Source organism: Rhinolophus sinicus, linkage group LG09, assembly GCF_036562045.2.
Source record: "Rhinolophus sinicus isolate RSC01 linkage group LG09, ASM3656204v1, whole genome shotgun sequence".
Taxonomy (NCBI): Eukaryota; Metazoa; Chordata; class Mammalia; order Chiroptera; family Rhinolophidae; genus Rhinolophus; species Rhinolophus sinicus.
In genome coordinates, this window is record NC_133758.1 from 86926329 (window position 1) to 87070507 (window position 144179).

Consider the following 144179-nt stretch of genomic DNA (forward strand, 5'->3'; position numbering starts at 1 on the left):
GAACCAAGTTGGAGGTGGGGTTGGAGACACATATAGAAAGGAATTAATAGATTTTTTTAATAGTATGGGAGCTATGCCAAGACTTGCAGCTTTGGTCAGGAGGCTGCAATTAGGGGTGAATTTAGAAGGAAAAAATGAAATGGAGGAAAGAACCTGAAACTTTTTTGAAGCTGTAAGGACATAATTTGTATGTTCAACCCCAGAGGTTCCACCGTGCCACAGCAACATTGTTTATCTACTTTCCTATGTTTATGAAGCTTGGCAAAAGCGGATGGAGTTCTGAATAGAAAGGAAAAGGATAAGATCTCAGGCCCATGGCATGGGCAAGGACATGAGAAAATCACTCAAAAAACTGCAACCATGGAAGGATCCTCCCTGCCTGATTTGTCCCTGGAGCCATTCTCTCTCCAGATCCCATTCTGGAAATGGGGCATATAAACGCACTTGGGAATTCTTAGAGGCACTTAGTATTATCTGCTGGCTTCCCATCTCCGAAAACACTAGACCAGTTATACCTCTCCCTCTGGGTTATTTAAAAACAATGTGAGTATTTTTAAAATTTATTTTCAATTACAGTTGACATACAATATTATGTTAGTTTCAGGTGTACAAAATACTGATTAGACATTTAATACTATATGAAGTGATCACCCTGATAAGTTTAGACCCATCTGACATCATACATATTTATTACAACATTATTGACTATATTACCTATGCTGTACTTTACATCTCTGTGACTATTTATATAACTGTCAATTTGTACTTCTTAATCCCTTTCACCTTTTCACCCATCCCCCCCAACCCCACTCCCATCTGACAACCATCAATTTGTTCTCTATATCTATGAGTTTGTCTTTGTTTTGTTTCTTCGTTCGTTTTGTTTTTTAGATTCTACAGATAAGTGAAATCATATGGTATTTGTTTACTCTGTCTGACTTACTTCACATAGATTAATACCCTCTAGGTCCATCCATGTTGTTGCAAATGGTAATATTTCATTCTTTTTATGGTTGAGTAATATTCCATTGTAAATATATGCCACCTCTTTTTTATCCCTTCGTCTATTGATAGACACTTAGGTTGCCTCCATATCCTGGCTATTGTAAATAATGCTTCAATGAACATAGGGGTGAATATATCTTTTCAAATTATTGTTTTGGATTTCTTCAGATAAATATCCATAAGCGGAATTGCTGAGTCTTAAGGCAGTTCTATTTTTAGTTTTGTGAGGAATCTTCAAATTGTTTTCCATGGTGGCTACACCAATTTACAATCCTACCAACAATGCATGAGGGTTCCCTTTTCTCTACAACCTCATCAACACTTGTTTGTTAATTTATTGATGATATCCATTGTGACATGTGTGACGTGATATCTCATCATGGTTTTGATTTTCATTTCCCTGATGATTAGTGATGTTGAGCATCTTTTCATATATCTATTAGCCATCTGTATGTCCTCTTTGGAGAAATGTCTGTTCAGGTCCTCTGCCCATTTTTTAATCAAATTGTTTGTTTTTGTGGTGCTAAGTTGTATGAATTCCTCATATACTCATAGTTTGGGTATTAACCCCTTCCTAGCCACAACAGTCAGACAAGAAAAAGAAATAAAAGGCATACAAATTGGAAAGGAAGAAGTAAAACTTATTTGCAGATACCATGATTCTATATACAGAGAACCCTAAAGATTCCACTAAAAAACTATGAGAACTAATAAATAAATTCTGTGAAGTTTTAGGATACCAAATTAATATTCAGAAATCAGTTTCATTTTTATTCACCAATATCAAACAATTATAATGAGAAATTAAGAAAACAATCCCATTTATAACTGCATCAAGAAGAATAAAAGGCCTAGGAATAAATTGAACCAAGGAGGTAAAAACCTATACTTGGAAAATGATAAGATACTGAGGAAAGAAATTGAAGAACATACAAATAAATGGAAGCATATATCGTGCGCAAGAATAGGAAGAATTAACATTGTTAAAATATTCATACTACCCAAAGCAATCTATAGATTCAATGCAATCCTTATTAAAATACCAATGGAATTTTTCACAGAACTAGAACAAATAATCCTAAAATTCACAGGGAACCACAAAAGATGCTTAAATAGCCAATGCGACCATGAGAAAGAGCAACCTGATATTTACAAGGCTATCATAGTCAAACAGCATGGTACTGGCATAAAAACAGACCTAAGGGTTCCTGGAACAGAATAGAGAGCCTAGGAATAAACCCATGCCTATATGGTCAATTAATCTACATGATGAAGGAGGCAAAAATATACAATGAGGTAAAAAAAGTATCTTCAATAGATGGCGTTGGGAAAACTGGACAGATACATGCAAAAACATGAAACTAAACCATTTATATTATATACAAAAATAAACTCAAAATGGATAAAAGACTTAAATGTAAGACCTTGAAACCATAAAAGTCCTAGAAGAAAACAGGTAATAAACCCTTTGACATTGCCCGTAGCAACATTTTTTTTGGATATACCTCCTCAGGCAAAGGAAACAAAATAAAAAATAAACAAATGGGACAACATCAAACTAAATAGTTTTTGCACAGGGAAGGAAACTATCAACAAAACAAAAAAGACAACCTACTGAAAGGGAGAAGATATTCGCCAATGTGAGTTTGTTTTTTGATTGTTACACTGATTGGGGGGCCATTAAAAACATTTACTGGGCAAATGTTAGGGATGCTAATATCATTCAAGTTTGGGATATTCCTGTACAATGAAGAATTGTTCTGTACCCCATATGACTTTCAAACATCCAACTAGACAGTAACGAATTTAGACAAACATATGTATTATTTGAACTGAAAATCTAACTCCAATACACATACAAGCACAATGTATTTATTATAATTTTAATGCACCCTAAATTTTGTAGGAATAAAATTTTATACTTTGTTCAGAATTTTTTTTTTGAGTTGTTCATTGTTTTGGAAATTTGCATAATTGTTGGAAAATTGCAACACTGCTCAAGGGATTTAGTTGTCTGTATAACACATTTATCTTGGTTTATATTTGTAGTAATTGAATTCAGAGTGATTCTCCATCTAACTGCCAGCTTCTGACTACTTCATTATGTCTTTCAATGCAGTTATTCTTAAGCAAATTGGGATATGTATTACTGTAATACATACTATTTTATTAAAAATAATTTTATTTTTATTTTTAATTTGTGTCATGCTTAAGGCATTATCTTGTCTTCAAAAAAGTAATGCATGTATATAGGTTGCATTGCCTATGAATTTCATTTTAAGATTTTAAAGGGGTCTTAACAAAATATTTGTGAAGAGGTGGCATTAAGCCCATTAGGGTTGAGAAATATTAGACCAAAAATGATTAAAAAGGGAGAAGTTGTAAATATGGGTTGTGTGAAATGCCCATTGCCTACACATTGCACCCCTTTGCAATTTAACTGAAGGAAAGTTACAAAATATCTTCAGGTCAAGAAGCACCCCCATCCCCCCCAAAAAAGCTTTGGAGGCTAACCATAAGTGGCTCAATGTGACATTTCCTCCATTTCATTTTTCCTCAATGTGACAATGTTAAGATTTCCAGTCCTTTGATTTTAAGACAGGATTTTGTTAGCTGACAATATCAGAAGATCTGAAAGAAAGACAAAAACAATACCCAGAACCTCTTTGGCGTTCTCAGGTAACAGGGAAAGACTTTCAAGTGTTTGGAAGCGAACCCAGGTAAGAATAAAGACCTCTGCTTTCCTCTATGAAGAGTTGACAAGCTCCTGAGAGTGAGGGCTGCATATAAGGAGAAAATAGATCAAAATTCTGATTCTTTCCAGGTGAAAGCTTACCTTTTTTCAGAAATGAAATTTTGATACATGCTACAACATAGGTGGACCTTGAAACACATTATGCTTGGTGAAATAAATTAGACATGGAAGAACAAATATTGTATGATTCCAACTTATATGAAATAATGAGATTAGTCAAATTCATAGAGAAAGCAAGTAGAATAGTGGTTACCAGGGGCTGAAGGGAAGGGGAAATAGGGAGTTATTATATAATGGGTACAGATATTTAATTGGAGGTAATTTAAAAGACGTTTTGGGTATGGACAGTGGTGCTGGTTACACAACATTGTGAATGTATTTAATGCCGCTAAATTGTACACCTACAAATGGTTAAAATGATGAATACTATGTTGTGTATATATTTTTACCACAATAAGTAAATTAAATTTTAAAAAGTCTGCCTTTTAAAAAAAAAAGTTCAACCTCTAAACACAGTATAATTCCTAGAGTGTGTAGATTTTTAAGTCTTTATGCCTTCCTAGTCACATCATTTTTTTCTAACTCTGTATATTAAGCCATAAACACCATTTTGTAGGTGGGGTGGGGTGGGGGCTGGAGAACAAGAAAGTCCTGTGAAGGAAACTTTCACATCGTTGTTTACTCCCAGATCTTCAAATGCCGCTTTTAAAATAAAGCAGAAAAGATGACTGTTTGACATACATTGAAGATTTATCATGGCTCCAAATACATTGTAATGAATGCAAAAGGCCTTAAACGCCTTTTCTGGAGCTGTCGTGCCTGCTACTCCCTTTGAAAGCAGTTTCATTTCTGTGAGAAGTAAGAGGCTGAGTCTTGGGCTTGCTGACACAATCATGCACATAACCATTTCCTTTCAGCAGAAATAAAAAAGGTCATAAAAAAATAAGATAATCTGCTCCAATATCTAATTTGGGGGTTTGGTTTGGTTTCTCATTTTTTTTAAACAGAATAGTTTTCTAAAAATTATTTTTCCAGAAACTTTTTCATATGCTCTTTCATCCCAAGAGCAGATTTCCACCCTACAGACAGAGAATCAAGAAGACATAAGCTAAACAGGGCCCATAAGCTCTGCTACTAGATTTATAAGGTGGCGGGCCAGGCTGATTTGTCCTCCCAACTTTCGCTTTGTAGGGCATCAGTCTCTTGATGCCCATCTGTGACTTCAGTCAGGCTTCCATGGGTCACTTTATATTTTTAATTCTCTTATTTTCTGCTTTGAGTGAGATAGATTTGTTACACTGTGAATGAAAAATGTATGTCTATATACATACCTATACGTAAATGTATATACAGACAACTATGTATAAATGTATATCTATATGTACCTATGCATAAATGTATATATTCATATACCCACCTATGAATTTCTATATATACTTATACATAAATGCATATCTGTATGTGTATATATGTATACACAAATATCTATCTATCTATCTATCTATCTATCTATCTATCTACAAAACATTAGCCAGAGATGTAATAGCTCTTTGTTCTGTTAATCGAGCTGCCAGGTGGAACCATTAATATGTGTGGAGGGACAGACTGGCTTGTGCTGAGTACTACACAGAACTGCCGACCTGGGCGTTTCCATCACAGGTCAGAGGCCAACCAAAGCAGTATCAGCCCTCCAGATCACCTGGGTAGAGCAATAGAAACTTCAAAAAAAAAACCAAAAAGAAAAAACACAAACAAAAAAAAACAAAGAAAAAACCCCATGCCTTCTTGAGGACATCAAAGTTATTTTTTTCTTCTTTTAATTTTATGGGTAAGGCAAATAATAGAGTCTTTGTGTTTTATCAGAAAAGTTAATGAAGTTTACTTCTTTAGAACTTGGAGTGAATAGTAAACAAAAATTATGTTGTCACTCTCCCTGGAGTACATCCAGCGCTGTCACATTAAGCAAACTTATTTCTTCTCATGGGAACACAGCGCTTGATGGCTTGTACAGAAAGAGTTGAAGAATAGAATAATATGATGCGTTTGGAGCCGTGTGTGATGGGAAAGACAAGCAGAATCAGTTATTCTAAGTGTTTGCAATTTTAAGATGCTTTGGAGAAACTGACTTGGGGCCACTCTGTCTGTCAGTAGGACTTTGTTCTGAAATGTATTGGAATAGCCTTAGCCGTCAAGTCTCTCGCAGGCAGAGGACAAGCGACTGGTCACTCAGGCACGTGTGGCACATCCCCGGGGGCCAGTACTAAATTTTGAGGAGACTTGGGAGAATCTCACCTGACCACATGGTAGCCCTGGACTGAGCAGGTTTAACAGATGCACAGGGAGGAGAGGAGAGCACCCTAACGACTCACCCCTCTCCTCCGATTGCATTATCTCTGCTGTGGAGTGTTTCTGCTGAAAACTTTTGGGAGCGAAGTCGCCCGGAGCACAATGTCTAACTGCCAACAGAAGGAGAGGGCATGGAGCCGGCTGGTGGAAAACCCCAACCCAAGTGTGGAAAGTTGTCCCCAATGTGGCAACAGGTCTGTGGGAGTAAACAATTTAGTTCATTTTGAGGAAGAAATATTTATGATCAAACATGACAGGTATAAAATGCTGGGAGAAAAACTTTATGGGCTGTGAGAAAAAGAGGGAGAGTTTATCCATGGGCCGGTCCCACTGCTCAGGGTGTTAAAAGCCTTTCTCCCGTCTGTGGTCTTTGGCAGGAGACAGTCACTGGCAGGAGACCTGCTGGTTGTATTGCTCTCTCCTGGTCCCCAGTAAAGTTGCTCTGGACTCTGGCTGGCGCCCTGTTGGAATCGTCACCTCTGACTTCATTTCAAGTGGCATGTGGGGTGTAGATGGCGGGAGCGCTGGGTTCTCTTGTGGTCAAGGAGCATTTAAAAGAGCAGTAGAAGGAACAGCCACGTCAAGGCCTGGCTTGTCCTTGACACATGTCTTTGCCAGGAACCACGGGACGCCGACCCTAGTACAAGGAAGGCCACATGGAGAAGCTGGCAAAGGAACCGGCCATCGGCGGGGCAAGGGAAGCATCTTCTGTGGGTTTTGAAGCCGCCACATACCAGTGTTACACAATGTGATACGATGTGGGTGGGGGGTGGGGAGGGAGTAGCCTTTCTTGCTCTTCCAAATGAAGGTAGTATTTCTTTGAAAAATTAATAAAAAATAAGTTTTTCAGTGTGAAAAATGATCTGGAGAGCTTTGCCCATCATCTGATGAAATAAATGGCATATGAATGTTTGAAAGGGAAATGGATAAATGGCAGTTTCACTCAGCTCCTTCCGAACACTGAGACAGACAAGCTTGTTTCATCCTGGTCAGGAGTGTGTGGTTTGATGGTCAGAGGACAGGCGAGGGAGTCAGAAAGTCTGGGTTGCATTCCCAGCCTTGCCGCTGACTCACTGGGTGAACTTGACCAATGGTTGCACCCTCTGCGTCCCCATCCAGAAAACGGGGATTTAATGACAGTCCCCAGAAAGGAATGTTTGAGCAGTTCCTAGCTACGTGGGGTTAGATATGTTGAGGTCCTAAGCAGATGAAGAAGGCAAGAATTCCAAATTTAATTTTCTTGCACCGGGAAGCATGGTTGAGAGCTTTTAGAAACAATTGGGGTTGAGAACCCGATAAATCCCCATAACTGTCAGAGGTAACTTTTGATAAATGGTTTTCAAAACTCTCAAATCTCCAAAGCCACCCGTCACCTTCCAAAGTTTCATGCTATTGGACCCTGGGAATTTATTTGAAAACAACTTAAAATTAAATTCCATGGCACTGAGTCATTGCCTGCCAGCCACTAAATACTAAGATGAAAATGTCTTGTGACATTTAACACAATGGCTGTTCAAAGGTCTTACATTAGATATTTTAAAGCCCTTAATATTTTGGTTTGCTGCTTCTGTAAGAATCTTAATAATTTGAAACACTGTTAATTATTTTTCAGCCAGAAAACTAACCACCTCATATTTGGGACAAAGACACTCCTCCTTCACAGGGTCTGATTTTTTGCTTGTCCCTTAGAGATTCTTTCACGTGAGGAGCTGTGGAAACAGTAACCAGCAGAACAAATGTCAGGAAACCCGTATTTTGGTCGTGGCATTTCCTTTCTGGCGAATAAGTAATTTAGTTCCTGTAGACGTCAGTTTCCCTGTTTGTAAAATGAGGGTGTGTCTCACAGCTTGTTGCTATTGTTAATTGTTGCCACAGAACCCTTCTTTCAAAAGAAACACTACGCATCATTCCAGGATGAAAAAGATGGAGAAGGGACACCGCCCCAATGTCCTCCGCTGACAAGCCAGGTCAGCAACTTTGTGAAACCCAGCATGAATGCCACTGGCTAGAGTCCTTCAAGTTCAGTCTGTGAAAGCATGTGGGTGAGAAGAGGGAAGAGGAATTGGGTGTGTTTACAACCAAGCAATGTGGGTTAGTGATGACTGCTGAATTCAGAGATGCCTATTTTTGGTTTTGGTCCAGTCATTAAAAATAGAAGGTCTTAAAAGTTTGGATGAAAGCCACTTGGTAGTGCTCCTTTTGATGTGCCCCTGGCCTGTACCCATGTCGAGCCATGTAGTTAACAGTTACTCTTAGTTAACTATAACACCCCAGTCCTTAATCACTCTTGATACATAGAATTTACTGTATTTTGTGCATAGAATTTTTTTCCCCACATGAAGGGTTTCCTTTGAGGAAAACAAACCTTAGTAAAATATTTTCTGTTATTAAAGAGCTACTTCCCCCCCCAAGTGAAATTAGCTTTTAAAACTATGAAAGATATTCATACTGGAGTGTGTGTGTGTGTGTGTGTGTGTGTGTGTGTGTGTGTATCATATAAAGTAGAAGAGTGAATACCTGTGATCCCAGGTACAGCTGCTGGTTACCTAGGTACAATGGCTGTTAACATTTTGACATATTTCTTTGAAGGCTTTTTTCATGCACACACTCTCTTATATATATCATGTAAAACACTTTTTGAAATAAAAATGGCCTCATACATTTCTTTATGCAACTATAGACATCCTGAATATGTATGTACCCTGATATATATATATACACACACATACACACATATTTCACTGTCTATAGAGATAGATAGATTTCACCATTTTCAGTGCTTATATAGTGTTATAATTTGTGAATGTATCATCAGTTGAGGAACATTTAATTTTCACTTTCATAAACAACAGTGTCATGAACAGCTTTGTACGTGTATTTTAGTGTATGTGTCCACTTGTTTCTATTGAATATATTTCTTAAAGTAGAACTGAAATTGTGGTTCAAAACACACTTGTGGTTTTAATTTTGGCCATCAGAAAGGTTGGTACAACCTATATTAGTAAAATGCACTATCTGGTATGGAAATATTGAAAGGTGCTTGTATATTAATAGAAAACAGAATGGCACTGTTTCTTGGAAATGCTTTTTTTATTGACGTTAAAATACATGGTCTTTGTTGGTAAAGGACCAAAATGAATGTTCCAAAGGAGTAATAATTGGCTAGAAGGGTTCATTAGAAAAAAATATATTGTTAGATAACAATATGATTGGATTTTCATCTGGAATAGTGGGGTTCTAAAGCTAATGACTATTTCGAAACTCAAGGATATAGATCTTTAATCCTTGCTCATCAGTAATAATTCCCTCCCTCCCTCCTTTTATTTTTAAAAATTTTTACATGACCCATTTTTTTAAAATGATGATTAGATACAGACAGAAGTAGGGTAAAATTGATGGAGAGCAGCAAAACTTTTAACTGGGAAGCAATTACACCACAACCTATCCCTCTCGTAAGTAACAATAGGCTCAAGAATGGCTTGCCCCTGAGGAAGAAATTAGATCGTTTCAGACCATTGTTTTGATTTTACTGAACCACTTAAGGAAGAAGTACTATTAGTTTATTATTATTATTATTTTTTGCTATGAATTGACCTACTGCACTGCCCAATGCTGGCCTGTCACTCATGGTGACAATATAAACAAAAGATCCATTATAATCTCTAGAAAGTTAAAGTTGTGGGCAGGAATCAGTATAGATGATAAAATTCCTTTCTATTCCAGTCTCTATAACTCCAGTTCAGGAGAAAAACCTATTCAATGACAAATGCGAGAGTTACCTTCAGCAAAACTGCTCTCCTATGTAATAAACACTGTTCAAGATATGTAGGTGACTGGAGAATTTTATTTCTATTATAGAAACGCTATTGTCATTATTTTAAAATTTCACATCATTTTTTCAGAAATTAGAAATATAAACCGAGCGCTTCTGGTTAAATTTGAAACTTGTGACTCTCAATGAGAGAAGTTAATGAAAGAATTAGTTAACAGCTATCCACAAATATTCAAATCACCCATCAATCTTTCCTGAATAAACAGAAAGGACAAAAGATAAAGGCTAAAAAGGCACGCTGTGATTGTAATTTACTATATCACTATGAGTTATCATTAAGAAATTTAATGAAAAGTTGAAGAGACTCTGGCTCATTTGAACTAACCCATCAATCTGGAATTGCTTATAATGGAAAAGAAATGTTTATAAATGGAGTTAGATGCAGTCTTCAAGAATACAGGTGCTATTACAAAGAGGAGGCTGATTAATTGATGCTCTCATCCCTATTCCACCTCCTCCCACGGCCCTTTGCCCCCAGAATACAGGTTTAAATTTAATCTGGAGCTTTAAGTTAGAAGTTAGAAATTTTTTTGATGATGCATATATTTTAACTACTGCAATGGGACAATAAAACAAGACATAAAATTAATTTGCCTGGACAAATTTCAATAATAAGGTTGATATAATGGGTCTGGATTGGTATGGCTTTTAAAAGAAAGGAATGAATGAGGGGATTCCCCAAAACATTTTCAGTCCCTTGAGTCTGTATCATACTTTGGGCTTTGCCTCATCTGAGTGTTAGGAAACCCTGGACTAATAATCCCTACAGAGGAGAAAGTTTGTTCTAATAAAGAATAGATGGTTCAGATATTTATTTTCCTAACATCTACAGAGAGGTATTCTGCCTTAGTATTAACATCACTTACTTTCTCTTCCTGATGATATTATTGTGGCCTACTTGATTTTAAAGACTTGGTTATATATTTTTATGCACATATTCATTAATACTAGAAAACAAAAAAGGTATATTCATACCAAGTAGTTCTACTTAAGGAAATCTGAGCTTTCTTTGTTTTCTAACCTGTTGGCCAGACGGCCATTTGCATGAATTAAAAAGGCAGCCACTGACGATAATAATTGGTGGAGGGACATAAATCCAACACCCCAGACCCTTTATCCTCTGTGTATATGTCAAATTTTGTGACGATCTTAACTTTAGGGTCATTCTTGAATAGCCTTTTTCAGGACCCAAGAGTTTGTATTTATGTGGGAGAAGAAACAGATTACTTGGTTAATGTAGCAACCTGGTTAATTTATATGGCTGTCCCAATATTCCACTTAGCAGAGGACAGGGCTCAGAGGGGAACTGAAGGAAAGGACAAGAAACGAAAGAAAGTTGATAGAGAAAATGTGGGAACCCAGATTCCTGCCCAGGCCCAGTCCTGGATGCCCACAGAATGGCTTGAGGACATGGGTCTTACTTATCCCTCCTGCCGAGTAAAAGATCTGGTGCTGAATGAATGAATAAAAGAATGAATATGTGGATGTCAAGGTGAGAGAGTGTTTAATAAGTGTTGATGGTAGAGGCAGCCTTATAAAACTGACCGTAGATGTATGGGGATGGTGTGGATGCATAGGGTACAACATTTAATTATTTAAGGGCAACTCTCAAGACCTGGCATTTGTTTTGGGAATAGTCGCCCTTAACAGTGGCCTCTCCCAGGACCTGCTGAGTAAAAATGGCTAGATTCTCTTTCATGGCTTTTCATTCTGTACACTAGCCCACAGCATCAGCCAAGTTTTCCTCAGGGCCATTGCACAGGACACCAAAGAATTCAGTCCTCTGTCCAGCAGACGGTGCTATTGTTCTCTGACCTTGCTGAGAGGGCATCAGTGTTTGTCACAGTGGTTCATCCCAGGTTTTCATAATAAAAATGTTCTCAGATATTTGGACAAGGACTTTTTTTTTTCCCAAACGATGCAAAAATATCTCCTCATTGGGCCCATCCCTCAGGTCTTTTCAAAGCAGCAGTGGGGGGAAAAAAGAAGACTTAGAAAATATTCACAATATTCAAAATATTTTTCACAACAATCCCCAAACTTTCTGGGGTGGTGTCCTGACACCTTTGGCTGAATTAAGCAGCTGGGGACGAGGGAGGAGGTAATGGTGGTCAAGTAACCTCCAACACTCAACCACCATCCTGTTTCGGTTGAAGGCCCCAAGTAACACACTTGGTGGGAGGCCTGGGCTGAGCAGGATGGGTCTTCCTCCCAGGGAGCCGCAGAGAACACAAGGCCATTGTCAGGTAAAGTTCAAGGGCTGCTGCAGCAGGCTTGGTCAGCAGCTGTCCCCAAATGCCCACTGCCAGGGAGTCCACAGAGCAGCACTGGCTGTGACCTCAAAAGGAAGCTGCCACCCTGGCCTGGGGTCAAATTGTGTGTGGTGACAGGGAAAGGAATGTGGACTTTGGCTGCGTGAGGAGAGGAAATATGGGAACCCAGGAGAAAAGCCACCTGGGTTTGTTGAAGATTGACCACCAGCTAGGGAGGGCAACGTTTCTTGTCCCTGCAATATGTGGTTTAGGAAGCCCCAATCTTAGCTGCTTTGAGAAGTCTCACTCAGCTAATAAAATGAGCTCGTTAGTGGAGGATAGACTTAACTATTGGATCAATTCCATGGAGAGTACAGGCATAGCAAAGGAAGAAGTCATTTCACAAGAGGTTTCCCCTTGACTTGGCTTGTTGTAAAACTAATTTGCAACTAGGAATTACAGAAAACCCTCAAATGGGAGAATTACTTAGCAAATGTCTTAATTACAGCTGTGAATGGTGGAAAGCAGTTGGATTAGGGACAGGAATATCTGTGTTTGAACCAAGTGTTTTCCATTTTTTAGTTCTGATGGATTGGAGTAAATCACAAAATCTGAGTTTCAGATTCATTCTTATAAAATGAGGATAATCATTCCTGTCCTATCTGTCTCATACCTTCCATACGGTGAGGGGTGCATACGGAAAAACTTTCAATTCTAAAATTCCATACAACTGCAAAGATTTATATTTACTGGAGATCAGATCCTTTTCTCACTTCCAAAATACAGAAGTTTGACACATAGTAAGTACTAAAACAAACAGACCAAACAAACAAAAAACCATGCACTTTTTTAGCGAACGTGGTGACGGAATGATTTCACATTGCAATAAACAAGGGGACATTCCCAGTCCTGTACAGTTGGGGTTCCAAAGACCAGCTAGGTTCATGTTATTGTGAAGCTCTGCATTCAGAACTCTTCAACACTGAGCTTTTTCATAACTTAACCCATTGCTTCTTAGCTGATTAACACAGACATAAACCAGAAAAGACTGCTCTGTGACCTTAAAAGGTTGAACAAATAATACTCCATCCAGGTTCTAATTACCCAAGAGATATAACAAAGACAAATGTAAGACCTTTGTAATAACCCCTGAATGCTTATATGAAACTGTTCACGTCAAACTGATTTCTATAGAGTAAAAATAAAAAGGAATTAAAATATTACATAGTATTTGTAGTATGAGGTAGAATCTAAAAAACATAATTCAACTTCTATAACTGATGGAAATGCTCTAGGAATAGAGAAAAAAAGAAAAAAAAAAACAGGAAAAATTGCATTGTTAAAGACTTTAAACCCTGCAGAAAATCCCCCAAAGTGAGCTGCCTTAAATCCTTTTTATAACAAGACAGGATGTAAATCAATGCAGATATACACACATTAAAATCTATCCAGAATTCTTTCCTGCACCTATTTTTAGACTATTTCAACCTGGCCAATGGGAATACAGAATTAGAAAAACTGGCTGGTGAAATAAATTCGTATAAGGGAACCAAATAATTACTCAGGCCAACAACTGAAGACAAACATTAAAACAAGTTTTTTGTTTGTTTGTTTTTGTGCGTCTCCTGTTCCTTGCAATCCTCTCTCTCCCATAATAGTTGTGTTAAGGGCTTATCTTTCACACCTCTTTGTTTGACATGTCCTTAGCATACTCGGCATAACTGAAATGGCCACTGGGATCAGGATTAGGAACGCAAGGGAAGTCTGACTTGAAAACTATAGGAACTATTTAAAAACCTGTTAAATCACTGAATTTAATTGAACTTCCAAATAAATATCTAGGATTAGAAAAAGATTTAATTAAATTTAGATTCAGCAGCATGATGAACTGTATTAATGCAGACATTTAAATGAATGGAAAATGTGTAGAATATAAGGGAGAATTAGTAGAATTCAAAATATGATGGCACATTACCTAAAATATCTATCTATATATATCTATATATATCTATATATATCTATATATATCTATATATATATATATATATATATATATATATATGGAAGGTAAAATGTAATAAGAAAAATATGTGGATTGTGGTCATGCATTTGCTGATAACTTATTAATTTTAATACTATTTAGGAATTGCTTTTAAAAACATTGCTTTTTTCATTTAAAAAAATGGTTGTTAAGACTACCATTTTGATCTCCATAAAACAGAAAAATCGAGGACTTCTTTTATGTTCAATTTAGTGCAGATTTTTTATTTTCCAGTACACTCTGAAAGATTTTGTATTCATGCTGTTTAATGTTTTTCTCTGGATGACGTCCAAAGTTCTGGTGCTGCCCTCCTAAGAGCAATGTTGCCTGAATTTAACAACTATTTAATCTACTCTTGAGTAAATACTTTTCTTTACTAAGCTCTTAAGAGGTACATATGCAATAACTAGTTTAGTAATAAGCATCATGATATCTTTCCATTTCATGTTTAAAAATTAGTTTGGCATTTCCAAAACACACGGTGGAAAGTGCTGATGGTATAAGAAAAGAGAAACCAGAGCACTGGTGAAAGGAACTCTGATCGACCAAGTTGCTCCTATGTTCCTGAAAATCCTTCAGTTTCAGATTCAGTCAACATGTGGTGAGAGCCTCTGAACCACAACAGGCACTGAATCAGACCCACTTACGGACGTCTCACTCAGCTTCCCTCAGACTCTATGTCACAGAATTACTACCTCTATTCTACACATGGACATTGAGGCTCAGAGTTCAGTGATTGGCAAAAGTCACAAAGCTGGTGAGAGGCTGGATTTGAACTCTAATAGTCTCATATCAGAGTTAGGGCTCTATTACAGCTTGCTGTAATATATTGAATTTGACAAGTTCTGCTTTTTTATATAATTTCTTTTGTTGTTTTTCTTTTAAATTTAACTAATATCCCATCACATTATCGCATCTTTTAAAAAAAACAAATATGAGAGTAAATATGAGAAAGGCAAAATATTAAAAAATAGAAGGTAGGACTAGAAAAGGAGGTAACTAAGGGAATCACAGAGGACTCTAACAAAGTGATTCGATTCTTAAATCAAGGTATGCTGGGGTAAATGTAGTATCACCTGACCCACAGGTTGTAGATGAGTTTCTAGTTGATCAACAGAAGCCTGAACATGATCTCGTGTCTCTGCCAGTTATTGAAGGACTCTAGGCTGACCGATGTAAAATGAGGATATCCTGTCTAAAGCAGGGAAAGTGGTACTGCCCGAGTGCCTTTTCATCTGATGGTGCTTCTTTGAGCCATGAGGACTGAGGCTCTTCTTGGTACAGTGGCTTAGCGCTTTGTACAGGCATCAGAATAGGAAGAGGATTCAAGGAAGCAAGCCAAATCAATAAAAACAGGAACTAATATATCAGTAGGACTTATTTTCTTTAGAAGAGACGGTTTGGAATGGTGGAATAAGAAATCACCCCAGAGGACAGAGGACCGGTAAGTAGGATACGTGGCTTTTAGTCCTGGGTCTTTCACTAAAGAGCGGGATGAGTTTGGGCAAATAACATCACCATTTGGGGCTTCCGTTTTTCATATGTAAAATGAGGAAATTGAGTTACATGGTCTAATCTCTCTCCCAACTCTCATCTCTCTCTTTAAAGTGTGTTCTGCCAGGAGTTTCTAGTGTGCCAGTAGATCCAAAGATTCAGAACTGAGGTAAAACTAAAACCTTTACTCACTGGGCATTTCAAAGCTCTGGGGAAAAGAAAATACCTCTCCTTCAAACACTGATGGGCATTTTTTTCTCCATCCATGATGATCCCAGTTTAACTAGATCTTAAGTGACATTTTTGAGACAATTGAAAATTTTATGAACTTTCCCTCAATATGGTAAAGACATGCTTAAAATAAATACATATTACAGAGCTGGAGAAATAAAAGACAACTAGTAAAATGGGACCTGCTATAGATACTGGACTGAAGTCAAGCAGAAATCCTTGGAAGAAGATATAGGGGTGAGTGGAAACCAGAGAAAGAGTCATTGATGTACTAAGCAAACCGGATGCTAATGAAATTCAAGACTTTGTGCCGGTTAGTTAAGGCATAATATTTGACTACAGATACTGTCTTCGAGGGCTTTTAAGTTCAGAAGTGGCAGTAAAATATATATAAATAACAATAATACAAGGTAGGAAACATTGTTGGATCAGAAACAGAGGTAGAGACGAGAGTGCTACGGTGATTGCAATGATGAAGGCACAATACTTGGTGATCAAAAATGTCAGGAAATGAAATGTAAACCAAAAGTGCAATAAAAGCTGAAAGGAAGCCAGGTGAAGGAGCTGAAGGACAGACCCAACTGTAAACCAGAGAGTAAATGTACTAAGTCTGGGCCACTCACAACTATTTAGGATCCAACCCGGAGCAAAGTCAGAATTTCAGGCCCCTCTGATCTTCCTGGGCACCGCGGATCCAGACTGCCATCCGTGAATCCCGAATCGTACCGTGAGTGGATGCAGAGCTTCTGTTTTGGGGTCATCTGGCTATTGTGGTCATGTGAGCATATTGTGGTTTTATGAATGAAAGTTCAGTAATGTTTGCAGTGATCTATGGAAGTGATTAAAAGTTTAGAGTTGTCAGTCAGATTCTAATATACCTAAGGATTAGGTTTAAAGGAAGACTTCCTTTTCCATGGTTGTCTAAAGATGGAGCCAGCTGCAGGGTTATACCGTAGTAAGCACCCAGGACTCACAGTCAAGTCCCAGCTGCAGACCTCAATCAATGTTAAGACTTGGGCACATCGCTTATCACTTTGAGCCTTAGTTTCCTTACCTGTAAAATGGGGTTTACAGAACCTGCTCTGTCTACCCTACTAGATTTTTATGAGAACAAAATTAAATGAGGTCACATTTAAGTTAACAATTTCCTCTTTCTTGGCAGGAGGTATGTGTCTTGGGCATCTTTATCTCTTTAACTCTTATCCCATAATGTAGCATATATCAGGCACTTGATAAATTGTGTCCCATTGTGTTGCCCTTTAAATAAGTCACACTGGGCACTTGCCATTCCTTTGTTTTTATGGATTTGACTGCCCCAGTGACCATTTATCCCTTCGGTCTATCACACCTGATCAAGGTGAGTCTCTTTGATGAAGTACAGTACAGCCTTCCTCAGCTGTAACCATTGATGGTTGCATTATATCATGCCATTTTCCTGTGCTCTCCATTCATCAACACACACACACACACACACACACACACAGTGTCATTTGTCATAAAAGGATTTGCTATTCAGAAGCCTAGGGTCTGTTCTGTGTTAGCTAACAACTATCCACCATGGGACAGCTTAGAACACAGCTCAGAGGAAAATCATGTTGTACATGATTTGTTTTATTTTCGTCATGCCATCCTGTGTGGCTCTGCATTGCTTTATCTGGGCTATGGAAATCATTTTGAGTGTGAGTGGTCAGAATCAAGCAGTGTTCTTTCACTTCATCAAATCTGGCACATTTTCTCTCTGGGCAAATCCAATGGACATTTTGCAGACCTGCTAATCTCTGGAAGACTGAAGTTTTTAGAAGGCTGCTCTTCATACTTAGGGGTAAATGGCAAGGGAAGGAAATGTTTGCTACTGTTTGGGTTGTGTTTTCTTAGCTTGGCAAAGAATAATAACTTAATGGGATTGATTAATGACTCACTCACAGGAGACACAGTTCAGTAGTTTGGGCTGAATGAGGCTGAGTGCCTATTTTGCTTTTTACTCTCCCAAGATTTTTAGCAATTGTAAAGTATCTACTTCCCCACTTTACTCTTGGGAGTAGATTATACTGAGAAGAAACGTGCTTTGAGTAGAACTCAATATACTTTCTCTGCGATTCTCTGGGGAATCTCACCTTCAAGAAAATGGTATGTCTGATTTCATAGAGATAGTGGGGTTGAGCATTTAAACTCTCTTGAAATAGCTTTCTGAAAGTCTATCATGTAGTTTTATGAGATTTGTGTCTAGAACATTTCATTAGGGAAGTTTAGACTGTCAGACTGACTTGGTGGAAAAGTCAGCACCTTAGCAAGAAGATAAAAATCAGGGTGTGAGTGCCCAGAAGTTTGGTACCACTCATTCAATCTTGGGACGCTCTCATGGTGGTTAGGTGTGTTTCTATCAACCTTCCCAGAGCCCCTTTCTAGCTAAGGTGCCAGCCCCTTAAGGGTAGGAACCAGATCTTATCCATGTTCTGGCTCCTCTGTTGATAGTGGTTCAATACGTCAGCTGCTGCAAGTGTTTTCCTTATTAATTTAGACATTTACGTGGCAACCAATTGAACGTGTTCTAGGTAATAAGGCTATGAACGTGAGCCCACTCAAGCTCCTACCTTCATGGAGCTTGTTTTCTAATGATGGAGAAAGCAACCCATGAATAATCAAATAAATATTCAATATTGTATGAAGTTGCTGTGAATGCTATGAGAAAAAAATGAAGCAGATTAAAGACATAGAGAGTCACAGGAGTACTGTTTTAGATCAGACAGCCAGGAAAGGTCATTCAGAGGTAGTGACGTTTGAGCAGGGTCCTGAATGGAGAAAGGAAGGGAGCCATGGCGATGAGTATCTAGAAAAAGTGCTTTCCAGATGGACAGATAGAGCCAGTACAAAGGCAGTTGGGATTGTAGTTAAGAAATTGGTCTCTAGAGTTTGGTGGCTAGGTTCAAATCCTGGCTCTGCCACTTATATCTCCACATGAAATAATCATGATGATAATAGTTGATGTTTATTAAGTACTTACCACGAGTCAGTTAAAATGCTAAATCTTTTACATGGGATCTTGTTGAATTCTCACACCAACCCTACAAAATCAGTACTATTATGAATTTCACTCTACCAACAAGGAAATGAAGCAAAAAGAGGTTAGTGAATGTTGGAGCCAGGATTCAATCTGTGGAGTTTGACTAAAGAGCCAGTAGTTTTAACACAAAGTAAAATGTGGGATGAGCATAGCCAGATGTGGGAAAATTGGGAAATTTGCTCTTTGAAACTTCTCCCTCTTCTGCCAATGAACTATTTTCTTCCAACACTGCCTAGGGCCTTCTGAGGTGGTTTGGGAGGGTGTACCCATATGCATTACTACCTGTTTTTCTGGACTTTCCCCCACAGAAATCATTCCTGATTCCCAACCCTTGGGGAACAGCCATTTTGGTCTAAGTAAACTGTCAAACTAAGCTTAGCAAAAGTGCCATTGGGAATTGTAATTTAGTAGAAATAGTAGGAAATGATAAGTCCTGGCTCTGCGACTAACCAGCTGTATGACTTAGGTCAAGCCACTGGCTCTCTGAGCCTCAGTTTCTTCCTACACAAAATGAATTGATACTATTTCTACTGTCTACCTCATCTAATATTAAATATATTTTTCCTATGCAAATCAAATGAAGTCATACATGGTGAAGTAAAATATAAAATAAATGTAAGCTCTATTTGAGGACAGCGTATGTTATAAATAGGCAAAGATATCCTATGATATTTATTTTCTTGATTATTAGATTTTTTCACTGTGACAAACTTTTGGCCCTGTTTTCTATTTCTGTTTCTGATGTCATACCCTCCTACTACCTCCAGTTCTTCAAATTTCATTTCTCAGAATAATGAAAATATTACCTGGACTTTCACCAAAAATGTGCTTTAAAACATTTGCTTCTTTAGAAACTAGATAAATCAAAGCATTTGTACCTTTTGGAATTAAAGCTATTAGACTAAAATTTCAAATTTTTGGATTTGAAAATTCAAATTCATTTTATTATACAGAAAAATCTCAGTTAACCAGAATGCTATGAAGAACAAGAGGTGTTAAGTAATTAATTATTGGTTACTTAAAAGCAAAAATACATTAGAATCCCCTTTCTCTTTTTATATTATAGAAAATATATTTTAAAAATACATGTTACCCTTCTGACCTAGTGATGGTAATCAAATCTGCCTGTGTGTGTGTGTGTGTGTGTGTGTGTGTGAGAGAGAGAGAGAGAGAGAGAGAGAGAGAGAGAGAGAGAGAGTTATTTTATGGAGAACAGAACTGCTATTTTGAGTGGACACCATCTGGAATAATGAAGACTCTTTGCACATTAAAAAGATGTTAATAATAAAAGCCACGTAGTGGTTAAGGGCTCAGGCTCAATGCCGGTTCACTTGGGTTGGAACCCTGGCTTGGTTACTTAGCAGTTCTATGGCCCTGGATAAGTTAGTTAACTTCTCTGAATCCCTAATTTCCTCATCTGTAAAATGAGGATAATACTAATAATACCTGCTTCATCAAATTATTCAAGTAAAAGCAGTGACTAATGCAGAGTAAGTGCCCTATAAAGGTTAGAATTATTGCTGGGCTGGTAGTGATGAGCACTTACTGTGTCTTTAATTTTTTAAATCCACAACAACTCTATACGAAGCAGGTACTATTATTATCCTTATTTTACAGATGAGAAAACTGAAGAATAGACATAGAGAGTAACTTGCCTGGGGCCAGTCAGCTAGTACCAATGTGGCTGAAAACCCATCCCACATCTGCCTGACTCCAACTCCATGGTCCTAACCTCCATCTTAACATGCTTGGGTTACATATTTCCTGCCTTACTTTTCATTATTTACCTTTGTTCTCAGTGTTAGAATAAACAATAAGCATTTATGGAATGGAATGGAATGGAATGGAACTGCACAATCAAAATTGAGATCTGATCAATTGAATCCATTTAATTGAGGTTTTGGGGTATTATTTTTAGTGAATGTGGTCCTTTAAGTAAATCACATATTGCAAGTGGCCATGAATAAATTATTTTAAAATTAATATTTCTTTTGCATCACATCTACCAAAGTCATCACCAGGTTTACCTAGAAAAATTTAATTCTGTTTGGCTTTGGAAGAACTGGAAACTTTTTTTTCAGTGAATGTTTTATCATAGAATCTATTCTTCCAGAGACCAGGGTAAACTTCCGATGGTGCCTAGAACAGTTCACACCTGTCTGGGTGCATATTGACATTATTTGATGTGGGTGATGGATGGCTTGACAGACATAGCCTGTGAAGATGGGAGGATGGGCTGCAGAAAGGCATGCATGATCGAGTCTGTCTTTTCCAGTAACAGTAATGGGTCATGGCTGCATTTTAAAGGGTAGGGGAAAATTACTTTTCCAACCCAAAGTATAAAAACTATGACTCATGCTGGAATTGGTCCAGGATGTTGGTTGAATTATCCAGATTGACAATGAAAGCTGAAAGATCTTGGGAAGACAATGTGGAGAGCTGAAATGCAGGGACAGACATATGGGAAGCTAAGATTCACTGGAAAAACGCGAACTGGTTAAAGAAAAAGAAGAAGAAAAACAGAGTGTAAAACATTTTTAAAAAAAAAAAATCAAAGAAATGCCTTTAAAATGACTTTCTTGATCTCCTTAGATAATCCTAGGAACTCCAAACTCTCTACCCAGCAAATTAATGGGACATCCAAAGAAAACCAATCCCTCCTTGTAAACAAAGTGGAAATTTCCTTCTTTCCAAAAGGGCCCCAGTCCCAGCCATAGAGGAAGCAAGGAGACGAAAACACATTTCTGCCTGAAATGACCTCCTATTTTAAGAAAAAACAACAGCCTCAAAAGAAGGAAAGGAAAAACAAAGTTCCACCCAGAAGGAAATTGTATGTAAACAGCCCAAAGGGAGACCAAGACCGGGAAGGTTGGAACACTGAAATAAGCCACAAGCAAAGGGCTTTTGACAATGTCATTAGCCTCTGACAGTCAGAATCTGAGCTTGAGACAACTGCTTTGTGATTGACAAAAAGGGGCTGGGGTAGGGGAGGATCTGGACAAAAGCAAGCTGGTTGAATGGTCCCCTCTGCAGCTGTGGAAACTTTGATCTTTGAAGTTTGCCCTTTTTTTCAGGACTCTGCTAGTGTGTAACTCAGTGGAGATCAGCAACCACAAAACGCTGGCTATAATTTTCTGCAATTTGTCACATGCCCTCTTCAAGCCCTAGTGAGATGGTTTACTTTGGTTTTTAAGCTGTGGATGGTAGCAAGGTAGTTCAGGCAAGATAAGAGCAAACTGGAATCTTTGTCTTCAATTCTTCTAAGCCTGGAGGCTACATTAGCCTGCAGGTGTATTTTTATTTATTTTTTTCTACTTAAGTATTTGGTTTGGCCCACACAACTTTAATTTCCCCCCTCTTTTTGGATCCAACATTTAAAAAATCAAGAGATTCCAAGTCATAATTGGATTTCTATTTACTTTTGAAAAATCTGGTGACTATGTTCCCAGATTCCTGTGGGGTAACATCTGAAGCTGAGTACCTGCTGCCCTGTTCCAATGGGGCATGCACTTGACGTTCTGCTACTCCCCACCCTGCCAGCTCCCCTCAATTCTGTCACCTCTCGCCCCACCCATGGGAATTTGTGTTGGGTTCTCCACTGATCCATGTACATCTTTAGGAATGCCCCCTATCTAATCCATGATTGCAGCCGCCTGCTGAGAAGGATGCTAAGGCCGTGGCTAGGCTTGGCACAAAAGCTGTGATTAGTTACTAATGTTCACTTTGAGCACAGAGGGAGTGGATGGCAGCACAGATGCCATATGTTTGCCTTTTCGGATTAATTAGATCTCGAGTTTAAGCCTGTATCTTGCCTTTACATAGGATCCAGCCTGCTTCTTAGTGCACTTTCTCTATAAACATTCTCGAAACCCAGTAGTGTTCATTTCATCTCAAAACCTCTAAACAAAACCTTCCATATGGTATCTCACTGATTTTCTAGAATCCTCATTATGCCCACCTTCATTTCATTGACCTTCAACCAGTTTACAACCAATTCCTGGTTTAGTTCAAACAGAGCCCCAAATAAGTGAAAGGAAAAGCATTGATGGCCTGTGACACATGTTTTAAGATGACATTTGAAGTAGGAGCCACTGCTGTGGCATCGATCTATCTATCTGTCTGTCTGTCTGTCTGTCTGTCTATCATCTATCTATCTATCTATCATCTATCATCTCTACTTACCTACCCATTTAGACTCCTAGCTGCCTGCCATAAGAAACAGGGCTGCAGGTATTTTCTTCTCTAAGTGGCTTTTCACACCCTCACCGTGGTACTCTACCTACTGTCCCTTGGCCAACCCCTACAATTAATGGAGGCCAGTATGTAACCAACCCTTTCACACGAAATGGACTGCCAGAAGTCCAGGGGTGGGAACCTTGGTGAGCTACTTTTCAAAGGTCTCCGACTCTTAAATGAAATCTCTTTGGTGCTTTTATGGATTCTGTTGTTGGAGCCCCAAGGGCCCTTAAGAAAAATGCCTGGAGCCAGCTGGTCCCTGCCATCGTTGAAACCTAAAGGGAGGAGCCCCATAGGCGAGGAACTGCTCCCTAGATGTCTTAAAGTTGCTTGTATTTCAAAAGAATTCAGCTTACCACCACTGTGGCTTTTAGCCTCTCTAATAAAGCAGTTTTTTAAAAGCTAAAAACATAATCTGCCTTTTAAATCTGCTCTTCCTGCTGAGTCTAAATGGGGCTGCAGCAAAATGCCTAGCCGGCATTAGAGTTCTCCAAAGTCAATCAGCTGAAATGGGGTTGCTTGGGGGTTTGAAATATATTTGAAAACACTCCAGGGGTGGTGCAAAATAACTGAACAAAGGCAAATTACATGAAAAGAAGAAGCAGGTGGGGGTTTATGAAGCTAAAGAATCCCTTGTATAGTTGATTTTTTTGGTAAAACAGACTCTAGTTTGCTGTTGTAGCTCATGGAAAAAAGAAAATCAAGATAAAAATTATTGTGACAAAAATCTACTATGGATAAACTGATGTGTTTTTTTTAGGAAGACAAAATTAAGATTGTGGCACATAACATATTATACTCTTCATAATTTCCTGAAAGGTAATATATCTATGGATCAAAGTAATTTTGAATAAGGGTCACCTATAGGGTGATAAATGTAGATTGTGGGTTACCCAATAAAAATGCAAATTTTCTGATAGGACAAATTTGGTGACACCCCTCCCCCCGAAGAAAAAAGGGACATCTATCTCTCTAAGGCCTTAAGAAAAGAACAAGACTAGTTTTCCAGTAAATTTGCTGGTTGGATGACATGAGCTGCCTTAAAATTTTACTTGGCCAAAGCGATTTCTATACTTAAGAGGGAGGATAATTGAGCAGTGTAAAATTGCAAAATTCATTGCAAATAATAAATCTCTATGCAAGAAGGTTTTTGACATTGCCTTTCCTATATTTTCCCTCTGTATGGAATATATGGCGTGGACAAAGTTGCCAGAAGTTCTTGTGCTCTTTGTTGGATGATGGTTGGGAGGTATAAACTTGAAAACACAGCTTTTGCCAGCACACATTGCTTGTTAGCCTTTGAAGGCCAACGTGTGTGCTGGAAGAAATGCCTCAGAACACTTGAGAAGGTGGATGCATATGAGTAAATTGCAAGGGATTGAAGCATTGGTTTGGATAAGAATGGAAAAATTCAGTTGCTTAGCCAAGGCAATTCCAAAGGACTTTGATCTGGCTATCTCAGGAGAATGAATTTATGCCATTCCAGCATTTTCTGGTTTTGGCTAAGCAAAGCATATAGTAAAGAAATAAATATAAAATAAAACCCAGCTTTTAATGGGTTTTTAGAACTTTCACTTCTGGCTACAAACAAGAGACAAAAGGCAAATAGATATTGTTTTAAAAATGCTAAGCCAGGCCTTTTCTAACCTCAAAAAAACATTGGGGTTTGATTAGGTTCAGATTTGGGGCAAGTTTCAGGATAGTGTTTGTTCTAGCAACTTCCTCCCCATCTCTGTGGAAAGTGTTGGTTGTTGTGGTTCTGGAAGCCACGCTCTGAAGGCTCTAAGCTGGGGCATCATGAGACAGGCTCCAATCTGTCATTTGTGCCTCTGCCCACACTTCCTTCAGTGTGTTCCTTGGACCTGGGCCTCCCCCAATTGCATGAGCCGTTACATGACTAAGCAGAGCCCAGACCTCTTGTCTCAACCCTTTATGGTAGAACCTTTGTGTTTACCTCCCATCTCCAAGCATCTCTCGTGTGCACCAATCCCTGGCTCCTTCAGATGAGCATTTGTTTCATTTCTGTCTTCAGCTGAGCTTCATTCCACTCCTCTAAACTGCACCTTGGATCTGGGGATATTTCTTATATTCAATCAGCAGGGGTTTTTTTTCTGTTTTGTTTTTTTATTGCATTATTCAGTCAGCTATGGAAATCCACTACTATCTGGGATATATTTCTAGAAAGAAAGATGGTGATATCTTCTGTGAAATAAGAGGAGGACAGGGAGGAAATTAATCTTTTGTGAAAATCTAATATGCGCTAGGCATTGTCCTAGAAGCTTTTTGAGGATCTCATTTAAACTTGACATCAATATAATAGGATATAACATATTGTCGTAAAGATCATAGAAGATAATTCATGTAAGATACTTAGCATGAGGCATGGCACATAGTAAGGACTCAGTAAATGTGAGTTATTATTATTAGTTCTTAAATTCCTTCCTAGGAAGGAAGGGACTCAATCTTTTCCTTTTAGTCAGGGTCTCCTGCGATGCCCTGCTATTTATAGGGTTCCATAGATGTTTATTGAATGATTGAGTGAATGGACTCTTGCCAGAAGTATCTTACTATTATTGCTGATTTTTTTGGTTAACAAGATATAATTTGACAGATTAATTTATGTCCTTTTATAAAATCATGGGTTTGAAGAAGAATCTGACATAAAAATAGTCCAGATAAGGCAAAAATTTCCCCGTTTCATCTTTGTTTCTTTTTCTTCATTTTATACTATTAGCCCTGAATTCTAATGAGCTATACTTCTTATGCTTGGATGAAATATAAACACACTACTTAGATATCAATGTTTGATAAACCTAACCATAGAATGCAATGTTTTGCAGACACAGAGACTAGGTTGAAATCAAGCCATGGGAATAAAAAAGTAAGAGTGTGAGAAAATAGAATGTTACTTGAAAAAAATGATAATTGAGGAAACTAATATAGGCAAATATTTCAGGAACAGCAAGGATTTGGAATATAATTATTAGCAATAATTGGAGCAGCATGACGTCATGGAAAAGCTTGAATCTCCAGCACTTTACCTCATTGGAGCTCATCCAATTTTCTCATCTGTGAAATGAAAATGTTTTGTAGGTGAACTCTAGAACCTTCTAGCTCTAACATTGCCTGATTTTATTTAATAATAACAATAGTAAATTGCATTTATACATCTTTTTCACCCTTTGAAAACTCTTTCATACTGTCTCATTAAACATAGGTCTACTACACTAGTAGATGCACATAGAGTATTTGAGAAAGAAGAAAGACAAAGGCCTCAATCTCTATGTTATTATAAAACATGTGATTCATCTAAATCTGTTCAATAACATGTCAATCACGAAGGTGAGAAATAAATCTAGCTTAGTTTTTAGCCTCTCAGAATGTGAGAATGGAAGACCCTCAGGAAGCATGGGGTCCCCTTCTTCATCATGGATGATGAAAGGTGAAAAGACAGGCCCAAGCACTCTTGACTTCATGTTACGATCTCTGTACTCCCAATAAGCTACTCTTCACATGTCATCAATGCCACTGAATTGATTTCTTGCTTGATTTTACTGACAGCCCCACTCAATCTAGACAATCTGAGCAAAACAGATGTAAGAAATGAAATATATTAAAAGTCAGAGAAAGAAGAAATTTTGCTGGAAAAATGTCTGAGAAACTTAAGTGATTTCTGCTTAGTACCATTTTATCTCACGAAGAGTCTGGTTCATTTGTTATCTAATGATCAAGGAAAAAAAGTCTAGTTTCTGCCCCCACCCCACACCCAAATCTACTCTGGGAATGTTTAGTGTTTACATTTTTACCTATATTTTTGTGACTACAGGTGGTATCTGACTTTGTAAAACTAAATATAGAATTCTATTTGTTTCAATAAATTAAATATTAAATATAAACGTTTTTAAAGTGGAATCTTTTACTAGTTGTGAATTTATCCTCAAGAGAGGCAATGCCAGGGATTAGAACTTTTTCATCCTTAATTTATTTCTATGCTAGAAAACTAACATAGTTCTATGTACTGACATTTAAAGTTTGAATGGTACATTAATGTAATTTTTAAGATTTCAACATGAACATCTATTTTATATGTTTTTAAAAGACTACAGAATTACTTCTTTTTTTGATATGATAAATTCTTATGCTAAAAAAGTTCTTTTATAGAATTCATACGTTAAATATCAAACAAGGCGAGTGTCAAACTGTAGAAATATAAAGAAAGCAGTGCTTTCAATTTTATTAGCAGATAGAAGCAGAATCCTGTGAAACACATTTGAATACTAAAAAATTTACAGTGGTGTTAAAGCAAGAGACACGTGTCAAAACTCTAGAATACTAGTATACAAATTATCACGCTGGGTGCTTGAGAGATTAATTTCCCCTTAGAAACTCGTAATCTAGTAGACTGGGGACCAACAACATCTTTTTGTTAAAGGGCAGATGACAAATATTTTTAGCTTTGCAGGCCATAATCTCTGTTGCAGTTACTCAACTCTGCTATCGTAGAATGAAAGCAGTCATACATAAACAATACATAAAAGTATGAGAGTGACCATGTTCTAATAAAACTTTATGGACATTGATGTTTAAATTTCATATTATTTCCATGTGTTACGCAATATTATTCTTGCTTTTATCAACCATTTAAAGATATAAAAACCAGTCTTAGCTGTGGGCCACATAAAAAGAAGCAATGAGTCAAATTTGGCCTGTAGGCTATAGTTTACTGACCTCTGTAGTAGATGTGTTTATAAAACAAAATAGAACGCATGGAATAGCATGTTATGATAGAGGAAACATATGCTATGGGAGTACAAAATAGGAGCGATTACTTAGGAAAGGCTGTAATGATAATACCTTTATGGAAACAGTCATTTTGTTTTCATATTTTTTGAAATGAGATTTACATAGCATAAAATTAATTACTTTAAAATTAACAACTGAATGGCACTTAGAACATTCACAGTGTTGTGCACTTTATCTAGTTTGTGAAACTTTATCTAGTTCCAAAACATTTTCATCAACTCCAAAGGAAAACCCATACCCATTGAATAGCTGCTCCCATTCCCCTCTCCTGCCAGCCCCTGGCAACCATCAATCTCCTTTCTGTCTCTATGGATTTACCTCTTCTGGGTATTTCATATACGTGGAATCACACAGTATGTGATCTTTTGTGTTTGGCTTCTTTTACTTAGTATGTTTTCTGATTCATTCAAGTTGCAGAATGTATCAGTACTTCATTTTTAGGGCCGAATAATATTCCATTGCCTGTATATAGCACATTTTGTTTATCAGTTCATCAGCTGATGGGTATTTGGGCCGTTTCCACCTTTTGGTTTTGTGACTAGTGTGCTATGAACATGTATTTGCTTGAGTACAAGATTTCAATTATTTTGTGTATAAACCTAGGAGTGGAATTGATGGATCATGTGGTAATTCTATGTTTAACTTTAAGAGGAATCACCAAATTGTTTTCCACAACAGCTGAACCATTTTACATTCCCATCAGCAAGGTACAAGGGTTCAATCGCTCCACATCCTCACCAACACTTATTTGCTGTTTGCTGTTTTTGTTTTGGTTTTTTTCATAGCCATCCTAGTGGGTATGAAGTGGTATCTCATTGCAAAGTGTTGGCAGGAGAACATTCTAAGTAGAAAGACTAGCAAGTGCAAAGGCCCTGAGGTAGAGAGAGTTTGATGGACTCCAGGTACTAACAGAAGGCCAGTGTGGCTGAAGGGATTGGTATGAGTCAGGTTGGAGGGGGATGACAATTCCAGATCACGCAGAGCCTTGGAAATCAGGGCAATGAGGTCTTGAACTATGAAGAAACTTTAAAAATTTTTAAATATAAAATGACATGGTTTGATTTACATTTTATAAAGCTCACAATGGCTATTGGGTAGAAAATGGATTATAATCCACCAAGAATGGAAGCAGGAAGACCAGTTTTGAGGCTCTTGCAAAATTAGACAAAAAAGGATTTTAGCCTGGACCAGAGAGTGGGCCCTAGCAGATAGACCGAAGCTATTAATAGAACCGTCAGGACTTGCTGAGAGATTAGAGGGAGGGAAAAGGAGGACTCAAGGCTGACTCCTCGGGTTTTGGCTGAGCAACTAAGTGGATGGAAGTGCCTTTTACTAAGATGGAGAAGACCTAGAAAGGGACAATTGGAGAAAATGTCTCAATAGATCTATTTTAGAAATGTGGAGACTCAGTATGAGCTGTATGAAGAGGTCTTTATTGGACAGATTACCTTATCTCTGCTGAGAGATACATCCAATTGGCCCAGTTCATCTTTTAGTGTCCGGTCACACTAGGCCATTTATTGTCTAGCTTATGGTGTGATTTCCCTTTCACCAAGTGCTTCCACTTTACACATCACCTGAGGCCCACAAACGGATAAAGGTTCAGGCAATCCAATTCAGAGGCCTGGTAAACATGGCTGTACAGAGGGATAATAATATCTGCCTATTCTACCTCACAGGGTTATTATGGGGATTCCATAGGTAAAAGCCCTTCGTAAACTCTAAAGTGGTCACACATGTAATGGGTTTAAAGGACTCTCAAAGTAGTTTAATTTACCAAACCTACGTATTTATACCAATTTTACTAAATCAGTTGAAAAATTATAATAAACTTTTATTTAACCAGACTGGTTGTTGCCAGATGCCCACAGAAATGCAGCAAAAACTCACATACTTTCGTGCTTATTGGAGCATAATTTAGCACAAAGAATAAATTGGGTCCATAAAACTCTGAAAAACAACTTAAGAAGAATTACTTTCTATTATTAATTGAGGGCAAGCCGCCCCTAACTCTTGCCAGCAACAGCTTGCAGCCTGGTGTTCTATCGGTACAAGACCCATTGTAGTTGGTACTCTCATCTTCTGGCAAAAACGAAAGCAATTGCCTGGAAAAAGATAAAGGGGTTGTTCCACTCCCTGTCTCTCCCTTTCAGTCCACTATCCTGGATTCATCCTTTCCTGCTGTTAAACTCTGGCCTGAGTTCCCTTAGGTCCAACCCTCTACCCAGGGCTGGTTTCCTGGGCACGTGACCTGTGCTATTGCACAGGGCCTTGTGCCCGCTACTTGGTCTATTTCTCTGCTGTCTCTATTTTTGAAATTCTTAGTAATGTTATCTTTGAACTTGTATTTCATACATGAAGTCTGACAGGCCAAAAAAGCATGCATTTGAGCAGAGGAGGTATGTATAACTCCCACTGTTCTTAGCTGCCTGTTTTCAGATAGTATTCGAAATGCCCCATGGGTACAAAATTTTGGTGAACCCATGATACATGGGAGTTCAGCAAAATCCAAAGCAAGTACACAGCAAGCATGTTACATCTAGGACTGAGTAGCCAAGATAGAAGACGGGGTACTCTAACAGCCCCAAAAGACCACACTTTCTATTCAAACCAGAATTTGTTTCAAACGTAGGAGGAAAGCCGTAGTGTCCTACGAAATACAAAAAACCAGGGAACCCTATCGTATCTTCTCTTGTATTACTCCCCTGTTTAGTCACTCACATACTGAAAGTGATGGCATAGAAGGATAGGGCAACCCATAGTTCCTTTTCTTTCAGTTTTTCTTTACTCATCATAAAGCTGAAGGGAGAGCATGTTGGTACAATACACACATATCAAGAAGTAAAATAAAAATAATTGGGTTCGTTTTGTTCAGTGTTTCCACTGTTCTGGTGAAAACAAAGTACGTATTCTTAGGTGAGCTATTTCAACACATAATATTTTATAATTAGCAGGGTCCTTTTTTTTTATTTGAGTGATTACTTTGAAATATCATAAAATTACTACATTTTCTTAAAGAATCAAAACAGTCCCTCAAAAATTTTATAGACATTCTTAATGTGTTTTATAGATTCTTTGTTTATTGACAATGCAAAAGTTGTCAATCACCTTTTTATTTTTTGTTAGTTTCAAGTGTACAAAACAACATAATGATTAGAATTTATATACCTCACAAAGTGATAACCCCAATACGTCTATTAGCCATCTGACACTGTACATAGTTACTGCAATGTTATTGATTGTATTCCATATGCTGTACTTTATATCCCTGTGACTATATTTTAAAACTATAGTTGATGTTCAGTATTATTTTGTATTAGTTTCAGGTGTACATTGTAGTGGTTAGACATTTATATAATTTATGAAGTGATCCCCTGATAAGTCTAGTACCCATCTGACACTATATATAGTTTTTACAATACTATTGACTATATTCCCCATATGGTACTTTACATCTTCATGACTATTTTTTAACTACCAATCTGTACTTCTTAATTCCTTCACCTTTTTCACCCAGCCCCCCAATCCCTTCTCCCATCTAGTAACCATCAGTTTGTTCTTTGTATCTATGGGTCTGTTTCTATTTTGTTTGTTCATTTATTTTGTTCTTTAGATTCCACATACAAGTGAGATCACATGGTATTTGCCTTTCTCAACCTGACTTATTTCACTTAGCATAATACCCTTTAGGTCCATCCATATTGTCACAAATGGTAAGATTTGATTCTTTTTTATGGAAGAGTAATATTTAATTGTATAAATGTACCACAATTTCTTTATCCAATCGTCTATTGATGGGCATTGTGGTTGTTTCCATATTTTGGCTATTGTAAACAGTGCTGTAGTAAACATAGGGGTGCATGTATCTTTTCAAATTAATGTTTTGGATTTCTTTGGATAAATACCCAGAAGTGGAATTGCTGTATCATAAGGTAGTTCTATTTTTAATTTCTTGAGGGACCTCCATACTGTTTTCGGTAATGGCTGCACCAATTTGCAATGCTGCCCACCATACACAAGAGTTCCCTTTTCTCCACATCCTCGTCAACAGTTGTTTGTTGATTTATTGATGATGGCCAACCTGATAGATGTGAGGTGATACCTCATTGCAGTATTGATTTACATTTCTCTGATGATTAGTGATGTTGAGCATCTTTTCATATGTCTATCCACCATCTGAATGTCCTCTTTGGAGAAATGTCTATTTGGGTCCTCTGCCCATTTTTCAATTGGATTATTTGTTTTTTATGTGTTGAGTTGTATGAGTTTTTTATAAATTTTGGATATTAACCTCTCATCAGATGTATCACTGGTGAATATCTTCTCCCATTTAATAGGATGGTTTTTTTGTTCTGTTGATGGTTTCCTTTGCTGTGAAAAAACTTTCTAGTTTGATGGGGTTCCATGCATTTATTTTAAATTTTGCTTCCCAATCACCATAATTTTTAAATTAATGAGGTTCAATTCAATTTTTACTGTACTCTTAATTTCTTAATGAATCAGCAAAATGTAATCATATGAAAACCTATGTCTGTAACATCTGATAGAAGGAGTAGACCTTCCCTTCTCCAATGGAGGGACTTCTACTTGGGAAACACATTTGCATTCTTGTCCCGTCTTTACTGCTCTCTTGGAGGAGTAGTGACTTCATCTGATTACTGAGTTTGGAAAGAGAAGCTGGACATGTAAAGCCAACTCTTTCCCCTCCAGCACGCAGCCACCAACAAGAGCACATCTGCTCCGCTCCTTGGTGCACAGCGGCAGTTTTCCCACATGATGTGGTTCTGGTGGTCCAGACACTGGGGGATAAGTCTTTTTAATTCTTGGGTCTATTCCTATTAGGAAGCCACTTATCTGTGATGGAAGCCATATTTCAATAACAACCATGTTCTCTAATATGAAGTTTGAAACAGCTACATTTTGTTCATTTCTTTCAAATATTGATGTAATTTCCCTTGAGAATATAGTAAAATCTGAATTGAACTCTATCAACTTAAAATAAAGGTGATATGGACTCTTATCCACCTTATTCTGTTGTCTTATTCCATATTAGGTTCAGAACTCAGGAGGGGAAAGGGGAATGTTATATACTGGACTCCTTGAATTCCAACAAGGTCAACACCTACCTCTAATATTGGTAAAAACTTCAGTAAAACTACATGATGAGATGGGACTACTTGCCTCCATTTTCATGTCCATTTTTATGTTCATTTTATAGCCTTATAGTTGTTATAAAGGCTTAAGCTTAGAAGAGTTTAGAAGCTTAGAAGAGTTTAGAAGCTTAGAAGTGCTCCCAAGGAGAAAAGTAAAGGTGAGGTAAGTGAAACTCTGAAACATGCCCTGGGGAAGACAGACCATGGCTTGCAACTGGTCTTCCAAGAGGCAGATTGCACTGTCCTGCCCCAGTCTTTGCAGGAATGGGGAGACAGGAAACAGCAAATTGGCTCAGTGAAATATATCAGTCTCAGTCAGATTCAGCCACAGTCTAAATGTGGAGGGAACGTTCTACACAGAATTTACACTGAAAATGGAAGGTCCAATATTAGAACAATCACATTATTCTGGCTTCAATTTTTACTCTGTGGTAAAGTCAAGCTTGTCAAGTTGTCCTAAAATATTTTCTAAGATCTATTATAAGTAACCCCCATCTCAGCCTCACTCACCCACCCCACCCCCACAGAAAAGGCTACAAATGAATTACCTAATTCCATTGCTTTTTAAAGGCAATTTCTGTCACTAAACATGGAAATAAGACAGTATCTTTCAGAATCATCCTCCCTTATCCCATTAAACCAAATCCTCAAACAAAACTGGTTTGGTTCATAAAAGTGTTTTAACTTAAAATTTTCGCAACCAACTTTTCTTTGGCAGTGAAAGCTCTGTGGAGACTAATGAGCTCCAGATACCTTTGGGGGTGGTCAGCAGGCGCTCAATGGATTCTGTAAAGTCCCACCTTCGGTTTCCTCTTTTAATGATGTCCAAAATAGACCCATTCATCTATTTTTAAACTTTCTAAAATTAGCAAGAGAAAAACAGAGTAGCAAGCTGGAGCCATAGGCTACTTCATTACCTCAGTTATTAGCCTGACAAAATAAGTGACTTTCCATTAAACAGCAGTGACAGAAAAGGAGGAAGGTTTAGAGGTCAATAGCTCCTGTGATACGTATCCCTAAATGCAGTATTTCTCTAGGGACTGTTGGAATTAACTGCTGACAAGCTAATTGCCCTTATTCCCTAATTAACCAAGTCTTGCTTCATTAGTAGTTTGTTGCAATTGGACAACATTTTCAAGGATCTAAAGATCTACCCAATGTAATTAGTAAATAACTGAAATGAAAACAGCCTCCACTTGTTGACAAGATTAATTGAATAATTGTTGTTTCATTGACAATAAAAAGAACAAGGAAATGTAGCAAGGGAATCTGTGCCAGTCTTTCCTTGGGTGATATTTCCTCAGAAACACAAAAGCTTTCTATTAATAAGAGCTGCTGAGTCTCATCTGTTGGAAGAATCCCAACTTGGAAGGTAATATTGAATTGCTATGATTTATTGGGTCTTAACGATTTTTTTATAAAGTGTACTTTTTCATATATATATATATATATATATATATATATTTAGCATCTGTATATTTCATTTAAAACACTAACCAGATGGGTAGATTTTAAACAGGCATCTAACAAAATGCTCTACACAGATATAACTTTGCAAAAACGAATTGATCCAGCAAAGCAAATTGTATGCTGGAAGTTTTGGCAAATATCTCAGAACAATGTGTTTGGTTTAGTTTGACTTAATAGCTGTGATTTTTGAAATTGTTAGACTATTTTTGAGTACTGAGTGCAAAAGACAAAAATTTACATCAAACTTCCATGGAAATTTTGTGTGTGTGTGTGGCATAATTAAGCACTAGTGCAGATTTTGAAGTTTGAAAATTGGTCACTGTGGACGGTCTGTGATTTTGTTGTATTTGAGCCTGTTTTTTTCTTGTCAAAAATGATTTCAACCACACAGCTCAAACTGTCAGTAAAAAAGGGATCCTGGCTGTCTCAGAAATGATATTTCCCTCTGGAGACTTGATAGACTGTTAGTAAAAACCCATTTTACAAGGTCTGGAAATTTGCCAACCCCTCTATCAGTGGGAAATAAGATCTCTCAGATGACTGTGGGGATATCTACAGGAGAAGAGGGGAGTCTATCCCTCCCTTCCAAAATGGGCTGACCACCCTGGGCAAGCTTGAAAGCTGAGGGGAAACTCTGAGCAAGGAATCTAGAATAAGGGTGCTCAGCTACTTCCAAGTGACAATTTTATGAAACTTAACTTAGGGGAATTTACTTCATTCCAACAAATTGTACCAAGGTGAGGAAATGGTGCTGGTAACAATCTTAAAAGTGGCAGCAACCATTTAATAAGCAACTGGTAGCACTAAGTGTATGTGCATTTGTTTGCATTGAATCCATCCAAGAAATCTGCAAGTGAAGTTTTCTTTCTTCCTAGTTTATAAATGAGGAAACTGAGGCTCAAAATAGCCAGGTCTCCTTTTGATAGTCACACAGCTGATGAACGGAGGAGGCAGGAATCAAACCCAGGTCCCTCTGGCTCTAAAGCCCTTGGTGTTTGCTGAGGACAGCAAACAAGAAATGATCTACTAGAATCATGGTTATATAGACTATAGATGATCCAGAATCAAACAGTACACAGTCAAGCCTGCCTCTGGGCCCAAATGCCAACAACACCTTCACTAAGAAACACAGAGTCCAACCTCCAGCTTCTTCATTTGTACATAGAAAGGGAGTGGCATTTCTATCTTGAAGTCCTTACTCAGGGGCAATTTAGTGCAGCAGGTGGGCGGCTGGTCCTGCAACATGACCAGGGCACATACAGGTGGCTCTGTTTTACATCTTGGGTTTCTAGGTGAGCCTTTATTTGAGGAAATGATTTCTTGATTTAAAAATAAGTTTGAAAATAAGTGGGTTAGAGGACATATTAAGCTCCTTCCTATTCTGGGTATTTGTGAGGAGAGGAAAATTATGGCTAAAAGTGAGAAAGGGGAGTTCTAATGGGAAAAGGAGACAAGCCTGATAAGATCTAGGAGAGAGAACAAATGACCAGGCCCAGCTGCACATCGAGACTTTGTTTGGTGGACAACCTGATGGGTCACAGTCGTAGACCGGTCAGACATCACTCTTTGAAATGCAGATGTCATCTCACTGGATTAGTGGCCAGGGCTGGAAGATTCTCTCTCAGGCTCCTCCCCCTCCTTATCATGTTCATCTATAGGTTTGGTTTTTCTAATTGCTGTTCACGTAGGGTTTTCAGTATAGAGCTGGCATTTCCAAACAACCTTGAAATGCATATCTGCTGCCAGTAAAGGAGACTGTGTAGCCCACCTCCAAATCCTGGTGTAGAAAAAATTCTTGTTATAGGTGTACCTCTGTTACAAAATGTTTTATGCAAATAAAATTTAAAAGCTGAAATCCATGTTCAGTGCAACGTGGGAGCTTGCAATAATTCTCCCTTGGAAAGTGGAAAATCTTTCTTTAATGCATGTAATTACCTGCTAACTGCTTTATCTATTTATACTGTGTTTCCTTAAAGTGGTGGATGGCCATGTCACCTACGGAAGCCCACACATTGCCGGGTTGCCCTCTGAATAATTCATTCCTAACAGACTAACTACCTCAAGGGAAATATGTCTTCCACGTTTCCTCAGAAATGAGAACTAAATAAATGGAAAGTGGTCTTGAAAATGGATAAACATAAGGAAGGAGAGAAAATTTATATCATTGACTGGACAATGTTTCTGGTTTTTTTGGTTGTAATTCTCAGTAACAGGATAAGAATGATCAAAATATCATATAAAATTGATTATATATTGTCTTTTGCAGCTCTCCAACAGGACTAAGGAAGACTAATTTCACCTAGGGGCTGGCGTGTGACACTAGCAGTCATTGTTTGCAGGTGAAAGTTGAAAAGGCCACACTTTATTGAAGAATATAAATGAAGAAATAAACATAAATAGAAAAATGCCCATCTGTTTGTGCACACAGGCCAGTATTAAGGACTCACTGTTTCCACAGCTCACTCTGTGTACGGTGCTCTGTAAGAAACTATAAGGCAAGTGACATATAATATGTTGTCCCTGTTTAGGATCTTACTGGGGAAACAAACCATAGCCACATAAAAGAGGTAAGAAACAGCATAAGATAGAATCTCATCATCCCGTACATTTATGGAATTACCATGGGCAGCATGATATGCTCAGAAGTAGTCCTCAGAAGCAGCATTCCGATGTGACCGCGAGGCACCCATGGCAGAATGTGGGTTTGGTCACGCTGCATTAGTGAGGGTATAGATACAACCCAGAGAGCAAGCCGAACGTGGCGGATACAGTCCCATGGATGTGGGGCTCTGCTCCCATGCTTCTATCTGGAAGGCACCCTCTAACATTCAGGTCCTTCTTCAACCCTACATTGTTTTGTTTGTTTTTTTAATGCAACCGGACAAGAAATACACATGGGAGAGGGACAAGTTCCAAGTGTCTAGCATGAATGCTAACATTCTTCATGTCCCCCAGTCTGCAAGCCGTTCAGAGGAAGGACATGTGGAGCGCGCACAAGTTTCTTTGCGTGGGCAAGCCGGCCCGGTCTTCCCTATTGTCCCCAGCTCTGTGCAAACTCAAACTATTTTGGCTTGTGAGCTGATTGTGACGTGCCCACCCCAGGAACATGTGTTAGGGCCTGGGGATTGTCCCTGGTTGCATCCTCAACTACCCCAATGTTTGATATTTTCGGCATCTAACATGGGTGCTTTGAAGAGTTGGATTGTGTATTAACCGACATTCTAATTCTTTGTACAGGGACCAGAGGGGCACACATAGCTCTCTATCCTGCAAAGACCTTGAAACAAAGTGGAGTCAGTAGTTGCATGTTCAGGGGTGTAGGGAAAGCCACACCATGTAACTTCCCTAGGCTCCCAGGAGGGCAGTCTTCTTTACCAGCTCAGTAAGCCCAAGATTCCATATTCCAGCATTATAGCCTTTTCCATTTAACTTAAGACCCTATTCTTGGTAAAAATAAAGAAGCTTTAGGAAGTAGTTACAAATCCTACGAAAGAAATAACATATGCAGACTTGGCATTACAGTGAGACCATATTTATCAGTTGTTTATACTTTAGCTAGAACTATTTACTCTTTCCTCTTAGAGTAGGTTTTTCTCTCCCTGTCTCTCTCTCTCTCTCTCTCTCTCTCTCTCTCTCTCTCTCTCTCTCTCTCTCTCTCTCGTTTACACACACACACACACACACACACACACACACACACACACACACTTAATTTGGCTGATGGGTTACTCATTGTATGGTTATCAACTCTTTTCACCACCACTTTTCCCTCCTGAGTCCAAATGAAACATTCTCCGTGCATTCCCTTTGTCTGTCAGGATAGTGGGGACAGAGCCAAAAAACATAGGGTGGCCTTGGCCAGAGGAAACAACCTGAAGTTACCGTGGTACTTTCCAGCTGCAAAATATGTCTGTTTGGCTCCTCATATGTTCAATGAGTTAGAAATCACAAAGACAAGTCTAAGGACTAAGGACTCCAAGGGAACATTTTGACATTTGCAGTGTGTTTCAAAGGTATGTTTTATTTGTGTAATATTGTACAGAAAATTATCTTTCTGTTGGTAACTGCATGGAAACATTTATACCATTTAACAATGGCATTGATTGGCTTTAATAGCACACACACCCCCATGTCCCTGGGGTCATTTTCTCTCAGCAGGAGTATGGTGGAAACATGGGGCATGTTTCCAAAAGGACTGCAAGACAGTGCTAGAACTTGCAAGAGAAGCTGGACTTATTGAGCCAGTGTATGTGTTAATGGTTAATTTGCCTCCCTTGCACGCACACACACACACACACACACACACACTCCCATACACACACACCCATATACATACACATTTACCTATTGTGTTATCTTACCTATAGCACCCTAGATCACGCTTTTTCATCAGATTCTTGCTGCAAATGCTAGATGGGTCCCTGGGACCTTTGTGAGTCCTATTAGCTGCATTCCCGTAGCTTCCACACAGCAGGACAATCTAGTATTGTATCAGCCCCATTCAACCTTACAAAAAAATCTGTTTCTGTGTGGGTTGATACTGTAAGTGCTGATTTCAGACCAAGGCCTGCTGCTCTATTAGCTTTTTCTCTCCATATGCCTGAATAGAGAACCCCAGAAATGAGGCAATAAGTGAAAATGCAAACAGACCTTCAGCTCCAGCAAATGCAATGATTGCTTCACAAATTTCATTTACACAGAGATCAAAGAGAAAGAGTGAAAGTGGACCCTTAGTGAAGAAATGTTAAGTGTATTACAGAAAATGCTTTTTCTGTAATAGGAGGAACTTGCATTGACATCAACGGATTTTACCTCACTGATCTTTTCCTTAAAATTCATGTGTATCATCTGTAAGAGAGTAACATGCATTTGGTTATGTTATGCTTTCCAATGAATTTCTAGCTTTTAAATATATTTTAGTAAAAGATATTTTCATGGATTTTGACTTATTTGCATGGTGACCACTCTTTGATAGAAATTATAATTGGGTATTATGAATCCTAATAACTTAAGCTCACAGGGTACATTGTTAATTGTTTGAATCTATTTCCCTCTGTCCAGATCAAGCTTAACCTGTAGCTAAAGGGCCCTGGGGCTGGGGTCAGGGAGTAGGGAGATGGGGGTTAGAGCGTGGGAGTAAGGAGGCTTAGTTGGCTTTTCAGCTTTTCCCTGGTTCTAACACCCCAAAGTGGAAAGAGACGGGATTGATTTAGCAAAGGTAGGTCAGTCTCTCTGAGCCCAGATGTCTCCAACTGTTTGCAGCTTTCTTTAGAATGTGGGTACTTAATGCTTCTTTATTTTGGCCAATATAAGAGCAAAAATATGAGGTCATTTTTTCATGTTGCAGAATGATTGGGGAACTTTTCTCCATTTTAAGAAATCATTACATTTTAAATAGCATTAAATATAATTGTTCCTGAAAGTTTTGCTAGAAATTGCCTTTAACAGTTTTTGGTCTGGTGATTTTTAATGGGTGGGGTGGGGGGAAGCTTATTCTTGGTCCTCTTTTATAATTTTCTTCCACAGTTATTAATTTATTAATATTTTTCATCCCCTTTAAACTTTTTCTTTTTATTGAGGTATATGTCACATATAGTAAAGTGCAAAAATCTTAAGCATACAGCTTAATGACTTTCACATATGTATAAACAGTATAACCACAATATAGAAACAGACTTTTCCAGCACCCCAGTAGGCGTCCTCATTCCTCTCCCCAAAGTAACCATTATTCTAATAGCTATCACATATATCAGCTTTGTTTGTTCTTGAATTTCTATACATGAAATCATCCAGCATGTACTATTTGTGTCTGGCTTCTTTTGCTTATTAGTTTCTGAGATTCATCTATTCATCAAATCTGCAGAAAGTACTTCGGAAGAGACTATAACCAAAATGAAATTTATCAGAACAGAAAATGCAAGATAAGGGAAGATAAAGAAACAGGACATAGAGAGGAACAAAGGAGTATGATGTGTCTTCCCATCTATCTAAATGCATAATCATCCCACAGAATGGAAGGGCTAAGACAATGGTCCTGGAATAGAGGGCATGTACTGTAAACAAATAATGCTAGTCTGGCACTAAACAAAGTACTAAATCTCTGTACAACCTAAGCATATAACACGAGGAAAGAAGGAGAGATAACATGGGTAAAGACTCATTTGGGGTGGGGAAAAGAGTGTTGGAAGAAAATGTGTTCTAAAGAACTCTTCTCATTGAAGGAGTAAAGAAATGAAAGACCAATGCCTTGTTGGAAAGAAAATAGTTGGTACCTACTTTTCGTGTAATAGTGGAGTAAAAGATGCTTGATGTGACCCTGGGAAAGAAAAAGTGACTATTTATGAATTGGAAAATTACAGTAACATTAATAAAGATTAGGAGATGGGGGAGGGGACTAATAAACAATAGAAATAAAACAAAGACAAAAACTACAATAAAAATAGACATAAAGTAAGATGTAATAAATAATATCAAGAATATGAGCTTTATGTAAATAGACCGAATTCTTCATGTACAAGCAGACTAATAGATTAGATGTGTCGTTTACAATCTTTTTTTAAAAAAAATCTTTGTTCAGGATTGCCATTGGAGTACTTTCTATTTTTCACTTAAATTCTGTTGATTTGCCTAGATCCATATGTATCTGATTAGTGGCACGTATATGTGTCGAGATGACCCAACATTTAGTGACGTTATCTTACAGTTCCAGTTGAAAGTTTTTCAATGTTTTGCAAGAGGAAGTCAGCCAACCATTTTTATTCACTACCGAGTATAAGCAGAGAACACCAAAGCAATAGAAAACAAAGTTATTCCCTTTAGTAATTCACAATCTTAAACCTTATGTTAAACAAAAATCCAATTTAAATAGTGGATCAACTTCTCTTTCTTAGGTACAAAAGTAGTATTAGTAGTTCCCTTTAAAATAGCAGATAGAAATAAACTTGGGAACAAATAGGAGAATTCCTTATTCAGAAACACTATAAAGGAATAGAACAAAGTCTCTAATAACTCTCCAGCCTGTTTTTATGTTTTCTAAGATCTTGTGGGGAGGGCACGTGTAAATTGGTCCTTCACAGTTTACTTATACAAAATTGCAGCTGTAGGCAAAGCCTCGGTATTCTCTATCCAACATCTATCTCCTATCCTTCCTGAATAGAACCAGATTTTGACACTTTATCCCTTGACCCTCAGCTCCAGAGAAAGGTTCTGGTTCATCTAAGCCAATCAATGTTGGGCAATTCTCTGATGACTGGTGAAGGGGTGGACATGGCCTCAGCTGGCTCAAGCAGACTGTGGCTATATTCCATGCTTGAGAGAGAGGTTTTCTATCTATTCTGCATTTAAACAATGGAGCATTTGGCATTTTTACACCAGAAAGTATCCAGTGTGCCTGAGGGAAACCAACCTAACGATGAAGCAAGTGCTAAGGATTGCAGAGCATAGAGAAGGAAGGAAGGTGTGTCCTTGGTGAGCCACCATTCATACTGATTTGTATGAAGTGACCCTTATATGCGATCATTAGCCAGGGTGAGTGGGGATCAGATATGTTTCATACAGATAAAGAATTTATTAACTAATAGCTGGAGCTTTACACACATTCAGATGGAGAATACGGTTGAGAGTGTAGGCGTGTAGCCATTACAGTTTCATGGAAACTAGGGGCCCTGAAATGAGAGAGATCTGACTTCCAGTGTAGGCTCCTCAATTTACTAGCTGCAAGGTTTTGGGCCAGTTATCTTTTTGCCTCAGTTGACTCCTATGTAAACAGTAAATTATAATACCTATCTGATAAGATTTTAAGGATTAAAATGTCAATGAGATAAAGCACAGAGTGCCTGGCACATTGTGAGTAGGCAAAAAAATGGTAGCTAGTAGCTAGATTTGTTACTAAAAGAAACATTTTTGACCCAAATCTCATTTCTTTGATCTTTCCTGTAAAACTGCAGAAGGGTTGCCTAAAATTGTTCTCTACATTCCTTAGGCTGAACTCTGTTTGCAGCCCACTGTCATCATGTTTTAGTCTCTTATCAAGATCATCAAATCCATTGAGCTCTCCTAGCACTCAGAGAATCATCTCCCTCTTCATTTCAGCTACATTTGACTTACTGACCACTCCTTCCTTCTCATACGTTATTCTCTCAGATACCAGGACACCACACTTTTCTGCCTTATTCGCTGGTTGCTCCTTTGCTGGCTTTTCCTTCACTGTTTTTCCTCTAAATTTTGGAATATTCCAAAGCTCAGTCCTGGCCACTTTTTCTTCCCCCTATAATCTCCCTGTGTGACAACCCAGCCCCCAAGGCTTTATCTACCATTGGTTTGCTGAAGACCTTCACATTCACGACACTAACCCAAAGCTCTCCCCTGAACTCCAGGTCATATATGTAGTTTCTTGCTTGACATGTCCATTGGGATGCCTGTTTTTCTCTGTCACCATGTAACCACCCTACTGCAGCCACCATTCTTCTCATCTCAGGTACTGTAATATCCTCTTAACTGGTGTCTCCCTTACAACTCTGGCCACTCCCACCCCACCTCTTATCAATTTTCCACACAACAGCCAAAATGATTTTCTTTTTAAAATGGAATTCAGGAGCACATCTCTTATCTGCTTAAAAATCCTCCAATGCCTTCACCTAGCTCTTGTGATCAAATTCTAGCAAGGCCTACGAGGCTGGTCCTACTTGCTGGGCTATCACCTTTCCGTCAAGACTCACCTTGTACCACTGTCTTTCCTCACTACCCTCCTGCCACTGTGGTTTTTCTCTTTCCTCAAACAGTCCCAGCTTAGGGCCACTGCATTTGCTTTTCTCTCTGTCTGGAATGTTCTTCTACTGTCTGGCTTCTTGTCATTTAATTCATTTAGCCTCCAGAGCAAATGTTACTTTTTCAATGGGACTTTGCCAAAGGAACCCCACAGACACTGTCTGTCACTTTATCCTGCTTCATATTTTTCACAGCACTTATTACTCTCTAGAATCATGTTATCACCTGTCTCCTCATTAGAATGTAAACTGCCTTAAAGCTGAAATCATGTCTTTCTTATTCACCACTCCATTTCCCTCCTCTAGAATAGCGCTTGGTAGTAGGTGCTCAAAAGATTTTATTGAATGAATACAGAACGAATGTGTAATAATAGTGTTTAACCAACATTGAAGAGCATTTGATATTTTGTGGTGTCATTTCACTTTTATTACCTGGTGTCATCCCTATAAATAGAAATAACCTGTGAGGTAGGTATTATTGTTACGTTTCATGTACAGATGAACTGAGTAATTTTGTGCTCTTTTACCTCCACATCTAAGAGAGAATAGAACTGCATTTTTTTTTAAGCCCCTAAAGGAGAAGAGAGTCCAGGAAGTTTAGTAAAATTATTTAATAGGCTGAGCTAACCATCTGTGAACTTTTGCTTTTTTGTTCTTAACCAAATGTTAGAAACTGAACTACATGTGTTTCTATACTGAACACTACAGACCATTCAAAGAAAATGCTCTCTATTATTCCTGGGTCCAGATGCAAGAGGTCCATGGTAGTCAATGCTCTGTAATTAAATGAGATTTCAGGCTGAGCTTCTAATCCCCCGAGACACAAAATGTGCAGCTGTACTAATAACGCAGCCTATTATATGGAAAGCCAGCCCGGCCCTTATTTCTTTATGTACGCACACACATACACACACACATACACATTCACATTTATATTTTTAAAGCCAACAACAATCTAAACACAAGGTTCTCATTCTGTCTTTAAATATGGGAAATAATATTAGATTAAGTTAATGTAATCACTAACATCATGTTCTGTAAATTGAAAACTAATGCAGCTTTGTTCCCCAACCCCCAGACTGCCCAAGAAATCAGAATTTCCAGAATACCCAGACCCACACTTTTCGATGATAAAATATATGTACCCCACTTGGAGTAAGGTGCATAATTTAATATTTTATTGTGCTTGATTTATAGGCTTCCTCAGTCCTTATTAAATTTAACTTTTCACAATTGAGGGAAAGCCTTAAAGAAAACATGTTTTGTGGTTAAAGATGTATCCCACATGTGCTGGGCTGGCAATTTAAAAGGCCGGATAACTCCTCTCTGAGCCCTCACAGCGCTGCTGCAAGTTCTGACTGCAGAGCTCAGATTAGCGGGGCTGAGGCAGAAAGGGTCAGTGTTCAGGTTCCAAGCTGAGAGCAATGCTGATTTCTCTGTGGCCTGCAGTTCCATCAAAATCCATCCCAGGACAAAAGCGAGTACAGGAAGCCTTGAAAAACTATATCAAAAGTTGGCTTTTGTTGTATTTATTTATTTATTTAAGAGAAATTTTAAGGGGTAGAGAGAGAGAGATTTGTTTCTGACAACTTCAGCAAGGCTCTCGCTAAGTACACTTTCAGAGCAGCAATTCCCTCATTGACAAAGACCTGGACATGACCTCGAATATCTACAGCTTGAGAAATGTTACATGGAACCACAGATGTTTTCAGGCAGGCATTCCAGGCCCTGACGAACAGATCGAGGTGCCTCAGTGCTTTTTCCTAAAAGCCTGGTCTGCCCCAAGCTCTCTGGCTGCTGAAATGGATCCAAGCTACAGGATTGACATCACTGGAGAATGGAAATAGCCTTTCAGCTTTTCCAAACTCACAGTCCCTGCTTATCTGAATCCAACTCCCATGCCTCCTGACCTTGAAGATGTTTCCAAGCCCCTTGTCCCTAAGGAATTATTCGCTCGTGCTTCTCTTGCATCTTTGCGTTTCTATTATGTCAGTGATCACATTCTGTCCTACCTCCTAACCCACACAACAGAGACCAGGAGGCTTTGCTCTCTACTGTGTGTCCTCTCGTTTTTCTCAAAGTCATCTGCGATTCTTTCTTCTCTCACACTCACTACTATATCTCATCAATCATGAACTCTTACTGATTCTCTCTTCTCAGAATCTCCTGAAACCATTTACTTCTCTGTATTTCCTCTGCCTTACCTGAGTCCCGGCCAAGATCTTGCTTTTATCATCACTACAATCTAATCAGTTTTCCAGACTCAAGTCTTAGCCTTTGTCTGCCTCCCCTTATCCATTCATTCCTTACTCTGCAGCCAGACTAATTTTTTTTTAAATGCCTATTTATCTGATCATGTCATCCCCCTGCTTAAAACACTTAGTATGTTCCCATTTCCCTTGAAATAGAATCTAAACTCTGCCATGGCTACAAGGTTCTGTGAGCATCTCTCCCATTTAACTCTTGTACTATACACTCCAGAGATACTTAACTCCTGTAAGTTTCTCCAGTGAAGGCTGTTGGGCCCTTCCTTGCCTCTGAGCATTTGCTTATGCTGTTCCTTAGGACTCTCCCTATCTCTTCACATGGCTAATTCCTACTCATGCTTTTGTTCTCAACTTATATGCCACGGCCATGTGACACCATCCTTCACCTCCTCCTCATCTTGTTCTTCTCTCATATTGCATTTTGTCCTCCTCTAGTACAGCACATAGACTTTATTATAACTGTAGTTTATTTTCTTTTTTCCCATCTAAACTAGAAGCTCCCTAAGGACAGAAACTGTAAATACCTTACTCTCTTTTATATCTTCATCATCTAGCTCAGTGAGTAAGTAGCCCATAGAGAGGCATTTAATAGCCATTAAATATTCATCTTCGTATCCTTCCACACATCTTACTCAGTGACTGCACAAAGTGGATGTTCAATACCACTTTGATGAACCCAATCAAATTGACACATTGATCAAACTGTCTGATAGAAAATGCAGGTCTGATGGAAACAATCCAAGTGTGCTTGGATGGGTGATTGGATAAAGAAGATGTGGTATATATATACAGTGGAATATTACTCAGCCATAATAAAAGATGAAATACAGCCATTTGTGACAATACGGATGGATCTTGAGAGTATCACGCTAAGTGAAATAAGTCAAATGGACAAGGACAGTAATCATATGATTTTATACATACGTGGGCTATAAAACAGAAAGCAACAAATGAACAAATAAACAAACAAAAAACTCATTGACACAGACAACAGCAGTATGGTGGTTACCAGAGGGGAAAGAGGGTGTGGAGAGGTTGAAGAAGGTAAAGGGAGTCAAATATATGGTGACAGAAGGAGACTAAACTTTGGGTAATGAGCACACAATGCAACATACAGATGATGTATTATAGAATTGTACACTTGAAACTTGTATAATCTTATTAACCAAAGTCACCCCAGTACGTTTACTAATAAAAATGAGGGGGGAAAAAAGAAAATGCAGGTCTGTTGAGACACAGCGTCACACAATTAGCTGGTTTAGGAACGATTAATAGGTTATCTGCTGAAAAATGTATTTGATTCTGCTGATCAATGACATTTGACCATTAGGATGACCAGAATAACCAGACCATGATATGGCAGCTTGTGGTCATCTGGCAGATGTTGGTGTTTCATTTTCACTGTCATGTGGCAACTCCATCTATTGCTTGGAAATTGGCTGCTATAGAGGTTGGTAGGAATTAAAAATGACCATAATACTGATTATAATAATAATAACAAGTAATGGGCATTTCTCATGTTCTTTACATATATCGACTCATTTAATCCTCACCATAATCCTGTGAAGTAGACACTGTTATTATTCTACTTTACAGATAACTGAGACTGAGAAAGTTTCAATAATTGGCTTAAAGTCACACCCCTGGATAGTGGTAGAGATGGAATGTAAACCCCAGAAGTCTTACTTTGGATTCCATGCTTTTAAATATTATGCTGCATTGCCACTACTCTTTGCTTCAATAACTAACTGGGGACATAGATTTGGGGATGTATGAATTTATGGGCTATGTAAAAGCCTTAGGAGTCTTTTGTGTGGGCAGCATGCATAATGCTTAGAAAACGAGGTCAGCCTCTTGTCATACCTGCTGGACTTGATTTTAATAAAGCTTTGCAAGCAAGTCATAAGAGAAATGGGAGCAATTTGGAAATAAATTACTTCCATTATGCTGCAAGATCTCCTATATACTGTGGCATTTAGGAATTATTCACAGATGTATGTTTACAGTTAAAAAATCAACTATACTGTGCTCAATTATATAGGGGGGAAACTCTAGTAAACAGTTTTTAATTGGATTGAAATTAAGATAAATTTAGGATAATGAAGGAAAATGTCTTAACAGCAAGATTTATAGACTGTGTGCTAAACTCCCATTGGAAGTGAAGGAAGCCCAGTATTTTGAAATGCAAAATTTACATGCACATGAGGAAAAAAGATTATGTGTATAATTTATTTCCATGTAGTCATGAAATTCTTTTGAAATAACTTAGGGTATATGTGGGTTACTCAACAGGCAGATATGAGCATATACTGTGTATAAAGTTCTACGCTAGGTACTGTGAGAGACACAAAATTCTCTGAAATCTAGTAACAGATTTGAAGTAATTTATAGTCTAGTTAGTTTTCAGACTTCTCTGTTAAAGGGACTATATGGTGTCGGCATAAAATGTCTATAAAATGAGAGAACTGAGTTATTAAATGTTCTTTTGGAAGAGATACTGCATTTGACAAAAGAGGAAATGAGGTCCCAGAAGCATATGCATCCCATAAGAAGAGAAAGACATAGGATTTATTTTTCTCCTCCTGTAATTCTAGGGTTTAAACGCAATAAAACATATAGGGAACATTCTATATAAAGATTTTAAAATAGGTATTTTTGAAAATATTATGAATATGGGGTGAGTTTTAAAGGACAGCACTAGAGCCTACCTTTAAAAATCATATAAATGACTCAGGACAAACCATGGTAAATTCTACACACTTGCTGTTCAAAATGTGTCCTGTGGCCTAGCACCACCAGATGACTTGAGAGCTTGTTAGAAATGCAGCATCTCGGGCTCACTGAAACAGAATCTGCACTTTAACGAGACCCAAGGTGAATTTGTCTGCACACTAACATCTGGAATCATTGGTCTAAATGATAAATCTGTGACACAGCAACTTTTCGTCTTTGCTCTTTTTGCAATAATCATGTGCTACCATATCATCTATCTTTCTAAATTCTTTTATCTCTACTTCCCTCCCCAAGCCATTTTCTCCAGGTAAACTGATTTCTCTCACCATCTCCTAACCAGAACTTAATCTTTTCTGTCTCTACTGCTTTCCATAAGGGCTGCTTTTTACTTGAATGCCTTTCATTTTCCTTTTTGCCTAAATCATATAGAAGTAGTCACATTTCCAGAACATGCTGTGTTCTTTCTCTCATGCCTTCTGCCCACATTTCCCTCCCTATCCCCATGTTGACCCACATGGCCTTCAGAACTCTGTGAAGACTTCCATGTCTCCTCCTCACTCCACTCTAATTCTTTGTTCACTTAACTCTATTCTCATAGTACTAGATATATTTCTATGTTGTAGTTCTGATCACACTGCAATGTAATGGCTAACATGTTCTCTTACAGTACTCTGTGAGCATCTCAAGGAAAAAAATGTTTTAGCTGCTTTTGTAACCTGAGTGCTTACAAACTGTTTGCATGAAACATTTATATGCAAATTAAAAATTATGCATGCTTGTTCAGTCAAACACTGGTCAGTCAACTGAGTGCTGAAAAGAAAGGGATCTCTAGAATGTTGCCAACAATGTTCTCACACACACACACACACACACACACACACACACACACACCATTTGACCCTAATTTATCGATTTGTAATAAGTGATACAACTTCTGCAGGAAAAAGTACCTGACTAATGCCAGATGGTCTCACATTTTACAGGTACTGTTTAGATGACCCTGCAATGCATCAGGAGTGGTGTACTAGGGGTAAATTGGGTAAGATTCATGACACTGGTATGCTGCATGATCTTAAATCAAGTTGGATCTCTTTATATTATTATTTATCCGTCTCTAACCTATTTCTTACCTATTTATGGGAAAAAGAATAGTATGGATAACAACCTCTGATGACATCTTAGAAAGATATTTAAGTGGCTATTGCAGATTTTTCTGGAAGATTTTTCAACTTTGGGACACCTGGACTAAAGGGCAAGATCATTTCTGCCAAGTCTTAGTATGAACTTCTGGTTAGATTTTTTTTTTTCTCAAGTGATGCAAGCATTTGTTGATTTTTATATGATATTCTTGCTTTAGGAAAATATGGGAGATTTAAAAATAGACTTAGCTTGAGGGGAATGGAGTTACATGAGGTAGAAATTGAACTCAACATTTTGTATAAGATTGTTTGGAATGATCTATGAAGATTAGATTACCATTCAGGTGCTGAATCAGTTAGAATTTTAAAATGTCTAAGTATTTTTTGAGCAACCAAAATTAAGGGGAAAACAGATTATTTAAAAATGTCTATATGAGCAGAAGTTTAATATTTTTATTTGCATGTACCCCGTGAAGTGCTTATTCAAAAGACATGGAAATATGAAACATCTAGATTATTTAGGATGAGATAGCAAATGTCTTAGTCCACTCAGGCTGCTATAACAAAATGACGTAGACTGGGTGGCCTAGAAATAACAGAAATTTATTTCTTGCAGTTCTGGAGGCTGGACATCCAAGATCAGAGTGACAGCATGGTTGCATTCTAGAGAATGCCCTCTTCCAGGGTGCAGACCACTAACTTCTTGCTGTGTCCTCAGATGGGTCTAGAAGCTCTGTGGGGTCTCTTCTGTAAGAGCACTAATCCCATTCATAAGGGCTTCACCCTCAATCTAAGCAACTTTCAAAGGCCCTATCTCCTAATTCCAACACTTTGGGCATTAAGATTTCAACCTGTGAATTTGGGGGGATACAAACTTCAGACCATAGCAGCAAACAAACAGCAGAGGAACAGTAAAGACAATACTTTTAGTTTCTGTTTCTGATAAAATGACAGATATAGATATGTTAAACAGTTATAATAGGAATACCTAAAAATGCTACTTCCAATATTAAAAAGAAAATAATTTTAAATGCATAGTCAAGATGGCAAAACCATTAAGGAAATCCTTAAAGGAAAACAGAAGTTCAGAGAGATGAGAAAGTGTTGGTGTAGGTACTTGCCTGGGGGGTTAGAGCTTCGGTTTCGAAAGGCTCCAATGAGGGGCATGTGACAAAGTCAAGGGCACACTGTATAAAGCCTGGATCATATAAAATTGAGTAAAGGGGTGGGGGACCTACCTCATAGTATAGACTTAAGGATTAAATAAGTCTTGGCATATTGTATCACTATCAGCTTTAGCTATTATTTTTTTAATATTATTTTTTTATCCACATTATTAGTATTACTTACACAGAAGGAACTTCCCAAGAACAACAATAGCGTCAGAGGAGAATGAAATATTATCTACAAATTTTTGATAGGAAATAATTGTATACCCAATAAAATGAACTTTCAAGAAGAAACTAAAATTACTTTTCAAGAAGAAAGTCAAAATTATCTTTGAAGAAGAAAATGACTAAAACCGTAAAATTATTTTTCATGAACAAGGTTGAAGTAAAGTCTTTCTAAGACAAAAAAAAAAAAAAAAAAAAAATTATCACCAACATCTTACCAAAGAAACTTCTAGAAAAGACAAATCAAGAAAGACTTTGATGCCATAAAGAAAGCCTGAATGTAAGAAGAAATGGAAAGCAAAGAAAATTCAGACATGTCAATAAATCTAAATGAATATCAACTATATAAAATAAAAATAAATGTTTAACATGTTGAACTAAAGAAATAAAGTAATAAACAGCAATTACATATCATTTGTCTGCGGAGTGGTAATAATCAGGAATGGAAACATAATTATCTTATATTCTGAAAGAACATAAAGATATTAGTTAACTTTAACTTAACTTAAATATTCATGTAATATTTGAGGAAAAACATGAAAAAAGAATTGGAATAGAATGTATAATCATAATACTAATAGAAAAAATAAAATGGAAAACAAATTTAATTCAGGCAGACAAGGAGAAAACAGCATCATAAAAGGGACAAATAAACTCAATGGTAAGGTGGAACAAATGAGATGTTCTAACTATTTCACAAAAATCGTAAATAGATTAGATTCTCCAGTTAAAAGATGATGATCATAATGAACTTAAAAGTAAAATCCAGTTCAGTGATGCTTTCTCAATAGGCACACTTAAAACATAGAGACATTTCAACAGAAATATTGGAAGTTAAAAAAATAGAAAAAGACAATACCAGGCAAATACTACTTATGAGAAAGCTGGTGTAATTGTACTAATATCAGACACAATAGACTTTGAGGTAAAAAAATATTACTAGAGGTAGTTGTTACATACCAATTAGTGATGTAATTCACTAAGAAGTTCTACCCATTATATACATACCTCATAAGCCCTGCTTCCCCCTTCAAACTGAATTGTACCCTAACTAGTCCATTTAGATGAGAATCACACTTTTAAAGAAATCTAAGGGCTTAACAATATTATGATTATTCACATTCCTGTGTCTTGATCCTCTGGCGTACAGATGGGTGTCAATAAGTATTTATTAAATAAGAGCGGGAATGAATAATTTTAACAATTATGCTACAAGACCCAGATATTTTATGAGTATTGTATATAGTGCCTCAGGAGAATATGACAGGCTTCCTCAAGTGTGTGATTCCTCATGAGGTATGAGCAGTGCCCAGTCCTTAGTCCAGTCCTCCTGTCCTCTCCCGTAATTAATGCCAGCCTCCCAGAGCAAATTCTGTCTGGGCATGTGAGAATCCCCTCAGGTTGCACTGCTACCTAAGATACAATTTAGAATCCTGGAGCATCCAGAAAAATCCATCATCTCTTTCAAGGGAGGTATTTCCCAGCAGCTTGGGCCCAGAAGAAGATACAAACCCATGGGCCCACCCGAGCCTCAGCGATGAGCCAGCTGCCCTGCAAGCTGGAAGAAAGAACGAGTGAAAAGCCAAGAAAGCCCAGCTGCCACAGCTTCCCCACCAGGACAACACAGCATCCTCCACGGGCAGCTTCTCCCTCTCAGAACCAGAACCAGAGATTGCCCTGAACAAACACATCCTAAGCCCGGGCTGCTCAGGCCTCGGTCATCATGTCGCCCAGAGAGCACTCAGACAGCTGGAGCCTGGTGTTTTCAGGGACAGCTGGGAGCTTTGCCCTCACTGCTGCTGGCAGCCTTTATGGCTGGAGACTGCAGTGCAATGCAAGGGGAGCCATTTGACCCTGTGTGCACCTTATCATTTCCAAAGAATCTCTGCTCCGGAGAGATCGTGCTCTTACCTGTCTGTCAAGTTCAAGCACTTTTTATCTTAAACATATCTGAGTGTTGGGACTCAGGAAACAAAGGAAGCTCACCACAAGAGACATTGTTGGTGGGGCTCAATTTCCCCCAGGCCCTTATGTTTCTGCTACTCTTTCTTACCTGGCGCATAGCTGGCTCTCAATAAGTACTTATTAAATAAGTGCGGGGATGAATAATAAAAATATAATAAAACATAATAATAAACATATAATAAAAATGATAAATGTCAGTCCGGGGACATGACTGGCCCTGTCCCTGTGGATCTGGCTCCAAACACACTTTATAATTCTGGTCTGGCGCTTCTGGGCAGTGTCTGTTTTGGTGAAACCACTGTTTCAGGGTGAATCAATAACTTCCTCCAGGCTGCCTTCTTCCTGTTCTGCCAGGAGGTCAGGGATACTCCCATTTGGGGACAACCCACCATGGCTTTAACCTATGTTATATCTGGTATGGGAGTGTGGATGGACACTCATGAACAGAGCCAAAGGCATGGTTGCAGCTGGCACTTCAGATAGGATTTTAGTTCTTTATTACAAACTGGTAATTGCAATATATTTCATCTTCCTTTCTTTACAAATATACCCTCATAATGACAGCAGCCAAAGGATATGTGTAAAGCTATAGTTTCTATGTGTCTGAGACCTGGCAAAAATATCAGTCTACTAAATTTAATGATTATTGCACACATCTAGCTCATCTGTCAATGGACTGGTGATAGCTGAATGAGTGATAAAGGTTTACATAAGTTATGGGTTGTCTTTGTTCCATAAAATTATTTTTTTCACCTTTATTTCTGCAATATCACTGATCTTGTTATAGTCAAGATGTTTATGTAATTTGTTTTCAACTCTTAGTAATGATTTGAAGGGTTTCAAAGATTGTAATTATATTCAAAATACACAAAAATTAAACATATTTTTATGAGAACATATAAATTAGACAAAAAAATGTTTAAAAGTTATGTTTCCAAAGTTTTCTTTTAAAATATTCAAAAATTTAAGAAGTAAATTACAAATTATAATTGATAGATACCAACACTTTATTTAGTATGTTAACATTTTAATTAAATCTTATTTATTATTTTTGTAGAGGCAAAACTCTCCACATTTTAAATATTCGATGTCCTTTTTGTTGCCAATATAATTGGTACCATATTTATCTGAAAATACAAAAACGCTAATTCAAAAAGATATATGCATCCCTATGTTTATTTCAGCATTATTTACAATAGCCAACATATGAAAAGAACCTATGGGCCCATTGCCAGACGAATGGATAAAGAAGATGTGGAATGTATATGCGATGGAATATTGCTCAGCCATGGAAGGGAATGGGTTCTTGCCATCTGCAGCAACATGGATGGACCTGGAGGGTATTGTGCTGAGTGGAGTATGTCAGACACAGAAAGACAGATGCAATGTGATTTTGCTTATATATGGAATCTAAAGAACAAAATAAAACAAACAAAACAGAAACAAACTCATAGATACAGAGAACATTTTGATGGTTGCCAGATGGGAGAGGGGTTGGGAGGGGTGAGCAAAAAAGAGGAAGGGATTAAGAAGTACAAATTGGTTGTAACAAAGTAGTCATGGGGATGTAGGGTGTAGGATAAAGAATATAGTCAATAATATTGTAACAACGATGTATGGTGTCAGATGAGTACTAGATTTATTGCAATGATAGAAGGGAAGAGGTTGGTGGCAAGGTTAATAAAGTGAAGGATTAAGAAATACAAATTGGTAGTTACAAAATAGCCATGGGGATGTAAAGTAAAGCATAAAGAATATAGTCAATTCCAACAAACCAAATTTCTGCATTTGAGTCAACCATGTTTAAGTGATACTATGGCTTTAAAGAAGCCATTGGTAGTGGGTTTTGATAGAGCTGACTTTTTTAAAAACTATTTGGATTTTAATTGAAATTAAAATTATAGTAACAAACATTTGGTTTTGTACAGACATTATTTCCACTCCAGTGTATAAGCTCAATAAAGCTCATATCCCAAACTGAAAATTAAAAAAAAAAAAAAAAGAATGCAGTCAATAATATGGCAATAACTATGTATAGAGCCAGATGGATCCCAGACTAGTCAGCAGGGTCATTTCTTAAATTATATAAATGTCTAACCACTATGCTCTACACCTGAAATGAATATAAAATAATCAATCAATTGAATATCAACTGTAATAGAAAAATTAAAAAGGAGCGGAAAGGTCGAAGGGAATAAGAGGTTCAGATTTCCAGGTATAAAACAAATAAGTCATGGGGATGTAATGTACAGCACAGGAAATATATTCAATAATATTGTGATAGTGTGGTACCGTGTCAGATGGTTGCTGGGACTACTTATGGTGATCACATATTTAGGTATATCAATGTTGAATAACTATGGTATACACCTGAAAGTAATATAATATTGTGCGCCAGCTATATTTTAGTAAAAATCTTAAAAAAATAAAAAGTAAATAAATATAAAATGAAAAAACCCTCAAAGACTCATTCCCATTAAAATTCATTCAGCATACCCAAAAACAAACAAACAAAAAAAAACGATGTGGTACATATGTGCAATGGAATACTACTCAGCCATAAAAAAAAATGAGATTGTGATTTGTAACAATGTGGATGGACCTTGAAGGTATTATGCTAAAAGAAATAAGTCAGATAAAGAAAGAAAAATACCATATGATTTCACTTATATGTGGAATCTAAAAAACAAAACAAATGAACAAACAAAACAGAAACAAACTCATAGATACAGACAATAGATTGGTGGGAAGGGAAGGAGGTGGGGAGGGTGAAATGGGTAAAGAGGGTCAAAATTGTTTGGTGACAGATGGAAACTAGACTTTTGGTGGTGAGCACAGTATAGTGTATACTATTGTATCTATTAATAGATAGTATTGTAATTAGATAACTAATTATAATGTTGTACACCTGAAACTTAGATAATGTTATAAACCAATGTTATCTCAATTTTTAAAAGACTCAGTACCATGATACATGCATGATACATAAATACAAATTTAATACTAACATGAAATGTTAAAATTCAAAATGTTCTTAAGCCATTATTTGAAACTCTTGTGAAATACAGTGCTAATTGAGTACCATGAGAACCAGAAATTAGAACAAAAAAACAGAGGCAAGAAAAGGATTCTTGACATTATTGAGAAATGATACTTTGTTATGAAAGAAGCTATTGCATTCATATTATCGTAGAGGATGAATTTAAGAAGTTTGACTTTTCTCTTAACCCAGCACCCTTCTTCTCCCACATTTTGCAAGCATTCCACAGCAACGTCCTCACAATTCACGATCTTTCACAGCTTTCAAATCCCGTCACCCTTTCTTTCGAGGATGTAGGGCAAGAGATGTGGAAATTCATTTCCCTGGGGTGTGAACAGTGTGGTCAGGAAGGTGGATGTTAAGAGCTATGGGCTGTGCTGTGCCAGCTCTGTCAGATCCTGAGTGATAGAGGCACCCATGTGTTTTTAATAAATTTATTTGTGTGTGATTGTGGTATGTGGACCCCTCTAAAAAACCGCTTGCCTGTGTTTAAGGGAGGTTCTGTATATATCAGCTATAATCAGACTCTCCAGGACAACCTCCTGCTAACATTTTGGAACATTTCCTTCTAGCTAGTTTTTATACCTTGTTTTCACATATGAGAATACACCTTATATACAGTTTGTACCCTGCTTTGTTGAAAAAAAAAAGTTACAAATGCAACCTCGGCATTCTTTAAGTACTAGGAGGGCACATGTGGAAGTTTACATTCCCAGAGATGGAAGAAGAATCACCTTGTTCTCAGTTTGGAACACTCAGCAGAAAGTAAACCTAAGGCACCCGTCAAAGCAATTAAATAATTAAAAAACCAGTAATATACCCAAAGCACAGTGTCAAACGCAGCAGAAGGCCTTCAAAGAAGTATGATAGTTTCTGTCCTCTGGAGGGCTAGCTTACAAACAAGCTGCCTGGCTTCATTCTCAGCAAAGAGATGACCAAAGTCTAAACTCTGAGCAAGAAGGATTAATAGACCATTGGAATGGACTAGGCTGTTCTGCGAAATGATCTAAACTTTAGCACAAACAGACAATGGAAAGTTAGTCCTTGCAGAGATAATGTGGTCCTGGAAACTGCTTAGAAGAATGCTATGGTTTCCAATTTCCCTTGTGCTAGTATGAGAAGCAACTGTCTGCTGGGTATATCATGGACTACATCAAGTATACAGCAGTTTGGGGGCTCTAACTCATCGGTGCCTCACGACTACCCTGAAGGTGGGCCAGGCAAGTATGATGCTCTGCATTGAATGTGAGGGAGCTAAGTCACAAAGCAAGTGACGTGGACTCCTCAGAACCACATGTACATGTTGAACCAGAGGTTAAAATTTGGGCCTGCTGACTCTAAATCTAGGGCTCCTTCTATGACACCAGAGATTCTCAAGCTCCAGTGTACCAAACAATCACCTAGGAAAATTGTTGAAATCCAGATTCCTGGATTCCCAACCATGGAGACTGATTCTGAAGGTCTGGGGTAGGACACAAGAATCTACATTTTTTAATACTCACACAAGGTGATTTTTTTTGATGTCATTGAGCCATGGACCATTGATTGGGCAACTCTGTCCGGACACCAAGCAGATGCCCCAGACAATGATGGCATGAGGCACTACTGCAAGGGCTTGAAGTTCTGATCATTAACATTTCTGTTGTAAGAAGATACTTGTACTTAATATCAATTAAAATATTACTTTATCTAGTAAGGATAACCTCAGCTAACTAACAAATAACAACCATTAACCCAGCATCGCTATTGTTAACTAAGGGAAACAGGGTCTTAATCCACAGAATGATGCACTTGGAGGCATGGGAGCAGAAGGAAAATCTGAAGCACGGTGACCACTCCTACTGGATGTGGTCCCTGAACAATCACAGGTCTTCTAGAGGGCACTGGATACCTGGGATGAGTCCCTGGAAAGGAGAAGGAATGTCACCTCAAAAACAAACCTTGTCTACTTAATAAATTTGCCAGTGCTGTTTTGGGCTGAGAAGTTAACTCTTTCTGTCAGGGAAGTTTCTAAATTGGGATCAAGTGAGAGAAAGTTATTTAAAAAAAAATCGAACTTTTCACCTTGGTACTTGTGGAAATGGTAACTTAAGCTGTAAATGTGTTACCGTGTTTCCCCGAAAATGAGAGCTAGCCGACAATCAGCTCTAACGCGTCTTTTGGAGCAAAAATTAATGTAAGACCCGGTCTTATTTTTCTATAATATAAGACCAGGTCTTACATAATATAATATAAGACTGGGTATAATATAATATAATATAATATAATATAATATAATATAATATAATATAATATAATATAATATAATATAATAAATATAATACACTATAATACCGGGTCTTATATTAATTTTTGCTCCAAAAGACGCATTAGAATGGATTGTCTGGCTAGGTCTTATTTTCGGGGAAACACAATATCAGGACATAAAAGCAAAAGAAAAAGTTGAGCTGAATATGTGGTTATAATGGAAGCAACTTGAAAAAGAATCTGGTCAGTGTTGCCAGAGAAAGCTTTCTGCTTGAGGTCAGAAGCATGAAAATCAAGCAAACAAATAAAAATATTTAAACTGGATTCTTAAACCATTCATCTCTGAAAAAAAAAATAACAGCTGATATTTTCTTTTTCTGTTGAGTGCTAGCTATGTGGATTTTACCAAAACTTTTCATCTAGGTTTTCCAGTTACCCTAACCTTCGTGGTTTACTGTAGTCTCACATAGCTTGCTTATGACAAAGAGCAGAATTTCATGCCAAAAATAAAATTTATTAGCCTGTTTTGTTCTTTGGGCTGCGGGTAAATGAAATGGTAAAGGACAAGTTATCTAATCATTGAAGTTAAAATAAATTTTCCTGAAGGATGTTTTTGATTTAACTCTTCTACTCCATGAGCATGAGATACCTGTCCACTTATTTGTCTTTTTAAATTTCTTTCATGAATGTCATATAGTTTTTTCACTTTCTTGGTTAAATTTATTCCTAAGTGTTTTATTGTTTTCTTTACTTCTTTTTTAGACAGTTCATTGTTAGTTCATAGAAATGCAACTGACTTTTGTAGGCTGATTTTGTGTCCTGCAACTTGACTGAACTCATTTATTGGCTCTAACAAACACTTTTCTTTTTTTGGTCTTTAGGATTTTCTACATACAAGATAAGACCATCAGCAAACAGACAATTTTACTTCTTCCTTTCCAATTTGGATGCCTTTTATTTCTTCTTTCCTGATTGCTCTGGGTAGGATATCCAGTTGACCAGGAGTGGTGAGAGTAGGCACTCTTGTCTTGTTCCTGATTTTAGAGGGAAAGTTTCCAACCTTTCACCACTGAGTAGGATGTTAGCTGTGGGCTCATCATATTTGGATTTTATTACTTTGAGGTATGTTCCTTTTATACTCTATTTGTTGGGTTTTTATCATGAAAGAATGTTGAATTTTGTCAAGTGCTTTTTCTGCATCTATTGAGGTGACTAATGATTTTTGTCTTTCATTCTATTAATGTGGTGTATCACATTTATTTATTTGTGTATGTTGAACCATCCTTGAATCAAGGGATATATCTCACTTGATCACCATGTACGATCCTTTTAATATACTGTTGAATTTGGTTTGCTAGTATTTTGTTGAGGATTTTTGCATCTACATTGATTGGGATTTTGTCCTATAGTTTTCTCGTCTTATAGAATTGTCATCTGGCTTTGGTATCCAGGTAATGCTGGCCTTACAAAATAAGTTTGAAAGTGTTCTATCCTCTTCCATTTTTTTAGAAAAATTTGAGAAGAATTGGCATTCATTCTTGTTTAAATGTTTGCTAGAATTTAACAAATTCTAAAGCCATCTAGCCCTGGGTTTTTCTGTGTTGGATGATTTTTAATTACTGTTTCAATCTCTTTACTTGTTATTGGTCTGTTCAGATTTTCTATGTCTTCTGATTTAGTCTTGGTAGTTAGCATATTTCTAAGAATTTATCCATTTCTTCTAGGTTGTGCAATTTGTTAGCATATAATTGTTCATAGTAATCTTTTAGGATCTTTTGTATTTCTGTGATATCAACTGATATAAGGTCTTCTCTTTCATTTCTAATTTTATTTATTTGAGTCCTCTTTCTTTTTTTCTTGATAAATCTAGCTAAAGTTTTGTCAATTATGTTTATCTTTTCAAAAAACCAACTGTTAATTTCATTGATCTTTTCTATTGTTTTTCTGGCATCTATTTCATTTACTTCTGCTCTAATCTTTATTATCTTCTTCATTCTGCTACCTTTGGGCTTAGTTTGTTCTTTTTCTGGTTCCTTGAGATGTAAAGTTAGGATATTTTTTAAAAAATATTTTTAAATGTAGGTATTTACAATGGAATACTATTCGGAGGTAAGAAAAGATGATATAGGAACATTTGTGACAACATGGATGGATCTTGAGAGTGTAATGCTGAGCGAAATAAGTCAGACAGAAAAAGCAGAGAACCATGTGATTTCACTGATATGTGGTATATAAACCAAAAGCAACAAAAGAACAAGATAAACAAATGAGAAACAGAAACTCATAGACACAGACAATAGTTTAGTGGTTACCAGAGGGTAAGGGGGGTGAGGGGGTGGGAGATGAGGGTAAGGGGGATCAAATATATGGTGATGGAAGGAGAACTGACTCTGGGTGGTGAACACACAATGAGATTTATAGATGATGTAATACAGAATTGTACACCTGAAATCTATGTAATTTGACTAACAATTGTCACCCCAATAAATTTAAAAAATAAATTAAAAAAAAAAAGAAAAAAGTTAAAAAAATATACATATATTTTTAAATGTAGGTATTTATTGCTATAAACTTCCCTGTTAGCACTGCTTTTGCTGCATTCCATGAGTTTTGGTATGATATGATTCCATTTTCATTTGTTCCAAAATACTTTTAGACTTCCTTTCTTATTTCGTCTTTGACTCTTTGGTTGTTCAGGAGTATAGTTAATTTTTACATATTTGTAAATTTTCCAGTTTTCCTCCTGTTATATTGATTTCTAGTTTCATACTATTGTGGTTGGAAAAGATACTTGGTATTATTTCAATCTTAAATTTGCTAAGACTTGTTTTGTTGCCTATCATATGATCTGTCCTAGAGAATGTTCTTCTGTATGGACTTGAGAGGAATGTGTGTTCTGCTGATGTTTTACGGAATGTTCTCTACATTTCTATTAGGTTAATTTAGTCTAAAGAATTGTTCAAGTCCAATGATTCTTTATTGATTTTCTGTCTGGATTATCCATCAATTGTTGAAAGTGGGTCTATGAGTCTGTTTCTGTTTTGTTTGTTCATTTATTTTGTTCTTTGGAGTCCACATATAAGTGAGATCATATGGTATTGGTCTTTCTCAGTCTGACTTATTTCACTGAGCATAATACCTTCGTGGTCCATCCATGTTGTCACAAATGGTAAGATTTCATTATTTTTTATGGCCGAGTAATATTCCATTGTATATATGTACCACAATTTCTTTATCTATTTGTCTATTGCTGGACACTTAGATTGCTTCCATATCATAGCTATTGTAAATAGTGCTGCAATGAACATAGGGATGCATATATCTTTTTACATTAGTGTTTTTGATTTCTTCAGCTAAATACCCAGAAGTATAATAAATGAGTTGCTTTTTTTTTTTTTTTTTTTTTTTTTAACTAGGGAACACTGTTTTTTCAGGGCCCATCAGCTCCAAGTTGTTGTCCTTCAATCTAGTTGTGGAGGGCAAGGCTCAGCTCCAAGTCCAGTCGCCATTTTCAATTTTAGTTGCAGGAGGTGCAGCCCACCATCCCATGCAGGAATTGAACCAGCAACCTTGTTGTTAAGAGCTCATGCTCTAACCAAGTGAGCCATCTGGCCGCCCCCCTCAGTTGCATTTTTATACACCAATAATGAACTGTTAGAAAGAGAAATTAAGAAAATAATCCCATTTACAATTGCATCAAAAAAATATTGAGGAATAAATTTAATCAAGGAAGTAAAAGACCTGTACTCAGAAAACTATAAGACACTGAAGAAAGAAACTGAATGAGATACAAAAAAACGGAAGCATATAGCATGCTCGTGGATAAGAAGAATTAACATTGTTAAAATAATTATAGATAGTTTTTTTAATAATGTGTCTTTAGGAAGATTGTTTTGAATGAAACTGTGGGATAACCTATTAGTTTCATTAACTTGGATGTCCAAATCTCTCCCAAGGTTTGGGAAGTTTTCAACCATTTTTTCTTTAAATAAGCTTTCTGCCCCTTTCTCCCTCTCTTCTCCTCCTGGGACTCCAGTGATATGTACATTGTTCTTTTAATGATATCCTGAAAGTCCCACAGGCTTCTTTATTCATTTTTATTCTCTTGTCTTTTTGCTCTTCTGAATGAATAATTTAAAATGATCCCCTTCAATCTCACTGTTTCTTTCTTCTGTTTAGCCCAGTCTGCTCTTGAAGCTCTCTATTAAATTCTGCTGTCCAGTCATTTTATTCTTCAGCTCCAAAATTTCTGTTAGGTTCTTTCTAATGTCCTTTTCTCTCTTTGTTGAACATCTCATTTTGTTTTTGTGGTGTGTTTTTTTTTCTGATTTTGTTAAACTGTTTATTTGTTAAATTGTTTATTAAGAAAAGATCTTTACTTGCAGATGGGAGCACACTGAAGCATGCTGTGACTCTGTGTCTAGTGTGCAGGGTGCCAATATATGGGCATATGGTGGCTCTGGGTCCACAGGAATATGATGTCTTGTCTCGGGCAACTGGAGTCCACTGCATCAATAACCGTGTGGTCCTTGACAAATGTTACAGGGGTCCCACAGAAGCTGCAAAGGCTGTTGGGATCCTTAGTGGCACCTCCAGGTGCAGCAACTAGGGACCAGGTCAGGCAGTGGTGGTAGCTGGAGCTGGTGGTAGGCACACATTCACCTGCGAAGGCCAGCTGCAGTTGCCTGTGTACTGGCAGGAACTGGTTGCAGACACACACACAGTAGTGGGAGCCAGGGCCAGAAGTATGGGCCAGGGCCAACTGGAGGAACAGTGGCAGCTGTGTGAGCCCTGGCTATTATCATCCCTTCCTGTGGCTGGAGAGTCTCACCATGGGTGCGGGCACAGCAGTGGAGGCCAAGTGACTGGAATCGGGTCAGCAGTGTAGATGCACAACTGGAGGATACAGCTGCAAGCAAGGCCAGCAGTGCAGGCCATAGGAGATAGGGCCAAACTCAGCTGTGGGGGCCTTGGCTGTCATCAGGCGTTACTGTGGTGGCAGTTTATCACCACATACATGTATATGGCAGTGGAGGCTAGCGATGGGCATCAGGCCAGCTGCACACAGGTGCACAGCTGGAGAGGCTAGATCTGAGTGGGTGTATAGCAGTAGAGGTCAGCCATAGGGCTCTAGGCTAGTGTTTTACACTCAGCAGATTCAGAGGCCTAAGCTGGCTGCCAGTGAAGATCTTGGGCAACAACAGGGGAAGAGTGGGGACAGGGTAGAGGTAGGGAGCAAGGATGGACTCAGGTGGCTGGTGTCAGTAAACGTCAATACCTGTGGGGCAAAAAACTGTGACATCTGCAGGGTCCATGCAGCTGTGCTGGCCACTGGTTTCCTTAGTGGCAAAGGCTGCTGGGGTCCTCTGCAGAGTAGGACCCTGGGAACCATGGTCACGCCTGCTGTATGGCCGATATCAGGAGCCCCTGCCCTTCTTTGTTCCTAACCAAATTTATATGTCTCAAGTTTGCCAACCTCTGGGTGTGGTGAAACCAAAGCAGGTCCTCCATGTGGTACTGACAGATTGGGGAAGCTGGTTGTTCACCCTGCTCTCCTTTCCCCACTGAGCAGAACTTTTTCTAGCCGGGAATTCTCTCTTGGTGCTAAGCAGTGCTGGTCCAGGGAAATGGGATGATACAATCATCATGAAGCTGTTCTTCCTTTTTTGGGAGTTTATTCTCAGGCTTTTTGTTCCACTGTGTTGCTGAAGTTTCTTAAGTGGTCCTCTGAGCTCTCGTAGAGCTGTGTTTGTTTGTGGATAGCTGCTGAGTTGCTGATCTTTGAGGGTGACAGAGGTTGTGCCATTTTTGGTCCAGATACAATCTTAATGTAGAGTGTGGATGTCTATATACTCTAATAGTAACAACATCATAAGGGCAGACCCCCTCTCCCATTGGAAGATAGTTTGTCCTGAAAAATTGAACTTGGAAGATGGTTGTTTGGACAGACCTTTGCCTCTAAGCAATGCCCAGTCAATGTCATGGTTCTCAGATGCTCGGTCTCCATGCCACCCATGACAACATACAAGCACTCTTCCCTTACTTTCTAAAATATTCTTGCGTATTGCTTTTCTCCACGCTTGTTTATTAATTATCTTCCATTGTAGGGTCCCTCATCAACGAGAGCAGTGGTTCTCAAACATTAGTGACATTACAATCACCTGGAGAGGTTGATCAACTGCAACTTGATGGTCCCTACACATGGAATTTCTGATTCTGAAGGGCTGGGTGGGGCCTGAAATTTGCATTTCTATTAAGTTCCCACTGGATGCTGTTGCTTCTACTCTGGAGACTTTGGGAACCACCAAACTAGAGTGATGATTCTCAAACACAGAATCACCTGGGCAGTTTTTATAAAAATATTGATGCCCAGGTTCACCCCAGACTAAGTCAGGCTCTTTGGAGACAGGGGCCTGTATTAATTTCCTAGGATTGCTATAACAAATTCCCACAAGTCTGGTGGCTTAACACAACAAAAATTATTCTCTCACACTTCAGGGGCTAGACGTTCCAAACACAGTTTCAGCAAGGCCATGAGCCCTCACAGGATCTAGGGAGGAAGGTTCTCCTAGCTTCTGGCTGTTGTCAGCAATCCTTGGCATTCCTGGACTTGTGCCAGCATCACTCTGCTCTCTGCCTTTACCTTCACATGCCATCCTCCCCTGTGTGTCTGTGTGTATCTATGTCTGTGTCTTCTCCTCTTCTTATCAGGACACCAGTGATGGCATTTAGGGCCCATTCGAATCCAGTATGACCTCATCTTAACTTATAGCTTAATGATATCTGCAAAAACCCTACTTCAAATAAGGCCACATTCTGAAGTTCTGGGTGAACGTGAATTTGGAGGGAGGGGGACACTCAGTACAGGACCTTCACTTAACTGGAAGATCCCTTAGGGCAAGATCCATATATGATCCACCTTCCATAAAGAGTCTAGTACAGAACGTGATGCCAATAAAAAAACAATTCTGAATGAATGAGCCCCTGTATTCTCTTCTTTTAATTCACAGTCGTCACAATATAACAGATACAACACACTCCTAATTTATCTTAAAAGCTTGTTAAAACTAACTGCAGATTCCAAGGACTTTAAAGTATTTATCTGCATGACTAATTCAGCTCTAAATTAAAGACCTTTTTCCTTAAGCAACTGAAGATATTGAAGGTATTTCTTTGTAGAAAGACCGGTATGCGGTTCCTCAGGGCATTTTATAGGGAACATACCTATAAAGAGTCCAGATTACATACTTCTGAAAGCTTTTAATGATAAAAAGCAATGTTTTTGAACTTCCCATTATAAACTAGAAATACTATTTTCACGTGAAACAAAAACGCTAACTTACTAAACTGCCTCCCTAGGGTTTTCAATTTTGTACAGTGGAAAAGATTGTTTTCCATGAATTAAGACCACAGGGGTGTCTCTTTAGAAAGTCTGTGTTGCAGAACAGGAGGCAAGATCCCTAGTATCTAAACTTCAGCATTGGAGAGGCTGTTATGCACGGGGCTGGGGTGGGGACAACCAGCAAAAAGGCCAAGCAGAATGCAATCACATGTTGGGAGGTGTGCTATGCATTCTAAGTGCAGTTGGAAATCAGAGAATGCTTATGGTTTGTTTGGGATGAGGTGGCATCAGAAGATCACAGTCAGAGTTGTCCAAATGGCTCTGAATTGACATTGACATTGGCTCTGTTATGCCCATATCAGGTATGGGGTTCCATGAACCCGGCCCTGTGACACCTAGGAGAAGCAGTGTATATCGTGGGACATGTCCTGAACTGGGATTTGAAGCCCTGGATTCTGGTCTGGGCTCTACCACAAATGATCTCTGAGATTTTTCAGTTTTTAAATATGTCAACATGGGGGTGCAATGCAATGAATAACATACCTGAGTTTGTGTCTCCTATTTTGCATTGTTGTGTCTACATTAGGCAGGTATCTTAAAAACAAAAACAAAAACAAACAAACAAACAAAAAACAAGCTGAGAGATTTGGTCACTTATTTAGATTTTTAAAAGAGTTTTCCATTAGTGTGTTTCTGGTTTCAATACTCTTTATGATAGAAAATTCTGTTTTACGTGAACCAGAAACATGCCCAAGTTTAGAAGTTACGAGAATATCTAAGTGCTTTTGTAACATTTATGATATTTTTAAAAATCTTTATAGCCACACACTCAATGATTATAATAATTTCCAATTTGACTTTTTTAACCAGTGTGGTGACAATTCTCCCAAAGTTCATTGTCTTGCGTTTCTGTTGAACCATTTTCTCTGCTAATGAACTCCATTGAGATGGACTTGTCTCCCATTTCTGTGCAGACTCTCTCAGCTTCCTGAGGAGCTGGGAGTTCAACAATAGGTTTCACATCTTAATACTTTGTTTTGTTAAAGATTCTTTAAGGTAAAAATCAAATACAATCACATTTTGGTGACACATCTTTCTGGGATTTGGGCAGGAAGCATATATTACGGGGTAGTGGCCAGTCAGAGGTAGCCCGCGTGTTTACTGGTGCATTTTGTGTATTTTCAGTCTTTGCATCAGGAAGTCGGTGCCTTTCCTGCATAAGCTTGGCATTTCTTTGCTTCCTGACAGCCACCCTCTCTCTCCTTTGAAGTTATTCTCTGTTTGGCAAGAAAGATGCACCCTAATATATCTGGATCTAAATCTGTTGCGGGAAAAACTTCAAATTGTGATTTTTAAAAAAAATGAAATGGAAAATAATATTTTTTGAACACCTACTAAGTGCTACATAATTATTTCTTTTAATGTTCATTACTGTCCTCATTTTACAGATAAGAGAATAAATGGCAGGGTCTAAGTTTGAACCCAGGCATACAGATCCTACTTGTTTTCTAGAAACACTTCTTTCAGTCATTCTTAGTGTTTGCACATTCTTTCTTTAAGATACTGATTTATTTTAAATTGTGGTAACCTATACATAATATTTACCATTTTAACTATTTTTTGTGTACAGTTCAGTGGCATTAAGTATATTCACAATGCTGTTCAACCATCACATTGTCCATTGCCTAACTTTTTCATCATCCCAAACTGAAAACTCTGTACCCATTAAACAATCACTCTCCACTCCCCTCTCCCCCTAGACCCAGCTAACCATGATTTTGCTTTTGGTATCTATGAATTTGACTATTCTGGGTACCTCATATAAGTGGAATCATACAACAGTAGTCTTTTTGTGTCTGGCTTATTTCACTTAGTGTAATGTCCTCAAGTTTCATCCATGTCGTAGAATGCATCAGAATGTCCTTCCTTTTTAAGGCTGAATAATATTCCACTATATGCTTGTACCACATTTTGTTTATCCATTATCTGTCAATGGGCATTTGGGTGGTTTCCACTTCCGGCTATATGTAAATTATGCTGCTATGAACATAGGCGCCCAAATATTTGTTCGAGTCCATACTTTCAATTATTTTGGGTATGTACCCAGATGCAGAATTGCTGGATCATGAGAGTATTTTCTTTTTAACATACATAAGTATTAACGGAAGCTACCACACCTTCAAATACTTTTTACAATGAAAATAATACAGATATTTCCTGATTTCTCATTTCTCTGAGTGATACCACCATTTTTCTAGTTTCCCAAGCTTGAGATCTTGATGTCCTCTTGGACTCTTTTACACTGATCTCCTCCACTATTTAGTCTCATACCATTGTTCATTTCTTCAAATTGCCCACCGAGTGTGTGGGCTTCATCGACCCTGCCATGGTCTTCACCCAGGTCTGACCACTGTAGACGAGTCAAACAGTGGCCTGATGCAGCTGCATTCTTCCAGACCATTCTCCCACCAACCCTCACTGCCAGAGGGATGTTTCCTTAACAAACAATTTCATCGTGTCACTTCCTGCTGTTGAGTTCAGACTGCCTTGTCTGTCTCTAAAGGCAATAACTTACCTGATTTCCTCTCATCAGTCCAACGTTATTTTATGCTTCTTCCCTGCATTCGGCTCTGCTCCAAGAGCTCTCCTCAGTGTTAGCTCTTTCTCTGATCTAGGCCATGGTTCGTCATTCCCCTACTCGCCTGGCAAAACCGTTTCCTATTGCACTTCAAAACATATATGGTCTCCATCTATTTCCTATGTTTATGAGCTTTTGCTTCCGCCAACCACTTGCTAAGTTTCTTGAATACAGGAGCTTTGTCCTGTAATGTTGTGAGAATCCTATGATTTGGAGCAGATAAGGGCTTACTGGTTTATGAAATAAGACGAAGAAACAGGAACATACAAATTGCAAAATGTGGAGACAGATTTTTACCAGAGCCCTTAGGAAGAAAACACTGCACCCAGGAAGAAATCTCTCATACAAGCTGTCAAATACCAGAATAACAAGAGTGACGCTATTTAATGAGTTCCTTATGCAATTTTTACCCTGTGATGTGCAAACTTGGGCAAGTGAATTTTCAAGGCAAAATGCTACCTGGGTAAGGCTGTTTCTCATTTTAAGTAATTCTCAAAATATGTGAAATACTCAATATGTGTTCCCTCTCTTCTCCTAAGGGTCCAGACTGATATCTAACCCTAGATATACACCAGTCTAAGACACATGAAATGTCCTTACTACTACTAAGTTTGGGAGTTATTTTCAAAATGGGATTTTAAGTCCATTTAATAAACAAAAATTTTTTCCCCTTGAGGAGGGCTTAGAAGGGACAGTTTCACACCTTATAATAATCTCATAAATGGGTTAATGTGACACTAAGTTGGAAATGCAAATCATACTGCTGTAAGCAGCTGTGATATCCAGAAGTTAACCCAACCATGTGGTATGCCCTCCTCTGGCACTAGGGACATGGGTGTTAGAATTGCAACACTGACCAATGCATGTTGAAGAACAAAATATATCAGAGAAGTTCAGATAAACAAGTACTAGAGAAACTCCAGAGAGATTGAGAAAGAGAAGAGAAGAGAAGAGAGAGAGAAAGGGAGAGAGAGATTATCATTGGAAGAAAATTGCAGTGATGTCTCTGGTCATAGAAATATTGAGAGATTTTGTAGATAAGTACATCAATTAAAGGCAGCCAGGATTTTTTGGTTATGAATAATGAATAATAAAACCATATAATCAAATTAGCTCATTTCCATCTCCTATTGTACTTAAATAGGTTTTTCCACAAATAAATACCAAATTGGAGCTAACGTGGCCAAGTGCATACCTACATTCTCTTCTCTTCTCTTTCATTTCCCTTAGTTGTGTTTAATAGGTACATAGGGCCTTTACCTTAAACTGATATTCCCTTAATTCCTGCTAAAAGAATCCATAAGAGAGGCATATTAACAAAGGGTTTGAAGGACTCCTGATAGTAAAGGGCTATTCTATCCACCATTGCAGTTACGAAAGTTAAAATTTAAAAATATTCCAGTTGCACCCACATTTAATTAGCAATGCTCTATCACTGTTGGCATCGGAAGGCTCTGAATGAAGTATTGTTGCGGCTTTGCTGACAGACAGCTTGTCAGGAAATGATCAGTATTGGCCATGATTTGGGGCTAATTTCATGGATATTTTCCAGTTTCCATGATCTTCCTTTCCCCTTTTCCAAACAAAAGTGCTTCTGAAAATTTCTGTTTAACATCTTTCACTTTGAATAAAGAAAACACAAAACATTCCCCTTGCAGCTGGTATTGGCTAAATTACTTCTCTGGGGGGACCAGCAGATGAGGGGTCTTGTTTGAGAAGCATTAGGCAGAAGGTTCATTCTGTATCAGAGCCCACACTCAGACCTGCAACCTGAGATCTGTCGCTTGCCCCCCTTTCTACCTACACACACACACACACACACACACACACACACACACACACACACCTAAATGAACACAGATGGCTGGCACCCAGAGTAGGCATCTAGGAAAACAGCCTCAGGCCTCTCTGTTTGCTGTCATTTCATTCTACAAATATAGAGCCTCCAAGATGCCTGTGTTGTTTCTTAATCTGAGATCACTCCCGTTTGGGTGTTTAGCCACTTCCTGTTGGGAAATGTACCAGAAGCATCAGAAAAATATCTAAGATTAATTACTAAAATAAAACATTCCATTAAACTCACTGGTTGTATAGCATTATATTTAATGAAATCCATATTATGATAAAATCCATATCGATTCCTAACAGGCAATATTTTTTCCCTCCAGAGCTGCATAGCATTGCCTGATCTATTTGTTTCTCTGTGTGAAATAAATTAATTTTTCAAATGTAATATAAATTAGGATAAAGCCAAACTTCACAAATGCTGAAAACCAATCTAAATCTTTATATCCCCCAAATCAAATGGAACACATGTTTTCCCCCATTTATTTCTGTGTAAAGTATGCAAACAATTACCTGGATTTGGAGGGTATAATTATGAAGGGGTTGATATCTAAAAGGTTATTATTGATTTATAGAGTTCCCTAGTTTAATCGAAGACAGATTTAGGAATAAGAAAAAAAAATACTGCTTTCTCCAGAAACAACAAATGTCTCAAAGGGGAAATGTAAGGTTTAAGAGTAATTTTTATAAGACATATATACTACAGTTTGTGGATCTGGGAGGTGTTTCTCATTTGAACAACTTCTATGTAAAGAACATTTTGTAGAGCTATCTCACTTCTTGTAATATATTTTATATGCCTGAAAATGCAGTGATTAAATTCCTAGGGAAATTTTTGTTAAGTCTGAATTCCTCATTTTCCAGTATGGATTTATAATCCTCAGTCTGCAGATTAAATATCACATAACAAGTATAAAAGATTTATTTAAACAAATGTAATTTAATTCACTCCTCATTATGTATGTATGTTCTTTGTATCTCTTGCACACACACACACACACACACACACACACACACACACACAAGTTCACCTAATGTTGGACAATGTGATATTGCTTAATATTTGCACATAGCTGTATAATGAAAATTAAACCTTGCATGGGGAGGCTACCCATACTTTAGCTTCATATGTATGTCTAATTATTATTGTGTTTATGTAAAAGTTGTCTAATTTTCAATATTCAGAGGATTTCATGGTGTCAATATTTATAGTAAAACCAAAATTTTAAAAAATCGATTTTTTTTCTTTTAGGGAAAATTTTAATTTACCAAGTCATTCACAAAAACCTTCATTATACCTCAAACAGGGTTTTAAATGACATAAAGGCGTCCTAATTTGTGGCTTTTATGTAACAATTGGGTCTATGCCAGTAATCCAAAAGACAAATGTTATAAGACGTGAAAAAAAAAAAAAAAAAAAAAAGGAAAAACAAGATGTTGCAGATTTGTGCAACACCTAGATCTGTGCATGTATTTAATAACATCCTATAACCACATACATAAACTTGTCTGTGATGTATCATTTGTTATTCCTTGTAACCTGATTTGTATCTGTGGACTGTTATTCCTAAAACTGACATGCATAGAGATACTTACTTACACTTTTAGCTAAGATGGAGTAACAAAGCCTGGACTTGGCTCACACCTTGGGCAAATTAAAAACGGGACAAAATATGTGAAACAATGATCAGACATTGGCCAACAGGCAGCAAGGACAGGTACCCTGAGAGAAAGGAAGCAATAAGGTGAGTCCTATGATTGCTCCAGCTAAATGACTAAAGTCAGTTCCAAGGCTGCAGCAGAGAGAGACAACCCAGGGTTTGGCAGTCTGGCTGAGTCGAAAACACAGAATTGGTGTTTAGAGAGGCCAAGACCTCTACAGTTTGTGAGAGAGTATTGGAGAAAGGGAGCTACACAGGCAAACAGAGAAAAGAAGGGAACGGAAAGAAAAGGGAGGGGATGGGAGGGGCAAGGAGGGGCGAGAGCTCTGGAGATCTGCAGCGGGGTCCCCTTAAATCTTTGGCTGATCATTGATTTTGACATGCATGAGAGTAAACTACCCAACAGCAAGGGGAAAAAATTACTGGAAAGGACTAGAAAGACCAATAGGGATGGGAATAGTTGTGGTCCCACCAACTAGAGTGGAAAGCACTCGTGACATAGGAGACAAATAGAATCCCTAGAACCGTCTTCAGTAGAGGGCTAAATTAGCTGTAGACCAAACTCTCATTGCACCCACCCTAACAAAGTTTAAAAGCAAGCTTTGAAAAGATTCAACCTATTCCAAGCAACTTAGTTGCATGCCAGGTTGAAATCTAACAGTAATTAAGGAATACAACACCATCCAGCAACCAAAGACAAAATTTACAATGCCTGGCATGCAATAAAAATTTACCAGGTGTGCAGTAAAGCAGGAAAATATGAACTATGAGTCGGGAAAAAAAAATCAATTAGTAGAAATGGAAATGACAAAGATGATGGAACTAACAGAGAAGGACTTTAAACAAACAGTATACTCTCCATATTCTCAAAAATGTAGAGGAAAAATATGCATGATGAGGACAGAAATAGAAGATATTAAAAATAAAAAAAAAACAAATAGAATTTCTAGAGATGAAAATACAACATTTATAATGAAAAGTAATACTAGCTGAAACATTATCAGCATTTACTAGGTGCCAGACACTGGCCTATTTTACATGCAGTATCTCATTTAATCTCACCTCAATAAAGCAGGGGTTAAAGATGAGGAAATTGAGGATTAGAAAGGATAAATAAATGTACATGATCATAGAGTTGAAACTTGAAACCACGTAGCCTACCTCCAAGGCTCATGCTTTTAAGCAACATTCCATATTGTTTACAGCACTGTTTGTAATAAAGTGTAATTCAGTTTAAAGACTGAGCCTCCTCTGAGAAAGTTTACTGAAATTCTTAAAGGATCCCATTAAAAATGGCATTTTGTTTTGTGTGTGTGTGCATGCGGGCACACATGCCTGCATGATCTAGGTGTAGGCTTGTTGGAGGTCAGATAGATTTTTCTGAGAATGTTGTAAGATTTGAGATGGAGAATGATTGAACTTATTTATATGCTGCCATTTGTCTCAGGAAGATGTGATAGAGGTGAGCTGAAGGGAACTTGCCATTTAACAGTAGAACAAAGCGATGTAAGATTGTTCACAGCTCTTTTTCTTGCGGTTAAAGTATTCTACAGTTAGTACTTCAACTAAATGTGGCAATAATAATAAGAATATAATGATATTAGATAAAGTTTACTGAATAATTGTTGTGTGTCATGCTAAAGTACATGTATTACCACATTTAATCCATACAATACCTTTTGAGGTAGGTTCTATTCTTATTTATAGAGTTTATAAAGGAGCAGAGTGGAGTTACCTGGCCTGCCCAGGGTTACATGGATAAAGGTCATGTAAAGTAATTCTTGTATAGAATCATCTCTGGAAAGGAGTTTAATAATAGTTTCTGTTCCATTACAACTATTTTTTTTGTACAAGACATTTACTTTAATATATCCCAGTAACAGGATTTTATAGATTAACGTCTATTTAATAAACTAGACTTAACTATAATTAACACACTATCCAACTGATAAAGAAGGGAAGCACATAGATTTAAAAATAAACTAACGTGTCTTTATAGACTGGTATGAATGCCATTATATATATTCTCAGAAGTCCATTCACTTAAGTACCTGGCTGTTTCTATCGTAAGATAAGAATGTTTTGGCTTCACAATTCCTGGAGTCCATAATTATGTTAAGGAATGATGTTCTTCCTGAATAATGCCCACATACTTAACCATAATATCCTCATACCAGGACTGGTAGGCAACAGAGGTCATTTGACACTCTTTCACTGCTTGCATGTAGGATGGAAGTCCACTTGAGTGACTATGACAGATCACAGAGTAAGTCAGTCAGTAATAAAATTAGAACTAAGAGTCTCATAAGGAGGTTCTTGCTCTTACGCTTCATTCCCTCCCAAAAGCCACTTTCCACTCACAGGAGGTGAGTGACCCTCTGCTGGGTGGCAGTCATCTGGGCGTGACTCACAGTGGTCTTGAGGGAACTGAGTGAGGGCATCTTCTGTACCATGCGCAGTTCAACTTCATTCCATTTCAACGAGCATTCATTGAGTATCTACAAAGTTCCAGATGCTATTCTAGTTGTCTAATCCAGATATCTATTTCAGAAATAAACAAACCAGATTATCATGCCTATTTCAGTTCTAATTCTACTCTGTAAAATTAGTCAAATGAGTGGTTATGAGTCATGGAGTAGAAAAAACAACCACTTGATCTGACCTTAGCACTGATTTTTAGGCTAGAAGAACTGCTGTTGAGTCAATCAGAAACCAATTCCAACAATTTTGATCTCATGGGCTAGAAAATATTTTTTTTTAAAAAAATTGAGAACCATCGTAGCTCAAACAATAAAAACCAAAGAGCAAACCATCAACTATCCCCATCAAAAACCACACACAAGGAATGCTTTTGTTCAATACCAAATAAATAATAAGGACATAATCCATTGTCTATATCAGAATAAATGGAATCCATTGTCTATATCAGAATTAAATGGAATATATTGAGCCTTGTAGAAGAAAACTCATTACACTTTGCCTGGTGTTTTCATTTCAACAGGGACCAGTGAAAATCTTGTCATACTGGCACCCCTTTGCAAATAGAAGTTTTAAGAACCATTCTGTGGATGCATTTCAGTATCACTTATGCAAACATTGGACTGAGGAAAGAGAAGGGCAACCACATACCAGGAGGCAGTCCTGAATGATACCCAGTGTTGCCTCTTTGGTGGTGTCACTGAAGGTAGGTGGCTCTCACTGCCAGACGGCGCTCAGCGTACAGAAGTAAGTACGCTGGAAATGACTATCGGCATACACAAGTGCTGGGATTTCATTATTCACCACCTATGTTACTCCTGAGGTTAAAAGGTAGTAAATATGGGTATATCTCTGCCTCGTTAGTGTAACTACCAAATTATAAAGTCTATATGAACTTCACTCAGGCCAGTGGTTATAAATAGTTTTGGATCACAAACTACTTTGAAAATCAGATGAAAACCATGGACTTTTCTTCCATAGAACTGCACATATGCACACACATAAAAATATTTTGCACATATTCCAAGGGAAGCGTGAAGCCTACAGATAGATCCCCGTTTAGAGATCTCAACTTTAGTGTATGAAGGGATTTGAAGTATTCACCACAGTTATTCCAAGTTATCTGTGCTTCCCTATGCTGTTTCAGTTTCCATGTGACAGCCAGAAAGCCCCTTATCGCTATCTTGGCTGCAGCCTTTCCTCATATCCCCCAAAACATGTTCCTGGACTGGAGGTTAGATTTTCCTCTTGGCTACCGGTTTTCATTCCTTTCAGCTTCCTGCCAAGCCTGGACTGCATTTGGCTGGGGCCCTGACAATCCATCTAGCTCTTATCATCTTTTCTTCAAGGGCTGGATCTTCTTCCTGTTCTCCTTACCAGAGGTTTATATCCAGCTTCAACTGGATGGTATGAAAGAACAGTTTCCCTCATTATGGAACCCAAGGAACCAAGATGTTATCAGCTGACCTTTACACGTTACTGCGGCCTAAAGACTATTACATGGTGTTCCTACTCTGAGATCAGATTTCTGGAATGTCACTGCAAGTTGAAATCAGACCTGGGGTCACCATTACACGTAGGCACCTCTTACGTTTAAGTATTGGCCTAGATCCTTAGTTACTCAGTAGCATTAATTCGTCCCCTCTAGCCCTGACTTATATCTTTCTCCATCTTGCTTTGCCATAGAAGTCCAGTATGCCTGAGAGTTATAAGAACATCAGAGTTGATGTAAGTCAACTTCTCTGTATGAAAAGAAATGGTGAAGGCATGTCTTGAAATATTTCCTCATTGGTCACTTAGTAATATTAACTCCTAGTCAATAGGGAGTGTGTCTAAGCAAAGCTTAAAGGGCTAACCTTCTTCAACTCTCTGAATAAGGCATCTCAGTCGTATATAGACCTTTCACAGAAAGAATCATCATTTTAGATTAACCATTAGTTTGAGGCTAATGAGGATTGCTCCATAAAGGCCTTGAACTCACTGATGATAAGTGTATTGTATTGTTAGAAAAGATGAAAAAGCACCCAAACATGGTGTATATTGAGCTGTCATTGAGCACATTGAACTATTTTAACTAAAATTTATTGAATGTTTAATAAGTGCATAGTAAATGCTCAACAAGTGCAAGCTATTATTATTATTATTACTATAATTATTTTGCATGCTTGCCAAACATGTACTAAGTGCCTTTCATTTAATCCTCAGAAACACTTTCTGAGGCAAGTACTATTATCTCCAGTTAAGGTCAGTAAAAGTCAGCTTAGAGAAGCTAAGTAACCTGTGCAAGGTCACAGGTAGAGCCATAATTCAAACCCTGACCCCAATGCCTGTGCTCTAAGCCACTGTACTATTGCATCTCTACCATAAAGAAAAGTGTCCTTGAAATGGCCTCACAAAGTAAATGTAGATTTTTCGCAAAGCATTTGTTCACTTGCTATGGCTAACTAGTGATGGTTTCATTGAGATATTTGGAATACTGGTAAAGACTACAGGTCCTGGAAGGAGACAGCCTGGGTTTGAATTCAAGCTCTGTCACTTCTAGTTATCTGACTTTGAGCAAATGACTTAAATTCTCTGTGCCTCAGTTTTCTATCTATAAAAATGGATCATAGACTTTGTGAGAGCCACTTATTAGAGAAAATGAGTTAACACATGGAAATCCCAAATATGTAAACCTCTAACACATGCAAAGGGTTTAGAATAGAACCTGGTTTACAGCCAATGTTCAGAAGAAACAGAAGCTACTATTATTTGGGTTATGTCAAATATCCTGATATAGTTTCCAATAAAAGAATAAATTCCAAGCTGACATAAAAGTTCTCTAGCCAATAGTATTGTGTTCAAATTCATTGGCATGCTGCAGTGATTCATTCAGCACATGTCTGAGTGCCTTCTGTGTATAATGCATTGTGCTGGCATTGGCCACTGTGCTCAGGGCCAAATGAATGTGAATTAACTATATAACTTCACCATAAGAGATGTTCTATAGCAGAGAATTCCTTCTGATTCAGTCCTAGAAATGGCTTGAATTTCTCATTTTCTCTAGGGGCCTCTCCCTTAATCAGGCCAGTCTAAGACGTAGCAGTGTGAATTCTATTAATAATGGATTGACAAAGTCTTCTAATGCCCAGGCATTGATCAAATGCTGAATAAAGTAATCCAGGAGAGTCAACAGCAGAATCTGCTGGCCATTATTTCTCTACTAGAAGTATAAGCTTATCTTGAGATAAGTAGGGTCCCCAAAATGGCTACGATCAGTTCACTTGTTCCATCAGTTCACTTGCTAAACTCTTTAATCCTAACTATAACCTGCAAGGATTCCTCAATCTATATGCTGTTCTGTGTTATAGTTATTACTGTTCTTGAGCAACGAGTATTTGGTGCCTAAGTGAGTTCTGGAGCTCTCTGTTCATTGAATGTTATACCATAGACTTGAAAGTGAAAACCTGCTTGCTATTCTGAGCGCATCTCCATGCTGGTTGCCCATATTGCCATTGCCACTCTTTTCCCACTAGACATAAGGCCCTGTTACCTTTTGTAGGAGAAAAAGGATTTATGTAGGAAAACTTGCCACTTTTGTTTTCATCTTGGAGAGAGTATATCACTGATTGTGTAAGTCATTGAGTTAGGCTAGCCAAAGTAAATCTCCCGGGAGGTTTCTATTTCATTTTCTCTTAGATGCTTGCTGTGCTGAAACAACACAGTGTTTCCTAAACTCTTACCATCCTCTTTTAGTGTTAGAAGGACCCTTAATGACCAGGGTCTTCATGAAGCATTACAAAATTTTGGACCAACCGATATTCTAAACTGAAAGCGCTTACTGCAAAGTTCCCTTAGATGAGGGATTGTTGCTGTTACAGCTGCATGAACACTGACAATGATTGTTGATAAGCTTGCACTGGGTTAGGCTTCACCATGATCTTTTCCTCAGCAAGAAGGGTAAGGGGCAGATGGACCATTCATACTACCTATGGGTACTGCTCAAGTACCGAAATCACAGGTACTGCAGTGCTGACAACTACTCACTTCCTGCTGGGTTTGCTGTGGAGCCCACTGGTACATGCTTACAGTTTTCTTCATTTTCCTCCTAATTCACATTAAGGATTCTTGTGTCTTCTTGGAGAATTGACATCTTTATCATCATGTAATGCCCCTCTGCTACCCTGATCACATTTTTTATGAGGTCTGCTGCATTTGAAATCAATATAAATACTCTTGATGTCTTTTTATTAGTATTAGCATGGTATAGTTTTTCCATGTATTTACTTTTAATATATGTGTCTTTATATATAAAGTGGGTTTCTTGTAGACTACTTATGTTTGGATCTTATTTTTTTGATCTGCTTTGACAATCTTTGTGTTTGATTGGTGCATTTAGACTACTGATGCTCAAAGTGATTACTGATATAGTTCGATTAATATCTATCGTACTGGTTATTAAGTTCTATTAGTTGCCCTTTTCCTTTGTTCTTATTTTGCCTTCTACTCTTTTTCCGCCTTTTGTGGTTATAATTGAGCATTTTATAATTCCATATTCTCTCCTTTCTTAGCACATCAGTTGTATTTTTTTTTTTTTTTACTTTTTTTATTGGTTGACCTAGAGTTTGCAATATACACTTACAATTAATCCAAGTCCACTTTCAAGCAACACCACACTACTTTGGTACTGTGAATACCTTATAATAACAATATAATCATAATTCCTCCCTCCCATTCCTTGTATCATTTCTGTCTTTCATTTTACTTACACATTGGCATACATATGCATATACATAAGCATAGTAATCAAATGCATAGTTATTGTTTTGAATAAACTGTTATTTGTTGGATTAGTCAGGAATAAAAAACAACCAAATTTTTATTTTTACCTTCACTTATTCCTTCTTTGATGTTCTTCCTTTCTTTATGTAGATCTGAGTTCTTGACCTATATAATTTTCCTTCTCTCTAAAGAACTTATTTCAACATTTTTCACCAGCTAGGCAGGTCTACTGGCAATAAAGTCCCTCAATTTTTGTTTGTCTGAGAAAGTTTTAATTTTTCCTTGTTTTTTTTTCTTTTTTTAAAATTTTATTGGGGAATATTGGGGAACAGTGCATTTCTCCAGGACCCATCAGCTCCAAGTCGTCCTTCAATCTAGTTGTGGAGGGTGCAGCTCAGCTCCAAGTCCAGTGGCTGTTTTCAATCTTTAGTTGCAGGGGGTGCAGCCCACCATCCCATGAGGGAATTGAACCAGCAACCTTGTTATGAGAGCTTATGTTCTAACAAACTGAGCCATCCAGCCATCCCTCCAGAAGCTCAGTGGCAGCTCGTTGTCTTCAATCTAGTTGTGAAGGGCGCAGCTTACTGGCCCATGTGGGAATTGAACTGGCAACCTTGTTTTTCAGAGCTCAACTTCTAATCAATTGAGCCACTGGCCGCCTTTTTTCCTTCAGTTTTGAAGGATAATTTTGCAGGGTACAAAATCCTAGGCTGTTGGGTATTTTCTCTCAACATTCTAAATATTTCACTCCACTCACTTCTTGCTTCATGGTTTCTAAAGAGAAGTTAGACAAAATTCTTAATTTTTCTCCTCTATAGGTATGGTGTTTTTTTCCTCTGGATTCTTTTAGAATTTTTTTTGTTTATCTTTGATTTTCCGTAATTTGACATTTATATGCTAAGGTGTAGGATTTGTTGTTTGTTGTTGTTGTTTTGCATTTATCCTGCATGGTATTCATTGATTTTCCTGGATCTGTAGTTGGCATCTGATATTAATTTGGGGGAATTTCTCAGTCATCATTGTTTCAAATATCCCTTCTTTTCCTTTTTCTCTTTCTTCTCCTTCTGTTATTCCATTATATATATGTTACACCTTTTGTGGTAGTTCCACTGTTTTTGAATATTCTCTTCTGGTTTTTCAGTTTTTTTCTCTTTGCTTTTCACTTTTGGAAGATTCTACAGAAATATCCTCAAGCTCAGAGATTCTCTCCTCAGCCATGTCCACTCTATTAATAAGCTCATCAAAGGCATTCTTCATTTCTATTGCAATATTTTTTATTTCTTTCATTTCTTTTGGTTCTTAGAATTTCCATATTTTCCTTATATTGTCCATCCATTCTTGCATGCTTTCTACTTTATTCATTGGAGCCCTTAGCATATGAATCATAGTTGTTTTAAATTTCTGGTCTGCTAATTCCAACTTTCCTGCCATATCTGAGTCTGGTTCTGAGGCTTCCTTGGTCTCATCACACTGTTTTTGACTTGTTTGTATGATTTGTTATATTTTCTTGATAGCTGGACATGTTATACTGGGGAAAAGGAACTGGTATAAACAAGCCTTTAGTAATGTGAGGTGTGGAGGGAGGAGGGAAAGTGTTCTATAACCCTAAGATTAAGTCTCAGTCTTTCAGTGAGACTTTGCCTCTGCACTGTGAACACTACACATACTTTTCAGTTCTAGCTCCCTTTACATGAGAAAGAATGGCTAGAGTGGGCTTGAGGTTGGTATCTCCTTTCCTCCACATGAAAGATTAGAAGAGGCTGGAGTTGAGTACTTAGCTTACTCCTCATGAAGTCTAGATCCAGCTGGGGTTGGGTATTTTGCTTCCCTGAGGTAGGTTATTTTCTGATAAAACCCCAGCAGGTGAGGCTCTGGTTAAATAACTTCTCCTGTGGGCAGACCTTGTTAAGAAGAATAGAATGCTATGGCATATTTCAAAATGGTTCCTTTGCCTCCGCTCCTGTTGGAAACATGAGGGGATTTTTCTCCAAAATTCCCTGTCAGGTCTTGGTAGAGCTCCTGGGGATAAAACTCAATAAGTGATAGAGGCTCTCCTATGACTGCAGCCCCCCCCCCCACACACACACACAAACAAAATTTAAATCCCCAAAGATGCTGACATTGAGACTCCATCAATTCATCAATTACAGTACAGGTTTCTCTACCCTGGCCCTGATTCCCATGGAGATTGCTACTTGTGGGATTCTGTTCAAGTAAGTTGGGATTCTCTGTATTCCCCTGTTGGTCTCTCCAATTTTGGGGGAACTAATTTTCCCTGTGACTTCACTTCTCTGAAGGATCTAAGAAGAGTTGTTGATTTTTCAGATTGTTTTACTTTTTTATTTATCGTTTGGATAGAGAGGCAACTTCCAAGCTTCTTACATGCTGGACCAGAAACCAGAAGTCTGCCATGGTGTATTTTAGAAGAGTATTTTACAGTGGTATGTAGCACTCAAGCTGGTGTAGATATGAAAAAGAGAGTGGGGTATAAACTCGACAATCCTCTATGATCAGAAAATGAATGAAATAAAAGCAGAAGAGAAGAGGAACAAGATTAGAAACAAGAGATAGAGAAGTGCCTGGTATTGGGAAAATAAACATTAAGGAAGAATCAACATTATCTGTAATTTAAAAAAAGATAAAATGTATTTATGTATTACTTCTATAATATAAAGTTAATATAATTTAGTAAGAAATAGGGAAGGCGAGGAAAGAGAAAAGTAGAAGGAAAAGAAAGAGAAGCAATGGTATTACAACTAAACATAGTGAAACACTCTTGGTGGCAGGGGCAGGAAAGGAAACAGTTTGGGGTCAACAAGAACAGTGCAATTACAAAATACTCCATTCATGTACACATGACCTAAGTGATGAAGCCAGGAATAAAACCCAGATTTCCCAATTCCTGGCCCTGGGCCTTATGTATTAAATCATGTTGCTTCTGCTGTCAGATAATCATCTTGCATCTGGAACATAAATACAGCCAATTCAAATATGCATCTTGAGCTTATCATGTGGTTAGCAATCCATGCTGTTATTATTGTCAATAGGACTGCATCCCATTAATACCACATTCACTTTTGGAACAAATCTAGTGGCATAAGGTGGATAAATATGATATAGAATGTGGTCAAAGAAAATCACCCTCATTCTAAATACCACAAGACATGAGAGGAAACTCCCAGGTAGTGCTACTACTATGAAGAATCTTCAGGGAGTCAAAAGGAAAACTGGGAAAACTTATTTTTAATTAAGATTTGCTCAGCTATGGTAACTCTAAATCAGGTACAGTGTTTTTTTAAGTATAATGATTTGATTAGAAATCTATTTTTTTAATTAAATGCTAATCTTTACTATAAGAGATAATTTTTTCTATCTTCAGTGCTCAAATGAAATCCACACAATCCCCATTTATATTTCTCAGATTTCATATTCACATTAATTGGTACATTATGCCACATAGGCTGGAGAATTGACTATCAGAATTAGTTATTTGCACATGATAATGAATCGATGGAATAATAAACTCAATAGCTTATGTTTCCCCTCTGAACACACTGACTCCATGTCCAAAATTGGAGATAGTCTTCAACACCTAAACTACCATTTGTACACTCCTGTTCCTAGCTGAATTATTTACAATAGTCCAAAGGTGAAGCAACCCAAGTGTCCATCATTGGATGACTGAATGAACAAAAGGTGGTATATACATACAATGGAACATGGTTCAGCCTTCAAAAGCAAGGAAATTCTGACACATGCTACAATATGGATAGACCTTGAAGACATTGTGCTAAGTGAAATAAGCCAGTCACAAAAAGATGAATATTGTATGATTCTACTTGTATGGGGTACCTGGAGTAATCATCTTCATAGAGATAGAAAGTAGAATGATGTTTTCCAGGAAGTGGGGAAGCGGGGAATGGCAAATTAGTGTTTAAGGGGCACAGAGTTTCAGTTGGGAAAGATGAAAAGTCTCTGCAAAGGATGTTGGTCAATGTTGCACAATATGAATGTTCTTAATGCCACTGAACTGTACATTTTAAAACAGTAAATTTTGTGTTATGTATAGGTTACCACAATTAAAAAAAAACAACCCTAAACTACATTTTATCAATCACTTTTAAATATATAAAATCTTGAGCTTTCCACAGGAAATTTGAATTAGGTATCTATGCTATTGATATTCACATTACAAATAGTTTCTTAATGGCTACACAGGCTTTAAAATCATTTGCTTAAGCAAAGAAAACCAATACTAATCAATCTCAAAAGAGAAGCTGGGAGTTAGGTCAAAATTCAAGTGGCATAATATGGGCTGCCACATAGCATGCCGATATCGGGGATGGCAAAAGGAACATGATATAATTTTATAAAATAAGGTCTGTTTCTGAGGTTCATGCCTGGAAATGCTATTTTTTAAGCCCAAATGAGAAGTTCTGGAAGTAGTCATTGAAAATAGTTTGGGTATTTTATCTTCTGGCTCTGGCTAGAAACATTTTATCTTCTTCCTATCAATGCTCCTTTAAGATCTTTTCTGAATTAAGGAGAGTATTATTTGGATGAATTTATGTCTTGAAAGCTGATTGGTCTGTAGTAAATGGGTGAGCTACAAGCGCTCTCGGTACCCAAATCATATAAAGATTGTTTCTGTCTAGGAGTGCCAGTAGCAATTGGAGCCTGGGCTTCAAATAGGTAGAGAAAGACTGACATTATCTTGTGTTTCTGATTCAAGCAAGTGTCCTGGGTAGACTCTAATCACTGCCTGAGAGCATTATGTGAGAAAGAGCTGAATATCAACACCTTGGGGATTAGAAAACAAATAGAATCATAGTGTCTAGAAAGTAGTTGGTCTCAAGGAATAACCTGGTAAGGCCCCTATGCACAGATTCTTATATGCTATTAGTCAGTTATTTGATTGTTATTAATAACCTACTATGTATTGGGTACTGTGCTTGTCCAGTCCAGTAAGGAAGCAATGATTATAATACAGATAATATAACCAGTTTAAGAGATGTATATACTTTTATGAGAATTCAAACAGAGACCATTTTAGATTGGAGAATTTTGAAAAGGCTTCATGGGAAGCAACACTGCAATTAGGAGAGAGTGTAAAAAGGCCACACAGTAAATCCCACAAGGAAGAATACATGTTGTTTGTCCAAGCTGTCCAAGGAACATGCCTATGGGCTGAAATATACATTAAAAATTGGAATAGACAATATGGTGAGAAAGTTAGGTTGGGGACATAATATAGAATGTCAAGTTGAAGATTTTTGGGGGGATACACAGAGTTTATGAAAATAAAAGTGATTATAGTTAGAAGAATAGTGTGGGGACAGAGCCCCAGAGAGCAGTTTCCAGGCTCTCGGCCTCACGTGGAAAGGTGCTGGCTCAGGTAGTAAATGGCCATCAACTGTGATTAGATGGCCATCAGCTGTGGGTGGTTGGCTGTCAGCTGTAACCATTGAGCCATTGGCCACTAATATAACTGCCGCGGCTGCGCTGGGGAGTCGAGTAGAGTCGGTTGGTTGGCAGAAAAGCGGACAGCAGGTTGCATGTCGTGTGAATCCAGCCTCCAGTGAGACTGGTGGTATGACTCCCCTACCTATGGCTTCGTGGGTGTTCCTTTTTGGCCTCACCACATCCTGCGTTCTTATTTGAGGAGCAGAAGCAGAGACCCCTCAGGCTGCCCTGCATGACAAATAGCTAGGTTTTTATGTCAGGGAGCAAACTGGGAAGAGGGGTTTTAAATGGATGGTGGCAGGGAGAATAAGTACATAAACTAGACATTACTCTTTTTTATTGCCTTCTCTCTGGGTCTCATAGTCTGACCACTTATGTGAGAATCACATATGAATAGACTGACCCTTGCTTTCACAAAACTTCCTCTAACACTAGAGCATCTCAAAACATTTAAAATGCACATAGACCACACAGGGATCCTGTTAAAATTCAGACTCTGATTCAATAGTCTGGGGTGAGGCCTAAGATTCTGCCTCTCTGGAAAACTCCCAGGTGCTACTGCGGCTGCTCCTGGAATGACAGGCTGAGTAGCCAGGCTTTTAAGTTGTATACTCAGAGTCTGAAGTTCTCAACAAGCATCTCATCCACATAATCCCTTATATGTTTTTGAAAAGACACAACTTTTGGAAATTGTGAGCATGGGGCACAAAACCATTCCTGCACCCACAACTGCTTCCTTTTCCCACTCCCAGCTCAGGATTACCATTGATTAGTGTTCTGTGTCAGAAAATGAATTGAGCTTTGGTAGAATGGGTTAGAGTAGGAAGGGCCTCACTGTAGGGGCCACTGTCCAGGAGAGAAATGACTAGGGCCCCTTGATGGGGGATTGCAGAAACACATATAATATGGCATTCTTAGAATAAGTGAGATTCACCTGACGTATGGTGTGATCCATGTGAGATTTACAACAATTTAAAAAATCAAATCAGGTGGCATACATGCTAAGCTAATGAGCCCTCACCACCTGCCTTGTTCCACCTCAGGCTGCAGGTAGCCTGGTGCAGGCTTGGATAAATTAGTCAATGTAATTGAAGCCAAATGTAATTAATTACATAATTTGGGGCTGTTCGAGTTTAATTTCACTAAATCACATTATGAAACTGCGGTATTATGAAGGATTAGTAAGAAAAGGGAAACAGGCTTAAGTAAAGCTTTCCCAGGAGCTATAATACATGTATTATTCTTGACCTGATACCCTTAGGAGAAGTGCAGATGCTCTAAACTCCCCCATTATTACTGATAAAAATTCTCGTGTCCTGAACACTTGTGGATTTGTGATCAAGAAGTCGCTAGTGAAAAAGCATAAATGGGCCGTTACACTTGATGAGATGGGCAACTGGTGAGGAGAAAGGGCAGGATAAAGAATAAAAAAAGGCAAACAGATTTTGATATTGACTCACAAAGGAGACATTAACAAAAACAGATGGTAGGCAAAGAAGTTAGTGTGGGGGTGAAGACCATAAACTGGGTTTTCTTAATTGTTTTCATTACATAATTAGGGCTGTGGGTTGAATTGTGTCCTTCAAAATTATGTCACTATCATAATTCTCAGTATTTGTGAATGTGACCTTATTTGGAAATAGTCTTCACAGATGATCCAATTAAGATGAGGTAATTAGGGTAGGCCCTAATCCAATATGGCTGTGTCCTTATAAAAAGGAGTAATTTGTATACAAAGACAGACACATAGAAAGGGAAGATGATGTGAAGACACAGGGAGCATACCATCCACAAGCCATGGAATGCCTGAGGCTACCAAAAGCCAGGTTAGAGGCATGAAACAGATTCTCCCTCATAGCTATCAGAAGGGACCAACTCTACTAACACCTGATTTTAAACTTCTGGCATCCAGAACTGTGAGACAATAAGTTTTGGTTGTTTAATTCACCCAGTTTATGAAACTTTGTTAATGATAGCTCCAGGAAACTCATACAAGTAATATATGTTACTATACAAAATAATCCAACACTAGAAAAATGTAAAATACAGAAATAAAAGGGAAAACTCTTTATCACATAGTTCAAAGGGGTTGGTGTTGTTTCTTTCAGGTCTTTTTTTTTGTCCATAGGAATATCTTTGTTATAAAAATGAGATTATACCATGGCAGAGTAGGTAAATCCTGTGTTTGCATCCTCTCATGACCATATCAAAATTACAACTAAACTACAGAACAACCATCACTGAGAATTATCACAAATCCTATAACTAAGGACCTACAGAAGAAGCCACTTTGAGACTTGTAGAAGGGACAGAAATGTGGAATGGGCTGGTCTTACAACTTCATGTGACTATTACAAATCTGGAGGGATATCTCAGCTATGAATGCCCCCCAGAGGAGAGAGGGGGCCCCACATTTGGCTCCTCAGTCCAGGGTTTCAGTGCTGGGAAGAGAAGTTCCTACAACTTCTGGCTGTGAAAACCAGTGGACATTGTGGCTGAGTGATTCAGAGGGTGGCTGGAGTCCCAGGCATTCCTCTTAACGGGCCCACAAACAGACTTCTTGCTGACAGACTCACTTACTCTGAGCTCCAGTGCTGGGAAAGCAGCTTGAATACATATATGCCAGGAATATATGGGGAGGAACCAGTTGTCTGGCTTCAGGGCAAGGGCTGTAGGGGCAGCTTTCTCCCAGACAGAAGTAATAATCCATTCTTTCTTTGTTGAGCCCTCTCTCATCCAAGCATAGAGACTCAGACTGCCACCACATCTGAGTTTCTATCAACCTGGCTAACATTGGTTGCCCCACCCTGGTGATTCCCTGAGACTATGCCCCACCCAACTGTGGGCCCACCAAGCCACTTCCAGTGGCTTTTCCATACAAATACAAATAACCTATCTTGACTCATGCTGTGGACTTTGCTAAAATCTCTCAAAGGTTCACGAAACCCAAACAAATAACATCTGGCCTTGGCATGCTCCATACCACTTGCTTAGTAGCCCCAAGCCTGCCACTAATGGCAGCTGGCTTGAATTCATGGCTTGGCCTCTTGAGGCAATCCAAGCCCAGTGCAGATGACTGCTATGTGCAGATTGTTTGGTGGCTCATGCCATGTGGCCCTGGGCTGTGTACAGGCTGCAGCTGAACTTGACCTGTGGCAGGCCCCCTCCCAGAAGGCCCCAGGGCCAGAGGACAAACCAGGGCCACATCCAAATATCACATACCCAAAGGGCAGACTGGGCAGGCACCAGAGCCCTGCTAAAGTGAATCCTGCTCTATAGGGTCAGCCCCTGCACAACAGCTCTTCCACTGTAGTCACAGCCAATCCTCACAACCAAACAGCCCAAGGCTCAATCCCTCCTATTGATGTGCAACAACCAAGGCTCAACTACAACAGGAGGGCACACGCAACCCACACAAGGGACACACCTGAGCACATGGTTCAGGTGACCAGAGAGACTGCACACTGGAGCCCACCAGCCACTCTACTAAGACTGGGAAGCATAGCAGCCCTACCTAATACATAGAAACAAACACAGGGAGGCAGCCAAAGTGGGGCAACAAAGAAACATGTCTGAAAGGAAAGAACAGAATAAAGCTCCAGAAAAACAACTAAACAAAATGGAGACAAGCAAGCTACCAAATGCTGAGTTCAAAACACTGGTTATAAGGATGCTGAATGAACTTGGGGGAAGAGTAGATGAACTCAGTGAGAACTTTAACAAAGACATAGAAAACATAGTGGAGATAGGAAACATAAAAAAGAACCAGTCAGAAATGAAGAATACAATAACAGAAATGAAGAATACATTAGAGAGACTCAACAGTAGATTAGATGAAGAAGAGGACTGAATCACTGATTTAGAAGATAAGGTAGCAAAAAACACCCAATAAGAACAACAAAAAGAAAAAAAAAATTGTTTAATGAGGAGAATATAAGGGGTCTCTAGGACAACATCAAGTGTACCAATATTCACATTGTAGGGGTACCAGAAACAGCAAAGAATTGAAAACCTATTTGAAAAAATAATGATGACAAACTTCCCTAATCTGGTGAAGGAAATAGACATACAAGCCCAGGAAGCACAGAGTCCCAAACAAGATGAACCAAAGAGGCCCAAATCATGACACATCATAATTAAAATGGCAAAGGTTAAAGACAAAGAAAGAATCTTAAAAGCAGCAAGAGAAAAGCAATTAGTTACCTACATGAGAGCTCCCTTAAGATGGTCAGCTGATTTCTCAACAGAAACTTTGCAGGCCAGAAAGGGGTTCGCAGAAAATATTCAAAGTGATGTAAAGCAAGGACCTACAACTAAAATTACTCTCCCCAGCAAAGTTATCATTGAGAATCAAAGGACAGATAAAGACCTTCCCAGAAAAAAAAAAAAAAAAAAAGCTAAAGGAATTCAACACCACTAAACCAGTATTACAAGAAATATTACAGGGACTTCTTTAAGAAGAAGAAAATAAAAAATATGAATTATAAAGTGGCAATAACTACATATCTATCAACAATTACTTTCGATGTAAATAGATTAAATACTCCAATCAAAAGATAGTGTGGCTGAATGGATAAGAAAACAAAACCATTATATATGCTGCCTGCAAAAGACTCCCTTCAGATCAAACGACACACACAGACTGAAAGTAAGGGGATGGAAAAAGATGAAAATAGAAACAAACATACAAACAAAAAGCTAGGGCAGTAATACTTACTCGTATACCAGAAACAATATGCTTTAAAGAAAATACTATAACAGGAGACAAAGATGGATCCAGTAATCTCACCTCTGGGTATTTATCCAAAGAAACCCAAAACACTACTTTGAAGTGATGTGTGCATCCATATGTTCATTGCAGCATTGTTTACAATCGCCAAGATATGGAGGCAACCTAGTTGTCCATCCATGGTCAAATGGATAAAGAACAGGTGGTACATATATATAACGGAATAATACTCAGCCATAAAATAGAATAAAATCTTACTCTCTGCAACAACATGGATAGACCTAAAGGATATTGTGCTGAGTGAAGTAAGTCAGACAGATAAAGACAAATTCCATATGATTTCACTTACTTGTGGAATCTAAACAACAAAATAAACAAACAGAACAGAAGCAAACTCACAGATACAGAGACCATTTTGCTGGCTGCCAGATGGGAGGGTGGTTGCAGGGGCAGGTGAAAAAGGGGAAAGGATTAATAAGTACAAACTGGTAGTTATAAAATAGTCATGAGGATGTAAAGTATAGCATAAGGAATATAGTCAATAATATTATAATAACTATGTATGGTGTCGATGGGTATTGATTTATCGGGGTGATCACTTTGTAAGTGATATAAATGTCTAGTCATTATGTTGCACACTTGAAATTAATATTGTATGCCAACTGTAATTGAAAAATTTTTTTTAAATTTTAAAAATGAGATTACATCACATATATTACTCTTCAGTTTGCCTTTTCATTCAATAAGTATATTGTAAACATTCTCCCACATCAATCCATACAGATCTGTTCTTTAATTTTAATGGCTACTTAGATTTCATTTTATGGCTGCATTATGTGATTTATGATATATATTTAGGGAAAGAGGAATTTGCTATTACAAATAATGCTGCAATGAATACATTTATTCAAATATCCTTATGCTGTTCTAGGATAGATTATAGAAGTGAAATTGTCAACTCAAAGGTTCTTGTGCTTAAGAGCTTGATAAGAATTGTCAAATAGCTCTTTAAAAATGTTGCAATTACACTCCAGCCGAGGTATGACATCTCCGCAAACTTTTCAACATACATTTTATGATCTCTTTAAATTTCTGCCATCCCAAAACATTAAAAAAAAAAAAAACAGTAACAACCAGGATCTCATTTTTAGAATCTATGGTCGTTGGTAAGATTGAGAAACTTTTCATATTTTGGGCCATTTGAAGTTCTTATTTTGAGAACTGCCTATACATGTCATTTGTTCTTCTCTGATATCTGTCTTTTTTTTCCTCTTGATTAACATAAGTTATTTTGTACGTTTGAGACAGTAACAAATATTCATGATGAATACCTCCTCCTATACCTATTAAGTTTAGTGTGTTAAATATTTGGTAGATATTTTCTCTCATCATATTATGTTTTGTTAACTTTTTTTAAGCGGTGGAAGTAACATTTATTTATTTTTTTTAAAAATATTCTTTTTATTTTTCAATTACAGCTGACATTCAGTATTATATTAGTTTCAGGTATACAGCATAGTGGTTAGACATTTATATAACTTATGAAGTGATTTCTCCCTTAAGTCTAGTACCCACCTGGCACCATATACAGCTATTACAATATTACTAACTATATTCCCTATGCTGCACTTTGCATCCCCATGACTATTTTATAACTGCCAATTTGTACTTCTTAATCCCTTCACCTTTTCACCAACCCCAAATCTGGTAACCATTAGTTTGTTCTCTGTATCTATGAGTTTGTTTCTGTTTTGTTTTTTCATTTATTTTGCTTTTTGGATTCCACATATAAGTGAAGTCATATGGTACATCGTTCTCTGTCTGACTTATTTCACTTAGCATATTACCCTCTAGGTCCACCCATGTTGTTGCAAATGGTTAGATTTCATTCTTTTTATGGCCAGGTAATATTCCATTGTATATATGTACCATATCTTCTTTATCCAATTGTTTATTTATGGACATATGATATTTATCTGAAGAAATCCAAAACACTAATTTAAAAAGACATATGCATCCCTATGTTTATTGCAGCATTGTTTACAATAGCCAAGATATGTATTGTTAACTTTTATTATGTTATAGTATCTTTTGTCTCTAGTATATTTAATTTGACAGTAGTCACAGCTGTCAATCTTTTCATTTATGATACTTATGTTTCATGTCATACTTAAGCTTTAGACAAATACATATAGAGGCAAAGGCATACTTGCATACATCTTAAATGTTTAAATATCTAGTATATTTAAGGAACTGAAAGCATTGGACCAGGTCGTACAAGGACAATTATCATGTAAGATGGTGTTAGAAATTAGTGGGACCAGTATAGACTAGTGCCAGAATGGTGAATTCTGGTGAATACAATTTACCTAATCTGTATAGTGTAGTCGTAATTTAGTCTCTAATATCACTGGATGCATGTACTGAAGATATGTGTTGAGGAAAAGTCATTCTGGATTCTCCTTACTCAAATAGAGGGGCTGGATGAAAGGGGTTGCGTATTGTCACGAGTTAGCAACAGGCATAAAGTGTAACAGCCTATAAAGTAAAGTGGGATCGTATAAACTGAAGCATATAAGTAAAATCCATGTACATATTAAAATGAGGAGAGTGATGAGTACAACAAATGTGTAATGTTATCATTAAGTCAGAAACAAAAGAGTGAAGGCCGGTAGCCAACACCTCTGTGTCTAGTCCTGTGGCAACTGCAACGAAGTGATCACTGGTGTGAATGAACATCTGGTCCACTGTTTGTTTCTCTAGTTACTGGAGTTGGGATATCACTGCTGCCAGTCAGACACAACCAAGTTCCTTTGCTCTGAATGTATATTCATCAGGCAATCTTCCGATCATTATCTGTTGTCCTAAGTAGATGGCCCTACTGGGAAGGCAATGCTCAGATTAACAACTGTCAATCTTCCGATTACCTTGGCAGATATGTGTCTCATTATGAATTATTGAATTATTTACTAAAGGAGGTGATGCTTCGCATCATCTTTTTTTAATCCACCAATTGTTCCTCTAGTGACTAGTTCATTTTGTAAAAACTAGTTTACAAGCTAATAGAGACAATTGCCTATCTAGTCCATTGTCTGACTTCGTCATCAATATGCCTCCATCACTAATATTCTAGCCTGATGCTAACAAATGTTGAATAGCTTTTCTTTTTGTTACTTTTACCCAGTGATATCCATTGCCATACAGGTGGCATTCCGTATAACACACATGTGCTGGCAATCATTGTGAAAGAAAGTAGAGAAGCGGGAGAAGGGTCATAAAGGGTTGAGGAGGCAAAGCACTTCATAGTTTATCAAGATATGACAACTGGCCCCTAGGTTTTTACACACTGGGAATAATAATTCTTGGTCTCATGTGATTTGGGGCCCCATAAGCAGATTTTCCAAGGACTCAGCAAATGTGGCTGAATAAATAATCCCTGTATCTGCAGAACTGAAATACATTCCGGTCTTCTGACGCCCCTCATAAATGTTGTATTCAGCCCCAAAGTTACTGCGATTCATTGGCATGGTAGATAATACACATGTGTGAATGTTCACAAAAAGGCAAATCAATGATTTGGGGTTATTTGTTGTTAAAGAAACAAGTGATTGATGAAGACTATAATGTGAACAATTTTGAAAGCTAAAAAGAGAGGAGGGAAAATGCACAGAGGAAGGAAATTTCATTGTTTCAACAAGAATTTTTTGAGCACTTACTCTGTGCTAGGTACTGCTTTCTGCATTTGGGACACAATGAGCAATAAAAACCCAACTTTCTTCCGTCTTAGAACTTAATTCTGGCAAGAACAGACAGACACTAAACAACAGACACACTAAATAAGTAAATTATAGGTGGGTGGGTTGAGATTTTTAAATGGGCTGGTGGTGGGGCAGAGCGGCTCAATGGAGTGAGGTCCTGAAGGAGGTGAGGGAAGGAGCCATTTGAAAATGTGGCGGCAGAACATTCCAGACAAAGAGAGCCAGCAGTAAAGCCCTTTGCATGTCTGTGATTATGAAAGTTTTCTGTGTTTAAAACACACAAACAGATGTACAAACTGTTCTCTAAAGATCCCAAAGCCTCCCTACACTGGCCAAAAAGCTAAAGGTGTGTACGGGTGTACACTTATCCACCCAGGTAATGAACGGTTAGTCCTAGTTTTAGATCCCATGCAGAGACTAAAAAGAACAAGGTTATTTTATGGCTGATAGTATGTACTTGCAAGGAAAGGAGACAAGTGAAGAAGAGGGGACCTCTTCGTGAACTTCTTAATTAGCAATGTGGCTTCTAGATCATGGAAAGTGAAACCCACTCTAGTCCAATATGGTCTGCCAAGAAGCTCCTGCTAGAGAGGATTTTTGATGGATTGCTGGGGAGCCAGAAGAAAGATGTTATTATGACCCCAGTTGAGGGGACCGTAGGGAAAGCAGGGGTCACAGATGAATGCATGACGCCAGAGGATGCCATGAGTCACTCATCGTCACTTGTCATTTTGCAGCCTGAGATAAGATGCTGGCAGAGGACTGGGTGGAATGACAAGATCGCCAGACCATACCTGCTCTGCCACATACTTCCAGTTTCCTGGCTAGAGAATCAGCTGGGGGCTCAGTTTCTTCATCTGTAGAACTGGGAAATAACAACACCTGCCTGATCTACTTAATAGGGCTTTTGTGAGAATAAAATGAAGTAACAGGGGACACTGTTCTGTAAGTAATCAAATGCTATCCAAACAGAAGATATTATTATTCTCAAGCCTTTTATTCTCATCAAATACCTGATATGACATTTGATTCCTTTAAGTCCAACCCTGGAAATAATCTGCATTTTCAGGGTGAAAGTAACCTCATTCTTGCTGGTTTACTGTCCAGTCTCCCCCACAAAGGCTGGAATGGCCAAAGGGTAGGGAGAAAGTTCAGAAGAAAATCTAGCGCCATTGTATAGGTTATGAAGCAGCATAGGAAGAAAATCGATGTTCTACCTCTTTTTCTTCTAGAATAGAAATAAACAGGTGACGTTGTCTATGTCTGGGGAAAATCTTCCAGCATCTGCTCTGAGATTTTGATATTTCTGTGGCTCTGGAGCACACAGAGGCCAATGGGCTGGGCTCACCTTTGCCCTGGCTCTCCTCTTTGGGTTCTTATCTGACGTGAACTTGGCCAGGTGATCTCGGCCGCAGGCTTGCTTTTCTCCTTGACTGCTGATTTTCCGGAGACACCCATCATTCTCAAGGTCAGACCTTCCCAGGCGGTACTGAAGCTGACAAATCTAATCTCTCCAGCACACAGGTTATGCTGCTGCAAAACCTCAAAAAAGTCAGAGGAGGGACATTTCCCTTGGCTTGAAATTTTAAGCTACTTTGAGTCCAATCTCACTCTCTATGATTTTCTTCAAGGGGGCCTAAGGGCAAAAAAAGACAGCTTTCTGTCTCTTATTGAATATCCCTCTTTCCAGCCTCAGTCAGACCACTCAGAAAACACTCCCTCCAGCTTTTATCAGCTTAAACCTGGCATAGACATGTGGTGTGTGAAAGGATATAGGCTGTTATTCAGTGCCTCTGGCATATCATGTTAAGATGAAAAACATAAGTTTGCTACTTAAAGGGGAACTGTCAGTCCAAGGTCATCATTCCCCAGCAGGCCCTAGTACAAGCCACACCACAAATAAGGTTCTGGGTGTGGGACAAGGGCCTGCTTAGTGTCTCCATTTGGGAGAAGCCAAGAGAACAGCATTTCCTCCAAATACCAGATCAATCATTTAGGGGCAATTCGTCTTCTACTAAAATGATCTCAAGTTCACGACTAATAAGACCACAGCTGCCTTTTTATGGTTGAGTTACCCACACACAACTCGGCACCATACTCTAGGTCAGGTCATAACTGCGTAATAGGCCTCAAACTTGGCAATTGCATGTTCTTCTGTTTTTTCCTTGCCCAACCCACACTGAATTACACACTGACCAAAGCTCCCCTGGAGTCACATGGAATGAAGATTTGGCTCCAAATATCGACATTTGCAACCCAAAATGGAGGCCTCCCTGGGCCAACTAACTTTTTCCATTTCACTTCCAGAGGGCTGCCATTCTCTTTCCAGAGCCCTATGTAAAATTCACTAGGCTGTATTTTCCTGTTCACGGTCCAGGTTATGCAAACGTAGGTAGGGGAATCACAGATGGTCCTTAAACTATAAGGTTACCCCAAATTCAAGAGCAGAATAAGACCCAATTGTTTACAGAATGAACTTGAACGGCAAGGGGCACAGAGGGAAACAGATCTGTGGGAGAGAGGAGGAAAAGAGTAAATAAAATTTTGTCTTTGTTTCCCTTCTTTTCAAAATCAATTTCTCCAAATTGTTGATTATCCTTGAAAGGATGTGAAGTTCAGTCCGGAGGAAGTCAATGCTAGCATTTCGGATGTCCTGGCATATGTCATGTGCAGTCTCTGGGACCTCCAATATGACACAGACTGACACGTTGCTCCAAGCACATGCTCTACATTACCATTATATTTGCGTAATTGATCCATTCCTGGCACGTAAAGCCCTGACCTCTCGGTACTGAGGGATTAAAATATCAGGCACAGGGTTCAAACTGTTGTCCTAATGTAGGATGTTAACTTCTTTTATTTGGCTGTCTGTGTTTCTGGACTTTCAGCATGTTATAACAATGTAACACTCAAGTCAACTAGTGGACACTGGTCTAAAGATCAGGAAATTTGGTTCATTGCTCTCCTTCCTGCCTTCCCATTTTCATCTCATATTTCTACATTGCCCCATTTGCACTCCATCCTGGGACTATTGCAGAGCTGAGCACAGTGCCTTGGACAGAAAGATGATGAGTGAATGACACTGAGATGCTTGCACCCTTCTTCTATAGTCCCGCCTTTGTCATGAATTGATCCTGCATGTTGACACTACATTTCTTTTGCTTAAAATTCTATAATAATGTACTGTGCCTCAACTTTGTGCTATTTACCTAAGAATGTCTTTATTTAAGTCTTTGACCAAAATAACGAAAATAAGACATAAAGGACAGAGCTCTGTGATGTTTTGCTATAGTCCTTCCTCTAATTTCCACCTACACTTGTAGATCCAGACTTTCTACTTTTTATTTATAAGAATCTCAATCAAATTTAATTCAGTGTGAATTGATTAATGTCCAGAAACTCGAATAAAAGAGGGAAACATTGTTTCAACCTTCAAAGAACTGGTTAGATGGAGAGTATGTGTGTGTGTGTGTGTATCAGCCGGAGGCAGGCAACAGGGATGCAGGAATTGGGAGGTTGAGGGATAGAAGGAGTGGTTAGGTGAGTGTATATAAATAGCCACAGTTCAAAGCATACAAAACTTTACCAAAAAGTGCAAAATGCCCCAGGGTTTAAAAGAGAGAATGATTGCAGTTGATTGTGGAAGTTCAGAGGGGCTTTAGAAAACAGCATATTCCTTGCTTCTCACATCACTGCTGGTCATCATTCCCACGTCTGTCCTCCACAACTTTTCGTTTGGAGTTTTGACCATCAGTTTATTTCAACTTTTCTCTTTCCTCACCACAGCTACCCACCAACTCCTGGCCACTCCTCCACCTTCAACACCTAGAGGATTTTCTCTCACTTTTACTAGCTATCATCTTCAAAATCTCTAACAATCATGTTAGCATTCCAGGAAGCTGGCTCCACCCTCCATTATCAACTCCAAACTCAGCTACCCACTTAAAGAGTCACACCTTAACCTTCATTACCCCTTGATATTGCTCCATTCCAATAACGCAAACTTCCTCTGTTGGATGATGCCCTGACCTCTCTTCCATTTCTCTTATCATTTTACATTTAATAAACTTTTGTTCTTTGTCCACATTCTAATGTTCATTTTATCCCTTGATCCTTCACAATCTTCTACCAATCTCCACCCCAATTTTGGCTTTAGTTATTTTCTTCCCTAGCCTGGAGTTTCTGGTTAGCCTATTAAATAATGCACTTGCTATCAAGGTAGAATCCCTTGACATGTTACCATTATATCTCTGTCAACCTTTAACTGCCTTGCTTCAGTGAGGGCTTCATAGCAACACTTCCAATAGATTCACATACCAAGTTGTTCAATACTGAAAGTTTTCATTAACAAAATCAAGTATCAGCTTTTTGTTTTCAATTTCAATTAATTAAAATTAAATAAAATTAAAAATTTATTTTCTCAGTCACATCAGCCACATTTCAAATGCTCAATAGCCACATGTGGCTAACGGCTGCCATACTGGATAGCGCAGAATGGATGATGCGATGTTCTCTCCAGCCTCAAGCCTATCACTATCTTGAGTCTTGCTCTTCCTTCACTAGGTTGTCTAAGGAAGACACATCTTCCTTAACCACCCTATCCCCATTATTCCTCTAAATCCTCCCTACCAACCTCAGGATCTTGTTTAATTTATTAGTCCCCTCCCCCACCCCCACTTTCTCATTCCCATCAGTGGTTTCTCCTAGTCCTGATTCCTCCCCTTTTTCTGTATCAGTGGTTCTACAGGCCAGAAGCATTAGCATCACCCAAAAACTTGTTAGAAATGTACTTCTCATCTTATGGCTCTCTGAGAAGGACCATGGCAGTTAGCAAAAATAAGCACCTTATGAAACGCAGCAAGAAGGGAGGCAAGAAGAAAGTGACTGACCAATTTTCTAAGAAATATTGGTAAAATGTGAAAGCACCAGCTATGTTCAATACAAGAAATATTGAGAAAACACTAGTCACGAGAACTCAAGGAAACAAAATCACATCTGATGGTCTCAAGGGTTATATTTTTTGAAGTTGAGCCTGGCTGATCTGCAGAATGATGAAATTGCATTTAGAAAATTCAAGTTAATTACTGAGGATATTCAGGGCAAAAACAGCCTAACTAATTTCCATGGCATGGATCTTACCCGTGACAAAATGTGCTCCATGGTCAAAAAATGGCAGACCATGATTGAAGCTCATGTTGATGTCAAGACTACTGATGGTTATTTGCTTCATTTATTCTGTGTTGGTTTTACTAAAAAACGCAGCAATTAGGTTCAGAAGACCTCTCATGCTCAGCATTAACAGGTCCACCAAATCCAGAAAAAGATGATGGAAATCATGACCCAAGTTGTCAATAAATTGATTCCAGATAGCATTGGATAAGACGTAGAAAAGACTTGCCAATCTATTTATCCTCTCCATGATGTCTTTGTTAGAAAAGTCAAAATGCTGAAGAATTCCAAGTTTGAATTGGGAAAACTCATGGAGTTTCACAGTAAAGGCAGTAGTTCTGGAAAAGCTACTGAGGATGAGATAGGTGTTAAAGTTGAACGAGCTGATGGATATGAGCCCCTAGTCCAAGAATCTGTTTAAAATTCAGAGTTTTCATGGTGACAAATAAAACCCATTTGTGATGTTTTTGAAAGAAAAAAAGAAATGTACTTCTCAGCCTCATCTCACACCTACTGAATCAGAAACTCTAGGGGTGGGCCACACTGTCTGTGTTTTCATAAGCCCTCCAGGTGATTCTGGTGCCAGCTACAGTTTGAGAACCACTGGTTTATAGAAAAGTGCACTTGAAAGATGTACAAAAACTAATAAAAGTGGTTACCTCTCTATAGTGGGGGGCAGGGGACACGGTGGATGGATAGAAGGCTAGAAGTGAGAATTTTTACATTTTGATGACTTCAGAATTATTTAAATTAAATGGGCGAGTCAAGTTTTTTAAAAAGAGGAGGACATTTACAATATACTGATGGGGTTTTCCTACCCCCGTTTTGTTTCATTTGGTCTTGGGTAGGGTTTGGACCTCAGTAAATTTTAAAAGCTCTCCAGGTGATCCTATAAAGTACACAATTAAATATGTTTTAGTATTTTCACGGAACTGTGTAACCATCACCTCAATCAATTTTGTAACACTTTCATCAATCACTCCAGAAAGAAACCCCATACCTGTTTCCACTTCCCCCCAACTTTCCCCAGACTTATATTATTTTTTAGATAAACATTTTATTACTAGCAATTGAAGAAAAAATACCATTAACCATGATATATTTAGGAGAAATACATTTTTCAGATATTCATATTAATTTTGGCAATAATAAAATATCTCTCTGGGTCACAGTTACTTCCTTAAGCCTCAAACTTTTTTTTTTCTTTTCACTTTTCAAAATACATAGAGTATGCAAAGTTTTCACAAGCCCTCCAGGGGCTTTCTGCAAACAATAGTCAAAGCTGCTTTTGACCTGGAGGTGAACTGGGTCCTCAATGTAAAGAGAAAAAGGATCTCTTCTTATTCCCAACTACTAAAAAGAGTCCAAATTTACACAGGGGTGGGGGGAAGCACTGAAGCAAGTCAGCGAATGCTGAATGAAGGCCTCTACCCAAACCAAACCAAAAAGGAAAAAAATAGGGCCCAGAGGCTTTGACTGAAACCATGCTGAGGACCCTAGGAAAAGGCCGGGAAAGCCACTAGGACAAACAAAAGACGGGAATATTTAACTGAGCCTTGAAGGGAACTTTCCAAACAGCGCCTTCCTTGATCTCTAGGGCCAGAGGATGATAAAATGGTTTGTGGGCTCTGGCTGGTGCCACAGGGATGAGAGGTTGCCATGACCCCCACCCCTCCCCACTTGTCTCTGAGGACGGCTTTGTTCTTCCCAGCCCTTAGGGCTTGTGTTCTGTTGGAGGCTAGGACAGTTTTTGTTATCGACTAGACATATCAGTTTCAACGACAATCATCCTCCGAAACACACATGTTATTTCTCATGACTTCCTCCTTTGCTCTGAAAAATGTGAGTTTTAAAGGGAAAGGGAAAAAAAAATATGTGGGTAAGAGAAGAAAGAGACTATAGCAACAGGGAAGTTAAATGATGACCCATAGAACCTTCTCTCTCACATGCACATGAAGAAATACAATTCTTGAGAGCGGGCACCAAGCAAGTCAATACAGGTTGCCACATAAAGAATCTTGAGACGAAAGATAGAATAGACATCTTGGGAGGGGAGGGAAATACCACATGCAATGAAGTGAAATGAGAAGGAAGGATGGTAAAGGGCAAAGGACAAAAAAAAATCCCTAGCTAATAACATGCACTTTCCTTCCTTCCTAACACAATGACCCACGTGACTTAATGAAGCCAGTGAGTTCTCAGACTGATGTAAAAGTTCCAAAAAAAATACTCCTCGGCAGAGGCCCCTGGGTAAATGGTGTCATGTCTAATTTCTCTAGTTCCCGTGATTTAGAGCAGACCCAGGATCTGAAATTCACACCAGCTCTTTGTGCGCTGGGTCCGGCACTGGCAGGGCCCAGGCTGGGGGAGCAGGAACGCAGACTTCCTATGTGATTTCACCACCGAAGCCCTGCTTTGTCTCACGTTTAAAATAATTTGCCAGGTAAAAATACACTTCTCAGAATCACAGAGTGAAAAATGTACTTAACAATTCAATCCCCGTAAGTTTGGGATTGACAGAGAAAGTGCAGCCGAGGCTAATTAAATTATCCTACATGTATGTGAATGGTGGTTTCACTGGTGAGTTTATTAATTCACATCATTATCAGTGGTATTATTACCACAAGTCTGTAAATTATGTTTTTCATGAGATAGCAGAATGTGCAAGCTGTTCTCTCTTAATTAAACTATTTAACTATAGCTTTCTCTCCTGAGCACTGTTCTTAGAAAGCAAGCCTCATCGGTCCTAAGGTCCACGGCCCCAGAGGGCATGTTCTGAGTTATTTTTGTTCATTACTTTTTGGAAATCATTAAAAGTGACAGAGAATATTTTCAACTTCTTTCTGCTTTTGCCAATAATTCTCACAATCAAAATAAGTATGGTTTATGATGTCAGATCCTTGCAAGGTAGTTTCCCTGAACTTAACTGATTTGCAAAACTCGGACTCCCGGGTTTACATCCAGTGGAATAAGAACTGCTCTTTTATCCCTCAGGGACAATTTATGGTATATATAGATGAGTTCTGTGCAGCCATATCAGCCCCGTGTTATTAAAAATCAATTGCCAATTGTATACATGCTCATTTGTCCAATAATTATGGACAAATTTGAGAAGAAATAACTGAAATGAGCAAAACTTAGCTGTAAAATACATGATGTAAGCAATCCAAGTCTTCCTGATTCAAGAAGAGTTTTTCAAATTGTGCAATACACTTCCTAACTTTGGGACAAAAGAATTTTGGCTTCTAGGCCTTACTACTCACAGCGCGGTCCCTGGACTGTAGCACTGGCGTCACCTGGAGCTTGTTGGAAATGCGAAATATCAAACCCACCCCAGGCCTATTTAATCAGAATCTGCGCTTTAGGAACATCCTCAACTGATTCGTATGCACATTAAAGTTAGAGGAATAGAGAGAGATGACTTCTCATCCCACACCACTAGCAGCATCCTACACCCACGACTTTCTTCACCAAACCCTGAAATATATTATGTTGACAAACTTGGAATTATATCCAAATATATTCCCATCCTGAAGAAATTTAATGCAACTTATCATATATATATATATATATATATATATATATATATATATATAATCACATATATGTGTGTGTGTATATATATATGTCAAAATAAACAATATAAATGAAATACCTATTGCCAAGATGGCCTGTCCTGCAACTCATGCTGGTTTGCAGGAAAGAATGAAACGTGTTGAATGTTCATTAGATAACTGACTTCATCCTCTATGATACAATCACCTTTTTACTGCATGCCCCAGAGATTGCTAACATCATATAATGAAAAAGTCATCAGAATATAGTGGCCTGAAGATATACCTTCCCCCCAAAAAAACTTGTAGTAAAAGAAAAAGAACAGATCAAAGATTGCATAACACTAATTGGTAAAGTAAATGCCAGTTTCAAGTCTACTTTTCTCCCTACCATGAAGGCCTTCTTGAATTTCATACCATGCAAAAGTAGTGTATTTCAGGAGCTACTTCTACTAGTAACACCGCTGTATATTTATTTGGTGGATCACACTTACTCAGTGATCTTGCATAATATAATGACAGTTCTCTTAATTTTCATCTCAAATGAAGAAAAGTCAATGTTCTCTCCCTCATAAAAAATATTCATCCCAAATAACTTGGCATTTTAATAATCGTAATTATGCTAAAATTCTTTGCATTAGGAAAGAACTTACACTACTATAGTTCGTGGCAGAAAGAAAGAAAGAAAGAAAGAAAGAAAGAAAGAAGGAAGGAAGGAAGGAAGGAAGGAAGGAAGGAAGGAAGGAAGGAAGGAAGAAAGGAAGGAGGAAATTGTAGTTCTTGGAGAAAGGTTTTCATTAAGAATTACTTCACGCAAAAAAAAAGGAACACTTCTTAGAAAGACCACGACTTTACAGACATAGTTTTCCAGGTATTTTACACTAACTTCACCATCTTTGGGGGGATATAAACAGAATGTTTCTCACATGTAGTAACTGTGATCCTCTTCTAAAAACAAGTACACCCTTTGGGTTTAAACATTCCCTTGGTGATATGTACAAGAATTTTCACTGTGGTACTAGTTTATTCTGACTTACTATGGAGGAGCTCTGGGAATTTTTAGCTCCTTGCATAAAAATAACTGTTCTGCTCCCTCCCTGAAACGCTTTGTGAAGACAGTACTGTACTAAAGCAAAAACTCTCAACTAATATTCGTGGATATCTACGGACATCACGATTTAAATCATTTTAGAGTTGGTTCTAGGGTGGCTGCTTTGCACGGCTCCCGGTGATGTTTACTGATGCAGCACGACAGAGGAGAGGCCGAGATCTTTAGCATCTACTGCTGAGGAAGGGCCAGATTGCGAGGAAAGGCTCTGCAAGAACTTAGCTTGTCAGGACTGAGAAAAGTAGCACGGAGAGCAGGGGAGGGAAAAATAAGGGCAGTGTGACAGCAGGTGGATAGTGGTGGAAGGAAGGCAGCAGGGAGGGAATTAGCAAGAACTTGAGAGACTATGGGGACAGACTTGCTGCTGTGGTCAGGGTTGGGGTGAGCTACAGTATAAAACAGTGCCCAGGAAGTACCAGAGCTTATTCACACCCAGCACAGGTAAGGTACCTTGGAATTCTGATCGAGGGAACGTCAGAACTGAAACCCAGTTCAGGACTGCTGGATGGAGGTAGAATGAGTAACGTGATCCCAAAGGGTGGCTCTGAGAAGTCTGTCATTGAAAAACAGGGGAGGGAGACAGGAGCATGTTCCTGTTGGGGCCTGGTGGGAACAAACAGAAGTATAAACCCCAGCAGGCAGCTTGGGATTTATAAGACACACTCCTCCCGTATCAGGGTCTTAATGAGAGACAAAAAAATCCAGGGACCCCTCAGTCCCACTGATCCCCTTTCTTCAGTGGCCAAAGGCCAGAAAAAAATTCAGTGTAGCATTCCTAAGCAGATGTCATTCCCTTGAATTCCACAACTCCTGATGGAACTGGAGAAATATTGGTATATTATAGAGCCTGAAGGATACCGAAGAGTACTCAAAAAAAGCTGAGATGGGACAGGGAATGGGCAAGAGCAGAGGCAAACAGGTGAAGCTATGCAGAGTTAAGAGAACAATCCATGCGGGGTGGAGTGGGATGGAAAGATTCCTAGTTCTGCTCAGTTGAGCTGTCTCTTAATGTGAGCATCATGAGAGGAAGAGAAGGGGAACATTTACTTAGCACATAGATTATTCTTAGGCACCCTGCTAGATGCCCACGATAAGCAAAACTGTTACTATAATCTGGGTCTGTAAGTGCATCATAGAACTTAGCTGTGAGGGTAAGCAGAAAACCTATCTTCTAGAGATTTTAGAATCTTACAGCTAAAAGATACTTTGGAGATATTGTAGACGAAGTAATCATAAGGGATCAAAGATGACCAAGTAATACAACATCAAAGCACTTTAAAAATTACAAATACGGAATACATATATGAAACTTTATCCTCTATGAGGAAAAATAATAAGCGAAGATTCATTACGCGAGATCCAGTCTAATGGCTTTGTTTGAAAGCGCACAATAATTGTTCATATGTCTATCAGTCTTTGAAAGAAAACTTCCTGAGGGCTGAAATAAGAATATATGACAAGGATCAGCACTTGAAGATGCTCAGTGTTAATGAAAGTTTAACATTTACCCTATTATTCCGGGTAGTTAATATGGCATAGTTAACATGGCAAGAATCTCAGCATTTCAGCATTTCTATGTGCATTTCTAGAAAATACTATGAATGTGGCAATCCTATACACCTTCTATGTCTACAAGAATCAAGGTACTATTTAATTCCCAATATTTTATCACCTTGGATTTTTATTAAGTATTTTTATAGATCTAATTGAAATGGCAGCATCTCCTCTGTGAAGACTTCCTAATTCTTCTGGGAAGTCTGTCTCCCATGTCTCGGGATCTCTTGGTCTCTGCTCAGCTCGCTCTTGGAGCATTGCAAGTTATTTTACCCACTTGTGTGCCTCACCCATTAAGTGTTGGGCTCCATGTTATAGGGACTATGTTAACAAATCCTTAAAGCCTAGCAGTATGTGGCACACACTATGTAATAAATAAATATTTGTTAAATAAATGAATAAAAAAGCAAGTTGAGAATGTTAAATGTGTATGCTCAGTGAGACCAACTGCATAGACATAATGTCTGAACTAAATGTAAATTTTCAATACTATTACAAGATTGGGGAAGCTATTTTCACAGCTAACTCCTTTCTCCTTCAAGTATTAAGTTTAAATGTCGTCATCTTGCTATCTTGACCACCCCCCTAAAATTGAATCCCTCCATCCCAGCCCCCCATTCCCATTCCTCTCTTACCCTGTTCTATTTTTCCAATGTCTGCTCATTGCTTGTCTTCAATAGAATATGAACAATATGAGGGCAAGAGTTTTCTTCTGTTTTGTTCGTTTCTGTATCTTGAATGTCTAAAACAGGAGCAGGCACATAGTAGATGCTCAATACATATTTATTGAATAAATGTGATGAATAAAGACCTGGTCAAAAGAATCTGTGTTTTTGTTGTTGTTGACTGAGGAAAGTAGACTCAAAGTTTTAGGTAAGTTGACAGATTTGCACATTAGTGAGTTACAAAAGAGATGGATAGGATTACCTTATCACCTGCATGGTGGACATCAAGGGTCAGCCTACAAAACACATCCACCATTAGACATTACAGGTGTAATACAGAGTATTGTGATAAAGATGTTTCACAGGACATAGCCAGTTCTAATAAAGCGTTAAAAGAAAAACAATACTACTTATTTCTGATCAACTATTTCTAGGCTGACACCTAATATGCCGTATTTTCTCTTAGAAGGGTGTTTTTCCACCAATTATTTTAGTTGAAGGCTTTTACATAACTATAGCATAAGGATTATTTAGTACTTGCTGTTTCACAGACATTATTGAGGCTAAATCCACCAAGACAAAGAGATATGACCTGCATTTATATTGTCTAATCCGTTGTGAAGTTTTGGTAAAGCAGTCTGCTCTGTCAAAAACCACTTCCATGTCTTTGAGTCAGTCCTGCAGATACACACGTCCCTTTTTGTTTTTCTAATCTAATCATCACTGTGTGTGTGTGTGTGTGTGTGTGTGTGTGTGTGTGTGAGTTCCCTACCACAGAGCATAGTGCTAGCCACTAAGAATGCCAAGAGAGATAAGTCGTGGTCTCCGCTCCATCCTGTTGGGAAGATGGGACATGCCCACAAAGAGCATAGGGGAGCTGGGTTGAGGGCCATAGGGGTAACCATTTCAGAGGAGGAATTGAGAATGAGAGTTGGTGGAGGTTAAGTTAGAATTTTATCTAAGTTTTATCTAAGGAGGAGTTAGAATTTTATCTAAATTTTATCCAAGGAGGAGTTAGAATTTTATCTAAGTTTTATCTAAGAAGGAGTTAGAATTTTATCTAAGGAGGAGTTAGAATTTTATCTAAATTTTGAGAGTATTTGGCAAAACAAAGGTGAAAGAGCTTTTCTTCTAGACCAGTTATGCCTTATAACTGGTCTTCTGCTTTATTGGAGGGAAAAATTCTCAGTCTCTTAATACTTTTTGATTTTTTTCCTAAAATATCGCCATGAGTATGGCCTGCCCTCCATTGTATTGACTCCCTAATTGGTTTTACATAAATGAAGAAGACACAAATGATCACTTTGAGAATTTGAACGTTGCTCCCCAACTTTTCTTTCATAATCCACCAGATGAAATATTTCTTAACCTTCTTTACTGGGGAGCATTTAAAAATGGTGCAAGTTCACTGTTGCCAATATTCCCAACTGGTGATAAATGGACCATCCCATTGTATTCCTTGCACCTGCGTGAGCCTGTCTTCTCTAACGTGCTTAGCCAGAGTGTAGTGAATGCATCTGCTTTACAAGTTAACCGACAGAATTTGTTTATAAACCCACTGAAGAACTAAATGAAGCAAACCACATTACCATTCTTGCTAATTACATTTCATTTCAGCTGAAAGCTTATTACAGCTACAGCCTGAAAACAACCCTAACTTTTTAATTTTGTTTACATTCACTTCTGCTTTTACTTCAGCTCCCTGAAGATGTTTTTGGGGTTTTTTGGGGGAGGGGGTGTTGGTTTTTTTGTTTTTGTTTTTTCATAAAACTAAGAAGGAGGATTCAAGCAGTTGACTGGAAGAGGCTGTGGAATTGGTTACTATCCTCTCAACTGCATTTTGTTAATAAGAAAAGGCCTTTACTCCCTGCACAGACTGGTATCACTTTCTGTACTAATGGACTTCTCAGACATCCAGAATGCATGAATGTCTTTCACTGGCTTTTAACTCACCGCTTCCTGAGCAGAGGTTACATTTCTTACAGACACAGCAACATGACTGTAAGGGCAAAACAAGCTGATACCCAAAACCACAGGTATCTGAACAAGCCATTCTTAACACTGTCATGTCAACTTAGATGTACCCTCCACTTTTTCATCAAAATGAAGTTGTGCCCAACATTTCATTAGCTGCTACTTTTGTGTGTATTCAGAATGGCAGGATCTCCGCTCCATTGCTAGTTAATCCTTCCTACATTTCCCCTAAAAAGCAGTTTTCTTCCCCTCACCATCTCCATCAATCTACGATAGTTAAAAATGATCCTTACCTGCTACTACCTTCTAAACAGTCACCTGCAAAATCACCATACTCTATAGTGACCCTGAATCTCTAGGCTGTTTAGATTACCACACTTATTTACAATTTCTCTCTGATAAAATTAGAATCTCCCACATTTGTGTATCATGGTTGCTTCTTCCTTAGCTTTTTCATTCTGCCATGCCTATCGATGCTGCCTCAGAAGATTGCCATAGCCTTATGATGGTGGCAGATGCAGTAGGCACTGAATTATCTGACCATGAAAGGCCTTTTGATTTTCTTCATATGTCTTCCTACACAGCAATTTTCAAAGTCTGCAAGATCCTCTTGAAGACGTCCATAGCATCAAAACCACTTTCATAAAAATATTAAGGCTTCATCCGCCTTATTTACTGTGTTGACATTTGCACCAATGGTGCAAAAGCAATGGTGGGTTAAAGTGACAGTGCCTTAATCTGAATAGAAGGACTGATACCAAACTGTTAGTAGTTATATTTTTTATCACTGTGCACTCGCAGAAAATGAAAAGTCAGTGTCACTTAAGAATGTCTTAGATGAAGCAGCAAAAATTATTTTATTAGATCTCACCCCTTCAATATACTTTTTTTCAGTGTGACAAAATAGGAAGTACGTACACTGCACGTTTGCTGCATACTGAAGTATGGTATGTGTCTGTGCAGGTATTTGAGCTGAGAGCTAAACTAGCAGGTTTTTTCCCCCTAGAATGCCATTTTTGCTTGAAAGAATGACTGACAAATGGTATTTTTTTTCAGATTTAGGAATTTGGCAGACTTTTTTGTGGAAAATGAACAAAGTCAGCTTGCCACTTTAAGGAAAACAATTGACAGTATTTGTTGCTGACAATAAAATTTGAGCTATCAAGCAAAAATTAGAATTTTGGAAAAGCTGTATCTGACTGTGAGCTTGACAGCTTTCCAATACTTAAAGGCATTTCTGATAAGACTGGTGTGATATTAATGAATGTGATTTATTGATGCTGATTATAAAATGTGTCAACAATAACAAGTGTTGGTGAGGATATGGAGAAAAGAGAACCTTCGTGTCCTGGTGATGGGATTGTAAATTTGTACAATTATGAAAAACAGTATGGAGGTTCCTCAAAAAATTAAAAATAGAACTATCATATGACCAAGCAATTCCACTTCTGGGCATTTATCTGAAGAAAATGAAAACACTAAAGATATATGCATCCTGTGTTCATTGCTGTACCACTTACAATAGCCAAGATATGGAAGCAACCTAAATGTCCATCAATAGATGAATGGAAAAAGAAGATGACGTCTGGCATGCATACACACAATGAAATATTACTCAGCCATAAAAAAGAATGAAATCTTGCCATTTGAGACAGCATGGGTGGACCTAGCCGGTATTATGCTAAGTAAAATGAGAAAGACAAATGCTATATGATTTCACTTATATGTGAAATCTAAAAAACAAAACAAAGGAACAATCAAAACAAACCAGAAATAGACTCATGGATACAGAGAATAAATTGATTGTTGCCAAAGCGATGGCGGCAGGAGGAAAAGTGAAAAAGGTGAAGTGTATTGAGAGGTATAAATTTCTAGTTCTAAAATAAATAAGTCACGGGCATGTAATGTATAGCTTAGGTAATACAGTCAATAATATCATAATAACTTTGTACGGTGACAGATGGTTACTAGACTTTCCATGGTGATCATTTCATAAGGTATATAGGTGTTGAGTTACTGTATTGTATACCTGAAGCTAATATGATGCAGTACGTCAACTATACTTTAATTAAAAAAATAATAATGTATATGCTGCTGTTGTTGGATGAAGTATTATATATATGTCAATGAGATCAAATTGATTGATTATGCTATTCAAGTCATTTAATATTAGTTTCTTCCTGCTTGATCCATCAATTACTAACAGAGGGGTATGGAAGTCTCTGATTGAAATAGTTTATTTGTCCTTGCACTTCTATAATTTTTGCCTAATGTATTTTGATGCTCTTCTGCTACATGCATACACATTAAGAATTTTTATGTCTTCTTGGGTAATTGACCCTTTTATTATGTAATATTGTTCTTTATCCCTGATAATTTTCCTGTTCTGAAGGCAGTTTTGTTTTGAAGCCAGAGTATGTCTACTCTTTTTTTTTTATTATTAGTCTGAATATGGCATATCTTTTTTACTCCTTTACTTTTAACCTATTTGAGTCTTTATATTTAAAGTGGATTTCTTATAGACAACATATTAGGTTCTGCTTTGTTTATCCACTCTGATAATCTCTGTCTTTTAATTGGTGTATTTAGATCAATAACATTTAAAGTGATTACTGATATAGTTGGACTAATATCCACTATATTTCTGACTTTTCTATTACTTTTTTATTTATTGTCCCCTCATTTTTGCCTTCCCTGGTTTTAATTGAGAATTGTATATAATTCCATTGTATTTCCTATTAATGTATTAATTTTGCTTCTTCTAAAAATACTTTAGTAATTGCCCTAAAACTCACACCATACATTTTTAACTAAATAAATCTACCTTCAAATAACACTACCATTAGCACTTCATATGGATGTCTTTGTATAACAGAGTATTTCCAATTCTCTCTACTATCCCTTGTGACATTGTTGTCATTCGTTTCTCTTATCCATATGCTGTAATCACTTAATACATTGTTATCATATCTGCTTTTAAAAAATTTGATTATCTTTTAGATGAATTATGAATAAGAGAAATAAAGATTTTATTTTTCCTTCATGTATTCCTTCTCTGACACTCTTTCTTTCTATAGATTTTGCCACATGTATTTTGATGCTATTTTGTTACAGAATACCCATGTTTCTTGTATCATTTTCTTTCCTCCCGAAGAACTTCTAACATTTCTTAGAGTAGGTCTACAGGTGATTAATTCCCTCAGTTTCTGTTGATCTGAGAAGTCTTTATTTCTTCTTCACTTTTGAATAAGAATTTTGCTAAATGTAGAATTCTAAGTTGGTGGAGTTTTCTTCTAGCACTTTAAATATTTAACTGCACTCTCTTCTTGCTTGCATGATTTCTGATGAGAAGTATGCTGTACTTCTTATCCTTTTTCTTCTAAAGCTTCGGTGTCCCCACCCCGCCCCTCCCTTTTTGGCTTATTACAAAGTTTACTCTTTGTTTTTGATTTGCTGCAGTTTGAATATGACATGCTCAGGTGGGGTTTTTCTTGGGGAGGCGGGGCAAGTGTCTTGGTTTTGGTTTGGTCTTCTCTGGGCTTCCTGGGTCTTTGGTTTGTTGTCTGTCAATCATTTTGGAAAGTACTCAGCCATTATTCAAATATTTATTTTGCTCTGTCCTCAATTTCTTCTCCTAGTATTCCAATTATGCTGATGTTATATCTTTTAAATTTTTCCCATGGTTCTTTTAGGTTTGTTCTGTTTTCTTTCTTATTTTTCTTTGCACTTTAGTTTGGGAAGTTTCTATTGGCCTATCTTCAAGCTCACTGATTCTTTACTTGGCCATGTTGAGCCCATCATAAACATTTTAAATTTCTATTCTAGTGTTCTTGATTTCCAGCATCTCCTTTTGATGTTCCATCTCCCTGTTTATATTATCCAAATATTTGTTCATGTTGTCTACTTTTCTCCATTAGAGCACTTAGCATATTAATCAGTTATTTTAAATTCCCTGTCTGATAATGCATCTGATTCTCATGCTTGCTTTGTCTCTTCAGATTGTGTTTTGTCTCCTTACGTTTTAAGATGCTTTGTAACTTTTAGCTGAAAGCCAGAGATACTGTATTGAGAGACAAATAGGCCTTTAATATGAGGGTTTATGTTAATCTGGCTAAGAGTTGGGCTGTATTTAATGTTTTCTGTAGCTATAGGTGCCAGAGGCTTTATCTTCCTCTAGTGTCCTTGATTTCTGTCTCTCCTCCTGACTTTGAGCTTCCCTAAATATTCCTCAGAGACCATCTGCGTCTTCAAGCTCCTTCAGCTGTAATTCACTGTCACCCTGGGGCCCAGTTGGTGTGGTGCTAAAGTATGAGAGAAGGGGAGGATTCTAAAATTTTAGGATTAACTCCTATATTTTAGGCCTGTGTCCCTGAGCTGTGAATATCACAAAAGTTTCTTCTAACAGATAGCTCCCCTTCCCACATTGGGGTAAGAGAAAGTTTAGAGGGGACTGGAGTGGGAGCAATGTCTTTCCCTTAGCTTGAATAAAACTCTACTAAAGTCTTTCTCCTTTTCTATGGAGAACAGTCTGGTTATTTACAATTAGTACTCTTCCCTTTCTCTTGCCAGAACTGTGAAGGATTTTCCCCAGGTTTTCACTGGGAAAACTTGGTAGGGTTCCTAGAAGCAAAACCCAAAGAAGAGTGGGGATCCCTTTAACACTGCTAAATAACATTATAAAGACATAAAAAGTAATTTACCTATTCAACAAGATTTTCTTTTTTTTTCTCTTACAGTATGCCACATCTATTCTACATACCCAGAGGTAACAGACAGAAAAGATATGCTGCAAAAGCCAAAATGCTGGCAGTGGTCTTCCAGATGGTGAAATTATGGGCAATCTGCATTTTCTTATTTACTATTTAGACCAATTTCCAAAATGTCTATAAAACATGTATCAGTCTTATAATAAATTTTAAATCTTTAAATACAAATTACGTTCATCGTTTTCTATCAATGTGAATTTTAAAATTTTCTTAATTTCCTTTTGCCAATCTTGCCTAAATTTAAAAGTTTATGCATCATAGCATGAATCCAGGGAAATAGTTTACTCCTGATTCTCGTATTCTGGGTTCATCAGTTTTAAACAGTGACAGTGATGTAAGAATCTCATGTTTTGAAAGGCTTCTTGGAAACACAATCCCACAACTACCTTTGGTAGTCTGCCTCTTTATTTCATAATTTATAGTAGTATAAATTTTCCATACGTTTAACATAAACCTCAGTTCCAAATATACCCAACTTGGTTTTTTGGTTGTTGTTTTTTGTTGTTGTTGTTGTTGTTGCTCTTATCATCTCCACCAATAACAGAGAATTATGATACATTCAGTTATATTACTGAGCAACTACTACACTTCTAACTCTGTAAAATGTATTACTGTCTGCCCTGTTGTTTTCATAGGATTTTTATAAGAATCAGAGGCGTTTAATGTAAATATAAAGTAATAGAAAGAAACCCATCAGTGTTTAAATAAAATGTCTTTGTTTTCTTACTATAGATGCTTAATACATCCTGTAAAAATACTATTGAACATTCTTTTATTTAGCAAACTATCTTTAATGTTTAACGCTTGTAAACATTAGCTATATTTTAAAGGCTCATTTGTGATTGTTTATGCTTAAACACTTCTGTGTAAAGTTCTAATTACTCAACCTCACCAAAGGAGTTTTCAAGACCTGGATTTCACAGATGGGACAGAACTGCCCTTTAGTGATGTTATTGACAGGGGCTACCTGACTGGCAAAGAGGGCAAGTAAATTTCCTTCTATTTATCATTCTGGAATCTGTACAATCAGGCCCTTGGTATTTCTTGCTCTTCCTATGTCTTACCTACCAGATGCTTAATAAATTTGACTGCTGTGTCACATTTATTTTATAGTCACTCATGGAAAGCAAACATTCACACTTGGAATATTGCATATTTTGTTTTGTTTCCTCTCTACCCCTATGCTCCACTCTCTCCCTGTCCTGTTCAATTTTATTCCATCTGGCTTTATTAACTATTACTCATACTCTATATGTATATAAAAGTAAACTCAATTTCTTTATTCTTCTCTCAGATTTCTTTATGATTTACTTTAAAAATACTTAAGGCATTATAATAAAAATAAATACATAAAATAGAGGCCAATAACATAAAAGTGAAACAAGGGGCCAATAATGAAGATGACTGGGGGATGCATAACAGAATGGAGAGCTAAAGATGGTTAAACAAGAAAACCTAGGAAAAATGAGGTTAATGTGATTAAACAGAGAACTTAGCTGAGTTTCCAGGCAACCAAATTAAAAAAAAAAAAAAAGACACCATAAATTAAATAGTTTGCATTGGTTAATGAAAGGAAAGATGTAGGTTTCATTTTCTAATGTGAGGTTGACCCAGAAGACTCTATGGCCTAGAGCTTGGCTTGAGATGATTCCCGCACATAGTTGATTGTTACGGAGTTACTCTATGACTTTATTCATTTATTTAAATATAAACTGAGCAGCTGCTTTGTGCCCAGCACTGTGGTAGGTTGGGGATGTATAGGAAAGAACAAGGAAAAAAACCTGCCTTCACGACACTCCAGAAACTTATTCTAGAAAAGGAAGACCAAGTAATAATAGTAGTAGTAGTTCTAATACTGATGATGATTATGATGTGATAGTGCAATGAGTCAAGTTTTTTATCAGATATAGAAATAAAGGTGGAGTTTAATTTCATTAGGGGAGAAGATGGGTGAGACGATAGAAAAGGGGGGTGTCTGGGCGAGACCTTCCTGAGAGAGGTGATCCCTGAGGACTTTGTAGGCAGAGGAAAGAGCATTGAACAGCCACGAAGACCTGACCGTATGATGAATGTGCAGGGCAGCCTGTGCACCTACACTGCTGAGGCATAGAGGACCTGGGTGCTGGGGGAAAGGAGAGGCCTGGACCGGTTGGGCACCATGCTCAGAAGCTGGGAAGAAGGTTCCATTTGGTGATGAGGAGCCATGGAGGAGTTTTAAACCAGGCAGTGACATGGTCAGAGTTGCCTTTATAAAGATTGTTTTGGTGACACTGTTGAGGATAGAGGCAGGAAAATGGGACAGAAGGGTCTCCTAACTCACCTCGGGCAATGAGGCAGGAACAGAATGGAGAATGGAGAAGACAGATTTTAGAACCTCTGCTGCGCAAGCTGTGTGGATGGGCTCATGCTCTGTTCCACCCCAAGCCCTGCTAGCCTTAGCGTCTTTTATGTCTGTTTCAGAACTTATCGTGGGCTCATTCTCTTCCAGGGCCCTGGGTATTTTGGGGGAGAGGAGAATCAGGAAGGGGGGGCACTTCTTTCTAGGCCTTCCACTCATGGCACTTAGGGCTTTTTGCTTTTTTGTTTTCATTGATCCAAAAGGAAATCTGACTCCCAGATCCTGGAATCGCAGACATGCCATTCTTTTATTGAATTAATATTTTCAAAATGTAGCCCAATGTTTTCTAATTTCCTTACTAATTTTATTTAAAGAGTAGTAATGGTTCATATTTTTTGAGGGGACACAGAAAGATTAAACGAAGGAAATCACAAGCTACTCAGAGCTCCTAATGCTTTGGAAGTCAGAGTTCCTAAAGCTGAAGTAGTAAAACTCAACATCTTGCTAAAATACTGCCATATGAGAGAGAAAAAAAATTTAAGACTGAGGAATTAGTGTGCTGCCAGCATAAAAGACTGTTTGTTAGCACTTGGCTGGCACTAAGTTTTATGTTACCCGTATTGCTAACAGAAACTGATAACATGATTTCTGAAAGATTTTCAATGTTTGGCAAATACATCTAGTCCTTAGTGTTTTACACTTCCATGCTAGATATTTCCAGATAGCTAGGCTTCTTAAATGTATATCTTAGTTATTCTAGAGCCATGCATACAACTCTGAACTTTCACTATTTAATACTTAAGCATTCCAAAGTCTATCCACATTTGCCCATGCAGACAAATGCAAACAATAGGATGGATATTTCTATTCTCTGCTCTAAATCCTCCAGTTTAACATACTGACTCTGCAACAACTAATAAACCTGAAAAGAGATTTGGGATCCAAACTGTCTTGCTTACATACCAATGATTGGTCTAGCAATCAGTGCGACCGTGTTTCCCTGAAAATAAGACCGGGTCTTGTATTAAGTTTTACTCCAAAAGACGCATTAGGGCTTATGTTCAGGAGATGTCATCCTGAAAAATCATGCTAGGGCTTATTTTCCGGTTAGGTCTTATTTTCGGGGAAACACTGTATTGACCCAAAAGACCTTTTAGCCTAACAGATTCTATTTCTCCTTCCTTCAGAAATGACCCTTGAAGAATGAGACCTGAGAAACTAATTAGCTTGTACATTTGTGCCTCACACTTTGAATCAGCCTGTAGGATGAGCAGCTGTTCTGCAGACTTCTCTGTTGCTCTGAAAGAAACAGCTTGCTCTGGCTTCTGGGGCAGGAAATGCTCCTTAGCCAAATCTGTCAATCATGTAGGATCTTGGAGTGACCAATGAGGCAACGTCAGACAACGAGCACCCTACAAATGCCAAGATTTATTGGCCCTATTGCTAACTGTTGGGGATTCAAAAATGAGTAAGATGGAAAATAAAATGAATAAGATGGTGACATGTGTGAAGGTGGTCAAACAGTACAAACTTCCACTTACAAAATAAATAAGTCCTGGGGATACAATGTATACAGTATGGTGACTGCAATTAAGAACAGTGTATTGTATATTTGAAAGTTAATAAGAGAGTAGATCTGAAAAGTTCTCATCACAAGAAAAAAATTGTAACTGTGTGGTGATGGATGTTAACTAGACTTCTTACGCTAATCATTTCACAACATATACATATATCAAATCATTGTTTTACACCTAAAACAAATACAATGTTACATGTCAATTATATCTCAATTTTTTAAAAAAGACGGGAAAGTTGGGATATTGCAATGAGAAGGGGGGAAATATTTTCCAGGTCAGAGAACACCAGTCAATTGCAAGCTTCATAAAGGCACAGTACTGGATTAGACTCATCTTTACTTCCCTTAAAGGGTCTATCCCAGTGTCTTGCTTTTTTTTTTTTCATGGTGAATGTGATCGTTTCTGTCTTCAGGGGACTCTCTATTTGAGGGGAAGCAAGTAAGTAAACAACTGCAGTACAAATTGTAAATGCTACACACAGGTTCCTCATCTAGAACTGAATGCATACTCCTCACATGCTTAAACCAATTATCACATTCCTCCTTTTGCTTACACAAGCATCTCTAGAACTTGTAATATGACCTTCGAAAAATATTTCTATAATTCTCCGCTGTCTTTCACATGAAGAAAATGCTGATTGTTTTTAGTATCCACCTCTTATGTGCCAACAGAAAAAAAACAGCAGAGTGTTCTCAAGTGTTTCTGAATTTATGTTTAGGTTTGACTAATTAATGAGCAGGAGAAAGAAGGATTAGTCACTATAGAGTTTTACAACTCATCAGCAACTCCAGGGCTCCATTATGAAAGCTGGAACATTCCACAGGCACAGCTCTCATTCAAGAGGACATTGAACAGATTTTGTTCTGTGATTTGTTTCAGAATGAAATTCAATGCACCCTCCTTTGCTGATAAATTTGAAATACATAAAAACATTAGACGAAGGTGTGAGCTGTTGTTTAAGGATAAACTGCCATGCCCTAACCCAAAGCACATTTCTCCAGTGGTCGTTACCCTCCACCACGTTGGTCAGAAGCCAAGGAGTTTATTTGCTATCACTAGTAACCACCTACCTACAGTGAGCGAACATAGTTTCAGTTGTACCTGGCACGAAGTATGCATGTGCTGTGTAGGGAACCTGCAAATTCTCTAAAGCAGATTGCCGTAGAAGAGGCAGAATTGTGAGTTTAGTCTGCAGGAACAGATGAAATCTTCTCTGAACATCTGGTTTTTATTGAGACAGCAATTACTCTATAGCTGTGAGGAAAGCCAGGGAAGACACCCCAACTCACTGAAACTTGAATAGTTTTAAGCTGAACCATATATTCATATGCATTTTAGAATTGATGTTTCTTATATCTTCATGTTAATTTTTCCTTGATTGACACTCCAGAAGACATCTAGGTATCCTGTCAGCAAAACAGATCCCTTAGACCTGCTTACACTAAAGCTAGTCTTTTGTGCATGAATAAGGGCTTGTAACCTTTGGTTCTGCTTTAGTTCATCTGCTAAGTCTCCTGGGATGAATAAGTACTGTGGTCAGTTTAGTCCCATGCCACTCACGGTCCCATGATAAAAACATATTGTTGTCACATTTGAAAAGTGGCATATGTTTTCCTAGTAATTACATCTTATATGTTTACTATTCAAAACATGCAGGTGTGGGTTTTTGAACAGTGGCCAGTGACAACGTGCCTGGCTGGCAGCAGTTCCTAAGTGAGTCATGTTTCACTGTCTGTCAGTTTTTATAACTGTTTTCACTACTAATTTAGTTCCTTGATGCAGTGTACAATTAGTTCTATTATGGAAGCAGCTGTCTTCAGTTTTACAAAGACGCTTTCCCCTTTGGCTTGCATAGATCTTGTTGTGGTTCTGCCGATGTGATGAGGGGGTTCTAAAGTGGTACCTAGCTGAGCCACAGTGGGCTGGGATCTTCCACACATATAGGATTTTGCTTCCTCACTACTACTCCAATGCTATTTCTCACAGCTCAGTTAAAAAGGGGGTCACAAAGGAATATGCTCCTTGAAAGATATGTCCTGTGGTGATTGGTGACCAGTCCACTTGTACTCCCTACATTGGTAAAATCTGAGGTGGGAGGTATGGTGGGCAGACATTTTGGTTCACTTTCTAACATGGAGTTATGGATTTAAAAAAACAAGATGAAGCCTAAATGCAGCAAATGTCAGTATATGAACAATATAAGAATTGGATGCAATGTTTACAGCTAGATGGGATGTAATAATATGTTATGGTTTCTACTGCTCTTTGAAAATGCATCCTATCCTCTCAGGAGTTTCCGTGTTTGTAATTTTCAATCCCAAATTCCATCGGACACCTGTAATTCTCCAGTAACCTAGAGCAATGCCCATTCTGAGCCCATCTGCCCTAAGTAGGGCCAGTAGTTTGAGCATTTCCTTCCAAGTATTGTCACCAGAGGCTCACAGGCATGTCTAAGAGAGGACTCAACCCACAGCAGTGGTGACCATGTTCTTGTCTCTGCACAAGAAAGAATTCAAGAAAGGGACAGATGCAGGAAAGCACCAGGATTTTCCTGAAATGAAAGCACATGCCTGAGAGGGAAGTGTGGGTGAACTCAAAGAGTGCACCGAGGACGTCCTGACCAGGGATATTTATATCTCCTGGAGGCAGGATTTGGTGACATCCCACTGACTTGGCTTGTCAGTTTCCTCCTTGTAGGTGGGACTCTCAGTTTCCTGCTCTTTCTTCCTTATTTGGCTCCTCTGGAACTGTCATGGCGTCAGATGCATACTGAGAGCACTAGCAACCACAATGGAAATCATATTATAATGACATTATAATTAGCTAAAGGGCAGGTCCTGGTCAAGGGGATTAGCTTTGCTAGATGAAACTGGTCCTTGTTCTCCAGATGCAGATGGCGGACACGGTCACTTGTTACTCCTGTAACCAGTGAGGCACCTCACATAGTATCCTAGAGGAGGTTGTCAGTTTCCTAGGCTACTTATCCTGTCTCAGTATAATTCAAGCATAATCCCCTATCATGTCTTTAGGACTTTGCTGCTCAAAGTACGGTTCATGGACCAGGAATCTTGGCATCACATGGAAGCCTGTTAGAAACACAAGACATACAACCGCACTCCAGACCTACTAAATTAGAATCTGCACCTTAACAAGATCCTCAGGCAATTTGTATGCACATGAAGGTTTGAGAAGCTCTACTTTAGAAATTTATTATTTGACTGCTGCTTATTAGTGGTTTCTAATGAGCATGACCATATTTTATTGAATTCAGAACACTTATGATCAACTGAAATATCTGGTTCTTTCCTTTGTTTATACATTTCTCCCTCTCTTAAATATGAGCTTTTTGAGTTAATTTGTTTTATTACAGTGTCTGGAGACAGTAAAATAGTGCAGCCACATATTTGATATTCAACAAATACTTATTGAATTATACCAATGAACGAATGACCCATTGTAGGTACAACGTGCGTGCAGTAACAGAGGTCTTCCGTAATCCCATGCAGTTACCTCAGAACCTCAGCCCATCACGCCTAGGTCAGGCAGGTAAGAGAGAAACAGAGACAGGTAGTTTAGGAGTTCAGAGATCAGATTGTGTTGCGAGTCCCAGAGGAAACCTTGGCTATCTAGGGAAGAAGTGGTGGCTCTAACTTCCCTCCCCTGATTTTTTGAAGAATGACAGAGTTACCAGTTTTGCTGCAAGACATAATGCATTCCAAATGAATCAAAACATTCCATGAGAATACTTCTCTACATGGAGTGCTAGGAAAGCAACCAGTGAGGTCCAGGAGCCAGAGGTTTGGTAGGGTAACCAGCTCATTCTGGTTTGTCTGGGACAGTGCTTGTTTTTGAACTGAAAGGCCCATGTCCTAGGAAACTCCTCATTCCCAGCCTAATTGGGCCAGTTGGTCACTCTACTTGAATGTTTACTGGATGGCCATCCATATCTGCTGAGAGTCCCTTTCAAAGTGTGGAGAACTTGGGGCTTTCAACAAACATTTAGATTTTTAGGGTACTTTTGTGATCCAACCAAGAATGTCCAACAGCAGAAACACCTAGAGGTGGGTCTCTTAAGTCCATCCCTGGGATGGGTAACTTAAGTCCCATTAATTTTACAAAGTAATTCTCTATCTTTTTTATAAATATGGGCAGAGACAGACATTTTCCTCAAAAAAGGATGGCTCACTTAAAAGCACCATCTTAGAAATCTTAATTTTTTTCATTGGATGTTGCCCCAAAGGTGTTAATATTTGAATTATCTTGGAGCTACACTGCCCCAGGACCTGAGCAAAACCTTGCTGGAAATGTCTTCACACATTAAAGTCAAAGGGGTTATTTTCCAACATTAAATTCATTTCCAGATATAATTTTTATGACTGACATTTCAAAATGTGTTCATTAGTTCTTTCCTCCTAAAAACAAACAAAAAGATAGATGGTATAGGGTGGGGTTGGACTGTGATGTTATAAATCCAGAACCAAATTATTTCATTGTAAAGTGCTGTAATTCTATTGGAATGCTTTTACATACACACAGCAATATTTAGCTATGCAATTAAATAGTATTACTTAACAATTTAATCTATAAATGGTCTGAGCTTCACATTTTTGTCATGAAACTATTGCCATGGTGGCCAATGGTCAGCATTCAAGGAATACAGAACTTTTCAAAGCTGGACTTTCTTGAATTCAAAAATAGGGTTTTATCAATGAAAATATCTAGGGTTTAAATATTTTAATTTATTCCTTAAAAGAAGTCCAGCAAGATATTATAGAAAGTTTGGGAAACAGATAGATGGACAAATACTTAAAATAACAGTTCTATTACAACTGCTGTGATATAACGATCATTTTTTATGTTCCCAAAATTCTGTTTTAAAATACTATTGTCTCATAGACTTGATATAGAAAACATTGAACATGATGCATGGTTTGTTAACTGAAAAAGGCTAAATAAAACTATTCCCGACTCATGTTTAATTGTTTGACATACCTGAATGACTTTAGAATAGCTAAGTACTATATTGCAGAGCACTTGATAATGACAAATACAATTACCAACTGAAGTGCATTAATATTTTCTGAATGGCATTTATTACTTTGATTGCAAAATGGTTTATGATTCCATTCACAAAGCATGATTTTATTCTTGCTCCCTCACTCATCTGTTGGACACTTGTAGACTGTTTTCTTTTGATTACAGCAATATTCTTAACTGTGATGTTGCAACACACTGGTATGTCAGGATCAATTACGAAGCGTGTAAAAAGAACTTGTAACTAATAATAGGAAAGGGGTTCAAAGTCGACAAATTATTTACTTTTGAAAATAAAGTAGAGTAGCTCCAGACTGTCCAAATCATTTTATTATGCTGTGCTTTCTTGCAGGAGGAAAAAAGGAAGGGGTTTTGAGCCAGCAGGACCGGCCATAGCTTATCTATGTTTATGTAAAGCAGTCGGGGGAGGAAGACACTTGGGAAAGTAGTCTGATCTGCGTAGAAGAAACAGTTAGGAATGACTGGCTTACATTGTCAAAATGAAAGAATTATGAAACAGGAAAATTAGGATTTTATATGTAAAACCAATTACCTCCTGCACTGAAGTGCAATGGAAAGAAGAAACTCCTACACCAATGTTCATTTGGAAACAGTGATTAAGCATTTTTCAGACACTAGATGTGGCAGCTCAGGTCCTTCAAGAAGCACTCACCAAGATGGGAAAGACATGCAAGAGATTTATTGAGGGAAATGATCGTGAAGAATAAAAAGAAAGGAAGAATAGATAAGGAGAGCTGTCAGATCGATGTAAGTGTGACACTTGTGAAAGGAGAGAAGGAAGAAGGATTAGGTATAAAGGTCTCTGACCACACTGTTCTGCTAAGAAAGTTTTAGCCAGATCCCTTGGGAGTCCCTTAGTATAGTGGGTTGAATGGTGCCCCCCTCCCCACCCCAAAAGATATGTCCACCGGAACTTGTGAATTGGACCTTATTTGGAAAAGAGGACTTTGCAGATACAAGTAAGGATATCAAGATGAGATGATCTGGGACTATCCATGTTGTCTCTAGATCAAGTGACAAATGTTCTGATAATAAGAGACGATACAGACATGTAGAAGAGGAAGTCATGTAAAAACAGAGGCAGATATTGAAGTTATATAGCTACAAACCAAGGAACACTAAGGATTGCCAGCAACCAACAGAAGCCAGGAACAAAGAATGAAATAGATTTTCCCTCAGAGCCTCTGGAAGGAACCAACCTTGCCAACACCTTGATTTCAGACATCTGGCCCCCAAATTGTGAGAGAAGCTATTTCCATAATTTTAAGCCACCCAGTTTCTAGGAATTTGTTATGGCAGCCACAGGAAACTAGTATACAGAGTCAAAGTTGCTCATTAGAGGACCCCTGCATCCCACAGGAATGGGCCAGCACTACCGCTCTGCCATGTCATTTTACCTAGGAGCAGCCCAGGGCACGTGTGGCCTCACCAACAGCAGATTCAGAAGAGTGGCAGCTGGTGCTATCATTTAACTATGTTTCCACAAGTTTCTCTTGACGTGATGCATCTCCATGACTACCGTGCTATGAAATATCAAAGAAGCAAAGAGTAGAGAATACAGGCTTAGCATTCCAGAAACTTAGTTGGTAAACCAATGGATGTGGCACACATGAGAATACAAGCATGCATGTGATCAAGGAGGATGACTTTATGCAGAAATTCTGAGAGAATCCAAAACCATGGAAGAGTCAGCCTAGAATAAGTTGAATTTGGGAAGGCTTCTTAGATAAAGAAAGAAGTGCAACAGGTAGTGCAGAAAGTGGTGAAGCAGTAGGACGGATGGAATGGGAGCAGAGGACCAGAAGTGTGGTTCGAGAAGAAAGTGAAGAGCTTGACCTAGCTGTTCCTTGAAAAACTGGAGAGAGAGAGAGAGAGAGAGAGAGAGAGAGAGAGAGAGAGAGAGAGATCAAGGAGGAAAAGATTTCCCAAGGCAGGGAATGCATGTGAAGGTCAAAGTGGGCAGAAACATGGAGGCAAGGTCTTCCTGAACCCCACTTTTGTTTATTGAAAAATACACCTCCCAGGTAACCTCAGACCCATCCCAGGATCCACAAGGCAAGGATCCAGGAAGCCTTAGTCTGCTGGAATGACAAAGATTTAATCAGGACCCAAAATACATTCTTAACATTATTAAAAAAATAAATAAGGAACATGGTATTTGGAATGGGTAGACCCTTGTAACCCTACTTATTGACTAATACTGGGGAAGCCACTTAAATTCTGAGGTAGATTTTCATGCGTTAAACAGAGATAATAAAATCTTTATGTCAGAAAGAATTAAATGAGCTAGCATATGTTAATAGACAGTGTAAACTAATATGCTTCACTATGCTTTGTTACTATGCTTTATGGAGATACATACCATCATCTAAATTTGAATTAAATATTCTTAGGTATTCATAATCCCACCAACTCAAAAACAATTACTATTGACTTTTTAGTATAGAAATCTTTCCATATTTTTTTTCAATTTGTATGTGGAGATAGATCTTGCAGTATTTTCCCGGCCTGTGTTGCCATTCACACAAATGAATTCTCTAAGACATGTTTTCCCCCCTACATTATGTACTGTGGACATCCTTTTGTGTTAGTAAATAAAGATCTGTAGAGTTTTTAATGGCCAAATAAGGTAAAGATTACTAGAGCTCACCCTTATCCTGTTTTCTTCTTCCAGGACACTCAAGAGAATACACATCCCAGATGCCATGACTAGATCTGGCCAATTAGCTCTAGGTAGAAATGATGTGTGCCACTTATATAGGCTGGGGCAGTGAAGAGCCTTTGCATTGCCCTCCAGCCTGGCCACAGTGGTATTACACAGAAATGATGGAGCTATAGGATGGAGACAGCCTGAAGAGCTGCACTGAGACCACCACACTCTCAACGGACTTTGTGTGAGCAAAGAAAAAAAAAAATAGATGTAAAACCTCCATGATTTCAGAATTTACTCATTTTTATATATGGCAAATCTGATTATGTTCTTAGAATAAATGCCTAAATATAAAATTTCTGGGTCAAAAGGTATGCACACTTTAACTTTTGTTATGTATTGACTAAATGCTCCCCCACAGAGGTTGCAACCCAATTTGTAAAGCTACCCAGAGTACATTAGAGTACCTTTTATTATATGTTTGACAAAACTGTGCATTATCAATCAAACTTTTAAAAAATTAATGTCTTTGATTCCTAGTGAAGTTTAAATCTTTCTATGTATTTATTGACCATTTAAATTTCTTTAGTAAGGTACAATTAATGTCGTATAGTATATTTTTCTATTTGGCTGTTTGTTTTATAGTATTAATCTTACTTGACAGATTAAGAATAGCAACCCTCTAACTGCCTTTATGTTCCATATATGTTCCCTGTTTGTTGTTTATCTTTTAATCTTAATGTTTTGCAATATGGGCATCTTTTACATAATTAAAATTATTAAGAGTTTCCTTTATACTTTCTGGTTTGCGTATCCTGATTAGTTTTCTAATCCTATTTCAAGTTTAAAAAAAAATCACCTATATGTTATCCAAGTACTTACAAGATTTTATTTTTCATAATTAAATTATTAACCCATCTGTCAGGGTTCCTATATATGACAGGGCTCCTATATCATGTATTGAATAATCTCCCACTTTCCATTTGATTTTAAATATCTTACCATAGAATAAATTCCCATATATTTTTAATATGTTTCTGTACTTATTTAGTTGATGTAGCTGTCTATTCCTAAGCCAGTATATGGTATTGTATTATAGGTTTAGTTATTCTTTTATTAAAAAAATTAGAACTTTTTAAACTATATTTCTACATTAATTCTTCATGATAATTAGCATAAATTTGTAAAGTTCCATACAGCAAAATATCTATTTTTCAAATGAAAACTTCTGCAGCACTGTTCAGATTGAAGCAATAGAGATACGGGTGGGGAGCTAAAGTCCCATCTACTTGTCCACCCACTGGATCCCTGCAGCAACTTTTGAGAACCAATTTGACAAATCACTGCTCTGAGGATTCCTCCTGCTCTAAAGGACACCCTGTCCCATCAGCAAAGGTCACAGGCAACCAGAAACAGAAGAGGCCCAGGGTCTTTTTTCTATACTGAGGGCCTTGGTCCTCGTACAAAATGGCAGAGGCCCCCACACCTTTGGATGCCTATAGTCTTCTGCTGCTTCTTACTGCAGTTGCTTGGGCTACAGGTGCTCATCCATCATGAGTTGATCTCCCCTGCCCTTTTATCTGCTTTTCAGCTGCCCTAAATAATATCTTTATTGCCCCAATACTTGAACATCTGTTCCACATTTTAGTATTTTCACTTAACAGTAGCTTTGGAACCATTTACGTAACTAACCATTTCCATACTAGCTGAAGAGAATATAAAATGTGAAACATTAAAGATGTGCTATAGATGGAGATGTGACAAGTATACGGAGACTCACTTTCCCGGGCTGGGTAAAAGGAGAAAGCTCTCTGGTGGTCTGCAGTTTTTCAAGTTAACATTGATATGTCCTTACCACTTGAGGTAGAAAAGTGAGAATCCATCCTTTTGAGTATGTCTGGTACATTTGTATTATCATTGTTCACTAAAAGGGACAGAACATTTACCATTGGTTTCTTTTTACATCCAAGGCATGAAATAAGGAAGGCCTGGTTATCACTAATTAGTGAACAAATATTATAGTCCTGGTAATCACATTTAGATCCAAGTCATGCCACTAATTATGATTCTTATGGATCACATGTAATTCTTGTGTCAAATTAAAGTTTAGAGAGAGTTAAATGTAAAGCCATCTTTCCCGTGTTGTGATGAATTTAAAACACATACAATACAAACTAAAATTCACATTAATTTGTTAAAGCAAGGCAATGGGACATATGTCTTAGTGAGAAGGTTGACTTACCTTCATTGGAATTTGTTAGAAATAAGTTAGAATGCTTTCCTTTCATTCACTTATCATTCATTCATTCATATTTATTGAATGTCTAATATATGCGTAAAGTACTACTATGTGTGCTAAGAATATACCGCTACAGTTATATCACAGGGGGAAGGTCATGCTATTAAGGAGCTAAAAGTTTAGTGGGGAAACATTAAAAAATTGATAAATAATAAATAAGAAAAATGTCATACATTGATAAGTACTGTACTAAGAATCAAAATAGAGTAGTATGACAGACATTGCCTCCTTTGGATTGGGTGATCATGGAAACTTCTCTGTGAACATAACTTTAAGCCAAGATATGAATGGAAAGAGAGAGACATCCACAAAGATATCAAGAAAAGAATCTTATAGAACAACTGGAACAAAGCCATATGGTGGGGAGAAATTTGGTGAGTTTTATAAGGCCAGCATGATTGGAATATAGTAAACAAGAGGGTAAACATAGTACAAGATGCGTTTCAATAGATAGTTAGGGCCCAGATCCCAGAGGGCTTTGCAAATTGGATTAAAGAGTTTGAATTGAAGGAAAGCCATTGGAGAATGATAAGCAGATGAGTAAAATGTTCTGATTTACATTTATAGCGCTCTGGCTGCTAAACAGAGGATTAAGAGAGGCAAGATTGAAATGATGGAGTAGTGAGAGGGGAAAATGACGATGCCGAGGAGAGGGAAAATTTGTTAGAGGGATGCTCCTGAGTAGACAAGTGGTGATATGCAAAAGGATGGCCTTAGAACAGACTGACTGTTCATTCATGACAGGAAGAAAAACCCACTAGTCTCAATTCAAGTAGGTGAGTAGAGTGGCACTAGACATGCTTGGAGGGTCTATGCTGATAGCTTCTATTTTCTCAGTAAAACAGGAAGCAAGGTCAGCACTGAGAATGAGGATGGGGAATGGTGTGCTGGGGGTTTGAGGAAAGGGAAGAAAATGTAAAAGAGGAATATAGGAGAATGGGGACATTGTTTAATGTTGTTATTTATGGGTTGAAAGATTGGAAGACATTAGCCCTGTAAATTGTAATAGTCCCAAGGAAGCCATTATAGTCTAAAGGTCAATGCTCTTTGAAGCATAATTTTAGTAAGTGGATTTTGTGATTAAAAAGATAAGAGTGAGGAGAAAGGAGAGAAGGAGGGAGGAAAGGAGAGAAAGAAGGAAGGAAGGAAGGAAGGAAGGAAGGAAGGAAGGAAGGAAGGAAGGAAGGAAGGGGAAGGGAAGAAAGAAAGGGGAAAAGTAAATTTTCCTGTTCAGTCCATGCAGGGGTGCTCTATAATGTTATAGAAATCAATTCCATCAGAGTCTCTTAACTCATTCAGCCAAATAGGACATGAAGATGCAGTTTTACTCTTAATCTAGGTTTTGCAATTAGTCTAAAGCTTGAGTAATGATTACGCAAACTTATTCTCACACACACACACACACACACACACACACACACACACACACACACACACACACCACTAATTTAACCAATGAAGAAAAGCCTTACAAAGCCTTTAAAAAGACTTTTAAAATCCCCAGGTCTATAAGTGACCTTAAAAATAAACATGTCACAAGTTGTTTTCCTATTTCTATTAAGTAAAATTTAAAAAGAAAACTGTAGGAAGAGAGTAAAAATATCAACCTCCCAACAAGTATTCACGGTTCTTCCTCAAAAGATAGCCCATGTATACAATATCCTTGTCACATTAGATTAATCGACAAATAGTCTCGAAATAATACAAATTAATGTCAACAATATAATTATGCACTTTTGTCAAAATCAAGATGCTCTGGACTTGAATGAAACATCTGCTATTCATTAACTGTATGACATTAACTAATCTACTTAATTTCTCTGGTTTCAATTTATATTTTGAAATAATTATATTATTATTTAGCTAATAGACACAAAGTTAAAAATTTTAATTGTACAGTAGTGTGTACTGTAAAAAGTGTGTTCATCCCATCGTGGCCCCTAATTGCCCTCCATAGAGGCAAATAGAGTCAATAATATTGTGATAAATTAACATCTTGAGATGATTCACCGCAGAGAAATCATATGTAGATACAATAATACATATGTACAAATTTTACTATATCTCAATCTGATAGTTTTATTTTTTCTTCATTGTTTTAATTTAGGTAGCATAAAAAATAAAATAGATTCAGTTGAAATCTGTATCAGGGTTCTCCAGAGAAACAGAACAATAATACACATACACACACACACACAGAATTATTTTAAGAAATTGTCTCTATTGTGGGGTCTGGGAGGTCTCAAATCTATAGGGAAGACCAACATGCTAGAAACACAGGTAGGAGTTGATGTTGCAGTCTTGAGATAGGATTCCTTCTCCAGTAAACTATAGTGTTTGTTCTTAAGGCCTTCAACTGATTGGATGAGGCCCACCCACATTGTCAAGGGTAATCCCTTTTACTCAAAGTCAACTGATTATAAACCTTAATCACAGCGACAAAATGGCTCCCAATCTGATAGTCTTAAATGATGCCTTGTTATTTTAATGATCATTTCTTTAATGATTGACAAGGGTAAACATGTTTTCATGTAATTAAAAGCTGTTTGAATTTACTTTTGTATAAACTGCCTGTTCATGTTCTACTGGTTTTTAAATGTTTTTTTTCCTAATATTTAAAAACTCTTAATATATTAGTAAGAATGATAGCCCTTTATTACACACAGTACATTACAAATATTCTTCCCAGCTTGTCTTTGATTTTATCATATACTATTATTATGCAGGAATGTTTAATTTTTATGTAGACACATTTATCATCTTTTATGGCTTCAAGATTTTGTGTCATATTTAGAGACTTTTCACATACCATGATTAATTTTAATATTCTCGTATATTTCTTTAGTTTCCTTGTGTAAAGTTTAAATCTCTGATCTTATTGGATTTCATTTTGGTATATTGACTGGGGTAGGAATTACTTTATTAATTTCCAGAAGCCTAAGCAGTTGTTCACCATCAGTTTTTGAATCAATCAATTTGGGGGGCGGGAGGGGGGTACGTGGATTTGAAATGCTTCTTTTATAACAAGCCACATTATCATGAGGATTTTTGTACATATCTCAGCTCTTCATTTGTTCCATTAATGTTCTGTTTTTATGTACCAGTAAAAAAAAGTGTTAATTAATGTAGCATTATATTTTAATACCTTAGAGAACAAAGCTTACTTCAGAAATCTTGTTTTTATGTTGCTGTATATTCTAAAAATTACCTGTGCATTAGTTTTATGGGGACAATATTAATGTAAAGTTTGAAAAAGGTGAAGAGGAATATAGTCAATAATACTGTGATAAGTTTGCAAGGTGACAAATGATTATTAGAATTAGTGGGTGATCACATTGTAGGGTATAAAAATGTCAAGTCACTATATTGCACACCTGAAACTAATATAAGCAATATATTATTGTATACCAACTATATGTAAATGTTTTAAAAGATTAATAAAGGAAGATTTACTACCTTAATATCAAATCTTCTTATCAAAAAAGTGTATCACTATTTGTTCAATTCTTTTTTAATCATTCTGTATTCTTTTAAAGTCCTTTATATGTATCTCAACTATTATGTTTATTCCTATTATTTTATCATCTTGTTCCTACAACAAATGCTATTTTTATCCCTTTATATTTTAAAAAACTTCCACTTGTACGTATACATAAGAAAATAACTTGCTTATGTATATTAATGCTATAGCCAGCTATTTTACTTATTGTTGGTAATGATTTTTGTAGGTTCTCTTCTGTATTCCAGCTAGACAATTTAAACACACACGTAAATAATGATAATTCCATGTCACCTGTTTAAACTTTTATATTGAATTGTTTCTGCTTTCTAATTGCACATCTAAAATCTCTACAACAATGTTAAATAACAAGTGTAATAGTAAACATTATTAGGTTTCCTGTTGAAAATATTTTTAAAAGTTTCACCACTAAGCACATGCAGGCTTTGGCTGTAATCAGACAGATATTAAAAACACCTATTTATTATTGTTTTATCAAGAGTTTTTATCAGCACTGGCTTTCAAACTTAAATACCTTTACGAATTTCCTGGGGGTGACTATATTACTTTTCTCTTCTGATATAACAGTAACTTAAATTATATTAGTAATTTTCCTAATATTCCTAACTTCCTTTCTCAGTCATCATGTATTCTTTTAAAATAATGTTGGATTCTGTTTGCTAATATATTCTTTTGGATTTGTGACTTAATAGTCAAAACAAAGATTGATATATAGTTTTTTACTATGCCATCCATTTTCGGTCTGAATATTATGATGGGTAATATGAAAAATGAAAAGTTTTCCTCAATCTCTGTTCTAGAATCATTTCAATAGAACTTTCTCTTCCTTAAAATTTTTGGTAGACTTCATATAATAGTCTGGGCCTGATACCCACAACTTTTTGACAACTTTTATAATTTCTTTGAAATGGTCTGTTTAAATTTTCTACAATTTCTGAAGTCATTTTTGGTTATTTAAATTTCTTAGAACTATTACCCATTCCATTTAGATTTTTCAAATCCATATGTATAAAGTTGAACAAAGATACATCTTAATTCTTAATTCCTTCAATAACTGCTTAGGTTCTCAAGCTAATTTCTCATTTTAGATATTTGTGTTTTCTTCACCTCTCACCATTTAAAATATGATGTCAATGGTTTCATCTATCTGATTAACTTTAAAAATGGCAATTTCTTAAATTTATTTTACTTTTTTTTCAGTTGTAGCTATTCAGAAATTTTACATTTTCTTTACTAGTTCCTTAATTCTGGTTTCCTTAGATTTATTTTGTTGATGAACACAGTTATTATTTTGAATGCTTAATTTAGTTATTTTAATTCCTTCTTATATTTCACAATTTTTCTTTGAAGTTTGATCACCTTTTTACTTGTGTCCTACAGGTTTCAATATGTAGTGTTTTCAGTATATTTGGTTTTGATTCCTTCTCTCATCTGAGGGTGTTTTAAAAGAGATTAAAAATTTTTGGACAGTCTATAAGCTTTGTTATTTTTACAATATGGGTATTAATTACTAGTTTTATTTCATTGTGGAGAAAAACAAAACTCTTACAATTTTGAAATGTATTCAGATTTTTATGGCCTAATAAAAGGTCATTTTTAAAGGAAATAGTCTATGTGTATTCAAAATGAATGCATATTCCTTGTGTGGCATTTAATATATATCAATTAGACCTACTCTATTAATTTTGTTATTTTCATATTTTTACTTATTTTGGTCTACTTTGTTATTTTAGGGAATATGGCAAACCACCTATCATAAAAATGTTCCTAGTACAAAACAGTTAGAAGTGCTTGATACAATATTTAATCTTTAAATGAGTCACTGAACTGGTAAGAAATTGAGCCCCTAACCATGAGAAAATATAGCCCCAATGAGTAACCATTGTACGGCCATTGGCAGCTGCTCTGGGAGCATCCAATATTCGCTGGTGGCCAAGAGCTTGGGCCTTCATGGGCCATTTCTACTAAGAAGGGATCAAAGGCTAAGAAAAAGTTTTGAATGACAGACTCCTATATGAATCCAGAACCTCCCAAAATGACTCTTTTGATGAAAGGGTAATGATTATAATATTGTTATTATATACTATGGTATAGTATAGTATAGTACAGTATAGTATAGTGTAGATTATATTTTATTAATTAACAACGTATTAATTAATTGACACAACAAAACAAAACACCTAGCACAGGGAACTGGGAAAGAGATATTTAGCTTATTAGACTTGGTTCTAGGTAGAGCGGTTGGGAAAATTTTTCCCTGAGAATTCAAAACCACAAGCAAGTCTTTACACGGATTTGAGGATGAATTTCAAAGAATTCAGTGACCTGAAAAACCCAGAGCTAAGAATTTAATTTTAACTGGTCCTAGCTAGGTAAAGCCCTTAGGTGACTGTCAAAAGCAAAAATAAGTAATATTTAAAGGAAAACACTTTAAACTTGAGCCTCAAAAATTTTCCACAGCCAAAATTCCAAAGGGCATGAGTTCTGAATGAAAAATATCATATTAAGTGAGGAAATAAACCACAATGAGCAAGTCAATAGAGTGAAAAATAAAACCTACTATGTTAGACCCACTGAGACCACAGGACTAGAAATTATTACACACAGGATATAAAACAGGTATGCCTGATATGCTTAAAGAAATACAAGACTCAAGTATAACTAAGAAACAAAAGACTATGAAAAATGACCAAGCAAAATAAAAAATGTATCAAAGAGCTTCAGAAATCAAATTAGAAATTCAGTAGACTAAATAAATAGTAGATTGGACTCTAACAGCTGATAAAAAACAGTGAAAAGAAAAATCAGTGAACATGGAGGGTAGAGTAAGAATGTCTAACAGAAGTCTGATCAAATTTCCTGAGAGATAATAGAATTAGGGAAAAAAAGATATTCAAAACAACACTGGCTGAGAATTTTGTAAAATGATGAAAACACAAACCCTCAGATTCACAATCCCAATGAAATTAAAATATGACAAAGAAAAAACACAGTGAAACTGCAGATCGCCAAAGACAAAGAGAAGTTCTTAGAAGGAGCTAGAGAGTAAAACACACAGATAACTTAAAAGAACGGCAATTTGATTGAGACCATTAGAATATGGGAAAACATCTTCAACATGCTAAGAAAAAATAACTGTCAACCTAGAGTCACATAGCCAGTGAAACTTTTTCCAATGTGAAATTAGCACATTTCTCACAAACTAAAAGATCTGTCTTCTAAAGAAATGTCTAAGAACTTTGAAACAAAGAAACATGATCCCCAAAGGAAGAGCTGAGACTCAAGAAGGAATGTTAATGTATAGGTAGATCTGTATACAAAGTAACCACGTCTTGGTTGTGATGTTAAAAATAGAACTCTTTCCACAGAGCATCTTGGAAGACGCTAGTTTATCAAACACACTCGGGAAAATGCTGCTCGTTAATGCCAGGTGGGTGCCAGAACCAGCATCTTTACTGGTCTGGTTAGTGAGTACAAGCGTCCACCCAGCCTTTCTATTTCAATAAAACTTCCACTTGTTGTAAAGAACTAAGTTTATGGATAAAATTATTGATCAAAATAGTGTTCACCGATCTGGAGATAAATTTGAACTTCAAATGTCATGGGTATGCCTTCAACAAACCAGGAGTTATAGTCATACCAAAACTATGAGAATCAGCCTGACATCTTGACTTATTTATACTAAAGACTAGAGCAGAACATGGCAAAGTATACAGTATAAAACCAGTTATATCATCATTGAATTTTTACTTCCTTAACTACCATGATGAAATCCCAAGATTCCTTTTCTTGCTTTAAATAAGAAAGTCATTATGATGCCATCATGAGATCATTTCTAAGCCAGTGGTGCCAGTCATTACTACCAGTTGAAATATAGTTATGCCTTTCAGCTGTGGCTTAGTAATGATATTAAGTCTGAATTTTCTTGCAAAAGCAATTTATTCATGTCACCACTTACCACTGTAAGCTTGTTTATGGCTTTTTAAAATGGGATCTGTTTCATCATTTGGCCTTTCTTCAGCACATTTTGCTTTTTGTAAAACACATATTTTTCCACCAATGCAATCATAAATGATGACAGAGGAGAACTGAATTAGAACGTGAAGTTACTTCCCAAAGTATTTACATATGATGACCAGATTTACAAAGAGGAAAGGGGAAGCACATTGCAACCATAGAAGAAGTGTTCAGAATCCTATAAAAACCCTGAACTGTGATATCAAAACACTCAAATAACTATGTTTTGCTCTTGCCTAGCTCCACTTGTAAAAGTTGAAATATAATTACTAAATTAATGCTCATGGTAAAGGGAACTGTTTTGATTTTGCCTCTGAAAAGGGGAGAACAGGTAAAATAAAATCTTAAGTTCTGTATCTTAATCATGGTAATACATGTGATAAAATGACATAGAACTATACCAATCTGTTTCCTGGTTTTCAAATTGTAGTATAGTTACCTAAGATGGAACCAATGGGGCGGAGGGGGGGAGGGGAATTTGTGAAGAATACACAGGACTTCTCTATATTATCCCTGTAACTTCTTGTGTATCTGTAATTATTTCTAAGTAAAAACAACTTTTTAAAAATTTATTTTCTCACCTCTCCATTTTAAAGAGGATAAAGATGGGGATTTTTTTTTTCAACGCTGGGAAAAATGCAATGCCTTTTGATCTCCATTCCGGGGGTTCATGACCTCTCCCAGATGGTCTCATCTTTCCTTCACAGTGCCCACTGCCTGTGGTAAGAAGTCTTCCCACCTGAGTCCACAAACACAAATCCCAGAGCCCATACACAGCTCAGCAAAGCAGACACTGAAAGCTTGTGAAAAGAGCAACATAAAGGGCTAAGAAACCCACTCATGTCATTTACATTGCCTGTCATTCCATCCCTGCCCCAATTAAATGGCCATATCTGCTACTGCCCATCAAACTACTAAACCCTTTATGCAAATCATCTCACTGAATCTTTTCAACTCACCACAGGACTGGTAAGATCATACTCAATTTACATTCAACCATAGGGCTCAGCTACCATGTTGCCTCGGTCAGAGATTCAGCATTCACGTAATCTCTAATCTCCAAAACACCATTTGAGCAACCAGATGAAAACTCTGTTTACAGAACTCACAGAGGAAGTGATTTGAATGCTGGATCTTTAACTTTAAGATGTTTTTTTATTTCCCATATGCTGAGTGTTAAAAGTACATGTTTTACAAGAAATTTCTCATCTGATTCCCCCAACAGCCTATGAAAAGCCCTGGTATCATTGTTATTTCTTTCCTCTTTGACAGAGGAGAAAACTGAGGATTAAAGAAGTCAGAGACCTTGCTGAAGCAAGGAGAAGACCTGACATTTTAACCCAGGGATTCTCAATTCATAACTTTCCTTCTAATGACTTTGATATTCTGGTCACCAAGAACATCATGGGTGTGATAAAGCAATGTCTCAGTTACTATCGAGGTGTAGCTATTATCCAGATCCAAGTTTCCAAATAACCAATAACTGCAGAACATTAGAGTGCATTACTTCACACACTCATACAATAGCGAATGTTACCCGGTGGTCTGAAAAAATTAATGCCATAGCCATATAAGCCTTATTAATAACTATTAATATTGTTTAGTTAACATTTGTTAATATAAACCATGCATATATTTATTAACAAGATTTAAAAGATTTTTTTTAAAACAATAGGACTTCTCGGAAATTGTAATACTCAATTTTGCATTGTTAATCTCCAAGATGGGAGTATACACATTTCGCAAGCATATTTAATCACAGAAACTTTTTTTAACCCCATGGCACACCTTTTACATTTTTCGACACTAATTTTCACAAAACTCAGTTGGAGAAATAGTATTTTCCTTGTCTTCTGTGTGATGCTTTTGTTCTCTTCCCTCGGAAGAGTCTTGATTTTGTGCCATCACTATTTCTGATCTATTACTACCCCTGCATTTCACTGTCTCCTTTGAGCTTTTATTTCTTGTTCTTTTTTTTTCCCTTTTTGGGAATATCTGTTTGATACTCAGCTTTGGCAAGAGTGGATTTGGCTCCACAGCGTCAATGAGCACTGAGTATGCGCCCTGCTTCTGGCTGGTCCAGGCAGATCTGTTCTCACACTGCATCTTGGACGCTTTGGGGCTGTTTTTCTATTGTTTTAGAACCAAGACCATCACATTTTTTGTTTTTTGTTTTTTCAGAAAAATAGACATTCTGAACTCCTCTAAAGCAATTGATTTGTTATTTTACTGGTGTTGATACCACCAGAGAGCTGGATAGTTTATGGTAAATTAACACATCCTTTACTTATATCAGATTGTATATATTATGTATTTACTTAGGCCCTTGGATGATAAATTTGGCATTTTCCTACAGACATAGAAGAGATATTGAATATTGTGGAAAGCTAGATAAAACATTATGGAAATCTATACTAGTAGGTCCCGTGCCTGCATTTTGTCATATTAACTATGAAGTAATGCATGCTATAAGCTCATTGTTCACGCCTAAAAACCACCAAAAAGAAATGTTTATCATTACCTCACAAATCATCAAGCCAATTAAAAAGAAAGGCATTTCATTTTAGAAATTTCAGAACATAATAACAACAGTAGGTTTAACATGATAGGTGCATTATTTGATAATAAAAGCAGACTGCATTGTAATAATAAAAGTACCAAACTCTCTCTTCTTTCCATTTTGAACTCAATTTACTTTACAAGTAAGGAAGAAAAAATAAATAGTGGGAATTATTAATAGTGGACTGAGGCGAAAGACAATATAAAAAATAAATTTAATTATGAAATTAGGAATATACTTCAATTCACACATAGGGTGAATATTAGCACACATATTAAAAAACTTGAAATATGTAAAATTTCAATATTAATCAAAATAATCTGTAGCACATTTCTTAATTTTATTAACATATATTATTAATTGGTTTATATGATAGAACTAGTGATAAATCATGAGAAAATCATGAAACTCACATTCAAACTCAAAACTCAAACTCAAGTTACAAAAACTCAATTGATTTTGTAATTATTAATATTTTGCTAATAATCATGAGCCATGAAAGTAAACACTAGAATGTGCTGCTACTGTACTTATGATTTTGAAAAGAAATTGTCTTTAGTAGATTTTTCATGGAATCTGAAAGTCATCTGAAGTATTTGTTTCCTAATATTTTGCTCAAGACAGTCCAATTAAAAGCAGAGTTCCTTATTCCTTGAACTGAGCTAGTTTTAATCAAAATACTATTTTTCCATTTGCTGTTCTTATAAGCCTTCACCTTGAGTAATAGAAAGTGTTTTAGAGGGTTACGCACAAAAATAACTAATGCTAATTCAGGCAGAAAACAATGGAGTTTCATATTTATAAACACAAAGAGAAATTTTATGTTTTACTAGAAAGTGAAAACAGGCATGAAACCCTCATTCATGTTATTATTTCTTGCCAATATTTTTACCTATTATATAAATTGATTTCACATTTCCCCAATACCAAAATTGAAATATAATTCATTCCTTTGCTTCCCAATCAAATGTGACTCAGAAAACACACATATATAAATCAGTTTTGGCTTTACTCAACTTTAGGGTTGCCAGATAAAACACAGGGCACCTGGTTAAATTTGAGTTTCAGATAAACAAGCAATTTTTTTAGTTTAATTATATTCCCAATATTGCATGGGACATACTTACACTAACAAATAATTCATTATTTATCTGCAATTCAGATTCAGTTAGGCATGTTGTATTTTTATTTGCTAAATCTGGACCTACTTAACTCCTTTATTGTTTTTATTTCTGCCAGTCATAGAAAACTCCACAAAATAGCACTCTATTTTGCTATATAAAACTCCAGATAAAGGAAACTAGTTTCATATATAGAATATGCAGAAGGAAATATAATGATAACACCACAGGGGTCCAAAATAGCAGGAGTCTTTAGCTATTTCTAATTGGGTCATGAAAGGCAGTAGAATTCTAGAAAACCAAAAATTGTTTCAAACAATCAGGCTACAGTAATTAATAAAAGTTTATCACTTTCATTCTAACTTGAATTAAAATGCCCAAGAAAGCTAGCACATAATTTAGCAGGATCTGAGGCAATTACTTAAAAAGGGGAGCAGGTGTAATTGAGCATGCAGTCTTGTCATATTGTCATGCGAGCACCTAGATTCTGCCATTGGGGCAGTGGGACTATGCCAAAAGCATTTCTTGAAAACCTATTTTGTTGTGCTCTGGAGAAGGAGGAGATTGTGAGAGGGAGAGTCCAGGTTACAAAGAGAGGAATGTGGCCCCCTAGGTGAACTAATATGAGAAAGCACCCTGGCCAAGGCTGAAAAGTATTAGGTTGGTGCAAAAGTAATTGCGGTTTTTGTAATTATTTTTAACGTTTTGAACCACAATTACTTTGGCACCAACCTAATAACACTTGACTTGACCAAACTATGCAAATGAAATAAATATCAGAACCAGGACTTAAAAAAGAGAAGATACAGTACTTGTTTAGACAGTGATCAAGATTTAAAAAAAATAGATGGCAATCCTTGGCAATTTAATTGTAACTACTTGTCAGGTGTTCTTGTTACATCTACCATTTCCCCCTGTTTTTCAAGGCTTTTTATCTTAATTTACTTTAACTACACAAGATTTACTAAATTAAGCTAGTTGATAGGATTGTAGCATTTATTTTGCTTTCCTTTTTGATCATTTCTTAACATGAACAGCAAATATCTTTAATACCACCTGAAAAGATTTACCTACGTGTCATAAAAGATTTTCAATTAACTTCTGAAGTTTTTAAAGTAATGCACTGTCAGCTAGCAGGATAGCGAACTCTGAACCTCAAGCAAACTAAAGATCGAGTTGAGTACATCTGCCTCCCTTTACTAGAACTCAAAACGCTTTCCTGGAATATATACATTATATATTTTCAAGGGGAATAAAATGACAGGTTCTACAAAGCGTGCCTTAACTGGAGTATTTTAAAAAGTTAATTTAGCAAGAATATAGCTGTAAACACAAACCATACAAAACTGATGGTTTCATTGGATGGGTCTTGCCCCCAAATGCTGACATTAGGGTCAGCTTTGTTCAACATTTTAACTCGCCCTGAATAACCTGAGTCCTTAAACTATTTACAGCTCCTTAACTGAGGTCTTTCTTGGGGCTTCTCCTGAACATAAAGGGCTGGCTATTCCTTTCCCCTGCAAATGTTATTCTAATTCAAATCCTCTTCACTGAAATAGCGTGAAAGGAAGCTCAGGGCCACGGTGAAGATTTTTTCTTTCCCCCTTTCAAGACAACCCGGCATTTGCTAAGTTTCAGGGAAGCACCTGTATTAATTGTATTTCCTGCTTATGTGTTGCTTTTGTTTGCAATAAAAGAATTCATCTCAGGTGAGTTAACCTTGCCTTTTAGAGAGGGCACCTGCAGTTATCTTGGTGCGGATTGTAAATCAAAACACGTTGAGCCTTTAAAGAGGGAAATAAAGAGGTGCTGACAAGAGGGGATGCCAGGAGGATTAGGCGACTTTCTCACCACTTGTATTATCAGGACAGAGAACAACTGAGTCACATTAAATTACAGGGGAGAGAAAGAGTCCCAGAAATTCCACAGATGGGAGGTTGACTGGCACCTTCAGTAAGCCTGGGAAGAGGAGGGGTCTCCGAGGTCTAAAAAGACAACTCCCTCCTTAGCCTCAGGCTTCTATAATTGACCAAGATTTTTCAGCTTGTGATTTGATCCAGCCATACCCTGTTAGCGGCACTTGCCCCCAACTGAGACCAAGGCTGGAGTGAATAAGAATTAGGTGACTCACTGGTATGTACAATACATGCATTCACATCTATTAGGATAAATGACACGTCGCTCACTTTACGCACAGGCAGCTGGAGATTGTCATATTCTGAAAATGACAACTGTTATTTATTTATTGAGAATATTTACACAGGTTCTTCCCGGGCACGGAGAATGCATTTTGCAGCAGCACTATGACACCAGGCTGTCACGTGTCTAGAGCAGAAGGAGGAAAACCATTAGCACTGGCAGAGACAAAGCGCATGTACTCCAGGCAGCAATCTGGAGGAACGTAGATTTACCGGTAGAAGGTTGAATGCAGCAGGTTTTTAAGTGAGGTCCAAGTTATTATCTTAACAGGGTTTCAAGCTACTCTGAGGGAAAAAAGGATTGTTTTTTTCCACACAGTATGGTTTTGTTAACTGCCAACGGACCAGTTTTGAGGCACTGATTCATTCGGTCAAAGGGTTCACATTATATAGCTCAGGGCACGTTGGTCAGCTGGGGGGAGAGGGATGGAGAGAGCATTTAGGAGTGAAAGCAATGTTTCTGATTCCTTTTCCACCCATCACAGTCCTTGGAGTTGTAACGCTGGCTCTTTTTTGCTCTCTACTGTAATTTTCCCAGTATTAAAGAGGCACAATTTCTTGAAATAGTGCTGCTCCAAGCTTGAGCCCCAGTTTAAACTGCCCATTCTTGGGTCCCCTCCCAGATCTACTCAATCAGAATAGCTAAGAGTGGGACCCTGGAATCTGCATTTTACCCGCTTTCCTTGGGTGTTTCTTTTGTACACCAAGAATTGAAAACCATTATCTTGGAAGGATAGAGTGAGGTTGTCATGCAGGGCGGCCTGCGGGGTCTCTGGTCCCGCACCCCACATAAGAATGCAGGACATGGGGAGGCCAAAAAGGAACACCCACGGAGCCATAGATAGGGGAGTCATACCACTATATTCTTGCTGATGGCTGGGTTGGAGACACAGGAAGCAGGAGCCACACTGTCTGCAACCTGCCGTCCTAACTGCAATCCGCTCTTACTAGCTCAGCCACTCTCTTCTTGCTAGCCCCCATTTGCTGCTAGCATAGCCACGGCAGTTATATTAGTGGCCAATGGCTCACTGGTTACAGCTGACGGCCAACTAGCCACAGCTGATGGCCATCCAGTCACAGTTGATGGCCATTTACTACCCGAGTGAGCACCTTTCTACGTGAGTCCGAGAGCCTGGAAACTGCACTCCTGGCTCTGTCCCCAGAGGTTATGTAAACAAATATGTTCTGACCTTTGTAGATTCTAAGTGTGGTTCACACTGCATTCACAACAACAAATATTGCTTGATGGCAACTCAAATCAATGCAGTTTATGTACACATACCCCAAATTTCTAAAGGGGGACTGTACTTTCCTAATTATACACATATAAGCGTGAAGGACTAAATACAACCTTTCCAGAGAACACCTGCCTGGAACTAGTTTTTTGACATGTTGGCCTGTTCCCCAATCACAGAAATGGAATCTGCAGATCCCAGTGTGCTATAGGGAAAACTGACCTGTATGGGGACAGAGCCAGGAGTGCAGTTTCCAGGCTCTCGGCCTCATGTGGAAAGGTGCTGGCTCAGGTAGTAAATGGCCATCAACTGTGATTGGATGGCCGTCAGCTGTGGCTAGTTGGCCGTCAGCTGTAACCAGAGAGCCATTGGCCACTAATATAACTGCCGTGGCTACACTAGCAGAAAATGGGGACTAGCAAGAAGATGGTGGCTGAGCTAGCAAGCACGGATTGCAGTTAGCACGGTGGATTGTAGCTGGCAAATGGGGTTGGATGCCAGAGAGAAATGGACCGCAGGTTGTGGATAGTGTGGCTCCTGCTTCCTGTGTCTCCAACACAGCTACCAGCGAGAATATGGTAGTATGACTCCCCTATTTATGGCTCCGTTGGTGTGCCTTTTTGTCCTCACCATGTCCTACGTTCTTATATGGGGAGTGGGACCAGAGACCCCATGTGACACCCTGCATAACACCTGTCTCATTGCTATAGTAAATCCTGGGGAGTAATCCTCCTTAGAAATAGGTTAATGCCTCTTGGAAAAGGGATTTTAGCATGAATATTGAAATATATATAATATATGTAACATATACTTACATATATTATATATATAAATATATATATTTAATTATATATATTTAAATTTCGGACTATTATTTTTTGGGAAGGACTAAAGAATTCTAATGTCAACGTGATATTTTCTCTTTTTTCCATTAAAAATATTTTTTTTATATTACCAAAATAAAGGAAGGTCATTTAGGGAAAAAATTTAATGATACAAATAAGTATTTTTTACTAAAAATTTAAATCTTACAGTTTTAATGGCCTAAGGACATCTGCTCCCCCCACCAAAAGTAAGAAAAACAGTTTAGAGGCAAATCAGGCAGTTGATTTTAAAGTCACGTTTTTGTTGTTTTTAGATTTTGTGTTGTTTGTAGATTTGTGAGCTTTCTAAACTTTGGAATTTGTTTCTCATTCCAAATATTCACTTTTGTGCCTAATTTTATATTTGTAAACTTTCTATTATTTTTGTTAAAGAGGGCCTCCCCACTAGTTGTAAGAGCTTCAGACCCTATATTACCTGGATTCCATCCTGACTTGTCCAAGCCCATAAAGCTCAGTTGCATTCAACATTCATTTACACCAAAAGTGTTTGTGGCCATCAAAGAAGTGTGTAGCCCTGTTGAAGATCAAAGAATGAAGAAAGTATTGTAGCCTTTGGAGAGATGGGAGGGGGAGGGGGTGACTTTAGATGTTGCGAAGGAGCCATGCAGAAAATGTGTACAGGACGCAGTGGACTGGAGAAACTATGTAAACAGGTAAAGTAACTTTCCTAAACAGCATGTTAGGGCCCTAAGTGGTGCTTAAACATATCACAGAGGTGGCCGATGAAGGATCAGATTGTTAAGGAACAACTTGCTTTTAAAACCCAAAGAGTAGTGGTTGATCTGATAACTCCAAGATTCTTAATAGCTCAACACAAATAAACCACTTGTAAATGCCCCTGGGCTGGCCTGCCTGCAACCCTTTTCACATGGCAGTAATACATGGCCAGTAATTACCATAATGAGCCACCAGAAGGCCTCTATTTGTTAGCCCTGGAAGAGCTTGCATCTGGCGTTTAGGTGTGAAGCTAGGAGAGGCAAATGACAAGGAGCATTTGAATATACATTTCCTCGGGCAGCTACTTATTTGAACAGCTGCTTAGGAGGCACACAGCAACCTTCAGAGTAAGTCCAAGTTGGGAAGCTGTGTGCACCTTGATTTCCAGTTTTGTTTTGTTTTTCCCTTTGAAGTACAGGACCAGCCTATTTTCTCCCCGGGTAATAATTTCTCCAAATTAAAAGTGGTTACCCGACTTAAAACCTGTGACAAGTCTATTGTGTTGACCTCTACAGCTGGGAGAGGGTGGAGGTTGCCAGGGAAATGGGCTCTAGAAATGAAACATGGAACAAGCTCAGAAGTCACGTGCCAAATTGTTTGGTTTTAGATTAAGTTTCATAGGAAAAATAATCCAGAGCTTGCTTTCTCTTTTTTGTCTTTGTCAAAACAAAGACGGTATAACAAAGGCAACATTTTTAGCCAGCTGCTGAAAATACAAAAATATTTTCATCAAAATAACAAATTGGAGGTTTGTTGTGTCAGCTTGTATAATTTAATAATTCTAATGATAAGCATTCTCCAGATATCAGATAGAGGTAAATGTGCCACCTGAAGAAAAGAAAGGAATCTACAGACATAAGAAATAAGTTTAAAATGACACTGGAGTTGTCATCACCACTAGAGAGTGAGGAATGTTTTGGGGGTCAAGTCTGAATCTTTGTATTAATAATTGCATGGTTAGGAATCAAAACTAACGTGTGTTCTCCTCTTCCAGTCAGCGCATTGTCGTGGTCAGGGCTGGACTGTTCAGTGCCTTAACCTCTCCGCTTGTGAAAAGATATGAGAAATCCTGTGTATGTCTTGAGCTATTAGGAAGATACAGGAACTAACATCTCTAAAACACAAACATCAAACAAAGATCACAGGTATTTCTTACTGACCCAAAGTTTACCTTAGATAAAGAGATTTATATGGAACCTGGAAGAGGCATATCAGAGTTTTTGCCTTGACATTCATGGATCACTGAGCAGTTCCAAATGCTTCTAAGAAGATTATCAGGTAGTTGTGTTTTCTGAAGTTTCCTGATCTCTCCTTTTACCTAGGGGTCAAACTGTAGGCATTCGGTAGCGTATCCTTGAGATATTAGCAACACACAAGACAAGAGCCTGTAAATAAAATGCATGTCAGTACCACAGATTCTCTTTATAGATTTGTCGGTTTGTAATGTTTGTTTAGACTGCTGCTGAATTTTATTTTATTTTTTAGTATGATAAAAAACTTTAAAATTATACATATACCGCTAATACAGTCACATGGTTCAAGGATCTAACAGTATAAAAACTGTCTACAGTAAAATGTCTCCTCAACCCTAGTCCCAATCAACCCAGTTACCCTCTGCCTACTCTTCCTGCTCTAAATATATTGTTGGAATGGACTATCATTTAATCCAAACTGCAGCATTTAAAGTCCTGGTCACCCGTAAGAACACCATAAAACATATGATGTGACAAGCTCCGTGTGCTTTTGTTTATATTTAACTTCAAATTAAATTCTTATTTGCTTATAGCCTGAATTTTTTTTTATTAGTTTCAGGTGTACAAAACAATGTAATAGACATTTACACCCCTCACAAAGTGATAACCCCCTCTCTCAATCTACTACCCCTCTGACATCGTATGTCACTGTTACAATTCCATTGACTATTCCCTATGTTGTACTCCACATCCTGTGACTATATATGTATTAAATTATAGCAGACATTCATTATTATTCAGCTTCAACTTCAGGTGTACACTGCAGTGGTATAGCCTGAATTTTTCAGACTCTGGAAAACATAGTGGACCTATGGAGTCAGGGGATTACTTTAAAGAATAACCTAATTTAGGAGTTTGAGTCAGATAAAATGCATGGAATTAGAACACAGACTGAACTGAAAACATTTAAGATGTTATTAGTTCTCAGTAGGCTTTTGTCTGGGTTGCCTATAGTCTATGAGGTGTTTGTCAAGCCCACCTTATTTTCTTTAAATATTATATAAACATCCAGACTTACTTTGATTTTTTTTTTCCCCAAACATGGGAACAGCTGCCCTACA

At 37.7% G+C, this 144179-nt stretch overlaps 1 pseudogene; it reads left to right on the top strand.

The window, feature by feature from the left end:
• Positions 1–97724: 97724 nt before the first annotated feature.
• On the top strand, positions 97725–98494 carry LOC141573090 (small ribosomal subunit protein eS1-like; annotated as a pseudogene).
• The last annotated feature ends 45685 nt before the right edge of the window (positions 98495–144179 follow it).